General features: G+C 45.2%; 2 protein-coding genes across 5 annotated transcripts; both read right to left on the bottom strand.

The window, feature by feature from the left end:
• Positions 1-84564: 84564 nt before the first annotated feature.
• On the bottom strand, positions 84565-98579 carry COPRS (coordinator of PRMT5 and differentiation stimulator). 3 transcript variants are annotated; one of them, XM_063656133.1, is made up of 5 exons: positions 98358-98572; positions 96083-96149; positions 92246-92464; positions 91551-91743; positions 84565-85106 (listed from the first exon to the last, which is right to left on the bottom strand). In XM_063656133.1, the coding sequence occupies exons 1-4, from the start codon at positions 98454-98456 to the stop codon at positions 91574-91576; spliced, it is 555 nt and encodes a 184-aa protein (XP_063512203.1). In that variant the 5' UTR covers positions 98457-98572; the 3' UTR covers positions 84565-85106; positions 91551-91573. The 3 variants fall into 3 exon arrangements, with proteins under 3 accessions (XP_063512203.1, XP_054315899.1, XP_054315900.1); XM_054459924.2 differs by lacking the exon at positions 84565-85106 and having other exon boundaries at positions 91321-91743; positions 98358-98579; XM_054459925.2 differs by lacking the exons at positions 84565-85106; positions 98358-98572 and adding an exon at positions 98039-98116 and having other exon boundaries at positions 91321-91743.
• Positions 98580-101456: 2877 nt separating this feature from the next.
• On the bottom strand, positions 101457-140745 carry UTP6 (UTP6 small subunit processome component). 2 transcript variants are annotated; one of them, XM_054459921.2, is made up of 19 exons: positions 140366-140745; positions 138467-138551; positions 133486-133527; positions 133161-133253; positions 131279-131326; positions 130792-130855; positions 127813-127931; positions 125747-125824; positions 124493-124574; positions 122927-123008; positions 119071-119252; positions 117128-117207; positions 116676-116753; positions 113670-113849; positions 112099-112179; positions 111804-111913; positions 106404-106470; positions 103679-103751; positions 101457-101803 (listed from the first exon to the last, which is right to left on the bottom strand). In XM_054459921.2, the coding sequence occupies exons 1-19, from the start codon at positions 140455-140457 to the stop codon at positions 101646-101648; spliced, it is 1794 nt and encodes a 597-aa protein (XP_054315896.2). In that variant the 5' UTR covers positions 140458-140745; the 3' UTR covers positions 101457-101645. The 2 variants fall into 2 exon arrangements, with proteins under 2 accessions (XP_054315896.2, XP_054315897.1); XM_054459922.2 differs by lacking the exon at positions 103679-103751 and having other exon boundaries at positions 140366-140574.
• Positions 140746-144179: the final 3434 nt, after the last annotated feature.

The following is a 144179-nucleotide window of genomic DNA, read 5'->3' as shown; positions in this document are numbered from 1 at the left end:
AGCTGGGATTACAGGTGTGCACAACCACACCCAGCTAATTTTTGTATTTTTAGTAAAGACGGAGTTTCACCATGTTGGCCAGGCCGGTCTTGAACTCCAGACCTCAGGTGATCTGCCCGCCTAGGCCTCCCAAAGTGCTGGGATTACAGGCATGAGCCACCGCGCCTGGCCTAAGCAATGTTTTTTTTAAAAAATTCACACACTAATTCCAAGAAGGTTTTTTTACAACAGTTCAGGAATGTGGTGCATTACAAATAGAAACTTGTTTTTAACACAGAAGTGGAATGCGGTTGATACTTGGCCGTATTAATATTTGTGTTACCCAAAAAAGTACTGGATGCAAACTATATATATAAATCTGAGATCTAATGTGGATACTTAAAAACGAACTTTTAAAAGTTCTTTTAAACCAGAATTTAAAAACTAAGTCCATTTTTATAAAAATTAATCTATACGTATATGCATAGAAAAATCTGGAAGAAAATATTCCAAATAGTAATATCAAATAGCTCTGGATTATATGATTATAGAGAGAGTGTTATTTTTATGTTGTTAATTTTTTTTTTTTTTTGAGACAGAGTCTCACTCTGTTGTCCAGGCTGGAGTGCAGTGGCACAATCTCTGCTCACTGCAATCTCTGCCTCTCAAGTTCAAGTGATTCTCCTGCCTCAGCCTCCTGAGTAGCTGGGACTACAGGTGCACACCACCATGCCTGGCTAATTTTTGTATTTTTATTAGAGACAAGGTTTTGCCATGTTGCCCCATCTGGTCTCGAACTCCTGGCCTGAAGTGATCCACCCGCCTCGGTCTCCCAAAGTGCTGGGATTACAGGTGTGAGCCACTGTGCCTGGCTGTTGTTAATTTTTTATGTTGTTTTGCCAAACTCATTTTACTGTCAGAGAGTTTACTTTTTTTTACATCTTTCTATAATATCTGACTTTTTACATGAATATAAACTTCTTTTATACTCAAAGGGAAAATAATCAATAATCCTGTTTTTATTTTTCAAAAGAGAAAAATAAAGGAGGGAAAAGTCTAATAGAATGAAAGTAGATAAGAGTTGCTCCCAGGCCAGGGAGCTGGAACTAACCAGAAGGACTAGTTCGGAAATGGCCCAGGCTGAGTGAGATACCAGCTCCCTAAACAGACTCTGACAAGAGGAAAGGCAGCCAGGCACATGAGCAACTTTGAAGTCAGATGGTTCCAGAAAGAGCTAGGCCTGGGCACCAGATGCTGGTGGTCCTCAGAGGAGAGCTCTGCACTAGACACAAAGGTCACATGGCCCCAGTCCTAGGAGAAGCATCCAGTCTAGACAAGCTAGTGAAAACCATGGTGATGTCAACAGAGAGCCACAACTGGTTTCACAAACCACTAGTAAAACGTTCAAGTTCCAGAAATTGAAGGAACACACAATAAAACAATAAGTCCTCCCTCTTCACCTATCAAAAGAGTAAAGAATTTTTAAATGCTGGTGAGGGTGTGCTGGAATTAGTGCTCATTCACTGCTGTTGAGAATCATTGCATTGCTAATGTGGTTTGAAAAGCAGCATGGTGGCTGGGTGCGGTGGCTCATGCCGGTAATCCCAACACTTTGGGAGGCTGAGGTGGGTGGATCACCTGAGGTCATGAGTTTGAGACAAGCCTGGCCAACATGGTGAAAACCCACCTCTACTAAAATACAAAATTAGCCGGGCGTGGTGGTGCATGCCTGTAATCCCAGCTACTTGGGAGGCTGAGGCAGGAGAATAGCTTGAACCTGGGAGCCAGAGGTTGCAGTGAGCCAAGATCGTGCCACTGCACTCCAGCCTGGGTGACAGAGTGAGACTCCATCTCAAAAAAGAAAAGAAAAGCAGCATGGTGCTATATATGCCGATTGTTTTAAAATATTCATATCATTTTATAATTTCATTTCTAGAAGTCTTCTGTAAGGCAAAGAAATATAAAACTTTATTATCAAAGATACTCATTGTAGTATGATTTATAATTTTTTCAGTGAAATAACCTGAAAACTGTCCAACAATAGTTGGAGTGGTAAGTTCTGATACAACCTGTCAGTGGAGCATTATGTAGCCATTAAAAATAATGTTTATAGAGCGTTTGTCTTATCACTCGGGAAAATGTTTATGTTACCATGTTAAATGATACAGTAGGGTATAAAATTGTATGTAGAGCATGGTTTAAACTACATAAAAATTCACACAATGACTGGAAAGAAATGCTCTAAAATGTTACACAGTTACGCATGGATTGGTCAAATTATGAGTGGGCTTTTTGTATCTTTTAAAAAATAACTGGGCCAGGGACAGTGGCTCACACCTGTAATCCAACACTTTGGGAGGCCAACGCAGCAGATCACGAGGTCAGGAGTTCGAGACCAGCCTGGTCAACATGGTGAAAACCCGTCTCTACTAAAAATACAAAAATTAGCCAGGAATGGTGGTGCATGCCTGTAATCCCAGCTACTTGGGAGGTTGAGGCAGGAGAATTGGTTGAACACAGCAAGTGGAGATTGCAGTGAGCCAAGATTGTGCCACTGCACCACAGCCTGCGTGATAGAGCAAGACTCCGTCTCAAAAAAAAATAAAAATAAAAAATAATTTATTTTGAAATAATTTCAGATTTACAGAAAAATAAGGAATAATACAAAGAACTGCCATATTTCTGTTTCCCAAGTTTCCTGACCGCTATATCTTTCCACATTTGCTTCCATGTGAGCTCTCCCTCTCTAGACACACAGTGGATAGAATCACTGGTCATTTTCTGAGAGAGAGCTTCAAATACAATGCCCATTGTGCCTAAATACCCCGAGTGTATTTCCTATAAACAAGGACACATGACCAAACCTTCCAAATCAGGAAATCGACATTGACACAACCTCACCATCCAATCCACCGTCCCCAGGCAGATTTTCCCAGCAGGTCTTTTTTTTCATTTCTGATCCACGATCTGATCATCTAGGAACACATTGCATTTAGTTGTCACAGCCCTCACACTTCCTTCAAACTGGAAGTTTCTCCTTCCCTTTCACGATTTTCCTTTATAGTTTTTAAGTTTACAGGTCTTTAATTTTATGGGAAAACTCTCAACTGGGGACAACTTCTCAATTTCCCAATGGGAAGACCCAGGCCATGCATTCTTGGCAGGAATAGAAAAAAAAAAAAAAAAGCCCCGATGCTTCAGTCAGGAGGTACGTGATATCAACTCACTCCACCGCCAGCGAGGTTAACTTTGATCACCTGCTCCAGCTGTTGTCTGCCAGGTTTTTCTACCAAAAAGTTACCATATTTCTCTTTGTAACTAACATATTCTGGGGAAATATTCCAGTACCACATCAACATCTGGTTCTTCAAATCTTCACCCGCAAGTCTCAGCATCGGTTGACAACTCCAGCCTGAACCAACCACCACTGTGATGGCTGCCTAATGTTGATTTTTCTTATTTCCACCATTCCTTCTGCATTTATTAGTTGGCAATCTGTTGCAAGAAAAAGCTTTCCCTTCTCTCTCCATTTACTTACTCGTTAATTTAATTATTTCAACATGGACTCATGGATTCCTATTTTATTCAATGGGTTTTATTTATTACTATCATTATTTATATTGATTCTCAAATTGCCCAGGTTTGGCCAATGGAAGTCCTTTCCAGTTGACCCCTATATCCTTTCCATAAGTCCTCATCCATCCAAGCACTCCCTCACTTTCTGGCACAAGAAGATATTTCAGGTTCATCTCATCCTTTTCCTGCTGCATCTCGGGAAGCAGCTGCTTCTCCAAGAGGCCCTGGCTCATTTCAATGGAGGATGGTGTTTAGAAACCAAGATCTAGGAGCTTGGCATGGCTGGGTGCAATGGCTCATGCCTGTAATCCCAGGTAAAGAGTGTGGGAGCAAGCATAAGAGACACACAAGCCTGCTTTGGCAGAAGGGATGACTTTGCTGGGAAGCTTGAATGTCAGTGTGTCACGTATGGATGATCAGAAAAGCACAGTGGGATGGTAGCAGCAAGAGGCAAGATATGGCAGGGCCAGAGTCAGAACCTAAGGTCAGGGGATGGTTGGGCAGGGGTCAGCAAGTTGGGACACCCTACACAGAAACAGCCAGAGGAGTCCTGTGTACCCTAATCCTCCCCCAACTGAGTGACCCTGGACAGCAGAGATGCCCCTCTAGACAATGCCCAGGCAGGACTTGGCCTCCTTCCATCCTCTGGACACACTGGGCTCCAGTCCCTTGTTCCTGGGCAGCCTTTTGTGGGAGAGCTAGAACCCAGGAACACAGCAAGACCCTCCTCTGGCCCAGGAGCTCTGAAGGGAGATTCAGCTGTGACTCCCAAGATGTGTCCCCACAACACTCACCTGGGAAGGGAAGCCAGGAGCAAGTAGAGAATGTCACTTACCTCCCTGACTGGACAGCTTTTCCTGGGCCTCATTTCACTCCCAGAACTGCCCAGAATAGGCCAAGCAGAGCACAGGGTGGCAAGGTGGTTAATGATGCCAGTAAGAACAGGCATGGCCAGCAAGAAACTCAAATGACTTACAGCTGTGAACAAATAACTGTGCCTGTTATTGTCCCATGACTGCTGTGTGGCAAGCCAGGAAAACTCAGTGATTCCCATAAACTCCTCAGCCTGGACAGTCACCTGCCACTGGCTTACATTCCTCCCTACTTTTCACTAAGGGGCTGTGAGTCGAGTTTATGCATCAACTTTACTGAGCCACAAGGTGCCCAGATATTTGGTCAGACATTACTTCGGGTGTTTTGGGATGAGATTAACATTTGAATGGGTAGAATGAATAAAGCAGATTGCTTCACTAGGGAGCATTTTCCACCTGCCGTGCTGTCAGAAAATTAAGTTGGAAGGACACATAAGATGGCCTGGGACTGAGTACATGCCTGGTCAAAGGCCAGCTCCCCGCATTGCCTTGCATTCATTGGAAATGTACTAAATGCCACTGAATTATACTCTTTAAAATGGTAAATTTTCTATTATGTATATTTTACTACAATAATTTTTTTAAGGAAGCGGTGGAAATCTTAACTACACGAGGCTTGAGTGGAGGGGATAATTTAGTGAAAGAAATAAATCAGAGCCAGAGATCCCTCAGAGAGACCTGAGCCCCAGGAACCCCACCACAAGTGAACTAGACTTGGAGGACAATGCCACAGGGCTAGAATCAAGTTATAGAAAGAGAAGCAAATAAGTGAATTATTGTCATCATTATGATTTTTATTCCATGCTTTATTCCACTAGCATAGCACTGACTACAAATCTATCATAAAGCTGGGTGTGGTGGCTCATACCTGTAATCCCAGCACTTTGGGAGGCCAAGGTGGGTGGATCACTTAAGCTCAGGAGTTTGAGACCAGCCTGGGAAACATGGTGAAACCTCATCTCTACAAAAAAAAAATGCAAAAAATTATCCAGGCATGGTGGCACGCACTTGTAGTCCCAGCTACTTGAGAGGCTGAGAGATGAGAGGACTGCTTGAGCCCAAGAGGTCGAGGCTGCAGTGAGCCATGATCACCCCACTGTACTCCAGCCTGGACAACAGAGTAAGACCCTGTCTCAGAAAACAAAACAAAACAAAACAAAACAAAAACTATCATAACACATCATACAATGGTATTATGAAATAAGAAAATAATACTGCCAGGTGTAGTGGCTCATGCCTGTAATCCCAGCACTTTGGGAGGCCAAGGTAGGTGGAACACTGTCAGGAGTTTGAGACCAGCCTGGCCAACATGGCGAAACCCCATCTCCACAAAAAATACAAAAATTAGCCGGGCATGGTGGCATGCACCTGTAATCTCAGCTACTTGGGAGGCTGAGGCAGGAGAATTGCTTGAACCAGGAGGCAGAGGTTGCAGTGAGCCAAGATCACACCACTGCCCTCCAGCCTGGGCAACAGAGAAAGACTGTGTCAAAAAAAAAAAAAAGAATAAGAGAGAAAAAGAAAGACAGAGAAAGAAAGAAACCATATTTCATTGGTTGTGAGATGTCCATCCTTTCACAATTCAACAATTCTGAAATTGGGGTACATCTTATAATTAATACTATATCATAGTTGGCAGCATTTTTTCTTTTTTTGTTGTTGGCACGTGAAAAAACAATGCTTCTTACAATTATTATGTGACATCTTGGAATCTCTGCAATACTGTAAATAGAAAAACAAGGACCATTTAGTCTGTTTCTCTGTGGTCCATCTCAGGAAAGTAAACTTGGACATGCCCTCAGTTCTGCATCCATACAGAACATAGGGATGTTCTGATGGTGGAGTGCAACACTGGGGGCCATTAACGGCCTCCTGCCCTGACCGCCTCTATTTTATTAAGTCCAACCTCAGCCCTCCAAGGGCCTGCACAGCTGGGCAAGATATATCTAGAAAAGGAAATTAGTTTCTCAGATGTGTGGTGTTTGCAGAGGAAGTAAAACATGGTGTTTATTCCAGGAGCCCTGCATCCTGCACTTAGGAGCTGCCTTTCACCCTTGGAGGGCCACACAATGACTCAAGGCTCACAGCCCCCCAGAGCTGGAGGACAGCCCATCTTTGTGGGGGGTGGAGGACGGTTAGCAATTACCTAGGAAATGTTTTGCAGTACTTTTAAGGGAGTTTTCTTATCCCTGAGATCAGCAAACCCAGTCCTCTTCCCCAGTCACCTTGGAGGTCTCTCCCCAACTGCCTTTAAACTCAGGCCCAGCTTCTCTTACCCTGGCTGCCTACCTGAGGCCTGGCTGGGAGTGGAATGACTGTGGCAGGGCTGGGGGGGGTCCCATCTAGGCCCAGGAGGCTAAGTCTAAGCACTACCCCTCAAAGGCATATGGTATACCACAGGAATCAGGGACATGGTGGCCAGATAAGACATCTGGGTGTCCTGTATTTTTATTTCCTAAGTATGGCAACCTTCATCAGGAGGCAGCTCAAAGACCTTGAATTTCTGGATCCCCATGGCCACTGAACACAGCTCTCCTCTTACTGGAGCCAGTATGGAGGCTCCAAGCTGGGTGTTGCCCTCACTCCCTCACATCCTTGTGGCCCCAGGCACCTTGCAGGCCACTTACCCTTTCTGCCATGAGCCTCAAAAGCTGCCTCTTTCAAACCAGAGGTTTCAGCTAAGGAGCCTGGCAGGGCTTCAGGCCATGTGTGGGAGGCAGAATAATGATCCCCAAAGATATCCAAGTCCTAATCACTGGAACCTGTAAACCTTGGTCTTATATGCAAAAGGAATTTTGCAGATGTGGTTAAATTTAGAAGTTTGAGATTATCTTGGATTATCCAGGTGGGCCCTAAATGCAATCACAAGTGAATTTACAAGAGAAAGAAGGTTTAACTACAGAGGAAGCAGGAGATGCAGAAACAAGAGGCTGAAGTGATGCGAGGAAGGGGCCCTGAACCAAGGCATGCAGGCAGCCTCCGGGAGTTGGAAGAAGCAAGGAAACAGATTCTCTCCCCGACAGCCTCCAAAGGGATGCAGCCCTGCCAACACCTTAATTTCAGCCCAGTGAAACCCATTTCAGACTTCTGGCCTCCAGAACTATGAGAAAATAAATCCATGTTGTTTGAAGAAGCCCAGTTTGTGATAATTTGTTACCAGTTGCACAGGGCCCATGCTCTGAAGGGCCCCATGCTCTTTTTGATGCTCAGCTCATGCTTCTTTGAAATTCCAATTTTTGAAAAGAGAGCCCCACATTTTCACTGTGTGCTGGGCCCTGCAGTAACTGGTCCAGGAGCCTCCCACCCCCACCCCTACTAAATCAAACACATCACCTGGAACATTAGCGTTGCTGAAAAATAAATGAGTCAGAAAGGCCTTCTTTTCATAATAAAGCAATCATAGGCATTGTAGGAGAGAGTACAAAATTCACATAAATTTAAGAGGTAAAATGAGAGACTTCAATTGTTTTTTTAACCTCACAAATGTTACTTCTGGCCAAATACCCAGGCCCACAGGGAGAGGCACTAGTCCTCCTTTGCCATCAGGGTGGCCACCCTGGAGCAGCCACAGCATTTCTCACTCTCCACCCAGTGTTCTCATGATGCCACCTCCAGGAATCTTCTGAGAATTGGTTACAGAGTGTTGGTGCCCCCACTCCAGCCCACTCTTTCTACATCAAAACTCCTTGGATTCCCCTGCCTTTCTCATGGCTTCTGTCCCCAAAAAGCATAGCTCCACGGGCATATTTGTAGCACAGACCCTGTCGGGGACTCACTGGTCAGCTGTCCCAGCCTGGGCCCCTGGGTTAAGGTCATGGTTTGTTCAGCTGGTGTTGAAATGAGTCTGCCTGGGATTTGAAGTCAGACAGCTGAGGGTTCAAATCTTGGCCCCACCAAAGACCAGGACATATTCTTTCAATTATTCAACCACTACAGATTGCTACATGGGTGGTGCTGTCATAGACAAGGATGACACAGCAGCTTGTTGGATTATATGTTTCCAACTCAGTATGGTTGCCACCCCTTCTACTGCCTTCTCTGTAGAAGGAACACCAAGAAGCACATTTCCCAGGACATCCTCCTTTCTTTGTTTCTGGGTTAAAGGCTGATAATGAGAAGTATTCAAACAAGTTTTGGAAGGCAAAAGAGAAGCCATTTTTCTCCAAAAGGTTGTGGGCTGACTTATGGGCAGATGGTGGGCATGAAGTTTGCAGCAACTTAGCTTCTTGAAAGTTATTTAAGATTTGCACAGCTTTGGCAGTTCCAAGATGGCTGAATAGGAACAGCTCCAGTCTACAGCACCCAGCATGAGTGACGCAGAAGACAGGTGATTTCTGCATTTCCAACTGAGCTTTGAACAGAGTAGTGGTTCTCCCAGCATGGAGTTTGAGATCTGAGAACGGACAGACTGCCTCCTCAAGTGGATCCCTGACCCCCAAGTAGCCTAACTGGGAGATACCTCTAACTAGGGGCAAACTGACACCTCATACAGCCAGATGCACCTCTGAGAGGAAGCTTCCGGAGGAAGGATCAGGCAGCAACATTTGCTGTTCTGCAATATTTGCTGTTCTGCAGCCTCCGCTGGTGATACCCAGGTAAACACGGTCTGCTGTGGACTTCCAGCAAACTCCAACAGACCTGCAGCTGAGGGTCCTGACTATTAGAAGGAAAATTAACAAACAGAAAGGACATCCACACCAAAACCCCATCTGTATGTCACCATCATCAAAGACAAAAGGTAGATAAAACCACAAAGATGGGGAGAAACCAGAGCAGAAAAGCTCAAACTTCTAAAAATCAGAGCACCTCTTCTCCTCCAAAGGAACACAGCTCCTCACCAGCAATGGAACAAAGCTGGATGGAGAATGACTGACAAATTGAGAGAAGAAGTCTTCAGACAATCTGTAATAACAAACTTCTCTGAGCTAAAGGAGGATGTTTGAACCCATCACAAAGAAGCTAAAAACTTTGAAAAAAGATTAGACAAATGGCTAACTAGAATAAACAGCAGAGAGAAGACCTTAAATGACATGATGGAGCTGAAAACCATGGCATGAGAACCATGTGACACATGCACAAGCTTCAGTAGCCAATTCGATCAAGTGGAAGAAAGGTATCAGTGATTGAAGATTAAATGAAGGAAATGAAGCAAGAAGAAAAGTTTAGAGAACAAAGAGTACAAAGAAATCAACAAAGCCTCCAAGAAATATGGGACTATGTGAAAAGACCAAATCTACATCTGATTGTTGTACATGAAAGTGACGGGGAGAATGGAACCAAGTTGGAAAACACTCTGCAGGATATTATCCAGGAGAACTTCCCCAACCTAGCAAGGTAGGCCAACATTCAAATTCAGGAAATACAGAGAACGCCTCAAAGATATTCCTCGAGAAGAGCAACTCCAAGATACATAATTGTCAGATTCACCAAAGTTGAAATGAAGGAAAAAATGTTAACGGCTGCCAGAAAGAAAGGTCGGGTTACCCACAAAAGGAAGCCTATCAGACTAACAGAGGATCTCTCGGCAGAAACTCTACAAGCCAGAAGAGAGTGGGGCCAATATTCAACATTCTTAAAGAAAAGTATTTTCAACTCAGAATTTCATATCCAGCCAAACTAAGCTTCATAAGTAAAGGAGAAATAAAATCCTTTACAGACAAGCAAATGCTGAGAGATTTTGTCACCACCAGGCCTGCCTTGCAAGAGCTCCTGAAGGAAGCACTAAACATGGAAAGAAACAACCAGTACCAGCCACAGCAAAAACATGCCAAATTGTAAAGACCATCGATGCTTGGAAGAAACTGCATCAACTAATGAGCAAAATAACCAGCTAACATCATAATGACAGGATCAAATTCACACATAACAATATTAACCTTAAAGGTAAATGGGCTAAATGCTCCAATTAAAAGACACAGACTGGCAAATTGGATAAACAGTCAAGACCCATCAGTGTGCTGTATTCAGAAGACCTATCTCACATGCAGAGACACACATAGGCTCAAAATAAATGGATGGAGGAAGATCTACCAAGCAAATGGAAAACAAAAAAAAAAGCAGGGGTTGCAATCCTAGTCTCTGATAAAACAGACTTTAAACCAACAAAAAAGATCAAAAGAGTCAAAGAAGGGTATTACTTCCTTGTAAGTAATAATGGCAAAGGGATCAATGTAACAAGAAGAGCTAACTATCCTAAATATATATGCACCCAATACAGGAGCACCCAGATTCATAAAGCAAGTCCTTAGAGACCTATGAAGAGACTTAGACTCCCACGCAATAATAATGGGAGACTTTAACACCTCACTGTCAACATTAGACAGATCAACGAGACAGAAAGTTAACAAGGATACCCAGGAATTGAACTCAGCTCTGCACCGAGTGGACCTAATAGACATCTATAGAACTCTCCACCCAAAATCAACAGAATATACATTCTTTTCAGCACCAGACCACACCTATTCCAAAATTGACCACATAGTTGGAAGTAAAGCATTCCTCAGCAAATGTAAAACAACAGAAATTATAACAAACTGTCTCTCAGACCACAGTGCAGTCAAACTAGAACTCAGGATTAAGAAGCTCACTCAAAACCGTCCAACTACATGGAAACTGAACAACCTGCTCCTGAATGACTACGGGGTATATAACGAAATGAAGGCAGAAATACAGATGTTCTTTGAAACCAATGAGATCAAACACACAACATACCAGAATCTCTGGGACACATTCAAAGCAGTGTGTAGAGGGAAATTTATAGCACTAAATGCCCACAACAGAAAGCAGGAAAGATCTAAAATTGACATTCTAACATCATAATTAAAAGAACTAGAGAAGCAAGAGCAAACACATTCAAAAGCTAGCAGAAGGCAAGAAATAACTAAGATCAGAGCAGAACCGAAGGAAATAGAGACACAAAAAACCCTTCAAAAAATCAATGAATCCAGGAGCTGGTTTTTTGAAAAGATCAACAAAATTGACAGACTGCTAGCAAGACTAATAAAGAAGAAAAGAGAGAAGAATCAAATAGACGCAATAAAAAATGATAAAGGGGATATCATCACCAATCCCACAGAAATACAAACTACCATCAGAGAATACTATAAACACCTCTATGCAAAAAAACTAGAAAATCTAGAAGAAATGGATAAATTCCTCAACACATACACCCTCCCAAGACTAAACCAGGAAGAAGTTGAATCTCTGAATAGACCAATAACAGGATCTGAAATTGAGGCAATAATTAATAGGCTACCAATAAAAAAAACTCCAGGACCAGACAGATTCACAGCCAAACTCTATCAGAGGTACAAAGAGGAGCTGGTACCGTTCCTTCTGAAAACATTCCAATCGACAGAAAAAGAGGGAATCCTCCCTAACTCATTTTATGAGGCCAGCATCATCCTGATACCAAAGCCTGGCAGAAACACAACAAATAAAGAGAATTTTAGACCAATATCCCTGATGAACATCGATGCAAAAATCCTCAATAAAATACTGGCAAACCGAATCCAGCAGCACATCAAAAAGCTTACCCACCATGATCAAGTTGGCTTCATCCCTGGGATGCAAGGCTGGTTCAACATACGCAAATCAGTAAACGTAATCCATCAGATAAACAGAACCAAAGACAAAAACCACATGATTATCTCAACAGATGCAGAAAAGGCCTTCAACAAAATTCAACAGCCTTCATGCTAAAAACTCTCAATAAACTAGGTATTGATGGGATGTATCTCAAAATAATAAGAGCTATTTATGACAAACCCACAGCCCATATCATACTGAATGGGCAAAAACTGGAAGCATTCCCTTTGAAAACGGGCACAAGACAGGGATGCCCTCTCTCACCACTCCTATTTGACATAGTGTTGGAAGTTCTGGCCAGGGCAATTAGGCAGGAGAAGGAAATAAAGGGTATTCAATTAGGAAAAGAGGAAGTCAAATTGTCCCTGTTTGCAGATGACATGATTGTATATTTAGAAAACCCCATCGTCTCAGCCCCAAATCTGCTTAAGCTGATAAGCAGCTTCAGGAAAGCTTCTCAGGATACAAAATCAATGGCAAAAATCACAAGCATTCCTATACACCAATAACAGACAAACAGAGAGCCAAATCATGAGTGAACTCCCATTCACAATTGCTTCAAAGAGAATAAAATACCTAGGAATCCAACTTACAAGGGATGTGAAGGACCTCTTCAAGGAGAACTACAAACTGCTGCTCAATGAAATAAAAGAGGACACAAACAAATGGAAGAACATTCCATGCTCATGGATAGGAAGAATCAGTATCATGAAAATGGCCATACTGCCCAAGGTAATTTATAGATTCAATGCCATCCCCATCAAGCTACCAATGACTTTCTTCACAGAATTGGAAAAAACTACTTTAAAGCTCATATGGAACCAAAAAAGAGCCTGCATCGCCAAGAGAATCCTAAACCAAAAGAACAGAGCTGGAGGCATCATGCTACCTGACTTCAAACTATACTACAAGGCTACAGTAACCAAAACAGCATGGTACTTGTACCAAAACAGAGATATAGACCAATGGAACAGAACAGAGCCCTCAGAAATAATACCACACACCTATAACCATCTAATATTTGACAAACCTGACAAAAGTAAGAAATGGGGAAAGGATTCCCTATTTAATCAATGGTGCTGGGAAAACTGGCTAGCCATATGTAGAAAGCTGAAACGGGATCCCTTCCTTAAACCTTATACAAAAATTAATTCAAGATGGATTAAAGACTTAAATGTTAGATCTAAAACCATAAAAACCCTAGAAGAAAACCTAGAAGATAATACCATTCAGGACATAGGCACAGGCAAGGACTTCATGACTAAAACACCAAAAGCAATGGCAACAAAAGCCAAAATTGACACATGGGATCTAATTAAACTAAAGAGCTTCTGCACAGCAAAAGAAACTACCATCAGAGTGAACAGGCAACCTACAGAATGGGAGAAAATTTTTGCAATCTATCCATCTGACAAAGGGCTAATATCCAGAATCTACAAAGAACTTAAACAAATTTACAAGAAAAAACAAACAACCCCATCAAAAAGTGGGCAAAGGGTATGAACAGACACTTCTCAAAAGAAGACATTTATGCAGCCAACAGACACATAAGAAAATGCTCATCATCACTGGCCATCAGAGAAATGCAAATCAAAACCACAATGAGATACCATCTCACACCAGTTAGAATGGCGATCATTAAAAAGTCAGGAAACAATAGGTGCTGGAGAGGATGTGTAGAAATAGGAACACTTTTACACTGTTGGTGGGACTGTAAACTAGTTCAACCATTGTGGAAGTCAGTGTGGCAATTCCTCAAGGATCTAAAACTAGAAATACCACTTGACCCAGCCATTGCATTACTGGGTATATACCCATAGGATTATAAATCATGCTGCTATAAAGACACATGCACACGTATGTTTATTGCGGCACTATTCACAATAGCAAAGACTTGGAACCAACCCAAATGTCCAACAATGATAGACTGGATTAAGAAAATGTGGCACATATACACCATGGAATACTGTGCAGCCATTAAAAATGATGAGTTCATGTCCTTTGTAGGGACATGGATGAAGCTGGAAACCATCATTGTGAGCAAACTATTGCAAAGACACAAAACCAAACACCACATGTTCTCACTCATAGGTTGGAACTGAACAATGAGAACACATGGACACAGGAAGGGGAACATCATACACTCAGGCCTGTCATGTGGTGGGGGAAGTGGGGAAGGATAGCATTAGGAGATATACCTAATGTAAATGACAAGTTAATGGGTGCAGCACACCAACATAGCACATGTGTACATATGTAACAAACCTGAATGTTGTGCACATGTACCCTAGAACTTAAAGTGTATTAAAAAAAAAAAAAAAAGATTTGCACAGCTTCTACAGGGGCTCTCAAGAATTACTTTCCTTGTTGCTACAGACTAAGATAATTGACAAGTTCCAGTGTTTCTCAAAATCCACAGTGGCCTCCAGGTGAGCTCTTGAGAACCCCCCACTTCACTGTAACAAACTGAGTAATAAGCTGAGAACAACAATGATTGCCCTGATCTGCACTCCCCAGCCCTCCTGACAACTGTGTAAGCCTCTAATTGCATAGATTAAAACTTTTTATGTATGGAGTGTTATATAGCGTAGTTTCTGTTTCCCTGACCAAACCATGGCTGAAACCAGCAGCCCACAAAGTAAAGTCCCTGTCCTCATAAGTGTTTGTATCTCTAGTGGTGGGGCAGACCTTAAAAATTTAAAGAAATAAATAAAGGCTACTTTGGCTAGGGTGGTCAGAGGGGCCCTGTCTGAGAAGGTGACTTCTGATCTGAGACCTAAATGATCCAAAGGAGACAGCCACGAGAAAATCCAGGACAAGAGTTTTCCAGGCAGAGGGATCAGCATGTTGAAGGGCCCTGATGTGGAAATAAAGGTGGCATGTTCAAGAAATAGCAAGAAGTCTTCACTACTAACCAAGCTAGAGCAGCCCACTCCACCTCCCACCCACCGGTAGTGCCCAATCACTCCTTTAACTTCAAGAACCTATTACTGTCTTCAGTTATCTCGCTCAGCTGTACGTTTACTGGATTATTGTCCATCTACCCCTATTACCATATACGTCCATGAGAGCAGAGGCTTGTCTTTTTTTTTTTTTTTTTTGGAAACAGTCTCGTTCTGTCGCCCAGGCTGGAGTGCAGTGGTGCAATCTCGGCTCACTGCAAGCTCCGCCTCCCAGGTTCAGGCCATTCTCCTGCCTCAGCCTCCCGAGTAGCTGGGACTACAGGTGCCCACCACCACTCCCGGCTAATTTTTTTATATATATATTTTAGTAGAGACGGGCTTTCCCGTGTTAGCTAGGATGGTCTCGACCTCCTGACCTTGTGTTCCGCCTGCCTCAGCCTCCCAAAGTGTTGGGACTACAAGCGCATGCCACCACGCCCGGCTAATTTTTTGTATTCTTAGTAGAAATGGGGTTTCACCATGTTGGCCAGGATGGTCTCGATCCCCTGACCTCGTAATCCACCTGCCTCTGCTTCCCAAAGTGCTGGGATTACAGGCATGAGCCACCGCGCTGGGCCTGGATGTTTAATAAATGTTTGGTAAATGAACCAACAAGTGAATAAAGCGTGACAAAGGCCATAAGTCAGATATGTTCAAGGTATAATGGAACTCAAAGGAGCATTGACTCTGCAGCGGCTGGGATGTGGACCGTGAAGGCTTTTCTTACTGACAACATATGTGTGTGTCACACTGATAAAAGAGAACAAGAACAGGTGAGCAGAAAAGGGGTCTTTGGCTTTGCACTTGTGCCTCTGTTTATTATCAAAGGACTGTGTTCAATGTGTTTCAGTCTGCTGCAGACATCCTCCCAGGCATTAAGTGGGAAAGGAGTTGCAAGGCTTAATTATTGCTGGCCCTCAGACAACATATTTCTACTATGAATAGAAGCCACCTAAGCTTCAAAATCAGAAATGGCTCCAGGTGTGTGGGGAGAAGGGGTGTGATGGGAAGACATTCGTATCTGCATTAACATGGATCTGCATGGATGGCAGGCGAGACATAGATAGACATTTTTCTAAAGCCTGAAATATTTGTTCACTTATGTTGCCATGGTGACATCCACCTTCCAGGATAGGCCCAAAAGATGTAGCAGCTGAAACAGGCCACAGCCAAGTTGCTAAGGTCTCATCCTCCCTCATGGTCCTTCCCTTCCCCCCACCCCTCCTTCAACCTTAGTTTCCCATAATAAAGAAGGCACAGAAGAAGTAGTTAGTAACCAAAGTGACCTTTTGAAAACACAAATCTGGGCAGGGTGCGGTGGTTCACACCTGTAATCCCAGCACTTTGGGAGGCCAAGGAGGGCTAATCAGTTGAGGTCAGGAGTTCAAGACCAGCCTGGCCAACATGGCAAAACCCCATCTCTACTAAAAATACAAAAATTAGCCTGGCATGGTGGTGTGCACCTGTAGTCCCAACTTCTCAGGAGGCTGAGGCCCAAGAATCACTTGAAACCAGGAGGCAGATGTTGCAGTGAGCCAAGATCATGCCACTGCACCCCAGCCTGGGCCACAGAGTGAGACTCTGTCTCAAAAACAAAACAAAACAAAACAAAACAAAAAGGCTGGCATGGTGGCTCATGCCTGTTATCCCAGCACTTTGGGAGGCCAAGGCAGGTGGATCACCTAAGGTCAGAATTCGAGACCAGCCTGGCCAACATGGCGAAACTTCATCTCCACTAAAAATGCAAAAATTAGCCAGGCATGGTAGCTCATGCCTGTAATCCCAGCTACTCAGGAGGCTGAGGCACAAGAATTGCTTGAACCCAGGAGGCAGGAGGCAGGGGTTGCAGTGAGCCAAGATCATGCCACTGCCCTCCAGCCTAGGTGACAGAGTGAGACTCTGTCTCAAAAAAAAACAAAAAACAAAAAATAACCCCACAAATCTGATCACATCAGTACCCTGCTCTAAACCAGGCAGGGGCTCCTCTGCGTTCCACTTAAAATAAAATCCAAAGTAAACCCCTCATGGTGGCCTGCTGGCCCTGCATGATCTGCCCTGCTGACTGAGACGATTCACCATCCCCCTGGCTTTGGTCAGGGCTCTCCCACCTCAGGACATCTGCACGTGCTGTTCCTCGGGTGCCTGGCCGTCCTAGGCATCCAACTGTAAGTGGTTCATCCTCTCCTGGGAGACCACCCTGACCACTGCATATGAAGTAGTTCACCCTGGGTACTTCTCCTAGGACCAGATTGTTTTCCTTTCTGGCACTCATGGCAGTGTATAATTAGATATTTATTTGTTAACCATCTGCCTCTCCCACTTCAATGTGGACTCTTCAAAGGCAAAGTCTTTCTGTTCTCTTTATAATCCATTGCCTAGCACAGTGCCTGGAAGGTAGTAGATCCTAAATAAATATTTCTATGGAATGAATTGGCATCCTAGCCAGAAGGGGATCAAGCAGCACCACCGCTTAACCCAAGGGTGGGTGTATTATTCTGTTCTCATGCTGCTAGGAAAAAATATCCAAGACTGGGTAATTTATAAAGAAGAGAGGTTTAATTGACTCACAGTTCCATAGGGCCGGGGAGGCCTAAGGAAACTTACAATTGTGGCAGAAGGAGAAGCAAACATGTCCTTCCTCACATGGCCGCAGGAAGGAGAAGTGCTGAGCAAAAAGGGGAAAAGCCCCTTATAAAACCATCAGACCTCACAGGAACTCACTCACTATCACAAGAATAGCAGCATGGGGGTAACCACCCCCATGATTAAATTACCTCCCACTGGGTCCTTCCCACAACACATGGGATTATGGGGACTACAATTCAAGATGAGATTTGGGTGGGGACACAGCCAAACCATATCAGTTGGGGAAGGGAACAGTGGGGTGGGGGTACCCCAGGACCTTCAGGGAGCCCCAGCTCAGCCCACTCAGCCCAGCTAAGGAGATAAAAGAAGATTCCTGGAACGTAGCCCCAGGCTCTGATGAGGCTCCTACTGTCACATCATGGCAGACCCCTCCATCATGGCCCCCACTTAGTTGGTCAATAGCGCTGAGGAGTGGCTGCTTACAGTGGGAAATGAAGCAGAACTCACTCCCAGGTTAAATTCCCAGAGCATCTTTGTCATCTTAATTATGATAACAACTGACATCAGCACATCGTCTATGCCAGAATTTGTGCTCAGCGTTTTATAAATGTCATCTCATTTAATCCTCACAACAGCCCTACAAAGGTGAGATTATTATTATTCTCCTTTTTCAGATGAGGATATTAAGGCTTGGAGAGTTTGAGAAAATTGCCCAAGTCACACAGCTACTAAATTTGAAAAGCTTAACCTCTTAACCATTAAATTATACTGCTTCTCCTCAAATATAACCTATTTCCCCCCCTGACCAGCCTCCTGCCTCCCTGCCAAGCAGAGAAAAGCCTGAGGTCCTATCACCAGCCACAAGAATTAGTGAGGGAAAAGGGTGGAGAGCACAAATGAAGAGCCTGGGTATTTGCCTTTACTGAGAGGAGGTTTATAATTCTATGGGAAAGTTTGAGGATGAACTAGGGTGATTAAAAGAATATTAAGCAAACTGGAAAATATTTTCTTAAATGCTGAAGGTATGAGGTAATTAATGCTAGCTTCCACAACAGACACATCTTGAAATCTCAGTAGCTTAACATAGAAAGGTTTCTATCTCATTCACCGTTCATGGCTCATTCACAGGCTGATGCTGGTTGGCACCTCTCCTCCACGTGGTGACTCAGAAACCCAGGCTACTTCTTTTTTTTTTTTTTTTTTTTGAGAGAGAGTCTCACCCTATCACCCAGGTTGGAGTGCAGTGGCATGATCTCAGCCCACTGCAACCTCCACCTCCCAGGTTCAAGTGATTCTCGTGCCTCAGCCTTCCGAGTAGCTGGGATTATGAGTGTGCACTACCGCATCTGGCTAATTTTTGTATTTTTAGTAAAGACAGGGTTTCACCACGTTGACCAAGCTGGTCCCAAATTGCTGGCCTCAAGTGATCCACCCACCTTGGCCTCCCAAAGTGCTGGGGTTACAGGCATGAGCCACCATGCCTGGTGAGGTTACTTCTATCTTGCATTCCCACCATCTCAGAGTCCTTCATTCCACTCACCTGCAGGGAAAACCAAAATGTGGAGAAGGCCATATCACTTCCACTTACATTTCTATTAGCCAGAACTTAGTCACATGGTCCCAGCTGAACTGCAAAGGAGGCTGAAAATTGTCATCCACCTGTGTTCCCAGGAATACAAAAGAGTGGGGAGAACATATAGCATTGTTTCTACCATATTGTATAAGAAATAAAATGTAATCATTGCACCTTACGTGTGATCCAGCCATGAACAACATTTTCATTGTCATAATAAAGTCAACACTGGATACCGATTCAACCAAAAGTTGTGACATAACTATATTAGGAGGATGAAGAGAATAGAGGTGAATGCAGTGGCAGGGGAAGGGGATTGCCAGGGTTGGGGTAAGAGAGCTAAATCTTTTATCATAGAAGGTCAGTAGATAATGCAGAAAAATTTCAAACAAACAAACAGCAGTATAAACAGGTTATTTAGAAATGTGGTAGAAAATGCCAAAAGGAGACCTTAGACAAATTCAAGATGTTGACTCTAGGGAATTGGAATCAGGAGTAGGGTGTACTACTACACTATTTTAATTTTTCAACCAGGTACTCATTTTACCTTGAAAAAAAAAAGCATTTGTTTTAAAGGGAAAAACAAAGAAAAGTAACTTCATTGCTTCTCTATCAAGCAAAGGTCAAGGACAAACACCAGCTCTGACATGTGCTGGAAACACAAAGCAGAAACCCAGAGACACAGGCCTAGCAAAGTGCACATGGTCCCCCCGGTTCTTGCCACACCTGGGAGAGGCATGCTTAGGCCAGGCACAGCTGGATGTATGTTAGGATGTGCTCCAGGGGAAGGATAGGGAAGGACTCTTCCCTTAGAGTAGGCTGGGTAATGCTGAGGAAACAACCCCAAAACTTCAGTGGCTTAATGCAACACAAATTTCTTTCTAACTCAAATTCCTCTTATGAGGGCTAGGGGAATAACAGTGCCTCACCACCCTCAAGCACTCAGAGATCAGAGTGGTGGAGGCTGCACCATCATGGAGCTGCACCACAGTTAACACAGCTGCCACAGCTGGAGAAGACACAGCTGAGGGGTAGTGCACCTGCTTTTGTACATTTCAGCCTAGAAGTGACACACATCATTTCTGCTTCCAGCCCATTAGCCAGAACCATGCTGAATTATGTCCTCTGGGAACCCAAAGGGGAGAAAAACTGGACTCTGGTGCCCATTTGTAGTGTCTACACAGATCCTTATTCCCTGTTACTGGGGAAATTTTAGAAGTTAGGAAGAGGCGGGAGGGTGGAGCCAAGATGGCTGAATAGGAACAGCTCCAGTCTACAGCTCCCAGCATGAGTGACGCAGAAGACAAATGATTTCTGCATTTCCAACTGAGGTACTGGGTTCATCTCACTGGGGATTGTCAGGCAGTGGATGCAGGACAGCGGGTGCAGTGCACCGAGCGTGAGCCGAAGCAGGGCAAGGCATCGCCTCACCTGGGAAGCACAAGGGGTCAGGGAATTCCCTTTCCTAGCCAAGGAAACGGGTGACAGATGGCACCTGGAAAATCGGGTCACTCCCACCCTAATACTGCACTTTTCCAATGGTCTTAGCAAATGGCACACCAGGAGATTGTATCTTGCGCCTGGCTCAGAGGGTCCTATGCCCATGGAGCCTAGCTTATTGCTAGCACAGCAGTCTGAGATCAAACTGCAAGGTGGCAGCAAGGCTGGGGGAGGGACGCCCACCATTGCCGAGCCTTGAGTAGGTAAACAAAGCGGCCAGGAAGTTCGAACTCAGTGGAGCACACTGCGGCTAAAGGAGGCCTGCCTGCCTCTGTAGACTCCACCTCTGGAGGCAGGGCATAGCCAAACAAAAGGCAGCAGAAACCTCTGCAGACTTAAATGTCCCTGTCTGACAGCTTTGAAGAGAGTAGTGGTTCTCCCAGCATGCAGCTTGAGATCTGAGAACAGACAGACTGCCTCCTCAAGTGGGTCCCTGACCCCCGAGTAGCCTAACTGGGAGACACCCCCCATTAGGAGCAGACTGACACCTCACATTGCCGAGTACTCCTCTGAGACAAAACTTCCAGAGGAATGATCAGGCAGCAACATTTGCTGTTCACCAATATCTGCTGTTCTGCAGTATCTGCTGCTGATACCCAGGCAAAGAGGGTCTGGAGTGGACCTCTGGCAAACTCCAACAGACCTGCAGCTGAGGGTCCTGACTGTTAGAAGGAAAACTAACAAACAGAAAGGACATCCACACCAAAACCCCATCTGTACGTCACCATCATCAAAGATGAAAGGTAGATAAAACCACAAAGATGGGGAAAAAACAGAGCAGAAAAACTGAAAACTCTAAAAATCAGAGTGCCTCTCCTCCTCCAAAGGAACACAGCTCCTCACCAGCAATGGAACAAAGCTGGATGGAGAATGACTTTGACGAGTTGAGAGAAGAAGGCTTCAGATGATCAAACTACTCCGAGCTAAAGGAGGAAGTTCAAACCCATGGCAAACAAGTTAAAAACCTTGAAAAAAGATTAGACAAATGGCTAACTAGAATAACCAATGCAGAGAAGTCCTTAAAGGACCTGATGGAGCTGAAAACCATGGCACGAGAACTACGTGATGAATGCACAAGCTTCAGTAGCCGATTCAATCAATTGGAAGAAAGGGTATCAGTGATGGAAGATCAAATAAATGAAATGAAGCAAGAAGAGAAGTTTAGAGAAAAAAGAATAAAAACAAATGAACAAAGCCTCCAAGAAATATGGGACTATGCGAAAAGACCAAATCTACATCTGATTGGTGTACCTGAAAGTGACAAGGAGAATGGAACCAAGTTGGAAAACATTCTTCAGGAAATTATCCAGAACTTCCCCAATCTAGCAAGGCAGGCCAACATTCAGATTCAGGAAATACAGAGAATGCCACAAAGATACTCCTGCAGAACAGCAACTCCAACACACATAATTGTCAGATTCACCAAAGTTGAAATGAAGGAAAAAATGTTAATGGCAGCCAGACAGAAAAGTCGGGTTACCCACAAAGGGAAGCCCATCAGACTAACAGCTGATCTCTCCGCAGAAACTCTACAAGCCAGAAGTGAGAGGGGGCCAATATTCAACATTCTTAAAGAAAAGAATTTTCAACCCAGAATTTCATATCCAGCCAAACTAAGCTTCATATGTGAGGGAGAAATAAAGTCCTTTACAGACAAGCAAATGCTGAGAGATTTTGTCACCACCAGGCCTGCCTTGCAAGAGCTCCTGAAGGAAGCACTAAACATGGAAAGGAACAACCAGTACCAGCCACTGCAAAAACATGCCAAATTGTAAAGACCATCGATGCTAGGAAGAAACTGCATCAACTAAGGAGCAAAATAACCAGCTAACATCATAATGACAGGATCAAATTCACATATAACAATATTAACCTTAAAAGTAAATGGGCTAAATGCTCCAATTAAAAAACACAGATTGGCAAATTGGATAAACAGTCAAGACCCATCAGTGTGCTGTATTCAGGAAACCATCTCACATGCAGAGACACACATAGGCTCAAAATAAGGGGATGGAGGAAGACCTACCAAGCAAATGGAAAACAAAAAAAGGCAGGAGTTGCAATCCTATTCTCTGATAAAACAGATTTAAACCAACAAAGATCAAAAGAGACAAAGAAGGCCATTACATAATGGTAAAGGGATCAATGTAACAAGAAGAGCTAACTATCCTAAATATATATGCACCCAATACAGGAGCACCCAGATTCATAAAGCAAGTCCTTAGAGACCTATGAAGAGACTTAGACTCCCACACAATAATAATGGGAGACTTTAACACCCCACTGTCAACATTAGACAGATCAACGCAGCAGAAAGTCAACAAGGATATCCAGGAATTGAACTCAGTTCAGCACCAAGAGGACCTGATAGGCATCTACAGAACTCTTCACCCCAAATCAACAGAATATACATTCTTTTCAGCACCAGACCACACCTATTCCAAAATTGACCACATAGTTGGAAGTAAAGCATTCCTCAGCAAATGTAAAACAACAGAAATTATAACAAACCATCTCTCAGACCACAGTGCAATCAAACTAGAACTCAGGATTAAGAAACTCACTCAAAACCACTCAACTACATGGAAACTGAACAACCTGCTCCTGAATGACTACAGGGTATACAACGAAATGAAGGCAGAAATACAGATGTTCCTTGAAACCAATGAGATCAAACACACAACATACCAGAATCTCTGGGACACATTCAAAGCAGTGCATAGAGGGAAATTTATAGCACTAAATGCCCACAACAGAAAGCAGGAAAGATCTAAAATTGACACCCTAACATCATAATTAAAAGAACTAGAGAAGCAAGAGCAAACACATTCAAAAGCTAGCAGAAGGCAAGAAATAACTAAGATCAGAGCAGAACCGAAGGAGATAGAGACACAAAAAACCCTTCAAAAAATCAATGAATCCAGGAGCTGGTTTTGTGAAAAGATCAACAAAATTGTTAGACCGCTAGCAAGACTAATAAAGAAGAAAAAAGAAGAATCAAATAGACGCAATAAAAAATGATAAAGGGGATATCACCACCAATCCCACAGAAATACAAACTACCATCAGAGAATACTATAAACACTTCTATGCAAAAAAAACTAGAAAATCTAGAAGAAATGGATAAATTCCTCGACACATACACCCTTCCAAGACTAAACCAGGAAGAAGATGAATCTCTGAATAGACCAATAACAGGCTCAGAAATTGAGGTAATAATTAATAGCTTACCAACCAAAAAAAGTCCAGGACCAGATGGATTCACAGCCATATTCTACCAAAGGTACAAGGAGGAGCTGGTACCATTCCTTCTGAAACTATTCCAATCACATCAAAAAGCTTATCCACCATGATCAAGTGGGCTTCATCCCTGGGATGCAAGGCTGGTTCAACATACGCAAATCAATAAATGTAATCCAGCATATAAACAGAACCAGTGACAAAAACCACATGATTATCTCAATAGATGCAGAAAAGGCCTTTGACAAAATTCAACAACAGTTCATGCTAAAAACTCTCAAGAAATTAGGTATCGATGGGATGTATCTCAAAATAATAAGAGCTATCTATGACAAACCCACAGCCAATATCATACTGAATGGGCAAAAACTGGAAGCATTCCCTTTGAAAACTGGCACAAGACAGGGATGCCCTCTCTCACTTCTATTCAACATAGTGTTGGAAGTTCTGGCCAGGGCAATCAGGCAGAAGAAGGAAATAAAGGGTATTCAATTAGGAAAAGAGGAAATCAAATTGCCCCTGTTTGCAGATGACATGATTGTATATCTGGAAAACCCCGTTGTCTCAGCCCCAAATCTCCTTAAGCTGATAAGCAACTTCAGCAAAGTCTCAGGATACAAAATCAACGTGCAAAAATCACAAGCATTCTTATACACCAATAACAGACAAACTGAGAGCCAAATCATGAGTGAACTCCCATTCACAATTACTTCAAAGAGAATAAAATACCTAGGAATCCAACTTACAAGGGATGTGAAGGACCTCTTCAAGGAGAACTACAAACCACTGCTCAATAAAATAAAAGAGGATACAAACAAATGGAAGAACATTCCATGCTCATAGGTAGGAAGAATCAATATGGTGAAAATGGCCATACTGCCCAAAGTAATTTATAGATTCAATGCCATCCCCATCAAGCTACCAATGACTTTCTTCACAGAATTGGAAAAAGCTACTTTAAAGTTCATATGGAACCAATAAAGAGCCTGCATTGCCAAGTCAATCCTAAGCCAAAATAACAAAGCTGGAGGCATCACGCTACCTGACTTCAAACTATACTACAAGGCTACAGTAACCAAAACAGCATGGTACTGGTACCAAAACAGAGATATAGACCAATGGAACAGAACAGAGCCCTCAGAAATAATGCCACATATCTTCAACTATCTGACCTTTGACAAACCTGACAAAAACAAGAAATGGGGAAAGGACTCCCTATTTAATAAATGGTGCTGGGAAAACTGGCTAACCATATGTAGAAAAATGAAACTGGATCCCTTCCTTACACCTTATACAAAAATTAATTCAAGATAGATTAAAGACTTAAATGTTAGACCTAAAACCATAAAAACCCCAGAAGAAAACCTAGGCATTACCATTCAGGACATAGGCATGCGCAAGGACTTCATGTCTAAAACACCAAAAGCAATGGCAACAAAAGCCAAAATTGACACATGGAATCTAATTAAACTAAAGAGCTTCTGCACAGCAAAAGAAACTACCATCAGAGTGAACAGGCAACCCACAGAATGGGAGAAAATTTTTGCAATCTACTTATCTGACAAAGGGCTAATATCCAGAATCTACAATGAACTCAAACAAATGTACAGGAAAAAAACAACCCATCACCAAGTGGGCAAAGGATATGAACAGACACTTCTCAAAAGAAGACATTTATACAGCCAAAAGACACATGAAAAAATGCTCATCATCACTGGCCATTAGAGAAATGCAAATCAAAACCACAATGAGATACCATCTCACACCAGTTAGAATGGCAATCATTAAAAAGTCAGGAAACAGCAGGTGCTGGAGAGGATGTGGAGAAATAGGAAAACTTTTACACTGTTGGTGGGACTGTAAACTAGTTCAACCATTGTGGAAGACAGTGTGGTGACTCCTCAGGGATCTAGAACTAGAAATACCATTTGGCCCAGCCATCCCATTACTGGGCACATACCCATAGGATTATAAATCATGCTGCTATAAAGACACATGCACACATATGTTTATTGCAGCACTATTCACAATAGCAAAGACTTGGAACCAACCCAAATGTCCAACAATGATAGACTGGATTAAGAAAATGTGGCACATATACACCATGGAATACTGTGCAGCCATAAAAAATGATGAGTTCATGTCCTTTGTAGGGACATGAATGAAGCTGGAAACCATCATTCTCAGCAAACTATCGCAAGGACAAAAAACCAAACACCACATGTTCTCACTCAAGGTGGGAATTGAACAATGAGAACACATGGACCTAATGCTAAATGACGAGTTAATGGGTGCAGCACACCAACATGGCACATGTATACATATGTAACAAACCTGCACGTTGTGCACATGTACCCTAAAACGTAAAGTATAATAAAATAAAAAAGGAAGTGAAGGACAATAAAAAAATTAAAAAAAAAAAAAAAGAAGTTAGGAAGAGGCAGGGACCACTGACTGGTTTGGGAGACTCCAGGGCTTTGCCATCAGGGTTACAGCCTTCCACCAGGGTCAAGCTGTGGACACAATGATTGGTCTGTCCACAATACCTGAGTCTATGATCTGCCATCTGAACCCACTATACTATGAAATGGGTTATTATTTCAAAGCATGAAGAAAATACAGAAGAGCAGTCATAGGGACCAAACATCCAATCCATTCCTCTGCCTCTAAGGAGGACTTCATCCAACCAACTCCAAGAAGCACAAACCAATGGAGCAATGAAAATTGGACACAATTTTTAAACCATAAGCAGAGATCTCTTAAGACCCACCATGTCCTTTCAAATCCAAGTTCCCTTTTATTTCTTTCAGAGATGACTTGAGGCCTGTGTGACCCAATCACATCACTGGAAAACACCCTCATCTCCCCTGTGCTGCTCTGGAAGAGTCATCACCGGCCTGGACAAACAGTCTCCACTGTGACATTTGGGAGTTTATTCTAGATATTTCTCATATTTGAAAATGCAAAGCCCGTTGTTATCAAATTGGCCCAAGGCTTCCAAGACGAAGAAGCATTTAATCCTGGGGCTGTTTCTATAAATGTAACAATTATCCCAAGTCATGTAAGTGTCTTGGAGAAGTAATAGTAATAATTATGATGATGATGATGATGATAAGAGCCAATATTTATTGAGTGTGCCAGTCTCACAGTGTTTTACTTGTTTCAACTCCTTTGATCCTCCTAACTGCCCAGAGAGGCAAGAATTATTATCACCCTCATTTTACCAAGATTGAAAGAGAAGCATCAAGAGATTTAGTAATTTCCCCAGGTACACACAATAGTAGGCAGAAGAGCCAGGATATGAAGCTACACAGTTTCAGGGTTTGAAGTCTTACGGAATTCAAGTTCAAATCCGGGGCCTGCCACTTCACATACGCATGATCTAAAGAAAATTATTTCATGTCTTTGAGCTTCAGTTTCTCCCTAAAGAAAAAAAAAAGAAGAAGAAATCCCAGTTTATCCTAAAATGGGGATGGTAATACCTACTTCTCTAGAAGTTGTTGAAAATTAAATAGAATACTCTAAATTTCTCAGCATGGGCCTGACATATAAAAGGGCATGGGTTCCCTTACCTTTCCCTGTGTGGATGCAGGAAGTGAAGGCAGAGGCTGGGGAAGAGGGGGATTATAAGGTCCTGGAACCCTAGAGAGGAAGCTTGCTGATTGCAGAAAATTTCAGACAGGGAGACAATTCTTGGGGTCTATTGAGATATGACAGGAACATTTCTAGAACAGGATCCCAGACGTCTCATATAATAGTAGTAAGAGGAATAGCCTAACCTTCATGCAGTTTACAGAGTACTTATATGTGCAGTAAGACTGTGATTGGCACCATGGGTGCCTGAGGCAGGGCTCCTGTGTACAGTTGTGTAGGTTGCACACTGAAGCCGCCCAAGATGGAGCCTACTTTTAGGGAGTGGTGGCATGGAGGGCTTGCCTGGTCACTTAAAGGAATCTTGGAGGGTCACAGGGGAATGAAACAGGGGGCTGAGCAAGTAGCAGTAAACATGCCCTTCCCAGTACAGAATAAGTGCTTGACAGATATTTGCTGAGTGATTAAATGATGGCTGGGGGAGTTGCCAGACTGGAGGCAACTCCAGTGGAATCGTGATTACAACAACTGAAGTGCAGGCTGGGTGCTGGAATGCTTTCATCCTCTCCTTTTTGACTGCTGAGCACTTGCATCACTTCCAGTGTCTTGCTGTTGGAAACACTCAGCCTCACACATTTTGCCCGGGCCTGTGCCTGGCTCCATCTGCCTCTGGCATTTCTCCCCACTTTCTGAGTCAGACTGGGGTGGGGAAAGGCTCCTTTAAAGGTGCCTAAGGAGAAGTGGCTGAGAAGCACTTCCTGGCACAGCCCTCGCCCTGGAATCAATCAGAAAGGGCAGAGAAGACACAGCTGGTTTGCCCCAACTCCACCCAAGCTCAGGTCCAGGTTGCCTATGCATGTGAAACATCATCCTGCATGGAAAGCCACCTGATAAAAAGTGGTTCCAAGCAAAATTCATTTTTATTTGCCCACATCCACTTTAATACAAGTCATCACTCAGCATTCACACCCCACAGCCACCATCCATCTCGATGGATACCAGCTACCATCCTCCTAGAGCCACGGGCCAGAGCCAAAGCTCACTGCCCCAACATGCCCAAGTATCTCAATGTCACCTTTATGGCATCTAATCTATTTAACACTTATGAAGAACCAGAGGCTCCTAGGGCCTAATATTCAAACTAAATCTTGAACCCCAAATGAGAAAGAACCAGCCTAATTCTCTGAAACCTGAAATGAAAATCTAAAGACAATTTTTTTCCTGAACCACAAACCAAAGCCAAATGTTCCCAGGAAATATCCAATGAACTATTTTGACCATGATTGTGAGCTTTGAAGTTAGTAAAACTGAGCCTCATTTCCCTATCTGTAGAATAAGGATAAAAGTGACCTCATAGAATGGTTTTGAAGGTTAAGATGAGCAACAGCTTATGGTCCCCAGATGGTCCCTGATACAGACTCAGCCCATCAGCATTCTTCTCCTAAAGCATTCCCCTTCTGTGTGGCAGCCATTATTAGAGTGAGAGGAGGATGGCTTTGAATTTAAACACATCTCATGACCAGACACAGTGGCTCACACCTGTAATCCCAACATTTTGGGAGGCCGAGGCGGGCAGATCACTTGAGTTCACACGTTCAAGACCAGCTTGGGCAACATGGTGAAACCCCATTGCTACTGAAAATACAAAAAATTAGCAGGCATGTTGGAGTAGGCCTGTAGTCCCAGCTACTAAGGAGGCTGAGGTAGGAGGATCACTTGAGCCGGGGAGGCAGAGGTTGCAGCGAGCTGAGATTATACCACTGCACTCCAGCCTGGGCAACAGAGCAAGACCCTATCTCAATAAATAAATAAACAAATAATAAATAAAAATACGAAAATTAGCTGGGTGTGGTGGTGCGCACCTGTAATCCCAGCTACTTGGGAGGCTGAACCCACAGGCAGAGGTTGCAGTGAGCCCAGATCATGCCAATGCACTGCAGCCTGGGCAACAGAGTGAGACTCTGTCTCAAAAAATAAATAAGTAAATAAATAAAAATGAAAAGACACCTTGCTTCCTGGTTGCGTGACTCTTCCCTCCATTTGAACTCAGTTTTCACCCATGGAAGGTGGGATAAGAAGAACTTTCACAGAGTCATGTTCTATACTTCCCTACCTTCATCAAGTAGCTTGCAGTCCCCAGGGGCCATCTCCAATATGCTCACAAACAAGTGGGGTAGTGTCTGGGTGGTGTTTGAAGGGCTTTCCCCTCCTCTGGCTCCAGGGATTCCCCCGTGATGACACTGCACCTACAGAAATCCCCTCTGCCCAACTTACCAGTCTCTGACCAAGGGGGTCTGGTGGAGAGCACCACACCACTCCCTGCCTCTCTCTTACGGGGGTACCAACTCTACTCAGCTCATGCCCCCAACATCTTAAACAGTTTTAGAATTTGTCCTCACAGTTTTCACTCAAAATGAGACAAAGCCAAGGGACAAATCAGAGGGACGGTGGCCACACAGTACCCAGCATCACTCCTTGCTCCGCTTGCTAGGCCAAGCTGTCAAAGCTGGTTCCTGACACTTCCTTCGAGGGGCTCACTGTGCAGAGATGCCCCACCAGTTCACCAGATGTGCCTGAACCCAACTCAGTGTGAGATGGGACCAGTGCTGTGACTCATGATTTCCACCATCGTCAGTGAAACTTCCACAGTCAGTGAACTGTAATACAGTAGGAAGACCTAAATGTTCCCTGAGCCGAACTTGAGCTGGTCTCTAGATGAGTGTGACATCTTCTTAGGTGGAAGAAGGAAACTTAAAGTGTTTTAAAACAAATTTTATGTGTAAAAGTCATCAAAATTATAACACAATTAGAATATGAACATCTTAATAGAGATTTCATGATATTAAAGAATATGTTCATTTTTTGTAGGTATGAAAATGGTATTGTAGTTTTGTTTGGTTTTGTTTGTTTCTTTGAAACAAGGTCTCACTCTGTTGTCCAGGCTGCACTCCAGCACAATCATAGCTCACTGAAGCCTCAGCCTCCCGAGCTCACGCAATCCTCCCTCCTCAGCCTCCTGAATAGTTAGGACTACAAGCGTGCGCCGCCATGCCTGATTAGTTTTGTTCTTGTTTTTTGTAGAGACAGGGTCTTGCTATGTTGCCCATACTGGTCTCAAACTTCTGCCTCAGGTAGTCCTCCCACCTCTGCCTTCCCAAGTGTTGGAATTATAGGCATGAGCTACTGCACCTGGCCTATAATAAAAAGTTTTTTATACCAGTTCTTTTAAGGTATCCACTAGCTCTCAACTTCTGAAACCAGCCCTAAAACTGGACCTTTGAACTATGCTAAGGCTAGCTCTTCTGTCAAAACTACTTACCTGGCAGGGAAAAAAAAAATATGCTATTCCCCCCACCCCCCGCTCAAGAACTTTCCATGGCTCCCCATTGCCTTCACAACACAATATCTTTTGCCTCTCCTTCAAGACCTGCCACGTTCCATCCCAGTGTAGCTTTCCACTGTTCTCTGCCTAGCCCCACTGAGAATGCCAAGCCTCCACAATATCAGACAGCATATGCCCCTCTGAAAAGGCATGCATTTTCCCGTCTCTGATTCTGAGCCTTTGATCTCCCTGTTCCTACCATCTAGAATTCTTTCCCTATTTCTTTTTTTTTAATTTATTTTTATTTTTAGACAGAGTCTTGCTCTATTGCCCAGGCTGGAGTGCAGTGGGAGTGATCTCGGCTCACTGCAATGTCCACTTCCTGGGTTCAAGTGATTCTCCTGCCCAGCCTCCCAAGTAGCTGGGACTACAAGTGTATGCCACCATGCTTGGCTTATTTTTGTATTTTCAGTAGAGACTGGGTTTCGTCATCTTGGCCAGGCTGATCTCGAACTCCTGGCCTCAAGTGATCCACCCGCTTCAGCCTCCCAAAGTGTTGGGAATACAGGCGTGAGCCACTGTGCCCAGCCAAACTTTCTTAAATAATTCTTGTATAGAAAAATGAAATGGAAGGTCTTTCACTTCCAATCAAGGTGAGATAATAGAGACAAGATTTATACTGCTGACTGAAACAACCAAAAAACAGACAAAATATATGAAACAAGAGTTTTCAGGGCATTGGACATGGTTAACAAAGGACAGTGATTCCTGAGTAGGGGGAAACAGACCAGGCAAGCCCCCCAGTTGTCCAATTACAGCTTGGGTTTTCAGGCCACAATGCAGCAAAGGAAAGGCAGCTGGATCTCACAGGACAGAGTACCAGAGAGGAGAGAACTGTGCAGAGAGAACTCCAGAGATGCTCAATCTCTTGACTCTGTCCACTTCTCTCCATCCCCACTGTCACAACCTGATCCCAGACCACTATCATCTCTCATGAGGATGCCTGCAGCATCCCTTCCATCTAATCATACTGCACAGATAAACTCATCCCTGAAGGCACTGCTCTACTTCCGGGAGCTCCCCATTGTCATCGGGATAAAGTACAGACTCCACACTTCGGCTTTTAAGGCCTTTTATGATCTGGCCCTGCCTGTTTTTTTCAGTTCTCTTTTATCCCTCCCCAACATCACATTTCACATAGAGTCAATACTTGCTATTTCTGAGTTCGCCATACTCACTCTTGCCTCTAGGCTTTTGCACATGTAGTTTCCTCTACTTATGTTTCCATCTCTTTCCTCCACTCTGTGGTATCTCCTTGTGGCCACTTCCTCTGAGAGGAAGTCTCCCTAACCCCACAAGACTGCACCAGATACCCCTCCTGGGGGCTCCCGTAGCTCCGTGTCCCTCCTTCTAACACTGCCTGAGAAATGTATGTCTATCTGTCTTCTGCCATAGGCAGTGAGCTCCCTGAGGGCAAGGACTTGATGATATTCCCTGCTGGGTTCCCAGCACCTAGCACGTAGTAAGCACTCAATAAACACTTATCAAATTATCAACTGCCTCAATGGTCACATGCTATCTTACAGCAGTCAGCACATGATCCATCTGCCTCCAAAACCCATGTCCTTTTATTCCTCTGGAACACACAGGAGGGGCTGGGGAGAAGGCTATGGACTGACAGTCTTTGGAAGTTTACCTTCAAGCCTACCCTAATTGTGTGTGTGTGTGTGCACATTTAGGCAACCTCTACTTCCATTCCCCTAATGCATGGTTTCCAACCATGGCTGCTCTTTGGAATCACCCGGGAAGCTTTAAAAAACACTGATGCCTGGGTCTCACCCCCAGAGGTCCTTATTGGATGGTCTGGACTGTGGCCTGGGCCCCCCCACCAGGTGCTTCTACTCATCCGGCAAGGCTGAGAAATGCTGCCTTGAGAGTTATGATCCCTTTTCAGCATGGCTCCTATTCACCCTTCAAGACCCAGGACAAATGTCACTCCTTGGAGGAGACTTCCCAAGACACTCACGCACATCCCAGAATTAATTCCTCACTTCTCTGTTCTCTTTTAGTGTTTTGGGCATATCTCTAGAGTGGCAGCTTTTACACTTTAACACCTGGTGCAGCATCCAGAACATAGAAGGCACTGACAGAGATTTGTTGAATGAACAAACACATGAACGAGCGGATCCCTAAATCTGACGTTCCGGCCGTGGTCCCAAAGCCCACACAGAGGCTGGACATTAGCATGCAGTAAGTTACAGTCCCGCGGAAGGAGGGAGGGAGACTGATGTTCCCTCTAAACCAGCTGGAAGGATGCTGCACTCAGAGGAAGAACAGCCAGACACAAGGTAATTGTTGCTCCCCTAGAAATTATGGTAACAAAGTCAAAGAGATGCATGATCATTAAACAAAGTTTTCTTCTTGGCATTTTTACCAATTGACTGATGGATCAGTTACAAAAACACTGAATACATAATGAAATGATGGCCTGGAGAGGGCCTCTGGTGAGGAGGGCTCTTGTAGCCATTTTTAAGAGCAGAAGTACAGGTTTATTGAATCTGGCGGGTGTGCTAAATTCTGACTCTTAAAACCAAGGCTGTAAAAAAGGCTGTCCCCGCCTGTCATCAGAGGTTTACAAACGCTTCAACTGCGGCTGCTTCTGCACCATCCAACTTACCTACCACACGCACCCATGCTCCGAGGACCTCACCCTGGCCACCTGTCAGAGACACCCAGGAAGCTTTTCAAAGAGAATGAGGCTGGTCCTCTCCACTCTGCCCTCCCACCCCCGCCAGGTAGGTTCTAATTTAATTGGTCTAGATGGGGCCTTGGGTATTGGGGGTTTAAAAGCACTCCTAGGTGGCTCTAATGTACAGCTAGCTGTGAGGAACACTGATCCACAGCACATGACTTGAGGGGTGCTGGGGATCCACCTGGGCTAAAATGCCCACCAGCCTGCCAGAAGGGCCAAAATCCTAGGCGCTTGCAGTAGTCCTCAGCCCTGAGCACATACCAGAATTATCTGGGGAGCTTGCGAGGAAAACGGATACTGGGACCCCCACCTCAGGCCATTTTACAGCTCCTCAGGACCCTAATGAGCAGCCAGGGTTGAAACCCACTGGGCTGAAGCAATGTGTCCCCCAACCAGTGTGATGGAGAGCCCATTAAACACAATGCCTCCTGCTCTGAAGACTCGGCAATAGGTTTGAGTGGATTTCGGGACCTTTATTTTTTTTTAGTGATGGGGTCTTGCTATGTTACCCAGGCTGGAGTGCAGTGGCATAATCACAGTTCACTGCAGCCTTGAACTCCTAGGTTCAAACGATCCTCTCACTTCAGCCTCCTGAGTAGCTGGGATTACAGCTGCATGCCACCATGTTCTGCTCATTTCAAGGACTGGGTTTTTGTGGGTTTTTTTTTTTTTTTTTTTTTGTCTTTTTTGAGACAGGGTCTCACTCTGTCACTCAGGCTGGAGTGCAGTAGCACAGTTGTGGCTCACTGTAGCCTTGACTGCCCGAGATCAGGCGATCCTCCCACCTCAGCCTCCCAAGTAGCTGAGACCACAGGGGCACACCACCATGCCTGGCTATTTTTAGTATTATTATTTGTAGAGATGGGGTCTCCCTATGTTGCCCAAGCTGGTCTTGAATGCCTAGGCTCAAATGATCCTCCCACCTCAGCTTCCCAATGTGCTAGGATGACAGGCATGAACCACCGTGCCTGGCAAGAGTATGTTTTTGTTTTGTTTTGTTTTTTGAGATGGAGTTTCACTCTTGTTGCCCAGGCTGGAGTACAGTGGCATGATCTCAGCTCACCGCAACCTCCACCTCCCAGGTTCAAGTGATTCTCCTGCCTCAGCCTCCTGAGTAGCTGGGACTACAGGCGCATGACACCACGCCTGGCTGATTTTTGTATTTTTAGTAGAGATGGGGTTTCTCCATGTTGGTCAGGCTGGTCTTGAACTCCCAACCTCAGGTGATCCACCCGCCTCGGCCTCCCAAAGTGCTGGGATTGCAGGCGTGAGCCACCGCACCAGGCCCAAGAGTATGTATTTTTAATAAGCACCCAGGTCATGCTTACCTTCCTGCTAGCAGCAGTCACCCAAACTTGCCCGATCATAAGGACTTTCTAGGACATGTGTTAAACAGATTCTGGATCCCACCCCAGACCCACTGAATCTGAATCTGTATGAAAGAGACCCAAGAACCCCATAGGTAACAAGCTCCACAGTTGATTATAGGACAAGGCATGTATGGGAAAATTGAGCAAAAATATTGTGAAACCTGGGAGGCCATCTAAAATTAACCAGGAGAGGCCGGGCATGGTGGCTTGCACCTGTAATCCCAGCACTTTGGGAGGCTGAGGCGGTTGCTTACTTGACATCAGGAGTTCAAGACCATCCTGGCCAACATGGTGAAACTCTATCTCTACCAAAAACACAAAAATTAGCCAGGCATGGTGGCGCATGCCTGTAGTCCCAGCTACTTGGGAGGCTGAGGCTAGAGAATGGCTTGAACCTGGGAGGCAGAATTTGCAGTGAGCCATGATCGCCCCATTGCACTCTAGCCTGGGCGACAGAGTGAGACTCCATCATAAGTAAGTAAGTAAATAAACAAAATTAACCAGAAGAAAAATGAGTTATGATGATTCTCCACCCTTAAAGAATTAAAGAGTTCATTCCGTCAGTCAGTTGGTCAACAAACATTTTCTGCACATCTATTCCACAGCAAGGATTGCCAATACCTGGGACAGAGGTTGGTGAGACACAAGTCTGCATTTTCCAACTACATGGGCTGGTCCACCTCACCATGCAGACAATCTCCAGTTCCTCCCCAAGAATCCCTGGGCCCACAACTCTGCTTATCTTTCAAGACCTTGCTCTGACCTGACTCTGCTGAAAGGCAGTACCAATCTCTGCCCTTTGTTCCTCATTGTCCCTGGACATGCAGCTGCTGGCCCATTTATAATAATGCTGGCAAGTACTTGTTCTTCTAGTGGGAGCTGTCGCCGAAGTCTGGGACTGTGGTTAGTTTATCTTTGCAACCCTTGTCGCTTGCACCTGGTAGGCCCTCAATGGATGCTTATGGTTTATCAGGACAGAAAGACATGTAAACAGATACACGGAGTGAAACGTGCCATAATAGAGGTCAGTGTTGACAATGAACATGCAGGCATTGAGGTCAGACACTGTGCTTGACCCTACAGGGCCCTATAGGGCTGAGACAAGGATCAAGCATGATCCTGTCCCAGGTTACATCCTCCAGTCTACGAGGAGAGGTGGAGAGCAACAACCACAACACAAGGCCAAAGAGGGGAAGGGAGTGGATGCCAGGGAAACAGAAACAAGGCATCCCCTAAAGGGCACATAACTCTGGTTATTAATCAGGGGCTGCTTCAAGGAGAAGTAATGTCTGAACTTGGACTTAAGGGGGGATGTGTATATTTGAATGAGCAGACATGGGATAGAAAGGCATCCCAGGAGAAGGCAATGGTGTGAGCAAAGGTAGGAGACAGAAGGGCAAAAAGCATGTCTGGGAGGGTCCAAAGCTAGGAGATGGCGTAGCCCAGAGCCCAGGAGCAGAGTGAGCTTGGAGAGTCCCAGGCAGGAGTGTAAAAGGACCCTGGTCTTCCTTTGTCTTCATAGCTCCCCCAAGTGACCACCAGAAGACTGTTGGTGGCCCCTTTGACTGTTATTTCCACATTTTCTGGAATTTTTTTTTTTTTTTTTTTTTTTTTTTGAGATGAAGTCTCACTCTGTTGCCCAGGCTGGAATGCAGTAGCACAATCTCGGCTCACTGCAGCCTCTACCTCCCAGGTTCAAGTGATTCTCATGCTTCAGACTTCCGAGTAGCTGGGACTACAGGCACGCATTACCATGCCCAGCTAATTTTTTTGTTGGTTTGTTTTTTGTTTTTGAGATGGAATTTCACTCTTGTTGCCCAGGCTGGAGTGAAATGGCACGACCTCGGCTCAGCGCAACCTCCACCTCCCGGGCTTAAGCAATTCTCCTGCCTCAGCCTCCCAAGTAGCTGGGATTACAGGCATGCGCCACCATGCCTGGCTAATTTTTGTATTTTTAGTAGAGACAGGGTTTCTCCATGTTGGTCAGGCTGGTCTCGAACTCCCGACCTCAGGTGATCTTCCCGTCTTGGCCTCCCAAAGTGCTGGGATTACAGGCATGAGCCACTGTGCCCGGCCCCGGCTAATTTTTGTAATTTTAGTAGAGACAACATTTCAGCATTTTGGCCAGGCTGATCTCGGACTCCTGACCTCAAGTGATCCACCCCCATCGGCCTACCAAAGTGCTGCGATTACAGGCATGAGCCACCACAACCGGCCCGATTTATATTTCTTAATTCAATTTCCTTGATTGACACATTCCCAGTATTTACAACATTTCCCCTGGGCCTCAGGAATTCATCACATGGAAGTTGAGTTATCTGTGCTGAACAGCAGCTTGACATAGCTACGTACACAAGGTCAAGAGGTGGCTAACTAGAGTCTCGTTGGGGACGCTGGATTCTGCATTTGTTTCTTTATGGGATTAGTTCAAAATAGATCACAGGTTCCTTCAAGGAAGGGGGCTGCCACTTTTTCCTGGCCTTCTCTCCCAGTCCCACGGGCTGAGGTCAATGTCTCATCTCCTGAACAAGAGCTCTATGAGCCCCAGGTGACCTGAGTCCAGCTCCCTGGGGTCCTGGATGGAGTCTAGTGGAGACAGACTAGGCGGGCAGGGCATGAACCTATTGGACAGTCCTGGGCCCAGGAGAACCTGGGAGAAGGAGCCAGTAGTCTGTTCTTGGAATCCCCGGCCAAGGGAGAGGGAGGCAGGAACAATAACCAGGCCATAGGGCAGTGGTCGGAGGTCTGGGAGTAGCTAATGATCACAGCCACGAAAAGAACAAAAATGTAAACAGGCAAGAGCAGGGTTCACGGGTCGTCATCAAATAAAGATAAGATAGAGGCCAGGCGCGGTTGGTTCATGCCTTTAATCCCAGGACTTTTGGAGGCCAAGGCAGGTGGATCACTTGAGGTCAGGGAGTTCAAGACCAGCCTGACCAACATCGTGAAACTCTGTCTCTACAAAAAATACAAAAAGTTAGCCGGGTGTGGTGGTGGGAGCCTGTAATCAATCCCAGCTACTTGGGAGGCTGAGGCAGGAGAGTTACTTGAACCCAGGAGGCGGAGGTCGCAGTGAGCCAAGATTGCACCACTGCACTCCAGCCTGGGTGACAGTGTGAGACTCCATCTCAAAAACAAAACAAAAAAAAAGGGATTTAGAAAAAAAAAATACAAGCTGGGCATCCACCAGGGGACTCCTTCAACAGGGACTAGAGACTTGGATTCCCCTCAAAGGCAAGGACCAGGTCTCAAACTTTACTCAAGTCCTAAGCATGTGGTGACTACCTGTGACCCTCCAGAGAGCTGGCTGGCAACTGGCTGGCCAGGCTTATGCCCTCTTTATAGCAGCACTGTCCAGAAGAAATATAGTACAAGCCACTCCATAAGTGTAAATGTTCTAGTAGCCACAGTAAAAAAGTAAAAAGAATCAGGTGAAACGGATTTTAAAGATATATGTATTTAACTCAGTATATCCAAAATATTATTTCAGTGTGTAATCACTATAAAAACTAATAAGATTTTTGCTTTTTTTACCTAAGTCTTTATGTATTTTGCACTCACAGTGTATTGCAATTCAGACAAGCCACAAGTCAAGTGCACAGTAGCTGCGTATGACTGATGTTCCTGTACTGGACGGCACAGCTTCAGAATGTCTGATTTGGGATCTGTCTTGCAGATGCGAGAGATGAATATCCTTCTCATCCATGGCCAAAGTGGATGCAATTTCTATGGCTGGCAAGAATAGTGTCCCCTTCTGTCCTCATCACCACTTCATGTACCTCCTGAAGCCACACACCTGATGCAGATGTCCTCCCAGATAAAGAACGGGTACAAATGTAGTGTGCTGCCTTCTAGATTCTCTAAACCTGTCCAGTCCACAAGGCCCATTTGCAGGCATGTGCATATTAGGTCTTAGGACATGCACAAGCCAGGCGTGGTGGCTTATGCCTGTAATCCCAGCACTTTGAGGTCAGGAGTTCAAGACCAGCCTGGCCAACATGGTGAAATCCCGTCTCTACTAAAAATACAAAAAAAACTTAGCCGGGCATGATGGGGGTGGGGGGTGCCTGTAATCCCAGCTACGCGGGAGGCTGAAGCAGGATAATCATTTGAACCCGGGAGGTGGAGGTTGCAGTGAGCTGAGATCACATCAGTGCACTCCAGCCTGGGCAACAGAGCAAGACTCCATAAAAAAAAAAATTTTTTTTAATATTTGCATGGTATTTATTAATACTAGGGGAAAGGCTTTTACAAAGACAGCTGAAGGGGAAGACATATTGGTGCACTAGGGCTGCCATAACAAAGTACCACAGATTAGGTGGTTTCAACAACAGAAATTTATTTTCTCACAATTCTGGAGGCTGGAAGTCTGAGATCAAGATGCCAGCAGGGTTGGTTTCTTCTGGGGCCTCCCCTCTTGGCTTGCAGATGGCCGTCCTCCTCCTCTGTCTCCATGTGGTCTTTCCTCTGTTTATCTGTGTCCTAATCTCTTCTTCTTATAAGGACACTAATCACGCTTGTTTAGGGTCCACCCTGATGGCAGCATTTCAACCTAATTACCTCTTTAAAGACCCTAACTCGAAATACAGTGACATTTTGAGGTACTGGGGGTTGGGACTTAAACATATGGATTTGAGAAGGACACAATTTGGTCCATAACAGAAGAAAAGCATGGGACACTCTGAGATTAAACACTAACGCTGTGCACAGTGGCTCATGCCTGTAATCTCAACACTTTGGGAGGCCAAAGCAGGAGGATTGCTTGAGCCCAGGAGCTCAAGACCAGCCTGGGAAACATAGTGAGACCCCCATGTCTGCAAAAAATAAAAAATTAGCCAGGTGTGGTGGTACACTCCTATAGTCCCAGCTACTTGAAAGTCTGAGGTAGGAGGATCATTTGAGCCTGGGAGGTCGAGGCTGCAGTGAGCTATGATTGTGCCATTGCACTCCAGCCTGGGCAACAGAGCAAGATCCTGTCTCAAAAAAACAAACAAACAAACAAAAACCACACTAACTAAAAGCTCCTCCCAAGATCCTTCAGACCTCAATAGGTCTAGGAGTGAGAAAAAGCCTATATTTTCAAAGCTTCAAGCAGGCCTCTCTTTTACAAGTGTTGAATTAACCCCTGGGAGAAGATAGCCTTTTATTTTAGGAAAAATCCACTCTGTGTGACTCTTTCTTGTGAAGATGTAAAGCAAATGTTCCTGTAGCTATGGAGATAGTGGAGACAGCTGGGCTTATGGGAACCAAATGAGTCCACAAGGTGCCAGGGAAGGTTATCTGTGTAAGTAGAAAATGCTTCTTGGAGTAGGCATGGCTTTGGACTGTCCTGTGCTAGAAAACAATTTCTTCCACTTAGGAAAATGTATAGTCTTACGTAGGTAACACCCACAGGAGATGAGAATCTGAGGCAGGCCTAGTTTTTACCTAGAGCAGGAGAAGAGCCTATAGAAAGAACCTGAGCCAGACTTCAGTGCAGCGCTGCCCAGACCACACCATTCACGTCCCCGAGATGCTATTCAAGATGAGGCCGCTGAGACTGAGGCTGGATCACTGAGTCTTGAGGTATAATCATGTTGTGCTTTGAGTGCAAAAACACACCAAGGAGGGAGTGGGTTGTTCCCATAAGGGGAGTAGACATTCCCACTCTCGATCATCCTGGGAAGAAGTCATCCCAGAATATACAAGACTGGGGCTGCAAGTTTTCACCTAAAAGGGAAAGAAACTCATCTCCTCCATTTATCTGCGGAAGTGGGAGAGAGACCAACTGGGCAGAGGTCAGCTGGGCTCTATGACATGCCCACTGACATATTCTGTTTAGGATGGCAGGGGTGGCAAGTGACAACCAGGACGGAACAGCTGAACACATAAGCATCCTCTAGAGAATCCCAGAAATACTCAGAGAGGAGAGGAGAAGCAAGATGAGGCTTAAAGGGCAATATGAATATTAAATAAGCTTTTTCAGTAGCTACTAGCTAAGGCTTGGATCTGTTTGCCCACTTCCACTAGGCTATGAGTTCTGAAGGCCAAACCTGTTACTCATATTTGTGTCTCCAGAATGATCCTAGCAGAGAAAAGGGGCTCAATAATCATGTGATGCATGAACCTGGAAACGAAGCCCAATCCTGCAGAGGGAAAGCTGAGGAAGAAGGGTATTCGGGACCTCACGGATCAGAAAGGAACTCTGGGGAATCTTGAATGATGTTTTTTCTCTGTACCTCCCAACAGAAAGAGAAAAACCTGCCTCCCATCCTCAAATGTGCCTCTCAACAGAGGAAAAAATATTGAAATTTGCTCTCTAGAGAAACAATATTGAAAAGTCAGCAGAAAGCTTTAACAGAAAAGAAAAGCAAGTGGCTCATGGTAAGCCTTGTGTCCACACAAACATTCTGTGGATGAAGAAGAAAATAACCAGGAGCCAACATCCACACAGGCCAGGCACCAGGGCTCCCTTCTCCTGGCACCAGTTTCTGAAAATGACTTATCTCCCAAGGACCCCAAAAATAAGGGGGAGCTAATTGCATCCCAGAGCCCTCCCCATCTGGACTGAAGTCAAGGAGAGACAAGGAAAGAGCTAGGGCTTGACAAGTTCATTAGAAGAGGGCTCAAGAGCAATGTGGCTCTGCCAACAGCATCCAACAGCAGGAGGATCTAAACAAACCTGGTTTCTCTGTTCTCTGCGGTCCTTCTGATGAAAAGGACTGGCATGGTTTTACTGCCTAGCTGGTTAAGCAAAAAAAGAAATGTATTTAAGAGCAGACTGGAGATGAAACATTCAGAGAGTAACACCCATGGTTTGATAAGGAAACTGTCACTGAAGGCAAGTCCTAAGTGCCAGGAACCTAGTCCTACTGTAGCCAGCACTGATTTCATGTCAGCACCAGGAACATGAACTTGCTACCACTGGCAGTCACCACCAAAAGCTGGGCACCCTTGTTGCCATCCACACCAGCAAACATGGCTGCTCCAGCCACAGCCTGTTTCTCCCTGGGGCTCCCACTTGAACCAAGGTCAATATGGACGCATCTGATTGGTGGAGCCTGGCCCAGGTCTATGTCCCAGACCCAGGGCAGGCTGGGAACTTGAGTTCTGACTTCCTTATAAGACATAAGAGGAACTTCCCTGGAAACAGAAAGACAATTCAAAAGGGCATTTCAAGGTTAAGAAGAGTTCATGGTGGTGATGGTAGCAAAACAGTGTGACCGTATGTAATACCACTTCAAAATGGTTAAGAAAGGTCAGGCATGGTGGCTCACTCCTGAAATCCCAGCACTTTGGGAGGCTGAGGCAGGAGGATCCTGCTTGAGCCCAGGAATTCGAGATCAGCCTGGGCAACATGGTGACCCCTGTCTCTACAAAAAATTAGGCCAGGTGCGGTGGCTTATGCCTGTAATCCCATCACTTTGGGAGGCCAATGCGGGTGGATTACCTGAGGTCAGGAGTTCAAGACCAGTCTGGCCAACATGGTGAAACCCCGTCTCTACTAAAAATACAGAAAATTAGCCAGGCATGGTGGGGTGTGGTGGCTCACGCCTGTAATCCCAGCACTTTGGGAGGCTGAGGTGGGCAGATCACGAGGTCAAGAGATCGAGACCATCCTGGCTAACACGGTGAAACCCCGTCTCTACCAAAAATACAAAAAAAAAAAAATTATCCAGGCATGGTGGCACGTGCCTGTGGTCCCAGCAACTCGGGACGCTGAGGCAGGAGAATGGCATGAACCCGGGAGGTGGAGCTTGCGGTGAGCCAAGATCACACCACTGCACTCCAGCCTGGGCGACAGAGCAAAACTCCGTCTCAAAAAAAAAAAAAAAAAAAAAAAATTTAGCCAGGCGTGGTGGCACACACCTGTAATCCCAGCTACTTGGGAGACTGAGGCAGGAGAAAAGCTTGAACCTGGAAGGCAGAGGTTGCAGTGAGCCAAGATCGCACCACTGCACTCCAGCCTGGGCAACAGAGCAAAACTCTATCTCAAAAAAAAAAGAAAATACAAAAAATTAGCAAAGTGTGGTGGCAGCTGCCTATAGTTCCAGCTACTCATGAGGCTGAGGCAGGAGGATCACCTGGGACCAGGGAGGTCAAGGCTGCACTGAGCCATCGTCTCACTACTGCACTCCAGCCTGAGTGACAGAGTGAGATCCTATCTCAAAAAAGAAAAGGGGGGGTGCTTAAAACTCTATATTTTGTTATGTGTGTTTTACCACGAAGAAAATTTTGAAGTTAACTACAAAAAAAAAAGACATTGGACAGCTGTGTGACAAACAGCCATGGCTGATCTCAATCACTGTTTGGTGAATAAGTAAATAAAGGCATTAGGCAGAGACATAGGATTCTCAGACCCATGGTAGTAATGACCAGTCACTGTTTAACCTTTCTCAGTTTACTGAGCATTTTCAGCATACTTTGTACTTCCTGCTATCATAGCTCACACCACACAGGACTGTTGTTTACGTAATCACAGCTCATTTGTGTGAGTATTTAGTGTGCCTGGTGCTTCCACCCGTTATGTGTTACTCCTCACTGCAACCTGGAGGTAGATGTTGGGTGCTGGTATTGCTCAGAAGCAGCAATTCATTTGTTATACTTGGGGAGGGGAGGCTCTCGGAATAAGTCAACAGAAATAGAGTGTGAAGTTAGCAAATTCAAGGTAAAGATCCAGAAGAAACTATAGAAAACTAAAGAAACAGAGAAAATAAGAAAGTTCAACATATTTATTTTTTGTGACCACAAAGTGAGAAGCCTAGAACAGCCTGAAACACAGAGAAATTTAACCAAATAGGCATAGGACTAAAATGCTAAAACTAAAAACTAAAATGGCATAATGCCCTACATCTGGTAGCCCTGGCAACAGGCCTCCCACCTTAGAGTATGATGTTATAATGAGAAAAAAACACGTGCAAATAAAGTAAATAGTCATTCCACGGCTGTGGAGAGAATTGGATTTGATGAATGTCAAGTCTTAGCACAGTTCTAGGCCCCCACTAAAGGAGAATCAATCAGCAACAGTTCTATTCCCATTTTCAGATGGAAAATCTCAGCCTCATATGAGTGAAGGAACATTGCCATTTGCTATCAAAGACAGATCTTGATCCTGTTTTTTTTCAACCCCAAATTCCAAGCCTTTGGCTCATCTGAAGGTTTGGGTGGGAGTGTGGGGAGGACTAAATACAGTGGACCTGTATTTTAAAAATCAATATAGGCTGGATGCGGTAGCTCACGCTGGTAATCCCAACACCTTGGGAGGCCGAGGTTGGGCGGATCACCTGAGGTTGGAAGTTCAAGACCAGCCTTACCAACATTGTGAAACCCTGTCTCTACTAAAAATGCAAAATTAGCCGGGTGTGGTGGCGCATGCCCATAATCCCAGTTACTTGGGAGGCTGAGGCAGGAGAATCGCCTGAACCCAAGAGGTAGAGGTTGTGGTGAGCCCAGATCTCACCATTGTACTCCAGCCTGGGCAACAAGAGCAAAACTCCATCTCAAAAATAATTAATTTAATTTAATTAAAAAATCAATATTATTTTACTGAGAACAAGACTGTGTGCCTCTACTCCATGGAAGTAACTATGGCAGGCACTGCAGATTGGAACAAGATGAGCGGGAACCCCCTGTCCTCAGGGCAGTGGTGTCGCCAATGAAATGGGCCTGATGCCATGTTTATAGCGTGAGCTGCTTTCATTTCTCCTTCCGTCAGGGGAACAGGTTTGGCCAAGCCAGCGATTCTCAGCCTGGGCTGCACCTTGTTTTGTTTGTTTGTTTGTTTGTTTTTGAATCAGAGTCTCACTCTGTCGCCCATGCTGGAGTGCAGCGGCGTGATCTTGGCTCACTGCAAGCTCCGCCTCCTGAGTTCACGCCATTCTCCTGCCTTAGCCTCCAGAGTAGCTGGGACTACAGACGCCCGCCACCACGCCGGGCTAATTTTTTGTATTTTTAGTAGAGACGGGGTTTCACCTTGTTAGCCAGGATGCTCTCGATCTCCTGACCTCGTGATCCGCCCACCTCGGCCTCCCAAAGTGCTGGGATTACAGGCGTGAGCCACCGCGCCTGACCAGGCTGCACCTTGTTACCTCCTGGTCTGACTTAAGTGGTCAGGCATGCAGCCAGCGCATTAGTGAATGGGCAGCCAAGTGAAGCAGCCCCAGCCTAAGCTGAGATAAGCTCTTGGGCCAACTGGGGCATGGAAGGAGGAGGGAGTGTGGGGACTTTTGTATCAGGGAAGTAAATGGGCCTTCCAGGAGAATGGCCAGGGCTATGGTCTCTGTGGCTGTAGACACAAGCCCCAGGGAACTGACAGAAGGAGGAGCGGGGAGCCCTGCCTCTCAGCAGGCACCTGCAGAAGTCACAGCCACAATCTCAAACATCAGGCTGCTGTCAGGGTGAAAATGCTTCCCGCAGCCTAAGGTAAGTCCTTTATTGTCAGAACCAGGAAGCCAGGTGTGGTCGCTCACACCTGTAATCCCAACACTTTGGGAGGCCAAGGTGGAAAGGGGTGATGGGGGAGGGGGAGGCCAGGAGTTCAAGACCAGCCTGGGCAGCATAGTGAGACCTCATGTCTACAAAAAATAAGCAAAATTAGCCAGGTGTGGTGATGTGTGCCTGTAGTCCCAGCTACTCAGGAGGCTGTGGTGGGAGGATCACTTGAGCCCAGGAAGCGGAAGCTGTAGTGAGCTATAATCGCGCCACCACACTCCAGCCTAGGTGGCAGAGTGAGACCTTGTCTCAAAAAGAAATCAAAAACAAAACAAAAAATAACTAGGGCTACATGGAAAGGAAGACTCCAGTGAATATACACTTGACTACAACCAGAGTGGCCTTCCTGACCGTGGGAAGTGAGATGCACAGCTACCACTGCTACCTAGAAACAGTCTATTGCAGGGGTCCCCACCCCACCCCCGCCATCATACCGGGTGCACAGCAGGCAGTAAGTGTCAGGCAAGCAAGCCAGCGAAGCTTCATCTGTATTCCCAGCTGCTCCCCACGGGTCGCATTACTGTTTGAGCTCTGCCTCCTGTCAGATCAGTGGTGGCATTAGATTCTCATAGGAGTGCGAACCCTATTGTAAACTGCACGTGTGCGGGATCTAGGTTGCTCGCTTCTTATGAGAATCTAATGCCTGATGATCTATCACTGTCTCCCATCACCTCCAGATGGGACCATCCAGTTGCAAGAAAACAATTGCACAATTGGCTGGGCACAGTGGCTCACGCCTGTAATCCCAGCACTTTGGGAAACTGAGGCAGGTGGATCACGAGGTTAGGAATTCGAGACCAGCCTGTCCAAGACGGTGAAACCCCGTCTCTACTGAAAAATACAAAAATTAGCCAGGTGCGGTGGTGGGTGCCTGTAATCCCAGCTACTCTGGAGGCTAAGGCAGGAGAATTGCTTGAACCCGGGAGGCAGAGGTTGCAGTGAGCCGAGATCGTGCCACTGCACTCTAGCATGGGTGACCTGGGTGACAGAGCAAGACTCCGTCTCAAAAAAAAAAAAAAGTGTACAATACATGTAACGTGCTTGAATCATACCAAAACCATCTCCCCCACCCCCAATCCATGGAAAAATCGTCTTCCACAAAACCAGTCCCTGATGCCAAAAAGGTTGGGGACCACTGGTCTATTGCATTTTCAAGCATAGTCAGATAAATAAAATGCATTCTTATTTTATTAGCTACTCTTTTTTTTTTTTTTTTTTTTGAGACATGGTCTCCTCTGTCACCCAGGTTGGAGTGCAGTGGCGAGATCACATCTCATTGCAGCCTCAATCTCCTGGCCTCAAGTGATCTTCCTGCCTCAGCCTCCTAAGTATCTGGGACTACAGGCGGGCATGACAATGTCCAGCTAATTTTTTTAAATTTTTAATAGAGATGAGGCTTCACTATGTTGCCTAGGCCGGTCTCAAACTGAGCTTAAGCAATCTCCCTGACTCAGCCTCCCAAAGTGCTGGGATTACAGGTGTGAGCCCCTGCACCCAGTGGTTTTTCTTTTTTTTTTTTTTTTTTTTTTTTTGAGACAGAGTCTCACTCTGTCACCCAGGCTGGAGTGCAGTGGTGTGATCTCGGCTCACTGCAACCTCTGCCTCCCAGGTTCAAGCCATTCTCCTGCCTCAGCCTCCCAAGAAGGTGGAACTACAGGTGCCCGCCACCATGCCCGGCTGATTTTTGTATTTTCAGTACAGACAGGATTTCCCCATGTTGGCTAGGCTGGTCTCGAACTCCTGACCTCAGGTGATCTGCCCACCTCGGCCTCCCAAAGTGCTGGGATTACAGGCGTGAGCCACTGCACCTAGTCTATTTTATAAGCAACTCTTAAAAGCTCCTGCAGTGTGTGAGTTACAGCAGATACAACTAGTTTCATTATTTATTTTATGTGTTTAGCACTTAATTCACATGAGCATACATTGCAAGACACTCAGCTGTAACATATTTTTACTATGCTATGTTCTTACACATTAACCAGATTTCACTGATTACTCACAACCAACATTTGTGAGAGCAGCTGTCTTGTTTCCAAGAATTCCTCTCTCAACATTTTCTGTCCATCTTTGCTATTGTGAGGTTTGATTTCCACATTGAAATCTCTTTTATCTCCAGTCTTTCACTAGTATTTCTTCTGTAGTTTTTCAGAGTTCTTACATACCTTTTCTACCATTTTTGTACTTCTTTTTTTGTTTTGTTTTGTTTTGTTTTTTGAGATGGAGTTTCGCTCTGTCACCCAGGCTGGAGTGCAGTGGCATGATCTCGGCTCACTGCAAGCTCTGCCTCCCAGGTTCACGCCATTCTCCTGCCTCAGCCTCCTGAGTAGTTGGGACTACAGGCGCCCACCACCACTCCTGGCTAATTTTTTGTATTTTTAGTAGAGATGGGGTTTCACCGTGTTAGCCAGGATGGTCTCGATCTCCTGACCTCGTGATCTGCCCACCTCGGCCTCCCAAAGTGCTGGGATTACAGGCATGAGCCACTGCGCCCAGCCCATTTTTGTACTTCTTAAAATATTTTACACAAGTAAATAAATACAAAGAAAAGATTATTTGATTAGGTAAAATAGACAACACAATTCTTGTCAATATTTTAATGCTCTGTAATAAGTTCAAAATGGATGGCATGTTGAACATTATTTGATGTGGAAACTCTAAGCTTAACTTTTCAAAGATTAAATCAAAGCTCAGAAACATGCACAGATTTTCTCATCAATAGTCACTGCCTATGTCAATCTGGGTCCTCCAGGAAGCAGATGCTGAGATGGAGTGAGGAGGAAAAGATTTATTGGGGGGCAATAATTACAAAAGATAAGGGGGTGGATGATGTAGGTCTGTGAAGGGAAAACATTCCAAGTGCAATGCAGATCTGATCCTGTGAAAAGAAAGAGGGGAGGAAGAAAAATAGGGTAGAGTACAGAATTTTCAAAGCTTCCGGGAGCCCAACGCGGGAGTGAACCAAAATGCCCACTGGAAGACTCCCACATTGGGCAGAAATGATCAGGCTCTGGTGCCCCTGGCCATGTTCAGCCATTGGCTTGGGAGCTGCCTGGGAAGAGAGAGACCTCAGCTCAAATGCTGCTACTGGCTGAATGCAGTGGCTCACCCTATAATCCCAGCACGTTATTTTGTTTGTTTTCTTTTTTTTTTTTTTTTTTTTTTTTTTTGAGACAGTCTCACTCTGTCATCCAGGCCAGAGTGCAGTGGCACGATCTTGGCTTATTGCAACCTTTACCTCCCAGCTTCAAGCAATTCTCCTGCCTCAGCCTTCTGAGTAGCTGGGATTTTTTTGGGGGGGCGGGGGACGGAGTCTCGCTCTGTCGCCCAGGCTGGAATGCAGTGGCACGACCTCGGCTCACTGCAGCCTCCACCTCCCGGGTTCCAGTGATTCTCCTGCCTCAGCCTCCTGGGTAGCTGAGATTATAGGCACACGCCACCATGCATGGCTAATTTTTTGTTTTTTCGTTTTTTTTTTTTTTAGTAGAGATGGGGTTTCATCATGTTGGCAGGCTGGTCTCGAACTCCTGACCTCAGGTGATCCACCCGCCTTGGCCTCCCAAAATGCTAGGATTAAAGGGGTGAGCCACTGCGCCTGGCCTAATTTTTGTGTTTTTAGTAGAGATAGGGTTTCACCACGTTGGCCAGGCTGGTCTTGAACTCCTAGACCTCAAGTGATCCATCTGCCTCAGCCTCCCAAAGTGCTGGGATTATAGGTGTAAGCCACCACGCCAAGCCTAATCCCAGCACTTTAGAAGGCTGAGGTAGGAGGATCACTTGAGGCTAGGAGTTCAAGACCAGCCTGGGCAAAATGGTGAGAACTCATCTCTGCAAAAAACAAATGCTGCTATGGAGGACCCCGAAGGTGCTGCAGCTGCAGGCTATCTGCTAACCTCATTCCTTGCAGCTGAATGGCAAGTTCATTCTTGAAAGGAGATCCCAGCAATGCTCTTCCATGTCTCCCATGCTGCCTCCTGCCATCTGCCAATGTAAGCCTTTGTACGTGAAAAGGCACAGCTTCCTAAGGTTACTAAATGCTTGTCTATTCTTGGCCTGGAGTGATCAAGTGAATAACATGCCCAGCTGAACTGGGGGAATGCAATCAAACTTTTTTTTTTTTTTTTTTTGAGACAGAGTCTTGCTCTTGTTGCCCAGGCTAGAGTGCAATGGCATGATCTCAGCTCACTGCAACCTCCACCTCCTGGGTTCAAGCGATTCTCCTGCCTCAGCCTTCCAAGTAGCTGGGATTACAGGTGCCCGCCACCATGCCTGGCTAATTTTTGTGTTTTTAGTAGAGGCGGGGTTTCACCGTGTTGGCCAGGCTGGTCTTGAACTCCTGACCTCGTGATCCCCCTGCCTCAGCTTCCCAAAGTGCTGGGATTACAGGCGTGAGCCACCGTGCCCGGCCAACAATGAAACATTTTATATAGAGATATAATTGATGAACAGTGGTGGAAACATGGGTAACTTGTTTCTTTCTGCTTTACTTTATATCCCAAATTTTAAAAAATGATAATTTTCTTTTTGAAGAGAAAAGTATATAAAAATATATTTTTAAATCAGTCACCATAATAACACTTTTTAATCTAAAATTATATTCTCCAACTTAGTAGCTCAACAAATTGCTTCCTAGAGAAAGAACATGGTCAAGGACCAAGCAGAGGCTTTGCGTTGGCAGACAGAACAGAGTTTGAACCCCAGCCCTATTACTGCAACCCTGCACACTGGGCAGGCCCTTACCCTCTCTCAGCCTCAATTGCTTCCTCTGGAAGGGAACTTATGTGTCTTCCTTCTTCACACTCCTTTATTAGAAGATGCAGTGTGGGTAAGCCCTCTCATTCCATTTTGTGCTGGGAGTTTCTAAAAATCAAATCTACATTCAAAAGACAGACAGTGGCCATAGCTGAAGACATTCAAAATAATGACCTGGGAAAGTCCCCAAAATGAGTTCTAAAAAGCTCTTTGGCAGCAATTCCTCTTGTAGGTATATGCCCAAAATAATGGAAAGCAAGGACTCAAATATCTTTGTACGCCCATGTTCTTAGCAGCATTATTCCCAGTAGCCAAAAGGTAGAAACAATCCAAATGTTTATTGACAGATGAATGGATAAACAAAATATGATATGTACATACAGTGAAATCATATTTGGCCTGAGAAAGGATGCATGTTGACACACACTACAGCATAGATGGAGCTTGAGGACATTGCACCAAGTGAAATGAGCCAGACAAAAAAGGACAAATGGTATGATTCCATTTACATGAGGAACCTCACATAGTCAAATTCATAGAGACAGAAAGTAGAATAGAGATTGCCAAGGACTGGGGGAGGAGGAAAAGGGAAGTTAGTGTCGGATGGGTATCAAGTTTCAGTTTGGGATAAGAAAAATTATGGAGATGAACAGTGGTAATGGTGGTACAACTATGCGAATGTACTTAATGCCACTCAACTGTACATTTTAAAATGATTAAGGCCGTGGTTCATGCCTATAATGCCAGCACTTTGGGAGGCCGAGGCGGGAGGATCACGAGGTCAAGAGATTGAGACCATCTTGGCCAACATGGTGAAACCCCGTCTCTACTAAAAATACAAAAATTAGCTGGGCGTGCTGGCGAGCGCCTGTAGTCCCAGCTACTCAGGAGGCTGAGGCAGGAGAATCACTTGAACCCAGGAGGCAAAGCTTGCAGTGAGCTGAGATCTTGCCACTGCACTCCAGCCTGGTGACAGATTGAGACTCCATCTCAAAAAAAAACAATTATTAAAATGGGCCAGGCATGGTGGTTCACGCCTGTAATCCCAGCAGTTTGGGAGGCCGAGGTGGGCAGATCACCTGAGGTCAAGAGTTCAAAATCAGCCTGGCTAACATGGTGAAACCCCGTTTCTACTAAAAATAGAAAAAAAATTAGCCAGACATGGTGGCGGGTGCCTGTAATCTCAGCCACTCGAGAGGCTGAGGCAAGAGAACCACTTGAACCCAGGAGGCAGAGGTTGCAGTGAGCTGGGATCATGCCACTGCACTCCAGTCTGAGCAACAGAGCAAGACTCTGTCTCAAAAAAAAAGGGGTGGGGGTTAAAATGGTACATTTTACGTTATGTATATTTTACCAAAAATTTTTAAATAATTTTTAAAAGCCTCCTTGCAATGCAGCATTATTATTATTATTATTGAGACAGTGTCTTGCTCTGTCACCCAGGCTGCAGTGCAGTGGCACAATCTCAACCCACTGCAGCCTCCACCTCCCCAGGCTCAAGCAAGCCTCCCACCTCAGCCTCCTGAGTAGCTGGGACTACAGGCGCAAGCCACCACGTCTGGCTAATTTTTGTTGTTTTTTGGTTGTGGGAGGGGTGGGTTTTGGTAGAATAACGGTTTCTCCATGTTGCCCAGGTTGGTCTCAAATTCCTGAGCTCAAGTGATCCTCCTGGCTAGGCCTCCTAAAGTGCTGGGATTACAGGCATAAACCACTGCACCTGGTCACAACACAATATTATTATTTGAAACACATGCAGGAAATAAAGCTGAGCTACAAAAGATGTTTCTCATATAGAGAAGCAACTTGTGAAGTTCATTGCATTTTTTATAAATTCAATTATAAAAATAAGAAAGTCATATGGTTTGGCTCTGTGTCCCCACCCAAATCTCACCTTGAATTGTACTCCCATAATTCCCATGTGTTGTGGGAGGGACCCAGTGGGAGATCATTGAATCACGGGGGCAGTTTCTCCCATACAGTTCTTGCGGTAGTGAATAAGTCTCATGAGATCTGATGGTTTTAAAAAGGAGGCCAGGCACAGTGGCTCACACCTGTAATCCCACCACTTTGGGAGGCCAAGGCGGGTGGATCACCTGAGGTCAGGAGTTCGAGACCAGCCTGGCCAACATGGTGAAACCCCATCTCTACTAAAAATACAAAAATTACCCGGGCATGGTGGCACATGCCTGTCATCCCAGCTACTTGGGAGGCTGAGGCAGGAGAATCACTCAAACCCAGGAGGTGGAGGTTGCAATGAGCCAAGATTGTGCCACTGCACTCCAGCCTGGGTGACAGAGCAAGACTCCGTCTCAAAAAAGACAAAAAAAAAAGGAATTTCCCTGCACAAGCTCTCTTCTCTTCTCTGCTGCCATGAGACGTGCCTTTCACCTTCCACCATCATTGTGAGGCTTCCCCAGCCAAGTGGAACTGTAAGTCCAATAAACTCTTTTGTAAATTGCCCAGTCTCAGGTATGTCTTTATCAGCAGCATGAAAATAGACTCATACAAGTCACATGACAGAAAATTTTAAAAATTAATAAAGAAACTTATACCCTCATTTCTTCCTTACAAGATGTTTTTAACCTACTTGTAGTCATCACCTATAAACCCTACGCCTTCTGAAGACAAGTCCCCAAAATCCAGGTGCCCCATTGGCAAGGCACAGGAGCAAAATGGACACTGTGATTCTTCTCCAGACATTCAGCTGTGCTTCCCCCAGGGTGGGAAGCCTCCAATGCTCTGGTAGATGTGAAAGCAGGGCAGCCATGGCTTGGTGGTGGTGGGAGAGGAGGCTTGGAAAAGAGAAAGCTAATGGCTGTCTATGTTTCCTCTATCCTGGCATGGGGACATTGGTGCACAGTCCCTCCATGCTGAGGCTCTATCACCTCCCATAGCTCCTTCAGAATGGAGTCCACAAAGAAGAAGGAACTGGTTGTTGAGGCAGCCCCAGGCCCTTGGCCTGAGAAGCATCTGGCTGATGGCTGAGGCCCCCTGTGAGGAGCCCAGGACCAGGTACCTGGGGGAAAATGAGGCAGAACTATGGCCTCTAGTTCAGTCTCACTCCCATCAGGATAGCAGAGGGCAAGTCTGGAACTGGGCACATCCAGGTTGGAGTCTTGGTACAGCCTTATGCAAGTGACTTCAGTTCTCTTGAGCCTCAGTTTCCCTAGCTTTACAACGGGGATTCTATTTCCTGCCTCTCGATGGTACGACAAGGGCTGAGAGAAAAATCTATATGAAGTGCTAACCAGATGGAGTGTGTGCTCACTAGATGGAAGCTCCATCAGCTACAGCCCTCCTAAGGCTCCAGAAGCAACTTCATTGAACCAACCCATGAACAAATACTGAGAACATTTCCACCATGAACCTGGTTGTGAACTCATTAGAAGAACTCACTGAAATGGGCAGGGCGTGGTGGCTTGCACCTGTAATCCCAGCACTTTGGGAGGCCGAGGCAGGCAGATCACTTGAGGTCAGGAGTTCAAGACCAGCCTGGCCAACATGGTGAAACCCCATCCCTACTAAAAATACAAAAATTAGCTGGGTGTGTGGTGGGCACCTGTAATCCCAGCTACTCAGGAGGCTGAGGCAGGAGAATTCCTTGAACCTAGGAGGTGGAGGTTGCAGTGAGCAGTGATGGCACCACTGCACCCCAGCCTGGTCGATAGAGCAAGTCTCCATCTCAAAAACAAGAATAAAAGAAAAAGAACTTGCTGAAATTATTTTAACATTATAAAGGAGGGTGGGTGCAGTGGCTCACACCTGTAATCCTAGCACTTTGGGAGGCCGAGGCAGGAGGATCACTTGAGCCCAAGAGTTCAAGACCAGCCTGGGCAACGTAGTGGGACACTGTACCTACAAAAAAAATCAAAAAATTAGCCAGCCATGGTGGCATGTACCTGTGGCCCCAGCTACAAAGCAGGCTGAGGCAGGAGAATCACCTGAGCCCAGAAGGTGGAGGCTGCAGTAAGCCATGTTCGTGCCACCGCACTCCAGCCTGGGTGACAGAGCAAGATCCTGTCTCAAAAAAAATAAATAAATAAATAAATAATTTGCAAAGAAACACTTGAAAGACTTAATAAAATGTTTAAATATATATTTCCCCAAACTAGATTATCATCAATTTCTTAACAAATAAATTGATCTGGTTGGAAGAACAAATTCTGGAAATTGCTTCAGATGATCTCTTGAAACAAAATATATTGAACAGAAGTCACATGTATCAGTGCGATTAGAAATTTATTTATTTATTTATTTAGAGACAGAGTCTCACTCTGTCACTCAAGCTAGAGTGCAGTGGCACAATCTCAGCTCACTGCAACCTCCGCCTCCTGGGTTCAAGTGATTCTCATGCCTCAGCCTCCCAAGTAGCTGGGATTACAGGCACATACCACCATGCTCAGCTAATTGTTTGTATTTTTAGTGCAGACGGGGGTTTCACCATGTTGGCCAGGCTGGTTTCAAACTCCTGGCCTCAAGTGATCCGCCCACCTCCGCCTCCCAAAGTGCTGGGATTACAAGCGTGAGCCCTCGTGCCCTGCCTAGAAATTTATTTTTAGTCTCTACGTAGACTAACACATAGACTCCAGAGTGTCAGTGTCTTAACACAATAGAAATGTATTTCTCACTACTGTTAATTTCAGTGGCCCTGGTGGACAGGCAGCTTTTCTCCAAGTGGGGTTTAAGGGACACAGGCTCCTTCCTGTGGCTCTACTGTCCCCTGGGGCCTCTTTATAGCCAACGTAAAGATAACAAAAAAGTGGAAAAGCTTCATTATTTCTTAAAAGTTGACCTAAGAGTCGCACATATCACCTTCCACTCACGTCATTGACGGTTCCTGAACTAGTCCTATCGCCACAGTAGGAGACGAGACTAAAAGAAAATATTACAAAGCATATATTTGACAAAATTTTTATATCTAGGATATATAAAGAACTCTTGGAACTCAATAATAAGACTAACAATTGAGTTAGAAAATGGACAAGAGAGGCTGGATGCGGTGGCTCACACCTGTAATCCCAGCACTTTGGGAGGCCGAGGCAAGCAAATCACGAGGTCAGGAGATAGAGACCATCCTGGCTAACACAGTGAAACGCCCTCTCTACTAAAAATACAAAAAATTAGCCGGGCGTGGTTGCGGGTGCCTGTAGTCCCAGCTACTTGGGAGGCTGAGGCAGGAGAATGGCATGAACCCGGGAGGCAGAGCTTGCAGTGAGCCAAGATCGTGCCACTGCACTCCAGCCTGGGCGACAGAGCGAGACTCTGTCTCAAAAAAAAAAAGAGAGAGAAAATGGGCAAGAGATTTGAACAGACACTTCACCAAAAAAGATATACAGATGGCAAATAAGCCCATGAGAAGAGGCTCAACATCATTTGTTATTAGGTAAATTCAAATAAACCACCATGAGATACCACACACACCACTAGAATGACTAACATTAAAAATACTATTTCAAGCCGGGCGCGGTGGCTCACACCTGTAATCCCAGCACTTTGGGAGGCCGAGGCGCGTGGATCACGAGGTCAGGAGTTCAAGACCAACCTGGCAAGATGGTGAAACCCCATCTCTACTAAAAATACAAAAAGATTAGCTGGGTGTGGTGGCAGGCACCTGTAATCTCAGCTACTTAAGAGACTGAGACAGAGAATTTTTTGAACCCGAGAGGCAGAGGTTGCAGTGAGCCAAGATCGCGCCACTGCACTCCAGCCTGGGCAACAGAGTGAGACTCCGTCTCAAAAAATAAATAAACTACTACTACTAATAATAACTATTCCAAGTGTTGGTAATGGTATGGAAAAACTGAAACTTTCATATGATGCTGGTGGGAACGTAAAATGATGCAACCTCTTTAGAAAACAGTTTGGAAGTTTTCTTATATATAAGATGTTTAACTTTTTAAAGTGATATAAATCACTGCACCCATCTATTTTAGAATATACATTTCCCAGAAATACATGGAATACTTAAGAAATTTAATTATATTCAGGTCTCAACAAATTTCAAAGGACTGGTATACTGGTATCCTATAGACCACTTTCTCCAACAACGATTAAAAAATGCAGAAATCTAATTTAATGGTGAAGCATTGAATACTCTCCCTTTGAGACCAAAGAAAAGAGTGCCTGCTTATAACATTTTTATTCAATATTATATTGGATGAAGAGAATAATAATAAAGGCATAAGAATTAGAAAAGAATAACATATTCATTATTCATTTATATGATTGGGCTACATAGAAAACACAAAAATCTATAGAGAAATTATTAGCTTTAATAAAAAAGTTTAGCAAGTTGCTGAATAAAAAAATTAATATACAACAGTCAATGAATTTCTACAACTGGCATCAAATTACAAAGTAATTTTTAAAAAGATAATCATCGGTTGGGCATAGTAACACATGCTGTTGTCTTTACTCAGGAGGCTGAGGTGGGAAGATTGCTTAAGCCCAGGAATTTGAGTACAGCCTGTGCAGCATACCAAGACCCCATCCCTTGAAAATAAAAAAAAAAAAAGATAGTCATGCTAAAAAGATAAACTGAAATGAATAAATCTAACAAAAGTGATTTATGGAGAAAATTATAAAATCCTTTTGAAAATCATTAAATAAACCTAAATAAATGGGGAGCTTCCTGGATATCTTTTAATTTTAATATACTTTCTTCTAAAATATTCAAAATTAAAGCTAGGCATGGTGGTTCACGCCTGTAATCCCAGCACTTTGGGAGGCCGAGGCAGGTGGATCATGTGAGGTCAGGAGTTCAAGACCAGCCTAACCAACATGGTGAAACCCCATCTCTACTAAAAATACAAAAATTAGCCAGGCATGGTGACGCACACCTGTAATCCCAGTTACTGGGGAGGCTGAGGCAGGAGAATCACTTGAACCCAGGAGGCAGAGGTGCAGTGAGCCGAGATTGAGCCATTGCACTCCAGCCTGGGAGACAAAAGCGGAATTCCGTCTCAAAAAAATAAAATAAAATGAAACATTCAAAATTAACTTTTGAAAACACATATTAAAATGATTTTAAGTTTTTATGTTTTTATTATATTCATTCAAACATCACTGGTCCATTTACAGAACATCCAGACACAACTATGATTAAGTTTGGTCATGTTGATTACTTTTCCAATTTCAGTAATGTGAATTACAGAACTTTACATATTGTTTCTTTTTTTTTTTTTTTTTGAGACAGGGTCTTGCTCTGTTGCCCAGGCTAGAGTGCCGTGGTGTGATCATAGCTCACTGCAGCCTTGACTTCCTAGGCTCAAGCAATCCTCCCACCTCAGCCTCCTTGAGGAGCTGGGACCACAAGTGCACACCACGATGCCCAACTAATTTTTCAATTTTTTGCAGAGACAAGGTCTCACTATATTCATCAGGCCTCAAACTCCTGGGCTGAAGCGATCTGCCTACCTTGGCCTCCCAAAGTGCTGGGATTACAGGCATGCACCACTGCGCCCCGCCTAGCTAACGAGTTTGGGGTTCATCATCCCATTCATTTTAAGGGCAAAGGAGTGACATGAAAAGCACAGCCTTAAGCTTCATTTGTCTCCTCTGTGCCAGGTGAATGGAGGGGCACAACTAGGGGCAGGGTGACAGTGGGCCAGTGAGGAAGTGCCCAGCATGCAATGATCTGGCCTTAAGGCAGGCTGTTGGCAGTCAAGACAGGAAAGAAAGGATGGTTACGGGAGCTGGGAAAAGATGGCTGGAATGGGCTCACAGCTGGTTGCCTAGTTGAGGGAAACTAATTAAGATAAAGACTAGAGGCCAGGCCTGGTGGCTCACACCTGTAATCCTAGCACTTTGGGAGGCCGAGTGGGTGGATCACTTGCTGTCAAGAGTTTGAGACCAGCCTGGCCAATATGGTGAAACCCTGTCTCTACTAAAAATACAAAGATTAGCCAGACGTGGTGGCAGGCACCTGTAATTCCAGCTACTAGGGAGGCTGAGACACGAGAATCACTTGAACCCAAGAGGCAGAGATTGCAGTGAGCCAAGGTCTCACCACTGCACTCCAGCCCGGGCAACAGAGCAAGACTCTGTCTCAAAAATAAATAAACAAATAAATAAACAAACAAAGACTCGGAATAATACTAGGGTACCGCCACCACAAAGGCATTGTAGCCTTTACAAATGATAGTTATAGGCTTCCCTGGTCACACTGCCTATGGGTAGCCCTGCTCCAGAAGGAGCAGTTAGAAAAAAAATGATAGTTATAAGAACTATATAGCACTATGACTGGGCATGGTGGCTCATGCCTGTAATCCCAGCACGTCAGGGGGCCGAGGTGGGCAGATCACTTGAGGTCAGGAGCTCGAGACCGGCCTGGCCAACATGGTGAAAACCCGTCTGTACTAAAAACACAAAAATTAGCCAGCATGGTGGCATGCATCTGTAATCCCAGCTGCTTGGCAGGCTGAGGCAGGAGAATCGACTGAACCTGGGAGGTGGAGGTTGCAGTGAGCCAAGATCGTGCCACTGCACTCTAGCCTGGGCAACAGAGCGAGACTCCATCTCAAAAGAAAAGAAAAATGCTACCTAGCAATATGGGAAAATGCTTATAATATACTGATAAATGAAAAGAAGAGAGTTTTTTAAATCACATGTACCTATGGTTACAAGTATCTTTTTAAGACATGAGAGAAAAATAGACTCAAACAAATTAATCATTCTACCCCAAAAATGTATTCCTACTTTGTTAGTGTCAGGGTTGAATTGTGTCTCCCCACAAATTTATATGTTGAAGCACTAACCACTAATGTAATTGCATTTGGAGAGACCACCTTTAAGGAGGTACATGAGGGTTAATGAGGTCATAGGGATGGGGCCCTAATCCCACAGAGCTGGTGTCCTTATAAGAAGAGGAAGAGACACCAGTGATCTCTCTCTCCACACAAGCAGTGAGAAAAGGCCATGTGAGGATACAGTGACAAGGCACCATGTGCAAGCTGAGGTGTCAGCAGAAACCAACCCTGCTGGCACCTTGATGTTGGACTTTCCAAGCCTTCAGAACCATGAGAAAATGAATTTCTATGATTCAAGCCACCTAGTCTGTGGTATTTTGTGATGGCAGGCTAAGCCGACTAATACAGCTAGCCAACCAGTCACCAAGTCCTATCAATTATTCCATTGCAATTCTCCTTGCAACGATTCCTCACCATTCCGCACCATTCCACTGCCAACCTGGCTCAAGATCATCTTGTGCTCAGATGAATACAATAGACTCCTTTCTCTTCCCTGCCTTTATACTTCCTGACTTGCTTCTCATATTCCCAGCACCAGTTCTTATCTTACCTCATCCTATCATTTCAAATATCTGAGATGTTTGAATCTGACAAGGGATATTTTCTCCTAGTACCAACCCTTGGTTCCCTCTCTCTAGAATTCGCTGTGCTCATCTCAGACGTGAAGTTCTCTGGCCTCCCCTGGTGCACCAGAGTTCTTCCATTATAAGTGCAGAAGGAAATCCAGGTTGATGAGCACTCAAATGACTAGCATAAAGACCATCCCTTTCCCCCTCTCCTGCCTCGCCTGTGTGCCTTTTCTTAGTTTCATATTCCCAGGCTTCTACTGCAGGCAGCTTTTTCCACATGGAGGAAAAGAGACCAGCCAGGCACGGTGGCACATGCCTGTAATCCCAACACTTTGAGAGGCCGAGGCGGGTGTATGGCTTGAGCTCAGGAGTTCGAGACCAGCCTGGGCAACATGGTGAAACCCTGTCTCTATCAAAAAAAAAATACAAAAATTAGCTGGGCATGGTGGCACACACCTGTAGTCCCAGCTGCCTGGGAGGCTAAGGTGGGAGGATCACTTGAGCCTGGGAGGTAGAGGTGGCAGTGGGCTGTGATCATGCCACTGCACTCCAGCCTGGGTGACAGAGCCAGACCCTGTCTCAAAAAAAAAAAAAAGAGGGAGACCACCAAGAGCTTAGGCCTAAATCATCCCCCATTACCAAGCTTCATAGGAAATCTAAGTTTCCTTCTCTCAGTATACGTATGTCAAATCTCAGGAAGGACTGACTGGTCATTCTTGGGTCACACCCACCCATGAGTCAGTCATGGTAGCCAAGAGGAAAGGGGATTCTGGTAGGTCAGGGCTAGCTCATGACACAGTAGTTCGAAAGGAAGAAAGACACCCCTCTCATGAGAAGAGGAAAGAGATGTTGAGCAGATATGAACAAGTATCTGTTCTTTCAGGTAACACCCGTTCTGATGCAGCCCAGCACACAAGACCCTTCCCAGTGTCACCCTTGCTGACTTTGCCATGTCCCAGTGAGAGTGAATCAGACAGTATCTTCCTAGGCAGAGCCTGACACCTGTGCCGCCCCACACCTCCATGGCCATAGGTAATCTATTCCAATTGGTAATCCAGTTGAGAAGCATTTGACCACTTGTTGGAACAATGGCAATCTTTTTTTTTTTTTTTCTATAATGATTCATACAAACTTGGCCATGGGACTTTACAAAGGAAGGAAAATAGACATCAACATCTCTGATGCAGAACTCCTAAGTTCTTCCAGAATAAAGTCAGGCCTCAATTTGACAGGAAGGATTTGTTTTGCAATACAAACCTGGCTTTAAAGATTAGGTTAATACTGGATTAGAGGACAGAATAAATCTACAGAAGCTGCATCCTGGGAGATTTTTTTTTAAATATGGTAAAGCCAATGCTGGCAATGGAAAGGGAATTGAGTACACATGTACATCGTTGGTGGAGTTGTAAAGCAGTATAAGCCTTTCCAAGAGCCATTTGGCAATCGTGTCTTTAAAAGTCCAATACCATTTGATGGACTAATTTCATTTCTAAGCATCTGTTCTAAGAAAATGGGCTGGGCGCGGTGGCTCACGCCTGTAATCGGAGCACTTTGGAAGGCCGAGGCAGGTGGATTGCCTGAGGTCAGGAGTTTTGAGACCAGCCTGGCTGACATGGTGAAACCCCATCTCTACCAAAAATACAAAAATGAGCCAGAAGTGGTTGCGCACACCTGTAGTCCCAGCTACTTGGGAGGCTGAGGCAGGAGAATCGCTTGAACCTGGGAGATGGAGGTTGCAGTGAGCTGAGAGTGTGCCACTGCACTCCAGCCTGGGTGTCAGAGCAAAACTCCATCTCCAAAAAAAAGAAAACGATCCAGGCCAAGATGGGTGGATCACCTGAGGTCAGGAGTTCGAGACCAGCCTGGCCAACATGGTGAAACCCCATCTCTACTAAAAATACAAAATTAGCTGGGTATGGTGGTGCACGCCTGTAGTCCCAGCTACTCGAGAGGCAGAGACAGGAGAACTGCTTGAACCTGGGAGGCAGAGAGTGCAGTGAGTCGAGACTGTGCCACTGCATTCCAGCCTGGGTGAGTCAGAGTGAGACTCCATCTAAAAAAAACAAAAAGAAAGAAAATGATCCAAAAAAATGGAAGCCGATAGAAGATATATGCAAAAAGATGACACTAGGTATTACTGATAACAGTGAAAGTTTTGAAACAACATAAAAGAATTATTAGATACATTTTGGTAAATCTCCACGGGCTATTTCTCAGCAGTTAAAAATGATGTCTAGTCAGTTCACAGAAATCAAAATGTAAGTGGCTTTGAAAGATTATTCAGCCTTTTTTTTTTTCCCAGATGGAGTCTTGCTCTGTTGCCCAGGCTGGAGTGCAGTGGCGCGATCTCAGCTCACTGCAACCTCCACCTCCTGAATTCAAGCAGTTCTCTGGCCTCAGCCTCCTGATTAGCTGGGATTACAGGGCACGTGCCACCACGCCTGGCTAATTTTTTTTTTTTTTTTTTTGAGATGGAGTCTCACTCTGTTGCCCAAGCTGGAGTGCAGTGGCTCTGTCACCCAGGCTGGAGTGCAGTGGCATGATCTCTGCAATACCTCCTGGATTCACGCCATTCTCCTGCCTCAGCCTCCCGAGTAGCTGGGACTACAGCTGCCCGCCACCATGCCTAGCTAACTTTTTTGTATTTTTAGTAGAGACGGGGTTTCACTGTGTTAGCCAGGATAGTCTCGATCTCCTGACCTCATGATCTACCTGCCTTAGCCTCCCAAAGTGCTGGGATTACAGGCATGAGCCACTGCACCCAGCGACGCCTGGCTAATTTTTGTATTTTTAGTAGAGACGGGGTTTTGCCATGTTGTCCAGGCTGGTCTTGAACTCCTGACATCATGATCCACCCACCTCGGCCTCCCAAAGTGCTGGGATTACAGGCGTGAGCCACCGTGCCCAACCTATTCAGCCTTTCCTATAAGAAAAACTTATATTAAAACAAAATGGGAATACCATTTTTACCTTTCAGTTTGTCAAAGATCAAAGATATTGTTTACCCTCTATTGGTATGGAGAAACAGGCACTTTTATACATTATTGGGTAGAGTTTGAAGGCAATCTGATAGTGTCTTCCAAAATAAAACGTACATTTTAAAATGCATTTGCTGACCTAGCAAAATTTCAGTGCTAGGAATTTATCCTACAGAGACTACTCACACATGTGCCTAAAGGGCAAGACTGCTGCTTGCAACATAGTCTATAGAAACAAAAGCAAGCACTGGATAATACATTATGGTACATCTACACAATATATACTATTAACTATTAAAAAGAAAGTCCATGTTAAAACCATATGTGCTGTTGTGGGATGGTGTCCAAAATATATTAAGTGAGAAAGACAAGAAAGCAAAGTGCAAAGCAAGATGAATGGTATTCCAATATTTATTTGTGTAGAAAAGCTCGCTTCTGTTTGTATTTGCATAGAACATCTCTGGATCCACAAGGAAATGGTGACCGCAGGACTGTGGGGAGGATTACTGAAGCCAAGGGTGGAAAGGAGACTTTTCATTGTTCTTTCTGCACTATTTGAATTTTTTTAAATCATAGGTATTTTCTTTCCAAAAAGAAAATAAAAAATAACAAAATACGTGGGCTGTCAAAAGGATATCTATATATGCTTATAATTATATAAATACCTGTATTGTTATGTTAAATGAAAAAAGATAAATTGAAAATTGTTTATATAGTATAGTCACAGCTATATGAAAGGAGAAAAATGTTTGGAGAAAAAACATTGGAAGAGGGCTGGGCGAGGTGGCTCACACCTGTAATCCCAGCACTTTGGGAAGCCAAGGCAGGTGGATCGCTAGAAGCCAGGAGTTCGAGACCAGCCTGGCCACCATGGTGAAACCCCATCTCTACTAAAAATACAAAAATTAGTCAGGTGTGGTGGCATGCACCTGTAATCTCAGCTACTCAGGAGGCTGAGGCAAGAGAATCACTCGAACTCAGGAGGCAGAGATTGCAGTGAGCCGAGATTGTGCCACTGCACTCCAGCCTGGGCAACAAAGCGAGACTCTGTTTCAAAAAACAAACAAAAAAATTGGAAGAAAATGAGGATATGTACCAAAATGTTAGCCTTGGGATGATCAGTGATTGCATATCTTTCCAACTTTTTCTATAGTTTCCAACATGTCTTTACTATCACATTTTACTCTTTTTTTTTTTTTTTTTTTTTTTGAGTCAGGGTCTTGCTCTGTCACCCAGGCTGGAGTACAGTGGCACAAAGACAGCTCACTGCAACCTCTGCCTCCCAGGCTCAAGCTGTCCTCCCATCTCAGCCCCCAAGTATCTAGGACTACAGGCACACACCACCGCACCCAGCTAATTTTTGAATTTTTTGTAGAGAAGGGGTTTTGCCATATTGTCCAGGCTTGCACATTTTACTCTTGTAATAGAAAAAAATAAACTTTTTAAAAATTATGTTAAATTAAAATATAACATCCATCCACCTTTATAGTTCAATTGCAGATGGTAAAAATCAGGGGGAAGAAAAAGTTAATACTCTGCTCAAGGTCTTTTTCAACACCATGATTCTGCACTAATGAAGTCTGTTGCAGTTTCTCAACTCCTTTTAACTTTTTTCTGGTTTGGCAACTGCTGCTGATAAAGACAAGACATAGCACATAAGTCAGCCCCCCCAAAAAAAAACTGTATTTATAATACCCAATACCAATAAATATGCAGCTGGATGAGCATTTACAGGCATTACTACATTGCAAATTGATACCACCCTTTTGGAAAGCAATTTGGCTATACGAATCTGAAGCTATAAAAAGTGTTTACACCGTCTGACCCAGTAACTTGACTTCTGGAATCCATCCTCGGGAAAAAAACGTGAAATGCTGGAGAACTTTATTCATAAAGGTCTTAATTAAGGATGGTATGCAGCCATAAAAAAAATCACAATTGCCAATAACATGTAGCCACATGGGGTAACATTTATGATATGCCGCTAAGTAGAAGAAAAAGAATACAAAACTGCGTATATCCTGTAATTATGACCACTTAATAGAATGCATGTGGAAACCCTGGAAGGAAGTGCAGCAGCATGCTTGCTCACAGAGCTTACATTCAGGTGGTGGGATCGCGAGTGAGTTTTTCCCCCTCCTTTTCTCTTCTCCAAAATGTTTATCATGTACTCTTTTTTAAAAGAATAATGTTTATAAATACTTGAATATGTGAAGTCTGGACTGTTCCACAGGAAATGAGTCTTCTCTATGTCCCCTGTCTATATCCTTTGAGAAAAAAAAGTAAGTCCTTGCATCTCATATAATAATATTTATTGAGCAACTAATATTTATTAGCAACTCTGTACCCTTTACATATTTTAGATCAATGAGCCAAATGAAGTAAAAATCTTTACTACCATTTTGCAAATGGGAAACTGAGGCCCAGACAGGCTAAATGACACAACTCAGAGGTGACAGCATCAGGACTGAAACCCAGGCCCACCACATCACAATAACCACCCAAAACAGTTGTTGGGGTCCTGGGTGTGCCAGGAAGGGTGCTAACACTCCGTGCACATTTTCTCATTCAATAATCCTGTAGATGTAGATGGTATCCTCATTTTACAATGGGGAAACCGCAGCTAAGGGAAGTCATGTTACCAGTACTAGATGCCAAAGTTAGTCAGAAGTCGAACTGGGATTCGAACCCAGGTTGGGCTGTGTTGGTAGCCACTATGCTGTCGTGGTTACCAAGACAAGGAAAACCCAGAAACTCTGAGTCTGGGACACAAGGAACCATCCCTGGTGCAGGCACCATCAGAAAAAGGAGCATCTGGGCCAGCCACAGCGGCTCATGCCTATCACCCCGGCACTTTGGAAGGCTGAAGTGGGAAGATTGCTCGAGGCCAGGAGTTTGAGACCACCCTGGGAAACATAGTGAGACCCTCATCTTTACAAATAAATAAATTTTTTTTAAAAAATAGGAGCATCTGATAGGAAGGTGAAGGCAAAAGGAGTGGGCTCTGGGGCTGTCCTGAACTGGGTGGGGCCTGGCTCTGTGCACACCCGTGCACCTGATGCCTGGGGCCAGATGAGCTGGCTCTGTGCAGAGACGTCCATGTGGCCTGGCCTAGGGCCAGCACAGATGTCACGTCCTCCCGCCAGTACTGACAGTTCTGGTGTTCACCTACCAAAAGTCCTCAAAAAAAACCATTAAAGCCCTCTTAAGGATTCCTGGTTCTCAGGGCAGGAAGAAGGCAAGGGGATGGGAAGACACTGTCTCCTGCATGATGGAAAATTCCAGTGCCACCTTGCTTGGGTCTAACTTCCTTGACCACTCTGGAGACACAGAGCCCTACCAGGACCCAGAATCTGGAGCCAAGGCTGGAGCTCTGTGCCTGGACCCAGGGCTGGAGCCAACAATACAAGCATTGGCTTAAACGCTCAGGGAAGCCAGAAGTCCAAGTGACTAAGCTAGAGATACTCAGGCCAGAGGCCAAGTAAGGCCTGGGCGCTGAATACAGCCAAGGGCCTCTGAGATGTCGACATAGCTGAGGTGAAAGACAGGCACCAGCTCTGAGGATATGGAGGGGTAAGGACCCTCCTACACGACTGGTGGGAGTGGAGATGGACCCAAGCCTTTGGAAAACAGTTTGGTATCACCTGGAACACATACTCTATGATCCAGTAAATCCACTCTTCATAAGACAGCTGGAGAAACTCTCCCACCACATGGGCCGCAGAATGTTCTTACAGCACTGCTTATAAAGGCAAAAACTACAAACAGCCCAAACCCCCATGGCCATGAGAATGGATTAAAAAATACAGACCGTATTCATATAATTAAATACTATATAGTGGTGAAAATGAATAAGCTAAACTGAATGAATGAATCCCATAAACACAATGTTGACTGAAGAAGGCAAATCATAACATAACGTGCATTGTGACCTCACTCAATAGAAGCCCAGCAATCTCTCCAGACTAAACAACATATTGACGTATGGGGCGTATGCCTATGTGGTAAAACCATAGAGAAAAGAGAAAGACAGACACAAAATTCAGGACGGTGATGACCTGCCAGGGACAAGGGGAAAAGGTGGGACTTAAGGGGAAGGGAGCACCCAGGGGGGTTTAGAAAGTATTGGAAACATGGAATTGTTCGGTTAGGTGCTGGGAACATGGGCATTTATTTTCATTATTATCCTTTAAACGGACCCCATGCGTTATATACACTCACGTATGTATAAAATGTTTCAAATTGTTTAAAATTAAGAAATATTTTTAAAGACCAGGCACAGTGGCTCACACCTATAATCCCAGCACTTTGGGAGACCCAGCACTTTGCTTCGGCCCAAGAGTTCAAGACCAGCCTGGGCAACATGGCAAAACACCATCTCTATGAAAAATACAAAAATTAGCTGGATGTGGTGGCATGCGCTTGTAGTCCCAGAGACTCAGGAGGATCACTTGAGCCAGGGAAGTTGAGGCTGCATTGAGCCATGATCATGCCACTGCACTCTAGCCTGGGTGACAGAGGGAGACCCTCTCTGATAAATAAATAAATAAATATTTAAGAAAAATCTCGGTGGAGAACTACTGCCTGCTCCATGGAGGTGGCCCAGCACCCAGCACCTGCCTGGCTCTGACCCACCCAACTGACTGTGAATGGTCCAAGAGGAGGGTAGGGACACCAGCTCTGGTTGGCCTGCATAAAAGGAGTGTGGAGGAGAAGGTGCAAGTCTAAATCAGAAGGATAAGTTCAAATCCCATCTTTGCCATTTATTGGCTATGTGACCCTGGGCAAGTAACTAAAACTCTCTGAGAGTCAAGTCCTCATCTGCAAAATGAGCACAAGCTAAGAATCTAGGCTTTGTTTATGAATTCCCAGCACTTAGCATCTTACTTGGCAGACAGTAATAAATAGACATCAAGCATCGGTCTTGTGAGAAAAACCGACAAATTCCAATAGTGGGAAATCTTACAAAATATCTGACCAGCACTCCTCAAAATCGTCAAGGTCAACAAACAAAAGAAGAAAAAGATAACAAATCTGCAATGATTCCACTTATATAGGATACCTAGAATAGTCAAAGACAGCAGAAAAAGGCATGCTTACCACGGGAGGGGCAGGAGGAAACAGGAGTGTTTGATGGGTACCAAGTTTCAATTTGAGATGATGAAAAAGTTCTGGAGATGGATGTGGTGATGGCTCTACACAATGTGAATGTGCCACGAACTCTACACTTGAAAATTGTTAAAATGGTAAATTTTATGTTATACGTGTTTTACCCTATTTTTTTTTTTTTTTTTTGAGAGAGGGTCTCGCTCTGTCACCCATGCTAGAGTGCAGTGGCACCATCTCAGTTCACTGCAACCTCCACCTCCCATGTTCAAGTGATTCTCATGTCTCAGCCTCCCAAGTAGCTGGGATTACAGGCACGTGCCACCATGCATGACTAATTTTTGTATTTTTATTAGAGACAGGGTTTCGCCCTGTTGGCCAGGCTGGTCTCGAACTCCTGACCTAAAGTGATCCACCCGCCTCGGCCTCCCTAAGTGCTGGGATTTCAGGTATAAGCCACCACACCTGGCCTAAATTTTAAAAATCAAGCAAAACAAAATAACCAATTAAAAAAAAGTCTGAGAAACCACCACAGGAGGCTAAAAGGTACAACAAATTGTAATGAGGTATCCTGGACAGGATCCTGAAAGTGAAAGAGACCAGGTAAAATGTAAGGAAATCTAAATAAACCATGGACTTCAGTTAATCATAATGTATCATTCTTGGTGCATTAATTATAACAAATGTATTATACTAATGTAAGATGTTAATAATAGGGGAAATTGGTGTAGGGTATATGGGAACTCTGTGTGGTGGTTTCTCAGACTTTTCTTCATTGTTTGGTCTGAATTTTTTTTTTTTTTTTTTTTTTTTTGAGACAGGGTCTTGGTCTGTTGCCCAGGCTGGAGTCCAGTGGCACAATCATAGTTCACTGCAGTCTCAGGCTCAAGCAATCCTCCTATGTTAGCCTCCCAAGTAGCTGTGACTACAGGTACATGCCACCACGCCTAGCTAATGTTTTTATTTTTTGTAGAGATGGGGTCTCACTATGTTGACCTGGCCAATCTCAAACTCCTGGGCTCAAGCAATCCTCCTGCCTCGGCCTCCCAAAGTGCTAGGATTATAGACATGAGCCACTGTGCCTAGCTTTTTGTCTGATTTTTGAAAACAATGGTAAAACATATGTAACATAAAATTTTCCATTTTAACCACTTTCAAGTGTACAGTTCCAGGCATTACGCACATTCACATTGTTGTGGAGCTATCTTCTCAATTTTTCTGAAAATCTAAAAATCTATTCATTAAAATTATATATGAATATATATAATTTTTTTTGAGACAATGTCTCACTCTGTTGCTCAGGCTGGAGTGCAGTGGTGTGATCTCAGCTCACTGCAACCTCTGCCTCCTAGGCTCAAGAGATCCTCCCACCTCAGCCTCCTGAGTAGCTGAGACTACAGGTGCACGCCACCATGCCCCGCTAATTTTTGTATTTTTAGTAGAGACGGGGTTTCACCATGTTGGCCAGGCTGACCTCAAACGCCTGACCTCAAGTCATCCGCCTGCCTCAGCCTCCCAAAGTGCTGGGATTACAGGCATGAGCTACCACACCCAGCCTAATATATATAATTTTAATAAATATATTTTACTTTAGATTTTCAGAAAAAATCATTTAAATTATACATGCTTAATAATTTTATAATTCATTCATTAAATATTCATATTTATTAAAATTCATATTCATTAAAATTATATATGTATATAATATATAAAATTATATATGGATATATGGATATAATTTTAATGAATAGATTGTATTTATATATTATTATTTTATATATACATATATTTCAAATGAAAGCTAAAAGAGACTAAGGACTAAAGAACTAAGGGGAGGGCCAGGCACAGTGGCTCATGCCTGTAATCCCAGCACTTTGGGAAGCTGAGGTGATGGATCACCTGAGGTCAGGAGTTCGAGACCAGCCTTGCCAACGTGGTGAAACTCCGTCTCTACTAAAAATACAAAAATTAGCTAGGCGTGGTGGCTCATGCTTGTAATCCCAGCTACTTGGGCGGCTGGGGCAGGAGAATTGCTTGAATCCAGGAGGCGGAGGTTGCAGTGAGCCGAAATTGTGCCACTACACTCCAGCCTGGGTGACATGAGTGAAACTCCGCTCAAAAAAAGAGAGAGAAAAAACAAAATAAAACAAAACTAAGGGGAGGAGCAGAGAGGAGGCGGGGATGTTGGGTGAAACTCTTTGGCCAGGCCCTGAGCCTGTCTTCAGGGCCTCCTTTCCAGGGGCCTGGATTACAAGGCTCCCTGCCCAGTGACAGACCCTCACCCACAGACTTCCCATGCTCATACTCTTGTCCCCACCCACCCATGAACAGTAGCCTTTGTCTCATGCATGATGTCAGCTCTTCTCTGCTTCTCTCTCCTTGAGATCTTGGAGGAATTAATTAGTTGTTCTTTATTTTCTATTTGTTACCTTTAATATTCTATATCTGCCATCTCTTCTCCTGAACCAGGGCCTGGTAGGTCACTGAGAAAATACAAAATGGCCACCTGAACTGGGAGATTTTGCCTCACACAGTCACGAGCTCCATTAAAACAGAAAAACACTAACCCTAACTTACAATCACCGAACCCATGAGGTCACCCTATCTCCCAGCCCTCCTTCACCAGGTAAGAAACTGAGGCCCAGGGGTCCACATGACTTGTCTAAGATCACAGCTGTTGAGACTGAGCTGGGATGGGGACCCGGGGCTCCTGAGACCTGGCTGGCATTTTCTCCTGTAACATGCTGCCTTCCTAAAGCGGTATTTAATGGACTTCTCTTTCTGGCAATGGAACAGACTGGGCGCTCTGTTTCCTGCTGAAAACATTAACAATGCTGGGTAAAATGTTTTCAGTCCTATAAAGGCACCAAATGAGCTCGCAAAAGGGTTGAAAATAGGAATAGGCCAAGAAAGAAGGGAAAGCAGGAACCCAGAGAGGATGTGGAAGCTGGCTTTCTCCCTGAGGAAATGGACCAAAGCCAAGCGATCCTGAGCTTCAACTCTTAATCCTCCATAGACTGCACGAAAGAGGAAACAAACTCCAGCCCATCAAGCTGGACATGGAACAGGAGAGCCCACCTATAAAGCTGGGCCACATCTCCAGTACAAATAAGGGCAGGCTAGAAATAGACACATGTCTCACAAAAGAGCAAGGAAAATGGCCCATGTCAAACTTTGAAAGCATATGGAAAGAAAAACATGTTTACCTTTATGTAAACCACAAGCCAGCCCTCATGTTTAAATTCACAGATACCAGGCAGAAACCCTCAAGCCAGCTGAGCAAGGCTTTACGGAGGCAAGGGAGTTAGCCATAAGACTATCTGTGGTTGAGCATTCCAGGCAGGCAGCAGCAACAGCCACCACGAAGGCCCGAAGGCAGGGTCATGCCTGGCTCGCTCCAGCAACACAAAAAAGGGGTGGAGTGTGGAGAGCCAAGCAAAAAAGATGAAGTCACATAAGTAACAGAAGACCCACTTGTACAAGGCCTGGTGTGCCACCGTAAAAACATGGACTCCTCCTCAGAAATATGGAGCCACTGGGGGAGTTTGAGCAGGGCAAGAAGATCTAACAAAGAACTTTCACACTTCCTGTGGGAGTGCAAATTGGTACAATCTTACATAGCAAAATGATCACCCTGGCTTCTCTGCTAAGAATACATGAATGGAACAGGAAGACCAAATAGGAAGCTAGTCCAGTAATCCAGGTGAAAATTAATAGTGGCTCTGGCAAGGATGGTAGCAAGAGAAGGATGAGATTGTATTGGGATGTGTTGAAAGGCAGAAACAAATCAGTTCCTGACACTGGATTTAAGGTATGAAAAAAGTGGGGCCAGCCACGGTGGCCCACACCTGTAATCCCAGTGTGTCCAAAATTGGTTCCTTCTGGTGGGTTCTTGGTCTGGCTGACTTCAAGAATGAAGCCACAGACCCTCGCGGTGAGTGGCACAGTTCTTGATGTATCTGGAGTTTGTTCCTTCAGATGTGTCCCCAGTTTCTTCCTTCTGGTGGATTCATGGTCTTGCTGACTTCAGGAATGAAACAGCTGACCTTCGCAGTGAGTGTTACAGCTCTTAAAGGTGGTGTGTCCAGAGTTGTTTGTTCCTCTCGGTGGGTTCGTGGTCTCGCTAACTTCAGGAGTGAAGCACAGACCTACACAGTGAGTGTTACAGCTCTTAAAGGTGGTGCGTTCGGTGTCACAGCTCTTAAAGGCGGCATGTCTGGAGTTGTTTCTCCCAGTGGGTTTGTGGTCTCGCTCACTTTAGGAATGAAGCTGCAGACCTCCTCAGTGAGTGTTCCAGCTCATAAAAGTAGTGCGAAGCCAAAGAGTGAGCAACAGTGAGTTTTTTTTTTTTTTTTTGAGACGAAGTCTCCCTTTGTGGTCCAGGCTGGAGTACAGTGGAGGAATCTCTGCTAACTGCAGACTCTGCCTCCTGGGTTCACGCCACTCTCCTGCCTCAGCCTCTCCTGCCTCAGCCTCCCGAGTAGCTGGGACTACAGGCGCCCACGACCACACCCAGCTAATTTTTTTTTTTTATTTTTAGTAGAGACAGAGTTTCACCTTGTTAGCCACAATGGTCTCCATCTCCTGACCTCGTGATCCGCCTGTCTTAGCCTCCCAAAGCGCTGAGATTATACAGCAACAGCAAGATTTATTCGCAAGAGCAAAAGAACAAACCCTTCACACCACAGAAGAGGACCCAGCGGGTTGCTGTTGGGATCTCGGGTGGCCAGCTTTTATTCCCTTATTTGGCCCCGCCCACATTCTGCTGATTGGTCCATTTTACAGAGCACCGATTGGTCCATTTTACAGAGCGCTGATTGGCCCGTTTTTACAGAGTGCTGACTGGTGCATTTACAAACCTTTAGCTAGACACAGAGTGCTGATTGGGGTGCGTTTTTACAGAGTGCTGATTGGTGCATTTACAAACCTTTGGCTAGACACAGAGCGCTAATTGGTGTGTTTACGATCCTTTAGCTAGACATAAAAGTTCTCCAATTCTCCACCTGATCCAGAAGCCCAGCTGGCTTCACCTCTCACCAGCATTTTGGGAGGCCGAGGCAGGAGGATTGCCTGAGGTTGGCAGTTCAAGACCAGCCTGACCAACATGGAAAAACCCCATCTCTACTAAAAATACAAAATTAGGACGGGAGCAGTGGCTCACGCCTGTAATCCCAGCACTTTGGGAGGCTGAGGCAGGTGGATCACAAGGTCAGGAGATTGAGACCATCCTAGCTAACACAGGGAAACCCCCTCTCTACTAAAAATAAAAATAAAAAAAATTAGCCAGGCGTGGTGGCACGCGCCTGTAGGCCCAGCTATTCGGGAGGCTGGGGCAGGAGAATGGCATGAACCCGACAGGCGGAGCTTGCAGTGAGCCAAGATCACACCACTGCACTCCAGCCTGGGCAACAGAGCAGGAATCCATCTCAAAAAAAAAAAAAAATACAAAATTAGCCGGGCATGGTGGCACATGCCTGTAATCCCAGCTACTCGAGAGGCTGAAGCAGGAGAATCACTTTAACCCAGAAGGCAGAGGTTTCGGTCAGCCAAGATAATCATGCCATTGCACTCCAGCCTAGGCAACAGAGCAAGACTCCGTCTCAAAAAAAAAAGAAAAGAAGGTACATTTTAGACTTGCTGAATTTGAGGGGTTTTTTTTTTGTTTTTTGTTTGTTTTTGGTTTTGTTTTGTTTTGAGACAGAGTATTACTCTGTTGCCCAGGCTGGAGTGCAGTGGCGCGATCTCGGCTCACTCACTGCAACCTCTGTCCCCCAGGTTCAAGCGATTCTCCTGCCTCAGCCTCCCAAGTAGTGGGATTGCAGGCACCTGCCACTGCACCTAGCTAATTTTTGTATTTTTAGTAGAGACGGGGTTTCACCATCTTGGCCAGGCTGGTCTTGAACTCCTGACTTCATGATCCACCCGCCTCGGCCTCCCAAAGTGCTGGGATTACAGGCGTAAGCCACTACGCCTGGCCAAATTTGAGCTATTAAACATTCAAGGGGAAATGCCAAGTCAGCAGTTAGATATATGGAATTGACTGGGCACAGTGGCATATGCCTGTAATCCCAGCATTTTAGGAGGCCAAGGCAGGAGGATCATTCAAGCTCAGGAGTTCAAGACCAGTCGGGGCCATACAGCAAAACCCTGTCTCTACAAAAAAAATTCGAAAATTAGCTGGGCATGATGGCATGAGTCTGTAGTCCCTGTAGCTATTCAGAAGGCTGAGGTGGGAGGATTGCTTGAGCCTGAGGTCAAGTCTTCAGTGAGCTGTGATCATGCCACTGCTCTCCAGCCTGGGTGACACACTGAAACCTAGTCTCAAAAAATAAATAAATATATATGGAATTAAGGAGAGAATTCCAGGCTACAGATGTAAATTTGGGAGATGTCAGCATACGGATGGTATTTAAAGCCATGAGGCTGCAGGAGCTCACCAGCAGAGTGAATATAGAGAAGAGAGTTAAAGGCTGAGCTCTGAAGCACCGCCAACAGAGAGAGGTCAGAGAGAAGAGAAACCAGAAGCGGGGGTGAAGAGGGGCAGCCACTGTGGTTAAAGGAAAACTGAGAGAGTGTGGGGCCCTGGAAGCCACACTGAGGGAACTGAGACAAGGAGGGGATATGCAAGGCTGTTCAGTGAGCACAAGCTAAGAACCTAGGCTTTGCTGGGCACGCTGGCTCACAACTGTAATCCTTGCACTTTGGGAGGCCAAGGCGGGTGGATCACCTGAGGTCAGGAGTTCAAGACCAACCTGGCCAACATGGTGAAACCTTGTTTCTACTTAAAAAAAAAAAAAAAATGAGTCAGCCATGGTGGTGCACGCCTGTGGTCTCAGCTACTCGGGAGGCTGAGGCAGGAGAATCACTTGGAACTGGGAGTTCAGTGAGCCCAGGAGCCCAGATGGCACCACTACACTCCAGCCTGAGCAACAGACTGAGACTCCGTCTCAAAAATAAAAAGAACCTAGGCTTTATCTCTGAATCAGGACTGAGCATCATATTTAGCACACAGTAATAGACATCAAATATCCAGTCTTGCGGTGAGAAAAGCAGACGAAATCCCAATAGCAGGCTATCCTACAAAATACCTGACCAGCACTCCTCAAAACTGTCAAGGTGGTGGGTCAAACGAGACGATGACTGAGCACTGACCATTGGCAAGAGCAGTCTTGGTGGAATGGAAGAGGTGAGAGTTGGCCTCAAGTAAACTTAGAAAATTGCCAGCCATCAGATTTTTTAAAATTTCAAAAAAAAAAACTGAAATACTGTGTGTTGACAAAGATGTGGAGCAACTGGAACTTTCACACACTTTTTTTTTTTTGAGACAGAGTCTTGTTCTGTGGCCCAGGCTGGAGTGCAGTGGCACAATTTTAGCTCACTGCAACCTCTGCCTCCCAGGTTCAAGCAACTGTCATGCCTCAGCCTCCTGAGGAGCTAGGATTACAGGTGCCCACCACCACGCCTGGCTAATTTTTGTATTTTTAGTAGAGACAGGGTTTCACCATGTTGGCCAGGCTGGTCCTGAACTCCTAGCCTCAAGTGACCTGCCTGCCTCAGCCTCCCAAAGTGTTGGGATTACAGGCATAAGCCACTGCACCCGGCCCACACACTTTTTTTTTTTTTTTTTTTTTTTTTTTTGAGACAGAGTCTTTCTCTGTCACCCAGGCTGGAGCGCAATGGTGCGATCTTGGCTCACTGCAATCTCTGCCTCCCAGGTTCAAGCGATTCTCCTGCCCCAGCCTCCTGAGTAGCTGGGATTACAGGCACCCGCCACCATGCCCGACTAATTTTTGTATTTTTAGTAGAGATGGGGTTTCACCACGTTGGTTAAGTTAGTCTCAAACTCCTGACCTCGTGATCCACCTGCCTCAGCCTCCCAAAGTGCTAGGATTACAGGCATGAGCCACCACACCCGGCTGCCCACACTCTTCTTATGGGAGTGAAAATTGGTTCAATCTTAAGAGAACCCTTTGGCAGTATCTACTAAAACTGAACATGTTTATAATCTATGACCCAGCAATTCCCTTCCTAGGTATATATCTAATAGCAATCCGTACATATGTTCACCAGAAGTAGTGAACAAAAACATTCATAGCATTCTTCATAATAACCGCAAACTGGAAATAATCCATCAAAAATAGATTAGTAAATGGTAATATATTCACATAATGATGTATTACCCTGCAATGAAACTGAGAAAACTACTGCTATCTGCAATAACATGGATGAATCTCACATTAGAGAGTATAATATTGATGCAGGAGAAAAGAGGCAGGTTAATGGCTACAGACAGACAGTTAGGAAAAGGTGTAAGTTCTGTTGTTTGACAGCAAAGCAGAGTGACTATAGTTAACAACTATCTATTGTCTTTTTTTTTTTTTTTTTAGAGACAGGGTCTTGCTCTGTCACCCAGCTGGAGTGTGGTGGCACAATCACAGCTCACTGCAGTCTCAACTTCCCAGCCTCAACCAATCCTCCCACTCAGCCTCCTGAGTAGTTGGGACTACAGGCACACACCACCATGCCCAGCTAATTTTTTTTTTGTATTTTTTTGTAGAGATGGGTTTTTCCCATGTTGTTCAGGCTGGCCTCGAACTCCTGACCTCCTGATCTCATATTAGGGAGTATAATATTGTCCTCTCTTCTAGCTACTTTGGAATACACAATAGAGACCAGTGTGGTGGCTCACACGTGTAATCCTAGTGTTTGGGGAGGCTGAGGCAGGTGGATCACTTGAGCTCAGGAGTTTGAGACCAGCCTGGGCATCATGGCAAAAACCCATCTCTACAAAAAATAAAAATAAATAAACAAAATGTGGTATAGCCATGTGATGGAATATTATTCAGCCATAAAAAAGAATGAAATATTGAGGCCAGGTGTGGTTGTTCACGCCTGTAATGCCAGCACTTTGGGAGGCCAAGGGAGGTGGATCACTTGAGGTCAGGAGTTCAAGACCAGCCTGGACAACATGGTGAAACCCCATCTCTTCTGAAAATACAAAAAAAAATTAGCCGGGCTTGGTGGCAGGCACCAGTAATCCCAGCTACTTGGGGAGGCTGAGGCAAGAGAATTGCTTGAACCCAGGAGGTTGCAGTGAGCTGAGATTGTGCCACCGCTCGCCATCCATCCTGGGTGACAGAGCAAGACTCCATCTCAAAAGAAAAAAAAAAGAAGAATGAAGTATTGATACATGCTACAACATGAATGAACCTTGAAAATATTATGCAGAGTGAAAGAAGCCAGACACAAAAGGCCACATATTACGTGATTCCATTTATATGAAATATCCAGAATGGTAGGTCCATAGAGATAAAAAACAGATGAGTGGTTGCCAGGGGCTGAGGCCAATGGGGAATGGAGAGTGACTGCTAATGGATATGGGCTTCCCTTTTGAAGTGATGAAAATGTTCTGTGACTAGGGAGTGGTCGTGGGTGCTCAATACTGTGAATGTACTAAATGCCGCTGAGTTGTGCATTTTAAAATGGTTAAAATGGTAACATTTATGTGTATTTTACAATAAAGTAAGATAAAATGAATCCATGGTGTAATAAATCAGGATAGTAGTTACCTTAGAGTATAAAGAAGTGTAAGTGATGGGGAGGGGGCTGGATTTCTGGGGAACTGGTAGTATTTTTTTAAATCTGGGTGGTCCTTCCATAGGTACATTCATTTTGTAAAGATTCATTGAGCCATAAGAGACAATGGATAGAGATGATTCTTTCAAGGAGTTTTGCTGCAGAGTGGAGCTGTGAATGTGGGCAGCAGCTAGAGGGAGAGTGGAATCAAGGGAGGGTGGTTTTAAGATGGAAGAAATGATACTGTTTTTGTGTATGTGAGAGTAATCTAGTAGAGAGGGGGAAATGGGTGGTGTGGGAAAGACGAGAGAATCGCTTGAGCAGTCCTTGAGCAACGTGACAGGATGAGGCCTCATGCCTAAGTGGGGAGATCCTCGACTGGCCATCGAGAGGACCAGCAGGAGGCAGAGGCACAGGGCTGCCTGTGGTGGTGGGTCAGTAGAGCAGTGGGCATCTGTGGCAGCTCACTTCTGGTTTGTTACCAAGATTATTACCCCCAAATTACCAACGCACAATCTCAGACTCAAGGAGAGAAGGGGTTTGCTCACCATCACACAACTAAAGCCAGAAGCGGAGCCAAGCGCTCCCGGATTCCAGGTGCACTACACCAAACTGCCCGAGTGCCTTGAGCTCAGCTCCATCATGGAACACGGCGCTTTCTATTGTTTGCCCTAAAACAACTTCTCAAACTTTCAGAAGTGCCTCTCTTTATATAGATTATACACACACACCCCATATATGTGTGTATATATATACATATATACATGTATATGTGTATATATACACTATATATATGGTGTGTGTATATGTGTGTTTGTGTATATATATGGTGTGTACATATATATATAGTGGCTGTGTTGCTATATTTGGCTACCATATATATATATGATAAGGATTCTGGAACTGGGTGAGTCTGGCCTGCCTTGTGGATATGCTGTACCATAGAAAAGGATTTAGTTACACTCCCTGCTCAGGCTCCATCTTTCCCGGCTGGAGAACTCTAATTGCAGAGCTTGCCCTCATGGTAAAAGCCCTTCATCACTCCATTGTCTGGCCCTTTTCCAGTCCTATTACTTCTTTCTTGGAATGCAGAAGCCATACAACAGAAACCACAGTGGCTTCCATTTTGAAGAGCCTTTTGCAGGGACAAGGGCCCATTTATATATTCAAACTGATGGTCAGCAAAGCTGTGGTTTTCCCACGGTCACACGGAGTGTCCACAATAGAGCCCAACAAAGAAGAATTCCAATCTCCATCACACCCTACTGCCTGCATGCAGGACTCCAGGTGGGCACGGTGTATCAGTAGGGCACATTCAGCAGCTAGTGATGGGGGCGTGGCAGATTGTGTTGAAGTGGCTTCAAGCAGTAAGGATTTATTGAGTTATATAACGTGAAGCCCTGAAGCAGTCAGTCTTCTGGATTGGTTGATAGGGGCTCAACGGTGTCATCACAGTCCCAATTTTGTCCTATTTTGCCATCCACAAAGGCCATAGTAGGTTGGATGGCACCCTGATACAGTTTGGCTGTGTCCCCACCCAAATCTCATCTTGTAGTTCCCATAATCCCCACGTACCATGAAAGGGACCCGGTGGAAGGTGATTTAATCATGGGGGCAGTTACCCTCATGCTGTTCTCATGATAGTGAGTTCTCACGAGATCTGATGGTTTTATAAGGGGCTTTTTCCCCTTTTTGCTCGGCACTTTCCCTTCCTGCAGCCATGTGAAGCAGTGTTTGCTTCCCCTTCCACCATGACTGTAAGTTTCCTGAGGCCTCCCCAGCCCTGCACAATGGTGACTCAATTAAACCTCTTTCCTTGTAAACTACTCAGTGTCCAGCAGTTCTTTTTAGCAGTGTGAGAAGGGACTAATACAACCCCTTCCCAAAATTATGTCTACTTCCTAACCCCTGGAACCTGTGAATGTGACCTGATTTGGAAAAAGCATTTTTCCAAGTGTAATTAAGAGTCTTGAGATTAAATCTTCCTGGATTACCCAAGTGGGCCCTAAATCCAGTGACAAGTATCCTTGTAAAAGATAGAGGAGGCTGGGCACGGTGGCTCATGCCTGTAATCCCAGCACTTTGGGAGGCCGAGGCTGGTGGATCACAAGGTCAGGAGTTCAAGACCAGCCGGGCCAACATGGTGAAACCCCGTCTCTACTAAAAATACAAAAATTAGCTGGGCATGATGGTGGGCACCTGTAATCCCAGCTACTCAGGAGGCTGAGGCAGGAGAATTGCTTGAACCCGGGAGTCAGAGGTTGCAGTGAGCCAACATCACACCACTGCATTCCAGCCTGGGTGACAGGGTAAGACTCAGTCTCCAAAAAAAAAAAAAAAGAGAAAAAGAGAAAGAGAGAAGACAGAGGGGAAAGCCATGTAAATATGAAGCAGTGACTGGAAGCAGCCATAAGCCAAGGAGGGCCAGCAGCCATCAGGAGCTGAAAGAGGCAAGAAACAGACTCCCCTAGAACCTCTGGAAGGAGCACAGCCCTGCCAATACCCTGCTTTCAGATTTTTGCCCTCCAGAACTATGGGAGAATACATTTCTGTTGTCTTAAGCCACCAAATTTGTGGTAATTTGTTATGGCAGGCCTAGGAAATGAATACAGAGGACAAGGACTGCAACTATGAGAGTTAGCTGAGTCCTGAGCCCTGTGCCCTGCCCCTATGTGCAGGGGTGGGATTAGCTTTCCCCAAAGCTCATGGGCTGCATGGGAAAGGGATGGTCACCAAGAGAAGAGGAATGAATATGGGAGAGGCAAGCACAGTGTCCACTCCAGGCACCCTGTGTAAGAAAAGTGCCATTCCCTGAGCATCTGCTCTGGGAGAGAGGAGAGCATAGGAAAAACAGGACCCTGGAGGCCAGACCTGGACAAGGTCAAGGCTCAGGACTACACCATCCTGGAGGTGGGGGCGGGTCTTCCAAACGCTGAGAATGCAGCGGTACATCTGGAACATGGAGCACCATCCTCTTGAAAGAGTGGATGTGAAAGTGCATATGAGTCTGGGCACAGTAGCTCATGCCTATAATCCCAGCATTTTGGCAGGACGAGGCAGGCGGATCACAAGGTCAAGAGTACGAGACCAGCCTCCAGCCTGGCCAATATGGTGAAACCCCGTCTCTACTAAAAATACAAAAATTAGCCGGGTGTGGTGGTGCGCGCTTATAATCCCAGCTACTCGGGAGGCTGAGGCAGAAGAATCACTTGACCTGGGAGGCAGAGGTTGCAGTGAGCCAAGACTGCACTACTGCACTCCAGCCTGGGCGACAGAGCAAGACTCCATCTCAAAAAAAAAAAAAGAAAGTACATATTAATTACAGAAATCATTCACACTTAAGAGGTTATTCCATCCACCTGGTTGCTCCACTCAGGACCTCAAGGTCATCCCAGAGTCTTCTCTCTCCCTCGCCCTCCCCTCACAGGCAATCTATTCCCACTCCTGCCAGCTCTACCTTCTATCCATAGTTCCAATCTGTCCACCTCCTTCCATCTCCATAGCCATTACCCTAGTTTAGGTCACCATCCTCTCTTGCTAGACTATAGCCCCTAGCCTGGCCTCCCTGCCTTCAGTCTCAGCCTTTTCCTGCCACTCCCTACCAGAAACTAGAATAATCTTCCAAAAATGAAAATCTGCCCATGTCACATGCCTGTTAAAAACCTTTCAAGCCCCTCAGCATGCCTTTCAAAGCCCTGTGATTACCAGACTTCATCCCTCACCACCTCCCTTGCCAGTTCCCCCGAACACTTCAACTCCTCTCACACCTGGGATCTTTGCACACACAGCTCTCTCTGCCTAGATGACACCCCCACCACTACTTGCCCAGCAAGTCCTCAAGAATTCAGCTGAGGCTGGCGCAGTGGCTCAAGCCTGTAATCCCAGCACTTTGGGAGGCCGCGGCAGGCGGATCACTTGAGGTCAGGAGTTCGAGACCAGCCTGGCCAACATGGTGAAACCCCATCTCTACTAAAAATACAAAAATTAGCTGGGCATGGTGGCAGGAGCCTGTAATCCCAGCTACTTGGGATGCTGAGGAGGAGAATCACTTGAATCAGGGAGGCAGAGGTTGCAGTGAGCAGAGATCATGCCACTGTACTCCAGTCTGGGCAACAGAGAAAGAGTCTGCCTCAAAAAAAAAAAAAAAAAAAAAAAAAAAATTTAGCTGAGAGATGGTCTCCTTTGAGGGGTCTCCTTTATCCCCCACCCCTTCTAGGTTCCCCCACACCCCGGGCTTACCCTTTCCATAGTTCATGGATGGTGTTGTGCTGACCTGTGTGCCATTGCCTCCCCACTCCACTCCGAGCTCCATGAAAGCAGGAACTACAGTGTTGTGCTGACCTGTGTGCCATTGCCTCCCCACTCCACTCCGAGCTCCATGAAAGCAGGAACTACAGCCTCTACCTCTTCCTCCTCAGTACACAGCATATGGCAGGTGCCCAGAAATACGTTAATGAATAAAGATCACACCTACACTAAATTCCCTTGCTTTTCTGAAACTAAGTTCATCCTAGACTCTCGCTGAATCTAAATGTTTCCCACCTCAGTACGGCAAGCATACAAGGCTGAAAACTTGGAGTCGGCTGACTTGGGTCACATCCTATCTTTATGACCTTTGGTCAGTTATTTCACCTTCCTGAGCCTCGATTTCTCTTTCTGAAGTGGGAATTATAAACCCTACTTCATAAGAAAAACACCTGGCATGTGACCCGGTAGAGGGACGCAGCACAATGCCTTCCACCTTCCTTCCCATATGCACACACTTTGGCTGATGTCGGCAGGCATCTGTGAAGTGCTTACCACGTGCCAGATTCAGGCAGGTGCTGGAAGTAATGATGATGACCCTGACTCTAGATTTCACAGTAACCGCTTCTGAGAAAACTCAGCTGTAAATCCGGAGTAAATCCTGAGGATTCACAGGTGGGTTTGCCAGCCAGCAGGAAGCCAGCTAACAGGAAGGTAACGCTGAACCAGACTCAGCCTCTCCTCCAAAGCCCCTGGATGTGGATCGCACCAGAGACAGCAGAGTCGGTGGGTCCTACGGAGACAGCGGAGTCAGTGGGTCTTTACTGCCACCTGCTGGACAAACAGGATAAGGCCACAGGCAGCAGCCCAGAGAAATTCAAGCGCCTGCCTGGAGCTGCCAAATGCACGGCTCTAACTTGTATCTGCCACATTTGTTCAACAGCTAATGAGAGGGTGTCAGAGGAGATTGCTTTTGAAATAAAAACCACCTAACCAGAAAAAAAGAAAATAAAAGGAAAACCAACTGCACCTTGCAAAGGTTACAACGTGGAGCGTGCCTCCGGGGGAAATTTCTCTTTCTGACTCGAAGGCGAGAAGGACTAGAAAACCCTGTCAGGTGGAAGGAAGTATCTTCTTTTAAAACCATGGTCATACTTTACTCCATGAGCCATCACAAAGGGCAGATCCTGGTGACATTCTCCAAACCTTGGTGCGCAGGAATCCAACTGAACTGTCCTGCCCATAAACAAGGCAGGATCTAGCTCAGTCCTGGAAAACTGCCCAAAGCAGGGAGGCCGTTCTTTCCAAAGGCCTCGGCTTTGCAGCCAGACTTGCTAAGTCAACAACGTGGGAGCCAGCCCTGCCTCCTGCCTTCCTATTCCACCCTCCAACTTCTCTTCCCTCCACCCGATGGTTCTTCTCCTTGGCCTGCCACACTCAGGAGTGCGCACACACACACACAGTCCTCCATTCCATCATTCTCATTTATTTGGGTGGAAAATCTGTTCTGGGAAAACTAGGAGGCAGAATCCAGATGGGCCACAGCCAGGGTTATTTTTTCTCTTTCTCCATGTTCCAACCACCCTGTGAAAAGTTGGGCCCAAGAATGCAAACTCCGGAAAACCAAGGGCAGTGCAGTGCCAAGATATTTACTTAGCCTGTGAGTTTACTTCCATCTCCCAAGGAAACAGTCTCAGATTTCCTCAAGGCAGCAGGGCTTTGCTGAATCCAGCCGGTTGCTTCCGGACACAGAGAGCCTGGTCTCTGCAGCCTCTACACAGTCTGCTTGTGAGAAGGCGAAGAAAGCCTCTCTGGAAAGGCCCGTCTTAGCCCAGGCACACAAGTGTGGAGAGTAAAACTTGGGGAAGCACTGCCCATCATAACCTCCGGAGGTCTTATGACCACCAACCCTACTGGAAACACAGCACCAAGCTAAGCTGGGACTGGGATGAAGGGCTACATTGCCCCAGAATTTCCCAACAGGAAAAAAGCCATAAAACAGACAGAAACAAGTGGGAGCCATCAAAAACACATAAAACTGGCAGGATGCAGTGGCTTATTCCTGTAATCCCAGCACTCTGGGAGGCCAAGGCGGGCAGATCACCTGAGGCCAGGAGTTCAAGACCAGCTTGGCCAACATGGCAAAACCCAGTCTCTACTAAAAATACAAAAATTTGCTGGGTGCGGTGGCTCACACCTGTAATCCCAGCACTTTGGGAGGCCAAGGCGGGCAGATCGCCTGGGGTCAGGAGTTCAAGACCAGCCTGGCTGATATGGTGAAACCCCGTCTCTACTAAAAATACAAAAATTAGCCGGGCGTGGTGGGGGGGCGCCTGTAGTCCCAGCTACTTGGGAGGCTGAGGCAGGAGAATCGCTTGAACCTGGGAGGCAGAGGTTGCATTGAGCTGAGAACCCACCACTGCACTCCAGCCTGGGCAACAGAGCGAGACTCTGTCTCAAAAAAAAAAAAAAACCATAAAACTACCTATACAAACTGTGAACAGCACAATCCTGTTGGTTCCACTACAGTACAAAAATTACAAGTTTTTCATCAAAATAGAAAATAAAAACAAAAATTATTGGCACCCTGGTATTAATCAACCAATGATGATACCTCAAATACATCACCTTGATCTAGTTGATGATGCCCCCAGGACCCCAGCTGTAACACTCATGTCCAGGCTTCTGCAACTTGGCATCTCTTGCATCTTGGGGGTTCACAAGAAGCAATTCTGTCCTTCTAACTATCCTAATTTCTGCCCCTGAGCTTCCATCCAGGCCTTCTGGATTCTCCTCACTTACTTGGAGTTATGCCAGGGAGGCAAGTGGGGGTGGGCATCAGGTCATCCACTGTCCATCTTCAGAAGTCTTCCCTGGACCCTCTGGGTCCATCAGCTTCTTAGAATTCTTAGGGTATCTTTTTTTTTTTTTTTTTTTTTGGAAACAGAGCCTTGCTCTGTCATCCAGGCTGGAGTGCAGTGATGTGATCTCGGCTCACTGCTCACTGCAACCTTTGCCTCCTGGGTTCAAACATTTCTCCTGCCTCAGCCTCCCGAGTAGCTGGGATTACAGGCGCCCACCACCACACCCAGCTAATTTCTGTATTTGTAGTAGAAACAGGGTTTCACCATGCTGGCCAGGCTGGTCTTGAACTCCTGACCTCAAGTGATCCATCCGCCTCAGCCTCCCAAAGTGCTGGCATTACAGGCGTGAGCCACCGCGCCCAGCCAAGGCCTGGGCATTGCAAGACAGTCCCAACTGCCTACAAGCACTAACATCTATCACTCTCTGAGTGATAGCTCTGAGTCCCTAGCTCCCCAGGGACACTCCAAGAAGCAGCGCTCCTGTTCCACCTGCCCTTAGCATCCCCCAATCTCTCTCTCTTCTCTCTTCTCTACCATATCTCACGACCTAAGATATTTTTTTTGTTGGGGGTGGGGGGGTCCTGGGGAAAATTCTTTTCTTCCAGATTTCTTCAAGATGCACAGTCTGTTGGCCCAAAACTCCTTTGCCTCCTTACCAAAAAACAAATCAGTAAATCCATTTCGTAAAACAAAAGCCAGAAAGATTTCTTGGCTCCTTTAGACTCTGCCGCATGACTCCACTCAGGCAATGACAGAGAGCCAACTGACTGCTTGCATGGAGAGGAGAATGAAGGAGGGAAAACAAATATACATCACAAATGATCATCCAGACACTTGATCCACACACATATCCTCTCTCATCACTCAAGATTTTGGCTGTGGTCAGTTGTGGTTCTTTCTTGATGAACGATACTGTTTGAAAGAAAAGTCAGAATAAAAGTTACTCTTTTGTTCCTCCTAACAAGCCCTTAGTACCTATATTTCTCAACAGCCTCTGTCGACCTTTGTCCTTCTCCCGTTCCTTCCTTTTCTCTCCCATCACTGTCTCTTCTCAGTCTGACATTCTGAGAGGAGCTGGCCAGAAGTCACCATTGCCCCAGTCAAGAAAAGCAATGATGACAAAGGCAGCAGCTCAGGTGGCCACACATATCCCGTTTCAGCCCACAATGTACCTGTTCCCCCTCCCCAATCATGACATCATGTGAGCACTTCCTAATTTCCACATCCCAAAATACCCCTTTTAGCCTTCATCTTACTTGGCCTGTCTCTATCAAAGATGGCCACTCCCTCTTCCTTAAAAATATTATTATTATTAGATTTGGCTTGAAAGGCACCTTCACCCACCTGGTCTTCCTTCTCCTCTGCTGCCACAGCCTGCCTTTGTGGCCAGATCCTTCCACCTACCTTTTCACTGCCATTGCTCCCCAAAGTTCTGTCCTCAACCCCCTTCTCTCTCCGTGTGCCCTCACTAAACACCCTCAACCTCTCTCAATGCTCTAACACCTACTGAGACATCAACAATTCCCAAATTCACACCTCCAGTATCCCTCTCCCTCTGATTCTACACACGTATATGCAACTGCCTGTTGACTGTTTAACCTGGAAAACAAAAAGCTAGAGAGAGGATAAGATGGTTAATTTCCAATATTTGAAAGAGTGTCAGACCACAGAGCAGACCAGGACTAAATGGGTAGATTTCAGCTCAGCACACTGAGGACTTTCCTTTTTTTTTTTTTTTTTTTTTTTTGAGACAGAGTCTGGCTGTGTCACCTAGGCCAGAGTGCAGTGGTGAGATCTTGGCTCACTGCAACCTCCGCCTCCCGGGTTCAAGCGATTCTCACGTCTCAGCCTTCCTAGTAGCTGGGATTACAGGTGTGCACCACCGTGCCAAGCTAATTTTTGTATTTTTAGTAGAGATGGGGTTTTGCCATGTTGGCCAGGCTGGTCTCGAATTCCTGACCTCAGGTGATCCACCCGCCTCGGCCTCCCAAAGTGCTAGGATTACAGGCGTGAGCCACTGTGCCTGGCCTACACTGAAGACTTTTCTAACAAACAACACTAGCCAGGGGCTAACGCAGGGGATCCTTCTGAGGTAGTGAGATCCCTGTGACTAGAAGCAGGCACAGAGGATTTCTGCAGATGGCACAAGGCCAAACTAAGCAACATCTATGTTTTCCCCAGTTCTCAGATTGAGACTTCTCAGCTTAGTAGAGGTTCAGATAAATAAAAGATTTCTTTTTCATTTTATTGAGTACCTAAAATTACAATTCTTCAATATAGGACACTGGTTAGAAATTACTGTGATATTTCCTTTTCATTGATTTTTTTAATAATTATGATTTGTTGTTTATCAAATAAATACTTTGGTTTTGGGGTTTTTTTTTTTTTTTTTTTTTTTGAGATGAGATCTCATTCTGTCACCCAGGCTGGAGTGCAGTGGCACGACCTCGGCTCACTACAACCTCTGCCTCCTTGGCTCAAGTGATCCTCCCACCTCAGCCTCCCAAGTAGCTGGGACTACAGGTATGCACCACCATGCCCAGCTGATTTTTTTTTTCTGTATTTTTGGTAGAGATGGGGTTTCACCATGTTGCCTAGGCTGGTCTCAAACTCCTGGGCTCAGGAGATCCACCTGCCTCGGCCTCCCAAAGTGCTGGGATTACAAGGGTGAGTTGAGCCACCACGCCCAGCCATACTTTGCATAACAAACTCATTTGTCTTGTCATACATACACTAGTTTTTAGAGGAGAAAATTTTCTTGGTCACTGACTGGAGGCTTTCAGATTAAAGCACAGTTGCAAACACACCGCTTCTGGACATTTCTCTTCATTATGTTCCCATACACTGTTTTTAAAAATAGTAAATTAGGCCAGGTGTAGTGGCTCTCGCCTGTAATCCCAGCACTTCGGGAGGCCAAGGCGGGTGGTTCATGAGGTCAGGAGTTCAAGACCAGCCTGGCCAAGATGGTAAAACCCTGTCTCTACCAAAATTACAAAAAAATTAGCTGGGCGTGGTGGCAGGCGCCTGTAATCCCAGCTACTCAGGAGGCTGAGGCAGAGAATTGCTTGAACCTGAGAGGCGGAGGTTGCAGTGAACTGAGATCGCACCACTGCATCACTGCACTCCAGCCTGGGCAACAGAATGAGACAAGAAAAAAAAAAAAGTAAGTTAATAGATAAGGAATTATAATTAAATCCAAGTCCAATTTAACACAGACTTTTTAAAGGTTCTTCAAATACCTTGTTATTTTTTCATCACCAGCATGGGATGTTATCAGGCAACCCTAAATACAGTCAAGGCAACTACTGCACCATTACTAAAGGTAAATGAATTTGTGGCGATATTCACTGAACGTTTTCATGCTGGGCCCCATGCCCAGCATGTATGAAACAGGGATGTTGAGTAAGTCATAGTCCTGCCCTCAAAGAGCTCTTGGCCTAAAGAGGGAGGCAGACCCATGAGCCAATGATCACAGTAGAATAAGGTAAGTATTGTGATGTTTGTCAGCAAGAACAGGGAAGCCTAGACAAAGGACACTTACAACTAAGGTCTTGGCCGGGCGTGGTGGCTCACTCCTGTAATATCAGCACTTTGGGAGGTCGAGGTGGGCAGATCATATGAGGTCAGGAGTTCGAGACCAACCTGGCCAACATGGTGAAACCCCGTCTCTACTAAAAATACAAAAATAAGCCAGGTGTGGTGGCACATGCCTGTAATCCCAGCTACTTGGGAGGCTGAGGCAGGAGAATTGCTTGAACCCGAGAGGCGGAGGTTGCAATGAGCTGCCAAGATCATGCCACTGCACTCCAGCCTGGGCAACAGAGCAAGAACCTGTCTCAAAAAAAAAAAAAAAAAAAAAAAAAAAGAATAAGGTTTTGTTTAAATACCTAACTGCTGGGGGATGAGGGATAAGAGACTACACATTGGGTACAGTGCACACTGCTTGGTGATGGGTGCACCAAAATCTCAGAAATCACCACTAAAGAACTTATCTATGTAACCAAACACCACCTGTTCCCCAAAAACTATTGAAAGGTTTAAAAATAATACCTAATTGCAAAATCTTAAAATAACAAAAATGTAAAAGCAAAATTTTTACACTTCCATCATCTAATCAAATTGTTTTCACTTCTCCATCTTACCTTCTAATCTTTATACATATACATGCAATTATTTCATACATGCAATATTATGAAAGTAGTTTGAGAGTCCACCTTTTCACGTCTTGTATCATTAGTATTTTTCCATTTCACTTTTTTTCTTACTCCCACTTCATCCCCTTGAGATAACCAATACTCTACATCTTCTTTCTCTTGATCGAATCACCCAGTGGTAGGGCACCAGAATAATATTCAAATTAAAACAATTGGGCCAGGCACAGTGGCTCATGCCTGTAATCCCAATACTTTGAGAGGCTGAGGCAGGCGGATCACCTGAGGTCAGGAGTTCGAGACCAGCCTGGCCAACATAGTGAAACCCCGTCTCTACTAAAAATACAAAAATTAGCTGGGTGTGGTGACGGACGCCTGTAATCCCAGATATTTGGGATGCTGAGGCAGGAGAATCGCTTGAACCCAGAAGGCGGAGGTTGCAGTGAGCCGAGATAGTGCCACTGCACTCCAGCCTGGTCAACAAAAGCGAAACTCCATCTCTAAATAAATAAATGGCCCGGCGCAGTGGCTCACACCTGTGATCCCAGCACTTTGGGAGGCTGAGGCAGGTGGATCACGAGGTCAGGAGATCGAGACCATCCTGGCTAACATGGTGAAACCCCATCTCTACTAAAAATACAAAACATTAGCTGGGCATGGTGGTGGGCGCCTGTAGTCCCAGCTACTTGGGAGGCTGAGGCAGGAGAATGGCGTGAACCCGGGAAGCGGAGCTTACAGTGAGCCGAGACCATGCCACTGCACTCCAGCCTGGGCGACAGAGCGAGACTCCGACTCATAAATAAATAAATAAATAAATAGCAAAACTGAGGCCTAGATTGACAATTCCTCCATGGTTCACAGCAGCAACACTGTGTGAATTTTCTTTGCTTAGCTACTCATGCACGTATGCTCTTCATACTATTTCTTTCTTCTCTCCCTCCCACCCCCTTATATATATAATACCCCAACTCACAACTTCCGCCTTTACTCATAGTTTCAGCTGCCTCATAACTCCTGCTCACACATGGGCCAACACAACCTTTCAATAACATGACATTTCCATTTCACCAATTCTGCCATCCTCCTCAAGCCCCTAATATCTCTTGGCTCTGTTTCTCAAGTTTACCTTTTCATGCCAGACATACTCATGGTCTCATCATCTATGACCTTGGGAGGAGGAAGAAGGGGGGTGTGGTGATATGATCTACAACTGCCCTTTTAGCAAACACAGTGGAAGGGGCATTTTTTTCCTCCCTCCGACAGCCTTGGCCATGACTCCCCTCACCGCCAAAGCCACTGCATTCCCTCACAAGGTTCTGCCTTGTTCATACACCTTGTGGGGCCTTTGAAAAAGTTTAAATGGTTAAATGCTCAATTAACTGCTATGGAGTATACTAAAATTTCACATCTGAAAGCTTTTCTTGTGTCAGCTTCAATAAGGAGGCAGGAAGAAACAATCCTTGAGCCTGTCAGACACAAAGGTGACTTACTCTAGTGGATCCCAGACCTGCCAAGGAGAGGCCCCAGATGGTGTTGCTATCTTCTCATACATGCAGGGCCAAGAATGGACCTCAGAGTCACATGTGCACCTAGGTCCCAGTTCTGCCACTCTGTGTGATCTTGAAGAGGTCAAAACCTTTTTTTTTTTTTTTTTTTTGAGACGGAGTCTCGCCCTGTTGCCCAGGCTGGAGTGCCATGGCATGATCTTGGCTCATTGCAACCTCTGCCTCCCAGGTTCAAGCTATTCTCCTGTCTCAGCCTCCAAAGTAGCTGGGATTACAGGCACACGCCACCACACCCGGCTAATTTTTGTATTTTTAGTAGAGACAGGGTTTCACCATGTTAGCCAGGCTGGTCTCGAACTCCTCACCTCAGGTGATCTGCCTGCCTCAGCCTCCCAAAGTGCTGGGATTACAGGCGTGAGCCACCATGCCTGGCCTGGTCAAAACATTTTGAGTCTTGCATTCCTCATCTCTAAAATGAGGTACAGTTTTTTGTTTTTTTGGTTGTTTCTTTCTGAGACCGTTTCACTCTTGTTGCCCAGGCTGGAGTGCAATGGCATGATCTCGGCTCACCGCAACCTCTGCCTCCCGGGTTCAAGCAATTCTCCTGCCTCAGCCTCCCGAGTAAGCTGGGATTACAGGTGTTCACCATGACACCTGGCTAATTTTTGTTTAGTAGAGACAGGGTTTCTCCATGTTGGCCAGCTAGTCTTGAACTCCTGACCTCAGGTGATCCGCCCACCTCAGCCTCCCAAAGTGCTAGGATAATAGGTGCGAGTCACCGCGCCTGGCCAAAATGAGGTAAATTTTTAAAAGTGACTTCATATAAGTAATTGTAAGGATTAAAATATTAAATGGAAAACCAAGTTTAGTGTCAATTAACGATTATGCAATTGCTGGTTTAACTAATTTCCCATTTAGTTTTTGGCCTAGGGAAAAGCCTGTTAACTAAGTAAATGTTCCATTTTCTATCAACAGGAAAACAATCAGCTACAAAATCACCAGTGTCTCCTGGATTCCAATCCTTGGTCAACAGTGCTAGATCTACAGAAGCAAAACTAAAATTTTTTTTCTTTCACAGAGTAGTTTTAAGCCTCCAAGCGTTTGAATCTTTAAAATGTCATTTAGGGACTTTAAATGAAGTAGTGAAGGCTGGGCACGGTGGCTCACGCCTGTAATCCCAGCACTTTGGGAGGCCAAGGCGGGTGGATTACTTGAGGCCAAGAATTCGAGAACAGCCTGGCCAATGTGGTGAAACCCCATCTCTACTGAAAATACAAAAAATTAGCCGGGTGTGGTGGCGGGCACCTATAGTCCCAGCTACTCAGGAGGCTGAGGCACAAAAATCGCTTAAACCCAGGAGGTGGAGGTTCCAATGAGCCAAGTTCGCGCTGCTGCTCTCCAGCCTGGGTGACATAGTGAGACTGTCTCCATAAATAAATAAATGGGAAAAAAGCAGACGAAGCATACTGGTTTCTTTTTTTAACCTTTATTTACAAAGAACACAACTCCTCTTGACACAAACACACACACATTTCAAGGAGGAGCCCATTAAGAACAACAACAGACTGGCGAGAACGACGGGGCCTTATTGAACACTGTCAATAAGTACCCCAGACTAGGGGTCACTGCAAACATTTTCTCAGATATGACTTTTCACCTCCAAGACAGGAAAAGAGATCTTGACGTGGAGGCCCACCTACCTACAAGGCAGAAAGCTCCACACTCAATCTTCAGCATCGTCAAACTGTCCTGTTTCAAAGACCATCTTGGAATAATAGGGTATCAGTGGAGGCGGATGGTGCCAGCTGGGGTCATAGATCATGTCTCCTTGTGGGGCACAGCACACCCAAGGTTTGAGCTCTTGAGAAATGCTCTCCTGGATGTCGTCAGCATCTGCAGGCAGTTTTAAAAGACAGATTAAGGGAAGGAAGGAGGGAAGGAAGGAAGGTAAAAACGGACAGCCAAAAAAGTATGTCTAGGGGACACATCCTTGCACTTATTTTGTTTAAAAACACACACAGTTCTCCTTTCCTGAAAACTGTAAATGCGTTCATTCTGAACAGCTGAGAAGCTATGCTTCTCAGACAAGGGTTCTTAGCAGTGAAGAGGCAAACTGGATAACACAGCACTTCTATCTGCAGCTGCTCAATTCATAGCAGAGATTTTTGGAGAGAGTAACAGTTTTGACGTTAAAACAGTGACACATTATGGAGTCAAATGCAAAATTTGGATTTTTTCAATATAAAAGAGAAGGTGTCACAGAAATTGGAGACCTGTAACAGATACCAGCCTAAGCTCATAGATGTGGACCTCTGTTCCAAACTGCCTTCAGGGCTAGTCTGACAGGTGTGTCTGAGAAGGCCTAGTTCAGGACCCCCAGAGACTCCACACCTACCATATGGATTCCCTTGATCTGCTTTCAACTCCAAGTCCCAGTCCTCATTAAAAAGATCACCAGGCTGTTCCTTGGGTGGACAGTTTGTCCCTTCTGACAGCTCCCAGGTATTCAGTTCTCCATCAGAGTCCTCCTCATCCATGGCAAAGCCTTCCTCTTCAGAATGGGTGCCCTCACCCCGGGCAGGACTGTCATTAGGGATGCTCTGTGCTCCACGGGCTAAATTGACAAACAGAAGATGGCCTTAGTGACAAACCAAAGAGGACCTGCTGTGTGCTCAGTAAATTTTGGGCAGACTTACTACGAAGGTAGTAAAACAAGTGCACAGAGTCTTCTTTAGCCACCGAGCACTTTTTTAAAAATGCACTTCTTTGTATGTTTTTAAAAGAGCTGATAATTTATTTTCAATAAGATGTTTTGTCTTATACAAGGCATTAATTGCCAGGTCCTTTAATTTACAAAGAGGGCTAGGGACAGTTAATATTTTCAGGTGGTTTGTATGTCACTGAGGCAAAGGGCCTCTGATAAATAATACACTTTCACAATACAAGCCTAAATTAAGTTTTTGCTCTTTTTTTTTTTTTTTTTTTTTTTTGAGACAGAGTCTCGCTCTGTCGCCCAGGCTGGAATGCAATGGCACCATCTCGGCTCACTGCAACCTCTACCTCCCAGGTTCAAGCAGTTCTCTGCCTCAGCCTCCTGAGCAGCTGGGATTACAGGCGCCTGCCACCACGCCCAGCTAATTTTTTTGTATTTTTAATAGAGACGGGGTTTCACTATCTTGGCCAGGCTAGTCTTGAACCCCTGACCTTGTGATCCACCCTCCTCGGCCTCCCAAAGTGCTGGGATTACAGGCGTGAGCCACTGTGCCCGGTTGTTTTTGCTCTTTTATTCCTCCCTTCAGCCTCAAAGAGCCTGTTAGAGGTGAGCACAGGGACAAAGGGGAGTAGGGGCACTGCAGGCAGAAGACCAGAGCCCATCTAATCACAATGGGCAGCACCTAGTGCCTCCCTCTGACATCAGGGAAGCCGGAAGGTACATTTTCAAAAGGCCTCACAATAACGGAGGAAAGACTGGGGAAAGATAATGGATTTCCGAGCACATAGTGCTTTGGTGATGCCAGGTCCCAGGAGAGAAGGCAATCAGCCTAAAACAGCCATGCTCTTGATACTGGAACAACAGTAACAGTGATAAGCAATAAAGTGATAGTTCAGAGCAAGGGGTCTAAAGCCAGACTGCCTGGTTTCAAATCCCTGTTTTTTGTCAATTACTAAACATGGGACTGGGCCGGGTGCGGTAGCTCACCCCTGTAAACCTAGCACTTTGGGAGGCCAAGGTGGGCGGATTGCTTGAGCTCAGGAGTTCAAGACCAGCCTGAACAATGTTGCAAAACCCTGTCTCTACAAAAAATTCAAAAATTTAGCTGGGTGCAGTGGCATGCACCTGTAATCCCAGCTACTCAGGAGGCTGAGGTGGGAGGATCGCTTGAGCCTGGGAGGTAGAGGCTGCAGTGAGCCAAGATCGTGCCATTGCACAGAGTGAGACCCTGTCTCCAAAAAAAAAAAAAAAGTGTGACTGAGCTGAAATTTAACTAGTTCCATAACATAAATATAGAATTACCATATGACCCAGCAATCCCAGTCCTAAACATATACCCAGAAGAACCAAAAGCAGCTGTTCAAATAAAACAAGGATACTCACAGCAGCACTATTTACAATCACCAAAACGTAGACACAACATCAAATGTCCATCAATGGATGAACAGAAAAACAAAATGTGGTATATGCATATGATGGAATTATTCAGCCATAAAAAGGAATGCAGTGCTGATACATGCTACGGCATGGATGCACCTTAAAAATACGCTAAGTGGAAGAAGCCAGACACAAAAGGCCACATATTGTTATGATTCCATTTACAGGCAACTCACATTTGCCTATCCAGAACAGATAAACCCACAGAGACAGAAAGCAAATTAGTGGTTGCCAAGGGCTCAGGGAAGGAAGGAATGGAGAATGACTACTTGGTGAGCACAGGGTTTCCTTTTAGGGTGATGAAAAGATTCTGGAACTAGGTAGTGGTGATGGTTGCACAACACTGCCATTGTGCTAAAAAGGCCACTGAATTATATGCGTTAAAATGGTTAAATGGTAAATTTATGTTATGTATCTTTTACCACAATTTTTAAATTGTTTTTATTTATTCTATGCCTCAATTTCCACATCTGTAAAATGAAGATAGGGTTGTTGTGAGAGTTAAAAGAAAAAAAAAAGGCCAGGCACGGTGGCTCACGCCTGTAATCCCAGCACTTTGGGTGGCCGAGGAGGGCAGATCATGAGGTCAGGAGATCAAGACCATCATAACATGGTAAAATCTTCTCTCTACTAAAAACACAAAAAATTAGCCAGGCATGGTGGCGGGTGTCTGTGGTCCCAGCTACTCGGGAGGCTGAGGCAGGAGAATATGTGAACCCAGGAGGCAGAGCTTGCAGTGAGCCGAGATAGTGCCACTGCCTTGGGAGACAGAGCGAGACTCCGTCTCAAAAAATAAATAAATAAATAAATAAATAAATAAATACAAAAATTAGCAAGGCGATATGGTGTGCGCCTGTAATCCCAGCTACTCAGGAGGCTGAGGCACGAGAATCACTTGAACCCAGGAGACAGAGGTTGCAGTGAGCCAAGATTGCGACACTGCACTCCAGCCTGGGTGACAGAGTGAGACTCCATCTCAAAAAAAAAAAGAAAAAGAAAAAAAGGGGCCAGGCATGGTAGCTCACACCTGTAATCGCAGCACTTTGAGAGGCTGAGGCAGATGGATCACGTGAGGTCAGGAGTTCGAGACCAGCCTGGCTAACATGGTGAAACCCCATCTCTACTAAAAATACAAAAATTAGCCGGGCATGGTGGCATATGCCTGTAATCCAGCTACTTGGGAGGCTGAGGTAGGAGAATGCTTGAATCCAGGAGGCAGAGGTTGCAGTGAGCCAAGATTGTGCCATTGCACTCCAGCCTGGGCAACAAGAGCAAAACTCCCTCTCAAAAAAAAAAAAAAAGGCGGGGGGCTGGGCACAGTGGCTCATGCCTTTGTAATCCCAGCACTTTGGGAGTGTGGGCTCACAGTAATCCCAGCACTTTGGGAGGCCTGGGTGGGCAGATCACTTGAGATCAGCAGTTCGAGACCAGCCTGGCCAACATAGTAAAACCCCGTAACTACTAAAAATACAAAAGTTAGCTGGGTGTGGTGGCATGTGCCTGTAGTTCCAGCTACTCGGGAGGCTGAGGCAGGAGAATTGCTTTAACCTGGGAAGCGGAGGTTGCGGTGAGCTGACATCGTGCCACTGTACTCCAGCCTGGTGACAGAGCGAGACTCCGTTTCAAAAAAGATATTTTGAGAGAGAACACATTCACCTAACTTTCAGTATACTGGCATAATTGTTCTATATTACTATTGTTATTAATTACATATGCATAATTTATAAGTTAAACTATATCAGAAATAGTACATATAGGGGAAAAAAAAGCAGTTTCAGGCATCCACTGGGGCGGTGGGGTCTTAGAATGTACCTCCTAGGAATAAAGGGAGACTGCTGTACTATTTTCACCGTTTCAAGTTGTTTCTCTCGGTAGAAGGATGGGTTTGAACATAAGAACCAGGACTTCCCTTAAGGAAGCTCCAAGCAAGGCTTCCAAAGGAGGGTACTATTCAACCCTGGGCAGAGAGGGCCACTAAGCAGCAGAGAGGACTGGCTAAAAGAGAAGGTAAATGAGACAGAGGGACTATTCCTCTCCTCACATCCTTGGTCTCCCCAACTTCCGTCTCTGCCATCTACTTGCCTAGTCGATCCATAGCCTTCTCAGTCTTTCTCTCCTGACCAGAGTGGTCAGCTGTAGCAAAGCCAGCCTGCAGGAAGAAGAAATGATTACCAAGGACTTGGGTATCTGGGGTACGCCCAGTATTCAGCTATTGCATCTCAACCCCACCCACTCTTCCATACTCCCCTTGGTGATGCAGGGCTGGGACTCTGCCACCCACATTTCTGCTTTGCCCTGTTAAACTGCGCAAGGCTGGAGGGAGATGGGCCTTGTTCCTTCCTATTCATGTAGGCATCACCTCATGACACTTCACTGTGGCAGCAGGAATGCCTTCCTATAGCGGCCACAGAATCCAGTATACAGTTCTGCGAACTCTTGCAGAGCCAGTCTTATCACTGCACCTTCTCTTTAGAGGTCTGGGTCTCAGGACTCTCCTCCAAGCTCAGAGACCCCCTACCATCAGCTGGAGCAGTGCCTTCTCCTTAAAGGTTGGAATTTCAGCTCTGCAGAGCCTTTTCCCTAAGCTTTTAAATTTTAATCAACTTCATCTCTTTGTTCCTTCAGCCATAGGTTGGTAGCTGTTCCCTGCGGTTGCCACCCCCAGGTACACGTTTTACCTTTTCAGTTACTTAACAACTTTATAGCTAGTAAACAACTCTATCAAATTCTCTGTTTCCTCACCGACACACTGAGGTGGGGGAAGCTTTATAGTTCCTCTGCAATGCTGAGCACTGAAGGCAGTATTTCTAATCTAACTGAAAATCTTCCCGCACAGCCAACCAAATGCTTCTCTGCTCCCATCACTCAGAAGTTCCTGAAACCCTATGACCTCCAAGACCTCTTTCTAATGAATCACGAAATGTTCCTTGCCTGCATAAAAGACCTGATTTTGATCCCAGCTCTGTCATCCATTCAGAGTGTGACCTTGAACACATCACTTCAATTACTGTGCCTGAGTTTTCTTCTTCAGAAATTGGGGGTGACTGTTCTGACCCTGCAGGGGACTTATGAGATATCATTTATGAAAACACCTGGCATGTGGCAAGAATGTAACATTTCTTGAATTTAAATTCATCTTTTCTGCTACATCTAAACTGTACTCGGCACCTGCTCCAATCAGCATTCATTATCTAGTCATGTCTGGGTTTAATAATTCAGTTCCACTCCCTGTAGTTAGTGACAACCTCTGGTCACTGCCGCCCAAGGAGAAGTCAGACCTCTCGCCTAAACCACTGCCACGGCCTCCTAACCATCTTCCCATCCAGCCATCTGGCCCAGCCTTACAGAATTAATCACTACTCTGCTCAAAACCTTCAACAGCCCTCCACTGAGAGAGCACAAAATTAGCCGTGGCATTCGCACGTCCCCTCTTCTCCCACTCCCATCAACCTGTTGAGCATAGTTCTCTGCATGCTCTGAGACCCAACTCCAGGCCATGTGACCCGCACTTTCTCATCTCCACGCCTCTGCAGACACCACCAGCCTCTCACCTTGATCCTTTCCTGCTATGCCCTGACAAAATTAGTCCCATTCTATTCTGCACTCCAAAGTAATCTTCTTTATAAGTGTCGCTGCATTTTTCATATCTTACTTTGGCTAAGTACCATCTTTGAGGCATCATTCATCCAGTCGGTATGTCTATCTCCTGTGCCAGGCACTATGCTAGGCTGGGCAAACAGCCCTAACAGAGGGTTCCTACCTTCAAGCCGCTCAGCACCTAGCCGGTACTGACTGTAAACAAGGGCAGGTAATAACTGTAATAACGGTCTGTAACGTTCTCGGGAAAACCAGGAGCTGTCTAGCTTACATGAAAACAAGTTTCTGAAAACCCTGCGTCAAACAGGGCCTTTCTGGCTTCAGTAAGGAGAAGGGGGAGCGCACATGTGACATCTGGGGCTCAGGGTTGGCGGGCATCCCCACCAACGGACAGAGGTCCACAGGTCTGTAAAGTCAAGTCCCTCTCCTCGCCGCCCTCACCTGGCCCTCGCACAGGCTCCTGGCAGCGGGCCCCGGCTCTCGGTCACCAGCGTCACCTCCCATTTACCAAATCCGCAGCGGCGCCCAGCGGGCGGACAGCCTTCCCTGCTGACCTGGCGCGCCCACCCACGCCCTCGACTTTCCCCGCCCCGCAGCCCCGCGGCCCCTCGGCCTGGCAGTTTTCAGCTCGAGCGCGAGCCCAAACAGCGTTCCGTGTCGCCGGGCGGCCCGAGGCCGGCCAGAGGCGCTTCCCTGGCCCCGCGACTTCCCGCCCCAAGCTGCAGCTGGCTGTTGCTCCCGGCCCCTACGCGGCACTCACCTCCGGGCTGGGGGGCGCCCCCCGCGCGCTAGGCAGCGGCGGGCCCCGAGACGGCTCCGCGGCCCCCTGCGCCTGGGCCCCAGCGGCCTGAAGGTCCATGCCCCGCTGCCCGCGGCTCGTCGCCCTGGACGCCGTGGGCCACGTGACGCGCCTGCGCGGCTGCCCGCCGGAGGATCAGCCGCAGAAGTCCCAATCAGCCTGGGTGTGGGGGTCCCGGCCAAGAGGGCGGGGCGCGGCGGGGGGCGGGTCACGAGGAAGCGGGGGCGGGGCGGCGCAGGGGGCGGGGCGCGCGGCCTCGCGGAGCCCGCCCTTCCCTCCCAGCGCGAAATCTGAAACAATCTCGGAGACTGATTTTGGAAACTCCTCTCGGTGCATATCCTAAGGCTGGACGACTAGCTGCGTGTGAAACGCCAAGCGTACCCTACTCGGCCACTCGGGGTGTGCTCCAGCTTCAAAACCCCGCCTGGGTAAGACACATGAGCAACCTAGTGACCTCCATCTTGAGCTAATGATCATCTTTGAAGTTAATCCAGTAGAAACCAAGATAGATGATTAAGACACAAACTGCAATATGCAGTGGACACAGAATACAGGCCACGACGCTTACTCATAATAATCCTGAACCTTCGGGATTCCTGTATTTCCATGCTCAATGCCTGATACTCGACAACCTAATTATTTCCTATTTTGCCTCGAAAGGTGGCTTCTGGGGATAGGCAGGGCCTGAGCTGGGAACAGCCCAACTGGAAAGACAGCCTTCCCTGCCTTCCCCACAGTGCCTAACCTCTAATAACAAACCAGCTCAAGGCGTGCTAATCACGTCAGCATCAGGACATGAGAGCCTCTTTCTTCATCCCCCTCAAAGACTGTGTTGTTTGTACAACACAAAAGGCATTTGAAAAAATTTAGCATAAAACTGACAACACAATATTCGATATTATTTTTGTTCTATATGTAGATGTTCCTACACAGGAGTCACACATACACACACAAAATACCTCTGGGCATCAAAAATCGCCACAAAAGGTGCCTATAATCCCAGCTACTTGGGAGGCTTTGGCAGGGAGAACTGCTTGAACCCAAGAGGCAGAGGTTGCAATAAGATCACACCACTGCACTCCAGCCTGGACCACAGAGCAAGACTCTGTCTCAAAAAAAAAAAAAAAAAATCGTCACAAAAAAGGCTGGGGGTAAAATTATTTGCAACAAATGAGAAACAAGATATTAATATTCTGAGTATGTTTTTAAAAACTGTGGCCAGGCACAATGGCTCATGCCTATAATACCAGCACTTTGGGAGGTTGAGGTAGGAGGATTGCTTGAGCCCAACTGTTTAAGAGACCAGCCCTGGCAACACAGCAAGACCAGTCTCTACAAAAAAAATTTTAAATTAACCAGGCATGGTGGTGTGCACCTGTAGTCCCAGCTACTCAGGAGGCTAAGGTGGGAGGATCTCTTGAGCCCAGAAGTTAAGGCTGTAGTGAGCCATGATCACACCACTGCACTCTAGCCTAGGTGACAAAGCAAGAACTTGTCCAATTAAAAAAAAAAAAAAATTAACTCATAAATTAGTAAGAAAAAAATTTTTTTAATAGTCTAAGGATGTAAAAAGATGAGAAACATAAAATACGCTAACTTCACTAATATCAAAGAAAAGTATGGTAAAACAATGACATATCACATTTCACCTATAAAATGGTAAAAATAAAAGATATAATTACACCAGTACAGGTAAGGGTACTGACACTTTCATGTATTGCTTGAAAGAAGGAGCAAACCGGCAATACGTATCAATATTCTCTAAAAGCAATATCCTATGATTCAGTAATTCCACTGTCGGATGTCAATCTCCTAAGGAAATAGCCAGGGATGTGAACAAAGATTGACAAGAATCTTCATCAACAGCATTTATCTAATTTTTTAAAAAATTAGAAATGACAGTCCAGGCCGGGATCAGTGGCTCACGCCTGTAATCCCAACACTTTGGGAGGCCAAGGCGGGTGGATCATGAGGTCAGGAGTTCGCAACCAGCCTGGCCAATATGGTGAAACCCCCCCTCTACTAAAAATACAAAAATTAGCTGGGCGTGGTGGCAGGTGCCTGTAGTCCCACCCAGCTGCTCCGGAGGCTGAGCCAGAACCACTTGAACCCGGGAGGTGGAGGCTGCAGTGAGCCGAGATGGAGCCACTGCACTCCAGCCTGGATGACAGAGCAAGACTCCATCTCAAAAAAAAAAGACAGTCTAACCAGAGGATTAGTAAAATATATTATGGCTCATTTTTACAATGTAATGTTATGAATTCATTAAATGTTTTTAAGGCTATTTAATGACACAGAAAAACAATACTAAGTGAAACGTAACAGTAAGCTACACTGAAAGCTTCTCCAGTGACAGGATGCTTTTTTTTAACCACACTATTCTATTTCCTCCATATTTTCCAGAACAAATGCATACCACATATCTTTTATAATGAGAATAAACCAACAAAACTGTACTTTCTCCTTTTTTTTTTCCTTGAGAAGGAGTTTCGCTCTTCTTACCCAGGCTGGAGTAGCAATGGCATGATCTCAGCTCACTGCAACCTCCATCACCCAGGTTCAAGCAATTCTCCTGCCTCAGCCTCCCAAGCAGCTGGGATTACAGGCGCCCACCACCACGTCTGGCTAATTTTTGTATTTTTAGTACAGACGGGGTTTCACCATGTTGGCCAGGCTAGTCTCAAACTCCTGACCTCATATGATCCGCCTGCCTCAGCCTTCCCAAAGTGCTGGGATTACAGGCGTGAGCCACCATGCCTGCCCACTTTCTCCTTCATTTTAACTGGCTCTTAGGTCGAGATTAGAGATACTCATGCTTGACCTGGGATAATTAAAAAAAAACCCAGTCATATGCTTTCCATGTATTTTGGGAAACATTTAGGACCTGTGGAAGATCGGGCCTCAACATTAAATCAGCAGTTCTCTTTCCTGGAATCAGATTAGCACATCAAACTGAGCAGTATCGTGCACCTATAATCCCAGCTACTCAGGAGTCTGAGGTGAGAAGGTCACTTCAGTCCAGGAGTTCAAGACCAGCCAGGGCAACAGAGCAAGACCCAGTCTCAATCATAAAAATTTTTTAATTTTTAAAAAAGATTTAACAAGTTAACATAAAATTAAAGTGTGTCTCAAACCCAGACAGCCATCTTGGCTGCCATCACTGAGCAAATTACAGAGGGACTCAATACAAATTTGCCCACAGGGCTTGCTTGCAATACTATTTCACAAAGCTGACTGTATTCTTCATCTTCACAAATGGCCAGTCTGATGTATAGCATGTTTAGCTACAAATGCCTCTGCTGACTCTCCCTGCAACATTTTCATCGCTCGCCAGTAGATCTGTCCACAGTTCTCAGGTCTACCAAGGGGGTGGTTCAATTCTTCTTTCATATAATCCATCCAAAGATCTTTAAAAAAAAAAAAAAACATACAATATACAATTAGATAACTGACAGAGTGTTATTAGGTAACCTTATTAAATATCAATTCAACTCAAGATTTCTAAGAAACTTAACTTCTCACTGTTACTTCCTTAGGACGCTTTAACAATACCTCTCTTAGCTTCTTCAAACTAAAGTATAGTGGCAGGTTTTGGTTTGTTTTTGTGTGTTTTTTTCTTTTTTCTTGTTTCTTTTTTGAGACAGGGTCTCACTGTGTTGCCCAGGCTAGAGTGTAGTGGCAGGAACATGGCTTACTACCGTCTCAACCTCCTGAGTTCAAGTGACCCTCCTGCCTCAGCCTCCAGGGCAGCTGGGAACACAGGCACACCACCACATTAGGCTAATTTTTTTATTTTTTGTAGAAACAGGGTTTCACTATATTGCCCATGCTAGTCTTGAACTCCTGGGCTCAAGCAATCCTTCTACCTTGGCCTTCCAAAGTGCTGGGATTACAGGCGTGAGCCACTGCACCTCATCAGTTTTGTTTTTCTGTTTTTTGTTTTTTTTGCCAGTAGAAAACCTTCACATCAATCATAAAAGTCTGTTTTATTCAATGAACTCAAAAATACTAAACTTTTTGGCTAGGCACAGTGGTTCACACCTGTAATCCCGGCACTTTGGGAGGCCAAGGCAGGCGGATCACCTGAGGTCAAGAGTTCAAGACCAGCCTAGCCAGCAAGGCGAAACTCCATCTCGACTGAAAATACAAAAATTAGCCGAGCATGGTGGCATGCGTGCCTGTACTCCCAGCTACTTGGGAGGCTGAGGCACGAGAATCGCTTGAATCTGGGAGGCAGAGATTGCAGTGAGCCAAGATTGCGCCACTGCACTCCAGCCTGGGTGACAGAGTGAGACTCTGTCTCAAAACAAAATAAAAATAAACAAATCAATGTTTATGAGTTCATAAAGTCCACAGATTTTACATGACATACCTATACCCAGAAGTATGTTGTACAAGTCCTACAAATGAGGGCAATGTGGAGACAGTCAACAACAGACGCCAATTAGCATCTCACGTTTACCCCTTTCATGTAACTCTAAATACATTTCTTTTAAGAAAACAAAACCATGCAAACCTTTCTCTAATCCAGAGGGGGTGTTTTTGGTTTTTGTTTTTGAGACAGGGTCTCATTGTATTGCCCAGGCTGGAGTACAGTGGTGGCATCACAGTCATTGCAGCCTCAACATCCTGGGGCCCAAACAATCCTCGCACCTCAGCCTGCTGTGTAGCTGGGACCACAGGCATGCACCACCATACCCAGTTACTTTTTTTTTTTTTATTGTTTGTAGAGATGGGGATCTAAATATGTTGCCCAGGCTGGTCTCAGACTCCTGAGAAATCCAGGGTTCTTAACAGACGACCCATGGACCCCTGAACTTATGATCTTGAAATGATAAAAATTAGTATACACAAAGCAACTGAGGAGGCAGAGGAAGGAAACAAGTTTTATTTTAAAAGAGGGTTATGATGCAAAAAAAAAAACTAAGAAACAGTTTTGTTTGTTTGTTTTTGAGACAGAGTTTCACTGTTGTTGCCCAGGCTGGAGTACAATGGCACAATCTCAGCTCACTGCAACCTCCGTCTCCCAGGCTCAAGCGATCCTCCTGCCTCAGCCTCCCAGGCTGGGATTACAGGTGCGCACCACCATGTCCAGCTAATTTTTATTTTAGTAGAGACGGGGTTTCACCATATTGGCCAGGCTGGTCTCGAACTCCTGACCTCAGGTGATCCGCCTGCCTTGGCCTCCCAAAGTGCTGGGATTACAGGCATGAGCCACTGTGCTCAGCCAAGAAACACTGTTCTAACCATACTAATTGGTCACAAGTTAAGGGTTTACTTACCAGAATCTGCGGATCCAAACTCTCTCAAAGCTCTCTCATAATATTCTCTTATGTTCGCCATATTGCAGGATTCCTGACAAAGATAGACAATCTTGCCTCAAAAGCCTGATTTATAACATAACAAATTCATTCCAACCATATTGTTAAGCAGCTATTGTTTGTCAGGTATTTGAAGAGGAAGAGTTTAACATGAACACAACTTGGCTTTCAACTTTTCCAGGAAAAAATCAAAGCCTCTCAACAGAGTGAAGTACATATGTAAAACATAAAAGCACTTTGCTGTAGTAGCATGGAGAAAAGTGCTATTAGAAAAAAGTGGGGGACATGGGCAGCTTCACAGAAAACAGTATTTGAAAGTCTTGAGGAATGAGTGGGAATTAAATAAAGAAACAGTGAAGGTTCTATTCGCTTTGAGTAAGGATTTCTTCCTTTTGAATATCTGGGCTCTGGTACTTATTTGTTATATGCACCTTAAAATCAATACTAGTTATATGACCTTCCGCAAGTTTTTGAATCCTTTGACCTTAAACATTTCCTCACCTATAAAACAAGCATAATATCTCTTAGCACAACTATAAGTATTAGATTAAAATGCTGATGAATTATGTACCTAGCAGAATAGCTGTAACTAACTTTACAACCAAAAACTGCTCATTCTCCACCTATTTTTAAAAATGTATTCTTGCCGGGCGCGGTGGCTCACACCTGTAATCCCAGCACTTTGGGAGGCCGAGGCAGGTGGATCACGAGGTCAGGAGATCGAGACCATCCTGGCTACAACAGTGAAACCCCGTCTCTACTAAAAATACAAAAAATTAGCCAGGTGTGGTGGCGGGTGCCTGTAGTCCCAGCTACTCAGGAGGCTGAGGCAGGAGAACAGCGTGAACCTAGGAGGCGGAGCTTGCAGTGAGCCAAGATTGCGCCACTGCACTCCAGCCTGGGCGACAGAGCGAGACTCTGTCTCAAAAAAAAAAAAGTATTCTTGCCGGGCGCAGTGGCTCATGCCTGTAATCCCAGTACTTTGGGAGGCCGAGGCGGGCAGATCACAAGGTCAGGAGTTGAGACCAGCCTGGCCAACATGGTGAAACCAGTCTCTACTAAAAATACAAAAATTAGGGCCAGGCGCGGTGGCTCACACCTGTAATCCCAGCACTTTGGGAGGCCGAGGCAGGTGGATCACAAGGTCAGGAGTTCAAGACCAGCCTGGTCAACATGGTGAAACCCTGTCCCTACTAAAAATACAAAAATTAGCCAGGCATGGTGGTGCATGCCTGTAATCCTAGCTACTCAGGAGGCTGAGGCAGGAGAATTGCTTGAAACTGGGAAGCGGAGGTTGCAGTGAGCCAAGAGTCCAGCTTGGGCGACAGAGTGAGACTCCGTCTAAAAAAAAAAAAGAAAAAATTAGCCAGGTGCAGTGGCAGGGGCCTGTAATCCCAGCTACTCGGGAGGCTGAGACAGGAGAATCGCTTGAACCTGGAAGGCGGAGGTTGCAGTGAGCCAAGATCGCGCCACTGCACTCCAGCCTGGGCAACAGACAGCAAGACTCTGTCTCAAAAAAAAAAAGTCAGTTTAACCTCATATTTTAGACATGCATGAAAAACAGAATCACACCTGTTTAATGGCTCATATGTGCACGGCATTATGCAACGTCCTTTCTATCCAGTATCCCATTTGGCCTTACAACTCTCATACCCCTGAAACAGGTATAATGACCTCCTTTACAGATGAGGATGGGAAGCTTAGAATTAAGTGACTTGCTCAAGGCACATAACTATCATGTTATAAATCCAAAGCCTGGCTATTACATATTAGGCTAGACTATCTCCTATACTATAAAACTGTTATATACTGTATAAAACTGTTATATACTGTAGAATAAGAACAGATACTTGGCTTGCCGGGCATGGTGGCTCACACCTGTAATCCCAGAACTTTGGGAGGCTGAGGGGAGCGGATCACCTAAAGTCAGGAGTTTGAGACCAGCCTGGCCAACATGGCAAAACCCCGTCTCTATTGAAAATACAGAAATTAGCCAGGCGTGGCGGCCCGTGCCTGTAATCCCAGCTACTCGGGAGGGTGTGGCAGGAGAATCACTTGAACCCAGGATGCAGAGTTTGCAGTGAGCCGAGATCACACCACTGCACTCCAGCCTGGGCAACAGAGTAAGACTCTATCTCAAAAAAAAAAAAAAAAAAAAAAAAAGTAACATCTAAGTTCTCTATTCCCCAAATATATACTTTCTCTTTGCTTGATTACCATTCTTAAACCAGCTCTATGGAAAAGGGATTAGACCAAGGGATCAGAAATTTATACTGTGTTATAATGAGAGCTTTTTACATAACAAAACATTCCCGGGCCAGGCACGGTGGCTCACGCCTGTAATCCCAACACTTTGGGAGTCTGAGGTGGGCACATCACAAGGTCAACAGATAGAGACCATCCTGGCCAACATGGTAAAACCCCATCTCTACTAAAAATACAAAAATTGGCTGGGCATGGTGGCGTGCACCTGTAGTCCCAGCTACTCAGGAGGCTGAGGCAGGAGAACCACTTGAACCTGGGAGATGGAGGTTGCAGTGAGCCAAGATCACGCCACTGCACTCCAGCCTGGCAACAGAGCGAGACTCTGCCTCAAAAAAAAAACCAGAAAACAAAAAACAGTCTGATAGATTAGTAACCACTAATCCATTTTCCCAGACAAGAAATGCTGAAACAGAACACTTACTTGCTCCTTTTCAAACTGAATCATTTTCCTGAAAAAGTCAACTGAAAATGGTCGGCTCTCCTGTAAACTAAAAAGGAAGGAGAAAACGTTATCTTCAATAATGACAAAAAGCCTCTTACATCTCATAACTGTAAATACCGAGACCAGTGACTCCACAACACATGGTTTAATAAAGACTTGACTTCAAATCAATGCAAGGACTTGACCTGATGGCCAGTCATTCTCACGATTCTATGACCACTAATGACTTTCTCTTCATACCCAGTTCTTAGTTTTTGTTTTGTTTTGTTTTGTTTTTTGAGACAGGGTCTCACTTTGTCACCCAGGCTGGAGTGCAGTATTGCAATCATAGCTCACTGCAGCCCTGAATTCCCAGGCTCACGCAATCCTCCTGCCTTAGCCTGTAGAGTAACTGTGACTACAGGCATACACAACCACACATAGCTTATTTTTGACATGTTTTATAGAGAAGAGGTCTCACTAGGTTTCTCAGGCTAGTCTCGAACTCCCGGGCCCAAGCAATCCTCCCGCCTTAGCCTTCCAAAGTGCTAGGATTACAGGCGTGCGCCACCATGCCTGGTTTAATTTTCTTACTATACTCTTCTTTCTCAATTGTAGAGTTTTCAAGTTCCCTCAACTACATGTCAAAGTCTTTTGGGAAATCAGTAATTCCATTTCTAGGAATATATTCTAAGGAAATGATTTCTAATATGGACAAATATTTGTGCAGAAATATTCATCAAAACAGTATTACTGTGGCCAAAAAAGTTATACTGCATCCATGGCCGGGCACGGTGGCTCACACCTGTAATCCCAGCACTTTGGGAGGCCAAGGCGGGTGGATCACCTGAGGTCAGGAGTTCAAGACCAGCCTGACCAACATGGTGAAACCCTGCCTCTACTAAAAATATAAAAATTAGCTGGGCGTGGTGGTGGGCACCTATAATCCCATCTACTTGGGAGGCTCAGGCAGGAGAATCACTTGAACCTGGGAGGCGGAGGTTGCAGGGAGCCAAGATCAAGCCACTGCACTCCAACCTGGGTGACAGAGAGACTCCATCTCAAAAAACAAAAAGCTGTACTGCATCCACAGAGTGGTATATCATACAGCTTTCTCTTTTATTTTTTCCTTTTAGACAAAGTCTCCCTCTGTCACCCAGGCTGGAGTACAGTGCTGAGATCATGACTCACTGCGGCCTAGAATTCCTGGGCTCAAGCAATACTTCCACCTCAGCCTCCGGAATAGCTGAGACCATAGGTGCAAACTGCATCTGGCTAACTGTTTTTCATTTTTAGTAGAGAAAGGGTCTCGCTATGTTGCCCAGGCTGGTCTTCAACTCCTGGGCCCAAGCAATCCTCCCACCTCAGCCTTGGCTTGCCAGAGTTCTGGGATTACAGGAATGGCATGAGCCACCACGCCTGGCCTCTTTATTTTTTTTTATTTTTTGAGACAGGCTCTCCCTCTGTTGCCCAGGCTGGAGTGTGGTGGCACAATCATAGCTCACTGCAGACTCAAACTCCTGGACTCAAGCAATTCTCCCACCTCAGCCTCCTAAAGCACTGGGATTACAGGTGTGAGCCACAGTGACTGGCCCATCAGCCATGTATTGTTTTAATTTCAACTTTTATTTTAGATTCAGGGGAGTACATATGCAGGTTTGTTATGTGGGTATATTGCGTGACACTGAGGTTTGGGATAGACTGACTCTGTTACCTGGGTAAGGAGCATAGTAATTGATAGGTAGCTTTTCAGCCCTTTCCTCTGTTCCTCCTACCCTCCATCCCCCCATCCTGTAGTGTCTACTATTTCTGTCTTTATATCCACATGTACCCACTGTTTAGCTATAATTGCAAGTGAGAACATGTGGTATTTGGTTTTCTGTTCCTGTGATAACTTGCTGAGGACAATGACCTCCAGCTGTATCCATGCTACTGCCAAGAACATGATTTTGTTGTTCTTTATGGCTGCATAGTATTCCACAGAGTATATTTACCACGTTTTTTTCCAATCAACTGTTGATAAGCACCTAGGTTGATTCCGTGTCCTTACTATTGTGAATAGTGCTGTGATGAACATATGAGTACATGTCTTTTTGGTAGAATTATTTGTTTTCCTTTGGGTATATACCTAGTAATGGGATTGCTGAGATAAATGGTAGATCTGTTTTAAGTTCTTCCAGAAATCTCCAGCTGATTTCCACAGTGGCTGAACTAATTGACATTCCCACCAACAGTATATAAGGTTTACCTTGCAGCCTTGCCAATATCTATAATTTTATGACTTTTTAATAGCCATTCTGACTAGTGAGATGGTATCTCGTGGTTTTGATTTGCATTTCTCTAAAGGTTAGTCATCTTGAACATTTTTTCACATGTATGCTGGCTGCCTTCAATACAGCTATTATGTTTGTTTTGTTTTGGGCTGTTTTTGTTGTTGTTGTTGTTTTGGTTTTTGTTTTTTTTTGAGATGAAGTCTCGCTCTGTCGCCCAGGCTGGAGTGCAGTGGCGCAATCTCGGCTCACTGCAAGCTCCGCCTCCCAGGTTCACGCCATTCTCCTGCCTCAGCCTCCCAAGTAGCTGGGACTACAGGCGCCCACCACCACATCCGACTAATTTTTTTTGTATTTTTAGTAGAGATAGGGTTTCACCGTATTAGCCGGGATGGTCTTGATCTCCTGACCTCGTGATCCGTCCACCTCGACCTCCCAAAGTGCTGGGATTACAGGCATGAGCCACCGCGCCTGGCCTGTTTTTGTTTTGAGACAGGGTCTCACTCTGTCACCAAGGCTGGTGTATACTAGCACAAACATGGCTCACTACAGCCTCAACCACCTGGACTCAAGTGATCCTCCGACTTCAGCTTCCCAAGTAGCTAAAATCACAGGCACATGCCATGCCATCCAACTTTTTTTAAGGTTTTTTTTTTTTTTTTTTTGAGATGGAGTCTCACTCTGTCGCTGAGGCTGGAGTGCAGTGGTGCGATCTCAGCTCACTGAAAGCTCCGCCTCCCAGGTTCACGCCATGCTCTTGCCTCAGCCTCTCGAGTAAGTAGCTGGGAATACAGGCGCCTGCCACCACGCCCAGCTAATTTTTTGTATTTGTTTTAGTAGAGACGGGGTTTCATCGTGTTAGCCAGGATGGTCTCGAACTCCTGACCTTGTGATCCACCCGCCTCGGCCTCCTAAAGTGCTAGGATTACAGGCGTGAGCCACCGCGCCTGGCCTTTTAACTTTTAATAGAAATGAAGTCTCGTTGTGTTGCCCACGCTCGTCTCAAATGCTTGGGCTCAAGCAATCCTCTTGTCTCAGTCTCCCAAAATCCTGAGATTACAAGCCTTGAACCACTGTGCCCAGCTCATATAGCTATGTCTAATAAATTATGTTTATAAAGAATTTTTGGCTGGGCACAGTGCCTCACACCTACAATCCCAGCCCTTTGGGAGGCCAAGGCAGGAAGATCACTGGAAGCCATAAGGTCAAGATCAGTTTAAGCAACAAGGCGAGACCCTGACTCTACAAAAAAATTTAAGAATTAGCGGGGCATGGCCAGGCATGGTAGCTCATGCCTGTAATCCCAGCACTTTGGGAGGCTGAGCTGGGCAGATTGCTTGGGCCCAGGATTTCAAGACCAGCCTGGGCAACACAGTGAAACCCCATCTCTACTAAAAATAAAAAAATTACCTGGGTGTGGTGGCGCACACCTGTAGGCCCAGCTACTTGGGAAGCTAAGGCACAAGAATCACTTGAACCAGGAAGGCAGAGTTTGCAGTAAGCCAAGATGGCGCCACTACACTCAGCCTGGGCAACAGAGCAAGACTCTGTCTCAAAGAAAAAAAAAAATATTTAGGCCGGGCACAGTGGCTCACACCTGTAATCCCAACACTTTGGGAGGCCGAGGCGGGCAGGTCACCAGAGGTCAGGAGTTCAAGACCAGCCTGGCCAACATGGCAAAAACCCTTATCTACTAAAAATATTAAAAATTAGCCAGGCGTCGTGGCACATGCCTGTAATCCCAGCTACTCAGGAGGCTGAGGCAGGAGAATCGCTTGAACCCGGGAGGCAGAAGTTACAGTGAGCTGAGACTGTACCACTGCACTCCAGCCTGGGCAACACAGTGAGGCTCCATCTCAAAAAAAAAAAAAAAAAAAATTTTTTTTAAATCATAAATAAAATTACAGTTATACTATAATCTCAACTACATAAAAACAAATTTTAAAATTATATGTTAACAGTAATTTTTCCTTTGATGATGTAATAAATTATCATGGTTACGTTTTCCCCCACCACAATGAACTGCTTTTATTGTTCAAAAAAAAGAAAAAGAAGGCCAGACATGGTGGCTTACATTTAGAATACTAGCACTTTGGGAGGCTGAGGCAGGAGGACTGCTTGAGCCCAGGAGTTCGAGACCAGGCTGAACAATGCTGTGAGACTCAGTCTCTACAAAAAAATAAAATGTTTTAAGTTAGCTGGACATGGTGGTACATGCCTGTAGACCCAGACATTTGGGAGGTTGAGGTGGGAGGGCTGCTTAAGCCCAGAAGGTCAAGGCTTCGGTGAGCCATGATTGTGCCACTACACTCTAACCTGGGTGACAGAGCGAGAACCTGTCTCAAAAAAGAAAAGGAAACATTACTTTTTGAAAAAGTTCATTGGAGGCCAAATGCACCGGCTCAAGCCTGTAATCCCAGCACTTTGAGAGGCCAAGACAACCAAATCACTTCAGCAGTTCGAGACCAGCCTGGCCAACATGATGAAACCCTGTCTCTACTAAATTACAAAATTAGCCAGGCGTGGTGTCGCACATCTGTAATCCCAGCTACTCAGGAGGCTAAGGTGGGAGAATCACTTAAACCCAGGAAGTGGACATTGCAGTGAGCTAAGATCTCACCACTGTACTCCAGCCTGGGTGACAAGAGTGAAACTGTCTCAAAAAAACAAAACAAAAAAAAAGGGAAAATGAAACAGTGTATTGGGTCAGGTGTGGTGCTTCATGCCTGTAATCCCTGCACTTTGGGAGGCTGAGGCGGGCAGATCACCTGAGGTTAGGAGTTTGAGACCAGCCTGGCCAACATGGTGAAACCTTGTCTTTAAAATCTAAAATGTAAAAATTAGACAGGCATGGTGGCAGGCGCCTGTAATCCTAGCTACTCGGGAAGCCGAGGCAGGAGAATCACTTGAACGCAGGAGGCAGAGACTGCAGTGAGCCGAGATTGTGCCACTGCACTCCAGCCTGGGCAACAGAGCAAGACTCCATCTTAAAAAAAAAAGATTAAAAAAAAAAAAGAAAAAGTGTATTGGATTACTCCCTTAGATGCTATTTGTGATTCAAATAATCTGGGTATCAGCGGCTGAGTATGGGGTAGAGGGACTAGTAACAACTATGAACGTCTGTGAGTACCTTTTAAACACAGCTCTGGCCTTTTTGTAGCCACCACTTCGATAAGCCCAATCCAGATACTTATTCTTCAGGGTTACAGAGTCAGCACCTATGACAGCTAAGAGAGCTTTCTACAATTTAAAAGAAAAAAGAAAGAAGCTATGTGAGAAAACTTATAGATATCAAAACAGATTTTCCCAGAACCACCTGAGGCCACTCCGTAGTGCTTTAGGCGCACCTGCAACACTAGAGCTGACCAATCAGGGCACCTTCTGCCATTCCCCATACCACAAGACTTGGAACACGGAGCCTGTACCTTAAAGACTGCCTCAGTGTCTTCTTGGCTTTTGGCACCTTCACTCCACTCTGCCCAGGAAATCCACAATGGCAGACAAACCTACTCCCAGTTTAAAAAATGTTAGTTAGAGAACAGCATATAACAAAACATCGCATGTACCCTACAAATATGTAAAATATTATGTATCAATTTTTTTATGCTATAAAATGACAGTTTAGTCCTATGCTCTGAAAACTACTTAAAAAGGCAGGTTCCTCCTAAGATAATCAACATGTAAAATAGGGATTCATTCCCAAACAGTCCTCATTATGACAGAATTCTCATTGCCCAGCAGGAATGGCACTCCAGAACACAGCCAGCCTTCTGACCAAGTCACTCAGAGCAACACTCTTCTGTGAATTCTAGCTCCTTTCTATTGGGAAATATTTCATGTAGTTATCATCAATCATCTTTTAGTTAAGTAAGCAATTAGCAGCCCACACAGTTTGACCCACAGCTACCCAGGTCATGTCTCTGCTGTCTAAGACCCACAACACAAGAACTAATTAATCTAGGCTGAACTATCTGATCTTCATTCATGTCCCAGAGGTACATACAAATAAGCAGCAAAGGCCAGGCATGGTGGCGCACATTTGTAATCCCAGCACTTTAAAGACGGAGGCAGGCGGATCACTTGAGGCCAGGAGTTCAAGACCAGCCTGGCCAACATGGCAAAACCCTGTCTCTACTAAAAATACAAAAATTAGCTGGGCATGGTGGTAGGCACTTCTAATCCCAGCTACTTGGGAGGCTGAGACAGGAGAATCGCTTGAACCTGGGAGGTGGAGGTTGCAGTGAGCCAAGTTTGCACCACTGCACTCCAGCCTGGGCAACAGAACAAGACTTCATCTCAAAAAAAAGGAAAAAACACCACCAAATGAGCAGTAGTTTTTTTCCTACTTTATCTTCTGGAATACGTTTTACCTACTAATATAAAAAATGCACTGCAAAGTGAATCTGGCCATACGCCGTGGCTCACGCCTGTAATCTCAGCACTTTGGGAGGCCAAGGTGGGCAGATCACTTGAGGCTAGGAGTTCCAGACCAGCCTGGCCAACATGGAGAAATCCTGTCTCTACTAAAATAGAAAATATTAGTCGGGTGTGATGGCGTGCGCCTGTAGTCCCAGCTACTCGGGAGGCTGAGGCAGGAGAATTGCCTGAACCCGGGAGGCAGAGACTGCAGTGAGCTGAGATCACGCCACTGCACTCCAGCCTGGACAACAGAGCGAGACTCCATCTTAAAAAAAAAAAAAAAAAAAAAAAAAAGTTGGGCTTATATTCAGTAAGTGACATTAGTATTCTACTGGTATTTCTAACTTTATAAGATATCTAAATAGAATAGGAAGTTTTATATAATTTGGTTAACTTTCAAATAAAGGATATTAAATAGAAGCAAATTCTTCTACTCTTAACCTATGAACCATCACCACTTAACAGCAAATGCCACTCTAGAGTGGGCTCTCAATAGACAAGTACATTTCAAATGAGCCTTGGCTAGTCTTAAAAGGTTTCCCAAATATAATGAATACAAAAGATGCAGCTCACTGACCTGGGGTTTCAGGTGCACAAAGGCTTCTTCAAAAAGCATGGCTACGTCAGGGCTCTTTGACTCGATCAGCACCCGCAGCTTCAGCTGCCACATTGTCCCAGAGTCTCTAAACAATTCAGTTCCAGCTACTGCCACTTCCAGAGCTTCCCTCAGGAAGTTATGACACAGCAACGAAACAATCTAGACAAGATGAAGGATGACTGCAAAATTAATTACTGAAACCCAAACAATCTATGTAAATGTAAATCTATGCCTCATTTGAGGCAAGAATTTCACCAACCTTTCCACTACAATTTAAAATAAAAAACAGGCCGGGTGTGGTGGCTCACACCTGTAACCCCAGCACTTTGGGAGGCCAAGGCAGGCAGATCACGAGCTCAGGAGATCAAGACCATCCTGGCCAACATGGTGAAACCCCGTCTCTACTAAAAATACAAAAATTAGCTGGGTGTGGCGGTATGCATCTGTAATCCCAGCTACTCGGAAGGCTGAGGCAGAAGAATCGCTTGAACCCAGGAGGCAGAGATTGCAGTGAGCCGAGATCACACCACTGCACTCCAACCTCGGCGACAGAGCAAGACTCCATCTCAAAAAAAAAAAAAAAAAAGAAATGAGCTATGTGATAATTTATAGGTATCAAAACAAATTTTCCATGGCTGTTAAACAGGCACAAAGTCAACAATTTAGAATTTCTCCTATTTTCACTGCTCCTACCCATGAGGGTTATCCAAAAACAGGGAAGACGTAAAAACCAGAGAACCTAAAGAATTTAGACTGTAAGTTAGGTTTTTTTGTTTTTGTTTTTCTTTTTTTTGGAGACAGAGTTTTGCTCTGTAACCCAGCCTGGAGTACAGTGGCGCAATGATCTCGGCTCACTGCAACCTCCGCCTCCCAGGTTCAAGCAATTCTCCTGCCTCAGCCTCCCGAATAGCTGGGACAACAGGTGCCCATTGCCACACCTGGCTAATTTTTTGTATTTTAGTAGAAATGGGGTTTCACCATGTTGGCCAGGCTGGTCTTAAACTCCTGACCTCAGATGATCCACCCACCTTAGCCTCCCAAAGTGCTGGGATTACAGGCGTGAGCCACCATGCCCGGTGTATAAGTTTTTAATAAAACAGTTCACAGCCAGGCGCGGAGGCTCACGCCTGTAATCCCAGCACTTTGGGAGGCTGAGGCAGGCAGATCACCTAAGGTCGGGAGTTCAAGACCAGCCTGACCAACATGGAGAAACCCTGTCACTACTAAAAATACAAAATTAGCCAGGCGTGGTGGTGCATGCTTTTAATTCCAGCTACTCGGGAGGCTGAGTCAGGAGAATCGCTTGAACCCAGAAGGCGGAGGTTGAGGTGAGCCAAGATCATGCCATTGCACTCCAGCCTGGGCAACAAGAGCAAAACTCCATCTCAAAAAAATAATAAATAAAAACAAAACAAAACAGTTCACTATGCCAGAACACATGCTCACCAAACAGAGAATGAAAATTAACAAATAGGCTGGGCTCAGTGGCTCACGCCTGTAATCCCAGCACTTTGGGAGGCCAAGGCAGGCAGATCACCTGAGGTCAAGAGCTCGAGACCAGCTTAGCCAACATGGTGAAACCTTGTTTCTACTAAAAATACAAAAATTAGCTAGGTGTGTTGGTACACGCCTGTAATCCCAGCTACTTGGGAGGATGAGCTGGGAGAATCACTTAAACCTGGGAGGAGGAAGTTGCAGTGGGCCAAGATCATGCCACTACACTCCAGGCTGGGTGACAGAGCAAAACTCTGTCTCCAAAAAAATTTTAAAAATCAATAAACACAAAATCAGTATTTGTGGAGTGTCAAGGAAACAGGTATATTCATTCAAACAGAGTTGGACACAACATAAACTAATGCAATTTTTCTGAAATTCAATTTGACAGTTTGTAGCAAGAGTCATGAAAGTGCTCAACGCTTCAATTTGGGACTTTTACATTAACAAATATGGGCCAAAAAATACATGAATGAAAGGAAATCTTACCTGTTCAAAATGCTTATATCTACATTATTTGAAAAAGAGGAAAAAAAAACCTAAAACCAATCCAATTGTACAAATTTGTGAAAAATTAAATGATAGTATATAATCAGTACATTCAGCAAGCATTTTTATTGTACACTATATATGCTAGATTCAATAGTGAGCAAATCAGGTGCATTCCCTACCACCCATAGAGCCTCCAGTCTAAGAGACGAAATGGTTTGATATGTTTCTTCTGACAGAAGATGAATCATCTAGGCTAGGCACAGTGGCTCACGCCTGAAAGACCAAGTTAGAAAGCCAGGCACGGCCAGGAGCAGTGGATCACGCCTGTAATCTCAGCACTTTGGGAGGCTGAGGCAGTCAGATCGCTTGAGGTCAGGAGCTCAAGACCAGCCTGGCCAACATAGTGAAACTCCGTCCCTACTAAAAATACAAAAATTTGGCCAGGCGTGATGGCTCATGCCTTAGTCCCAGCACTTTGGGAGGCCGAGGCAGGCGGATCACTTGAGGTCAGGAGTTAGAGACCAGCCCAGCCAAGATAGTGAAACCCCGTCTCTACCAAAAATACAAAAATTAGCTGGGCGTGGTGGCATGCACCTGTGATCCCAGCTACTTGGGAGGCTAAGGCACAAGAATCACTTGAACCCAAGAGGTAGAGGATGCAGTGAGCTGAGATTGCACCACTGCGCTCCAGCCTGGGCAACAGAGTGAGACTCCATCTCAAAAAAAAAAAAAAAGGAATGGGTGGACAAACAAAATAAACCCAAATCACGACTCTTGTTCTAAGTGTTTTTCACTATATAATATTCCTCCCTTTGCTAGTACAGATTTCATTTTTTGCATATGCCAAATATTGGCAAACACATATAAACACACTTCACATACCAAACTCCCAAGTGGCCTTCATCTTAAGACTATATATATTTAAAACATGACTCTGGCACAAAACAACTGGAATAAGGTATTTGTAACTGGCACAGAATATTTTCTCCATGTTCTTACCAACTGCTTGTATTGGCATTCTGACAGAAGCTTCAGTTCATGTGCCTTCCTGAATACAGTCATGGTTCTTTCCAACCTCTGAAAACAGAAAAATCCCTCAGTTCATTACAAAGATCCCAGCAGGGGCCTCTGGCCTCTGACATGAACAAAAGCAGTTCTGCCCATTTCTTAAAATTCAAAGAAGCTGACTTGCTCCTGCATGGTGGTTTCACTTATGAATAGATGCAAAGGGCAGCTGCACCAAACAGAGCCCAGTTACACGAGAGCCCCTCCTAACCTGGCGGCAAACCAGACTCAGACCTTTAGAATGACACGTTGCCCACAAGGAGAGAGAGAGTGGCTGAGCATAAAAGTTCTCAGAAACTGTGCCAGACACCAAAAGAGCTGTGCTTCTGTTCTTTCAGAAGGCAGTCACTATCTAGTCAACCACTGTAACCATGTAACAACCTCACCTTCCCTCTAAGGAACCCACTATTTGACTTCTTAGTAAATCTTTCCAAGCAAAAGGTGATGTAACACTTCCACATGGCCTCTGGAAAAGTCAGAAAGATTGCATTGATCAGATCACTTAGTTCAACATTCATCACATCAAAGTTATTAAAAGAGAAGGAAAAAAACAGTCATCATACATCTTTTCTTCAAGGGGAAAACTCCTCTGAAGAAGAGTTTAAATCAGCCTGATTTTAAAAAGTGTTACGCTGACTACAGCCAATCAAACACCTCAAATATTGGGGGAAAACAACTGAGTAACAGCTTAAATATAAAAATTGAAAGCCTTATCCAGGTTATATACCCCCTCTGCCTTTATTCTATATTATTACAAAATAAAAATTAACTCACTTTCCAAAGATAATTAAGGGCGGGGCAGTGGTTCACATCTGTAATCCCATCACTTTGGAAGGCTGAGGCAGGCGGATCACCTGAAGTCAGGAGTTCAAGACCAGCCTGGCCAACGTGGTGAACCCTCATCTCTACTAAAAATACAAAAATCCGTGGGGCATGGTGGCATGCACCTGTATTCCCAGCTACTCGGGAGGCTGAGGCAGGAGAATTGCTTAAACCTGGGAGGAAGAGGTTGTAGTAACCCGAGATCGTGTCACTGTACTCCAGCCTGGGCAACAGAGTGAGACTCTGTCTCAAAAAGAAAAAAAAAAAAGATAATTAAGGACGTCAGTAATCCTAGCAAATTGGAAGGCCGAGGCATGCAGATCACTTGATTCCAGCAGTTCAAGACCAGCCTGGGCAACATGGCGAAACTTCATCTCTACAAAAAATACATTAAAATTGGCCTGGCATGGTGGCATGCGCCTGTAGACCCAACTACTCAGGGGGTTGAGGCGGGAGGATTGCTTCAACCCAGGAGGCAGAGGTTGGAGTGAGCTGAAATTCCGCCACTGCACACAATTGTGTGCAAAATTGTGTCACCTGCTGGGTGACACAGCAGGATCCTGTCTCAAAAAAACACAAAGATAATTAAGAAATAATAATTAAAGAATCTTAGGAATTATTTCCTAAGTTTCCCCCAAAATAAATGAACATAAATACCACTACTATGGAGGAAGGTCATAAAAGCTCCATCACCATCAGAGAAAGACCAAGTTAGAAAGCCAAGACCAAGTTAGAAAGCCAGGCACCGCCAAATGCGGTGGCTCATGCGTGTAATCTCAGCACTTTAGGAGGCCAAAGTGGGCAAACCACCTGAGGTCAGGAGTTCAAGACCAGCCTGGCCAACATGGTGAAACTCTGTCTGTACTAAAAATACAAAAATTAGCCAGGCATCGTGGCACACGCCTGTAATCCCAGCTACTCAGGAGGATGAGGCAGGAGAATCACTTGAACCCGGGAGGTGGAGGTTGCAGTGAGCCGAGATCACGCCATTGCACTCCAGCCTGGGCAACAGAGTGAGACTCTGTCTCAAAAAAAAACAAAAACAAAAAAAAACAAAAAAAACCCAGGCACGGTGGCTCACACCTGTAATCCTGTAACCCTAGCACTTTGGGAGACCAAGGCAAGTGGATCGCCTGAGCTCAGGAGTTCAAGACCAGTCTGGGCAACACAGTGAAACCCCGTCTCTACTAAAATACAAAAAAATTAGCTGAGCATGGTGGCGGGCACCTGTAGTCCCAGCTATTTGGGAGGCTGAGGCAGGAGAATTCCTTGAACCCGGGACGTGGAGGTTGCAGTGAGCCGAAATCGAGCCACTGAACTCCAGCCTGGGTGACAGAACAAGACTCTGCCTCCCAAAAAAAAAAAAAAAAAAAGCAAGCCAGGCACATCGTAAACTATGTTACAGAGACATCCCCAATATTGATTTTGGCAATGGGAATGGGAGCTTAAGTTTCACACTCAGGGATACTATTCCTTCTATATCACACCATGGTTTGGTGAAGTTCACCTGTTGGCAGAGTCTTCACTGCCTCTTCATATACAGCATAGCACCTCTCCTCCTTCCGGCCGACCTCCACTGCTTTGGCTTGTTTTGTTGTAGGCTGCTCTTCTGTCTGTGACTCAATCTCTAATTCTCGCCTTGCCACATAATCCCAAGTGAGAGGATCATCTGTGTGTAGAGCCTGAAGGCTGAAAAATACAATTTACTGGTATCTATCCCACAACAAGAAACTAACTCAGAATATCAGAGAAACAGTTACCTGTGCTTAAAAAATCTACACAGGACATCCCTGTAACAACTGCAGTACCATAAAAACTATTTCCCAGGCCGGGCCCGGTGGCTCACACCACTGGGAGACCAGCACTTTGGGAGTCTGAGGTGGGTGGATCACCTGAGGTCGGGAGTTCGAGACCAGCCTGACCAATATGGTGAAACCCCATCTCTACTAAAAATACAAAAATAAGCCAGGCATGATGGCATCTGACTGTAGTCCCAGCTACTAGAGAGGCTGAGACAGGAGAATTGCTTGAACCCAGGAGGCAGAAGTAGCAGTGAGTCGAGATCGCGTCACTCCAGCATGGGCAACGGAGCGAAACTCTGTCTCAAAAAAAAAAAAAAAAAAAAAAAAAAAAAAAAAAAACTATTTCCCAACAGGCTCTCCAGAATATCTTCACTAATTGTAGAAATTTTGTCAATGGATCAGAGTTGTCCCACTTTTTCACTTTTTTTTTTTTGAGCCAGAATCTCACTGTCACCAAGGCTGGAGTGCAGTGGCGCGATCTCAGCTCACTGCAACCCCCATCTCCCGGATTCAAGCAATTCTCCTGCCTCAGCCTTCCAAGTAGCTGGAATTACAGACGCATACCACCACACCCGGCTAATTTTTGCATTTCTTTGGGAGAGATGAGTTTTCACCATGTTGGCCAGACTGGTCTCAAACTCTTGCCCTCAAGTGATCCTCATGCCTCGCGCTCCCAAAGTGCTGGGTGGGATTATAGGTGTGAGCCACTGCACCTGGCCAGAGCTGTCCCACATTTATTGAGTTTCAGAATATTTCAGGTATCATTCACAAATGTTAACTTTCAAGTTAGCTCTCAAAGTCAAATCAGCAGTTATCTGTGACAACACAAGACTCCAAGAGACCTGAAGAACTTTTTTTTGTTTTTGAGATAGGGTCTGTCATCCAGGCTGGAGTGTAGTGGTGCCATCATGGCTCACTGCAGCCTCCACCTCCCGGGCTCAGGTGATCCTCCCACCTCAGCCTCCCATGTAGCTGGTACTACAAGTGCATGCCACCATACCTAGCTAATTTTGGTAGTTTTATTGTACAGAGTTTTGCCATGTTGCCCAGGATGGTCTCCAACTCCTGGGTGCTCAAGCAATAGTCCGTCCCAAAGTGTTGGGATTACAGCCCCTGTGCCCAGCCTAAAGAACTTTATTATAGCTGAGCTCTTCATTTTCGTTTTTGTGTGTGTGTGTTTTAAGACAGTTTTTCTCTTGTTGCCCAAGCTGAAGTGCAGTGGCACGATCTCAGCTCACTATAACCTCTGCCTCCTGGGTTCAAGCGATTCTCCTGCCTCAGCCTCCCGAGTACCTGGGATTACAGGCATGTGACACCAAACCCAACTAATTTTTGTATTTTTAGTAGAGGCGGAGTTTCACCATGTTGGCCAGACTGGTCTCAAACTCCTGACCTCAGGTGATCCGCCCACCTCGGCCTTCCCAAGTGCTGGGATTACAGGCATGAGCCACTGCATCTGTTTTTTGTTTTTGGAGACAGAGTCTTCTCTGTCACCAGGATGGAGTGCAGTGGCGCGATCTCAGCTCACTGCAACCTCCACCTTCCAGGTTCGAGCAATTCTCCTGCCTCAGCCTCCTGAGTAGCTGGGATTACAGGTGCAGGCCACCACACCAAGCTGACTTTTGTATTTTTAGTAGAGACGGGGTTTCACCATGTTGGCCAGGATGATCTCAATCTCTTGACCTCAGGTGATCCGCCCACCTCGGCCTCCCAAAGTGCTGAGATTACAGGCATAAGCCACCACGCCCAGCCCAGGGTTCTTCATTTTCTAAATAATAGAGAAAAAGCACAACCTACTCCTCTCTCAAAACCCTGAAGATATCCAAACAACAGACTGATTCAAGTTCCATTTCCCCTCCTGTCAAAGGAAGAGGGGCTACCAAAGAATGGAAGTACCCACAAGTTAGGCTAAAAATAATTTTTTTTTCTTTTTTTGAGACAGGGTCTCACTCTGTCACCCAGTCTGGGGTGCGGTGACGCAATAACAGCTCACAGCAGCCTCAACCTCACAGGCTCAAGGGATCCTCCCACCTCAGCCCCGCAGGTAGCTGGGACTACAGGCACATGACACCATACCCAACTAATTTTATTGTTATTTTTTGTAAAAACAGGTCTCACCATGTTGCCGAAGCTTATAAATAATTGTTAAACCATATAATCAGACATTAAAGAATAAAATTACCAGCCAGGTGTAATGGCTCACACCTGTAATCCTTGCACCTTGGGAGGCTAAGGCGGGAGGATCACTTGAGCTCAGGAATTCAAGATCAACCTGGGCAACATAGTGAGACCTCATCTCTATAATTAAAAACATAAATAAATAAAAATATAATAAAGAAATAAAAAGAATAAAATTACCAGCACTCAACTATAAACATATGAGTATAACTCTCATTTTATAGATAAATGCCAGGAAAACAGAATTTAGAATTTTATATAAGCTTTAGATTTTTTTTTTTTTTTTTTTTTTGAGATGGAGTTTCACTCTTGTTTCCCAGGCTGGAGTGCAATGGTGCAATCTTGGCTCACTGCAACCTCCGCCTCCCGGCTTCAAGTGATTCTCCTGCCTCAGCCTCCCAAGTAGCTGGGATTACAGGTATGCGCCACCACGCCCGGCTAATTTTGTATTTTTAGTAGAAACATGGTTTCTCCATGTTGGTCAGGCTGGTCTCAAACTCCCGACCTCAGGTGATCTGCACGTCTCGGCCTCCCAAAGTGCTGGGATTACAGGCTTGAGCCACCGCGCCTGGCTAGATTTTTTTTTTACTGAGTAAACTATTTCCCCCAGAAAGTGAATCAAAGAACTCAATCAGGAAGATACTTTTTTTCTGAGACATGGTCTCACTGTGTGACCCAGACAGGAGTGGAGTGGCAGGATCACAGTTCACTCCAGCCTCAACCTCCCAGACTCAAGTGATCTTCCCACCTCAGCCTCCAGAGTAGGTAGACCACAGGCATGCACCACCACACCTAGCTTATTTTTTGTAGAGACGGTTTCACCGTGTTGCCTAGGGTGGTCTCAAACCCCTGAGCTCAAGGGATCCACCTGCCTTGGCCTCCCAAGGTACTGGGATCCCAAAGTGTAAGCTACTGCACTGGGCCAGGAAATTTTTTTTTTAATATAATATGATATTAACTTTTTTTTTTTTTTTTTTGAGATGGAGTTTTGCTTGTCGCCCAGGCTGGAGTGCAATTGTGGGATCTTGGCTCACTGCAACCTCTGCCTCCCAGGTTCAAGCGAGTCTCCTGGCTCAGCCTCCCAAGCAGCTGGGATTACAGGCATGCACTACCACGCCCAGCTAATTTTGTATTTTTAGTAGAGACGGGGTTTCACCATGTTGGTCAGGCTGGTCTCGAACTCCTGACCTCTGGTGATCCACCCACCTCAGCCTCCCAAAGTGCTGGGATTACAGGTGTGAGCCACTGCACCTGGCCAATATTAGCTTTTATTCCAGGGATTTAGTGTGGTATCTTCTTTCTCTTCTACTAAATATCCAACCTCAAACCCTTAATCTCAAGATCAGAAATAGATATATTCACCTTTCTACTAACTTTACTTACTCATCATAAATCTCTTTTTGTAGATCTTTGGCAAAGTCAAATAGCTGTGCAATTGAAAGCAGTGACACGTGAAATTCTGCACCTAAATTTAAAAAGCAGAGGAGGGGAAGTTTATTGCCAATAAGAATCACTTTACTTTAAAAGTAGCATTCTCTTCATGTACTGGAGTTAATCTGTTAATCTTTTGTTTTTTGAAATGAGAAATAGAACAAAATAGAAGAAAAGTCATCCCATAGTCCCCTCACCCCAGTGTCCCCCTACTCAAGCAAAGCTATTGTTAATATCTTTGGAGTATTCATAAAAAAAAGAACTAATTTTCAACTCCCCACATGATTTAATTACCCCATGAGAACTTACTGAGGATGGGTGCAATGGCTCACACCAGTTATGCCATCACTTTGGGAGGCCAAGGCAGGAGGATCACTTGAGCTCAGGAGTTCAAGACTAGCCCGGACAACATGGTGAAACCTCATCTCTACTACAAGTACAAAAACTAGCCAGGCGTAGAGGTCCATGCCCAGCTACTCAGGAGGCTGAAATGGGAGAATCACCTGAGCCCATGAAGTCGAGGCTACAGTGAGCTATGATTGTACCACTGCACTCCTGCGTGGGTGACAGAATAAGACCCCGTCTCAAAAAAAAAAAATGGAAGGATAAATGACTACACACTGGGTACAGTGTACACTGCTCATTGATGGGTGCACCAAAATCTCAGAAATCACCACTAAACCTGTTCCCCAAAAACCTATTGACATTTTTATTTTTTTGAGATGAAGTCTCGCTCTGTTGCCCAGGCGCTATCTCAGCTCACTGCAACCTCCACCTCCCGGGTTCAAGCAATTCTCCTGCCTCAGCCTCCCAAGTAGCTGGGATTACAGGCGCCCACCACCACACCCAGCTAATTTTTGTATTTTTAGTAGAAATGGGGTTTCACCATGTTGACCACGAACTCCTGACCTCAGGTGATCCACCTGCCTCGGCCTCCCAAAGTGCTGGGATTACAGGCATGAGCCACCATACCCAGACCAAACCTATTGAAATTTAAGGAAAAAAAAATGGGAGTAGAATATAAATTTTAAAAAGAGACTTATGCCGGGCGTGGTGGCTCACGCCTGTAATCCCAACACTTTGGGAGGCCGAGGCGGGCAGGTCACAAGGTCAGGAGTACGAGACCAGCCTAGCCAACATAGTGAAACTATGTCTCTACTAAAAATACAAAAATTAGCTGGGCAGGGTGGCACACACCTATAGTCCCAGCTACTTGGGAGGCTGAGGCAGGAGAATCACTTGAACCCAGGAAGCAGAGGTTGTGGTGAGCCGAGATCATGCCAATGCACTCCAGCCTGGGCAACAGATCAAGACTCCATCTCAAAAAATAAATAAATAAGTTACTGAAATGTTCAATTATAGCCTAGGAAAAATAAGTATTTTCTGAAAGAAACAGGACACTATTCCTACAGAGTTTTATATACATTCTAATAGAAAATTTCAAAACTAGCTAAAGATTTTCATTAGGAAAAGAATGTTTCACTTTCCTACCAAAAATAATGTTCAAAAGATACCTACCTTTAATTATGCTTACAGAATTTTTGTAGATGATCCGTGCCAACTCGCCCTTAAGGATTTCTTCAGAATAATCAGGATTCTCCTAAAGAGTGTTATCAAACGTTAACTTAACAGGTAGTACAAGGAGGAAAAGCACTAGGACGAAAATTAACAATCCTAGACTACCTGTGCCATATGACCACTGGTAAATCATGTCTCTCTCTCCGGGCCAGTTCCCTCACTTGTAAAGTGTGCAGCTTGAACAAGATCACTGACCTTCCAACTGTGTTCTCTCAGGCTCCATGAGTGGTGGCAAGATCACATGGCTTAAGGCCTCACTCTCCATTTGGACCAAAACAGGTCAGATTTTACATCTTGTTTGCGCTTCTGTGTAACATTTTATTTGAATAAAAAAGTCCTGGCCTGGCATGGTGACTCATGCCTATAATCCCAGCACTTTGGGAAGCCGAGGCGGGTGGATCACTTGAGATCAGGAGTTCATGACCAGCCTGGCCAACATGGCAAAACCCCATCTCTACTAGAAATACAAAAATTAGCCGGGAGTGGTGGCGGGCACCTGTAATCCCAGCTACTCGGGAGGCTGTGGCAGGAGAATCACTTGATCCCGGGAGGCGGAGGTTGCAGTGAGCCAAGATCGTGCCAGTGCACTCCAGCCTGGGTGACAAGGAGCAACACTCCGTCTGAGAAAAAAGTTCTAAGCTGGAAACCACAATAACAGACAATAGCAAAGTTTCTTCTCAGCTCTAACATTCTAAATCTTTTAATTATTCTGTCACACAAAAAATTATATAAAAAGGGAAAGAAAGAAGGCCAGGAAACCACACATTTCACAACATTTCTCAAGCTCCTTGAATCCATTAATATATCACTTTATGAGATCATACAGCATTAAAGAATAGCATTTGGCTATTCTGTAAGTAACAATTTTGAGAACCACATTAATTAGTCCAAATATCTATTTTTATAGCATAAAGCTTCATTTTCCTAACTAAGTCCATTTATAAGTAACACTAACTCATGTGGAAGTTTCAAAATGTAACAACATTAAACATTAAAGCTTGAACCCGGAGGCAGAGGTTGCAGTGAGCCAAGATGATGCCACTGCACTCCAGCCTGTGTGACAGAACAAGACTCCGTCTCGAAAAAAAAAGAAAAAAAAAGAAAAATATATTCCAAATATTTTCTCTTACTCCTAAGCAGGCACAAAATGTTATACATTGTTAGCAAGTGAGAATAAAATAATTAGAACCTTACCACATCCATACTGGCTTTTTCAAATTCTTCCTTCTCCTTCCTCAGTTTTTCAGCATGCATCAGCTCCATCCTAAAGTACTATTGAAGAGAAATAAACTGAAAATCTTTGGAGATGCTTTTTTAAATTTTTTTGAGACAGGGTCTTGCTCTGTCACCCAAGCTGGAGTGCACTGGTGATCACAGCTCATTTCGGCCATGAATTCCTGCATTCAAGTGATCCCCCTTGCCTCAGCTTCCTGAGTAGCTAGAAGTGCATTCCATCACACTCAGATAATTTTTTTATTTTTATTTTTTGTAGAGACAGGGTCTTGCTATGTTGCTGCCTGGCCTCAAACAACTGACCTCAAGTGATCCTCCTGCCTCAGCCTCCCAAAGTGCTGGGATTAAAGGCATGAGCCACGACACCCAGCCTTAACTTTCATTTAAGAATTAAATAGCAGGCTGGGCGCGGTGGCTCATGCCTGTAATCCCAACACTTTGGGAGGCCGGGCGGGTGGATCACTTGAGGTCAGGAGTTCGAGACCAGCCTGCCCAACGTGGTGAAACCCCATCTCTACTAAAAATACAAAAATTAGCAGGGCATGGTGGTACACACCTATAATCCCAGCTACTTTGGGGGCTGAGGCAGGAGAATCATTTGAACCCCGGGGGCGGAGGTTGCAGTGAGCCAAGAACACACCATTGCACTCCTGCCTGAGTGACAGAGTGAGAATCCATCTCAGAAAAAAAAAAAAGAATTAAATAGCAGTTTCTCTTTTATCCTAACAAATGACTCAGAAAACAGTGCAGCTTCCAATACATCCTTTCTATTATTTGGGATTTTCATCTAAAGCTTGGCCCTCAAATGTTCTAGGGCACCATCCATAAGTGAGTAAGTCCCCGAAAAGAGAAAGGAAGTACTACCAGGTATCTATCTCAAGAAAAGGAGACAGAAAGAACACGGAGAAAAGAGGTAGACAAGGCAAAGAAGCCAGAAGAGGGCTTCTTTGGAGAACCAAGAGAACAAAGGGAACAAGAAAAAAAATAAAAACAAAAGTATAAAGAGGCTAAATCTGGCTCCCAACTAAAAAAATGTTAAAGAGTCTAGTTCCCTATTCCTTCCAACCACAGGAAGGAGGCGGGAGTTCCAACCTCTCAACTAACTTAGAAGCTGCAGTGTCAACACCTACCACTGGACAAAAAATAAAAAGATGTTTTTCCCTGGCCGGGCATGGTGGTTCACACCTGTAATCCCACCACTTTCGGAGGCTGAGGCAGGCAGATCACCTGAGTTCGGGAGTTCGAGACCAGCCTGCCCAACAGGGCGAAACCCCATCTCTACTAAAAATACAAAAATTAGCCGGACGTGGGATCCCAGCTACTCAGGAGGCTGAGGCAGGAGAATTGCTTGAACCCAGGAGGTAGAGGTTGCAAGACTGGGCCACTACACTCCAGCCTGGGCAACGGAACGAGACTCCGTCTCAAAAAAAAAAAAGATGTTTTTCCTTACCCATACCTCCACACTTATTCCTAGCCTCCATAAATTGAAGCCTTTTTTATTTAATAAAGAATACATGGGCCGGGCGCAGTGGCTCACGCCTGTAATCCCAGCACTTTGGGAGGTTGAGGCAGGCGGATGACCAGGTTAGGAAATCGAGACCATCCTGGCTAACACGGTAAAACCCCATCCCTACTAAAAAATACAAAAATTTAGCCGGGCATGGTGGTAGGCACCTGTAGTCCCAGCTACTCGGGAGGCTGAGGCAGGAGAATGGTGTGAACCCAGGAGGCAGAGCTTGCAGTGAGCCGAGACCGTGCCACTGCACTCCAGCCTGGGCAACAGAGCAAGACTCTGTCTCAAAAAAAAAAAAAAAAAAAAAAAGTGAGACCAGCCTGGCCAACATGGCAAAACCCCGTCTCTACTAAAAATACAAAAAAAATAGCCAGGTATGGTGGCGGGCACCTGTAATCCCAGCTACTCGGGAGGCTGAGGCGTAAGAATTGCTTGAATCAAGGAAAAAAAAAACATGTCTCCAGAGGACCAAACTGAGACATCACCGTCTCATCCTATGTGCATACACACTTACTTCTTTATAAAGTTTTGGGCACTCTGGATGAAAGCGCAGTGCCCGAAGAAATAGTTGCCTTGCGCTTTCTGAAGACAATCGATCTTCCATTTCCCATTTGGCTGCCATAATCCACAAAGCTGTAAGTGAAAAACCATCAGATTGCATTTCAATAAATTAATCAAGTCAGACAAGAAAAGAACCAAATGATCCAATTTTAATACTCACACAATTTTTTTTTTTTTTTTTTGAGACAGAGTCTCACTCTGTCGCCCAGGCTGGAGTGCAGTGACACAATCTCAGCTCACTGCAAGCTCCGCCTCCCAGGTTCATGCCATTCTCCTGCCTCAGTCTCCCGAGTAGCTGGTACTACAGGCACCCGCCACCATGCCCGGCTAATTTTTTTTTGTATTTTTAGTAGAGACGGGGTTTCACCATGTTAGCCAGGATGGTCTCGATCTCCTGACCTCGTGATCCGCCCACCTCGGCCTCCCAAAGTGCTAGGATTACAGGCATGAGCCACTGCACCCGGCCCACTCAAACAATTTTTTAAAAAAACCTTTAACAAAAGGGGAAGCAGTTCGGACAGGCAGTTTCTAACTGCAAAGCTTGGTTACATTATCTAAAATTAGAAACAGTATTCTGAAGCAAATGAGTAAATGATAACAAATGTTCAATTTAGAGGATGAGTACCTAAGTGTCTGTTACTGTTTTCATCAGATCTAAGGATATTACTGTAAGTCACATACAATTTTTTTCTTTTTTGAGACAGGGTCTTGCTCTGTTGCTCAGACTGCAGTGGCACAAACACAGCTCACTGCAGTCTTCACCTACCAGCATCCCACCTTAGCCCCTCAAGTAGCTGGGACCACATGCATACGCCATCACGCCCACCTAAATTTTGTAGCTTTGTAGAGATGGGTTTTCACCATGTTGCTCAGGCTGGTCTCAAACTCCTGATCTCAAATGATCTGCCTGCCTCGGCTTCCCAAAGTGCTGGGATTATAGGCATAAGCCACCGTGCCTGGCCCACATACAAATTTTAAAGGTAGTAAAATGCCAGAAAAAGGCCAGGCATAGTGGCTCACACCTGTAATTCCAGCACTTTGGGAGGCCAAGGCAGGCAGATCACTTGATGTCAGGAGTTTGAGACCAGCCTGGCCAACATGGTGAATCTTCGTTTCTACTAAAAAATACAAAAAATTAGCCAGGCGTGGTGGCACCCTCCTATAGTCCCAGCTATTACGGAGGCTGAGGCAGAAGAATCACGTTAACCTGGGAGGCAGAGGTGGCAGTGAGCTGAGATCGCACCACTACACCCCAGCCTGGGCGACAGAGCAAGACTCCATGTCAAAAAAAAAAAAAAGGCCAGAAAAAACTGCTTATCTTACAACAAATAAAATTATTTTTTGCTCTTTTCTCAATATTTAGAGAAATTATAGGGCCAGGCACAGTGGCTTACTCCTGTAATCCCAGCACTTTGGGAGGCTGAGGTGCGCAGATCATTTGAGGCCGGGAGTTCGAGACCAGTCTGGCCAACATGGCGAAACCCCATCTCTACTAAAAATACAAAAATTAGCCAGTCGTGGTGGTGCACATCTGTAATCCCAGCTACTTAGAAGGCTGAGGCATGAGAATCCCTTGAACCCAGGAGACAGAGGTTGCAGTGAGCTGATATCGCACCACTGCACTCCAGCCTGGGCAACAGAGGCAAGACTCTGTCTCAAAAAAATAAAAAATAAAATAAATTATAATTCATAATTTTCTCTAAAACCCTTTGTCCTTCTACATGGGAAATTAACCCTGAGTTAACATTCTAGCTATTCCCTAGACACTTAATAAAGGTCACCTATCTTATCAAGATTGCTTTTGTTAAAAATGACACCTGGTTGGTAACCACACCTGGAATAGAAGGGTCAGCAATAGTGGCAAGCAATTGCTTTGGGCTTCCTTGAACATGTGACTCCTAAAATTGAGCATGGCCTTTCTAGGATCTGTAGAAGCCATGCCCATCCATGGGGCTTCTAAACCAGAGTGGATCTCCTACCTACTGATATGATCTCATCTCCTCATACCTGAACAGTCACCTTAGGAACCAGAGGCTACCTCCATTCTGCTAAGAGCATTCTGCAGAAGGAACATACCTAAGGCTATCCTGCTATATTTCTGAGTAAACTGGTGCCAAATGTAGTCTATTTGAGTCTTGTGTGGTATAAGATATCTGATTAAGCCTAATACCCTGAGAATAGGTACTGAGGCCCCTTCACTATCAACTAGACCATTTATACATTATTCACAAGAGAAATATTTCTCTTACAAAACATGAGTCTACTCTGTACCAGCACTCTTCTAAAATTTATATTGATATTTTCCCCTTTAAGCTTCTAAAATTCCTCAGATTTGACTGCCTCCAAATAAAATGTCCCACAAAGGATTCAAAAGTTTATTTTGCCATCATCTAAAAAGAAATACAGTCTGGCCAGGAGCGGTGGCTCACGCCTGTAATCCCAGCACTTTGGAAGGCCAAGGCGGGTGGATCACGAGGTCAGGGGTTCAAGACCAGCCTGACCAACATGGTGAAACCCCGTCTCTACTAAAAATACAAAAATTAGCTGGGCATGGTGGCGGGCACCTGTAATCCCAGCTACTCAGGAGGCTAAGGCAGGAGAATTGCTTGAACCTGGGAGGCAGAGGTTGCAGTGAGCCGAGATCACGCCACTGCCCTCCAGCCTGGGAGACAGAGCGAGACTCCGTCTCAAAAAAAAAAAAAAAAGAAATACAGTCCTTCTTGCCTGCAGATACAACACCTAGGACAGTAACTAGTATATAGCAGGCAGGGGTGAACTACGAGGCAGCTATTCAGTAAGAAAAACTGCTGAGGCCAACTGCCTAAGCTCAAGTCCTCAAAATAATTTCTCTTAGATTCATCAAGCGAAATAAAATCCAAAATGGCTTGAGTCTAAATAAAATGTAGAAAAATTGACAAAGATTTCACCATACCTGGCTTGTTGGAATGAATCGCCAACATGGCAGAGAATACCTTGCTAAGTTGAGTTTTAGTAGCCTGTAAAAAAGGAAAATATTTCTACTTCCTGCACAGATAAATCATTGATCTTACTCTCTAAGTAATATGTACCCTAACTTTACCAACTGTAAAATCCAATGGAGCCTGACATGCTATTGCTAGGGATATATAAACGAACACAGACCCTCATAATTTTCTACCTCAATTAAACCACTAAACACTTTAAATATCTTTTTAAAAAATCAACTGTATTGAACAAATACACGTAAAAATTATATTCTTTTCAATTGAATTGGAAACCATAGTCATTCAGATATCCAATGTTATATTGATGTTCCGCCTTCTTGGGTTCTTTTTTCATGTTAACCCTACACTTCAGGAAAAAACATCTGGCATGAAGCTTAAAGGGCAGATTAACAAAAAGACGGTCAGAGGAAGCAAGACATGCATGGCTTTACTCACCCACTTCTTACAAAAAACCACATAGGAGAGCCAAAGTTGAACATCGTCCTGCAAGAAAAGCAATGTAGTAAGCTGCCCAAATTTGACCTTTACATATAATACACCTTTGCATTAATTAATTTTGCTAAAAACAAACAAATTTCAGGTTGGATGCAGTGGCTCACACCTGTAATCCCAGCACTTTGTGAGGCCGAAGTGGGCGGATCACTTGAGGTCAGGAGATTGAAACCAGCCTGGCCAACATGGTGAAACCCCACCTAAACTAAAATTACAAAGATTATTGGGAGGCCAAGGCGGATTGATCACTTGAGGTCAGGAGTTCAAAACCAGCCTGGCCAATATGGTGAAACCCCGTCTCTACTAAAAATACAAAAAAATTAGCCGGACGTGTGGCAGACCCCTGTAATCCCAGCTACTCAGGAAGCTGAGACAGGAGAATCGCTTGAAGCCAGGAGGCCGAGATTGGGCCACTGCACTCCAGCCTGGGCAACAGAGGGAGGCTCCAACTCAAAAAAAAAAAAAAAAAAAAAAATTAGCCAGGTGTGGTGGTATGTGCCTGTAATTCCAGTTACTATAGAGGCTGAGGCAGAAGAATCACTTGAACCTAGGAGGCGAAAGTTGCAGTGAGCTGCCGAGATTGTGTGCCACTGCACTCTAGCCTGGGTGACAGAGCAAGACTCCACCTCAAAAAAAAAAAAAAAAAAAACAGGCACAATGGCTCAGGCCTGTAATCCCAGCACTTTGGGAGGCTGAGGCAGGTGGATCACCTGAGGTCAGGAGTTCGAGACCAGCCTGGCCAAGATGGTGAAAACCTGTCTACTAAAAATACAAAAATTAGCCAGGCGTGGTGGTGCGTGCCTGAAGTCCCAGGTACTGGGGAGGCTGAGGCAGGAAAATTGCTTCAATCTGGGAGGCAGAGGTTGCAGTGAGCCAAGATCACACCACTGCACTCTAGCCTGGGCGACAGAACAAAACTCCATCCCCCACCAAAAAAAAAAAAAGAAGCAGATTTCAGAAAATCCAGTCACCTCTCATCCTATCTGGCTCTTCCTCACAAAGGCCTCAGATCTCTTAACTATGATAATTCAACCTTTCCCCCAACTCCCACTCACAATGCTCCAAAAAAACTTTGTTATCTATCCAGTTGGTTTAATGCAGTTCTTAAAGGATCTCAATCTGGGGTAGCAATATAAAATTTGTCATTCCCAAGAATCCAAAATACTTCTCATGTAATATATCCAATTCCAAACACTCCTGTAATCCCAGCACTTTGGGAGGCTGAGGTGGGCAGATCACTTGAGCCCAGGAGTTCGAGACCAGCCTAGCAACATGACGAAATCCTATGTCTACCAAAAATACAAAAATTAGCCAGGCATGGTGGCATGTGCCTGTGATCCCAGCTACTGGGGAGGCTGAGGTGGGAGAATCATTTGAGCCTGGGAGGCAGAGGTTGCAGTGAACCGAGATCACCCTACTGTACTCTAGCCTGGGCAACACAGTGAGACCTTATCTCAAAAAAAAAGAAAAGAAAAAAACTCAAGTTTCTGAGGTATTGCCCCTACATAACCATTTATCTTCTAGCTCTAAGTCTTCAGTGTACTTACAAATATATACAAATATCTCCCAAATTTCCAATCCTTAGTAATGTATCAAATACACTGTTTTCAGCACTGTCCTCATAGAATAACTGTAAGGTAATAAGATCAATTTTCTTACTGGTTTGTTAAGTGGCTCAAAAAATGTTTTGATTAATGATACCATCATTAGAGTAAATATAAAGATACACAAGATAAAAATAGAAAACTGCATGTTAATCCCTAATACAATATGTATAATACTTATCTTCACATCTCATAAAGTTAAGGATGCCTTGATCACTCACTTTCCATTTTGCTGAGGCACGTTGGAAAACACCTTGTACCCGGTGTACAACAGAATTCTCAATCTCATCCTTCTTAAATGAATATCCAATGCGCTAAAGGGGGACATAAAAAAACAGAGCCTCAACTTAATCACATTTGTCCAAAACAGCATTCCTACTTGACCATTTAATGGTACTGATGAAGCAAACAAATAATTACAAATATCCACTGTAGGCATATCACCACAGTTTTATCAACACTGTCTCCCAAACACAAGTCTTAACTATACAGCCATACTGCTTAGTTCTGTATTTTTCTCCAACTTCTAGAAAATCTTCTACTTACTGTTCTTCTTCTCTGGATCAGCTCCAAAAGATTAATTTCATACTATGAAAGAAAAACATACAAAAAAATGAGAAGCTAGAAAATCTAAAACCTTTTAAATACTGGAAATTTAGTTAAAGTCATAAAAAAAAATCGAGAATATAAAATAAAAAATAATGTGCTATCACATAATTTACAATAAATGTCTAGAACTCACTTCAAATTCACTTAGCTATAAAACTTAAACAGAATTAACAAGCTTATAATTACATGCTTCACTTAAAAATTATTCCATGAAATATTTCAAGCATATAAAACATCCCATGCAGCTACAGTGCAGCTACATCAAAACCTACATTGCACTACATTTGCTTCAAATTTTTAGAAATAAAAATTCATATAAAAATGAAGCTACCTATGTACCTATCTATGATTCTACTCTTCTCCCTCTCCAGAGGCAGCAATTACCTTGACTTTGTTATCATTCCCAAACATGACTTTGGACTTTATTATAATGATGTCTTGAACACTTTTAAATTTTACATAAATGGTATCATGCTACATCCATCAATCCATAGGTTTTTTTTTTGTTGTTGTTGTTGTTGTTTTTGAGACGGGGTCTCCCTCTGTCGCCTAGGCTGGAGTGCAGTGGCATAATCTCGGCTCACTGCAACCTTTGCCTCCTGGCTTTAAGAGATTCTCCTGCCTCAGCCTCCCGAGTAGCTTGGATTACAGGCGCCTGCCACCATGCCCGGCTAATTTTTGTATTTTTAGTAGACATGGGGTTTCACCATGTTGGCTAGGCTGGTCTTGAACTCCCGACCTCAAGTGATCCACCCACCTTGGTCTCCCAAAGTGCTGGGATTATAGGCATGAGCCACCGTGCCCGGCCCATCAATCCATATTTTTACACAACATTATCCCTTTAGCTATATCCCTATTCACCGAGGGTGGTGGTGTGTGCCTGTAATCCCAGCTACTTGGGAGGCTGATCAGGAGGTAGAGGTTACAGTCAGCCGAGATCATGCCATTGCACTCCAGCCTGGGTGACGGAGCGAGACTCCATCTCAAAAAAGAAAGAAAAAAAAAAAAGGTTTGCTCTTACGATGAATATAAAGAAGTCCTACACCTGGTTTTTTTTTATTGTTTGTTTTTTTGAGATGGAGTCTCGCTCTGTTGCCCAGGCTGAAGTGCAGTGGCACAACGTAGGCTCACTGCAACCTCCGCCTCCCGGATTCAAGCAGTTTTCCTGCCTCAGCCTCCCCAGTAGCTGCGATTACAGGTACGTGCTACTGTGCCTGGCTAATTTTTGTATTTTTAGTAGAGATGGGGTTCCACCATGCTGACCAGGCTGATCTCCAACCCCCGACCTCAAGTAATCCACCCACCTCGGCCTCCCAAAGTGCTAGGATTACAGGCATGAGCTACCGCGCTCGGCCCCTACACCTAGTTTTAATCTTTATTTAACTAATTACTGATAAGGCTGACGTCTTTTCATAAGTTTAACTACAAGTGATATTTCCCCTTTGTGACTTTCACGTTCACATGATTTGCCCATTTTTCTTTTTAGTTTTCATTTTCTTCTCGATTTACAGTTCTTTATATATGTGTATATGTAGTTCCAATTATGTGTTGCAAATATTTTCTCACATTTTGTGGCTTGTATTTTCACATTATTTGTAGTGTCTTTTTTGCACAGAATTTTTTTTTTTTTTTTTTTGAGACAGGGTCTCTATCACCCAGACTGAAGTGCAATGGCGCCATCATGGCTCACTACAGCTTCCACCTCCCAGGTTCAACTGATCCTCCCACCTCAACCTCCAGAGTAGCTGGGACTACAGGTGTGCACCACCATGCCTAGCTAATTTTTGTATTTTTTGTAGAGATGGGGTTTGCCATGTGCCTAGGCTGGTCTTGAACTCCTGGGCTCAAGCGATCTGCCTGTCTCACACGTGAGCCGCCACGCCCCTCCAGAAATTTGTATTTTGAACACAATCAAATCAATCAGTCTTTTCTCTCATGATTTGTGCTTTCACAGTCTAATTTAGCTTTAAGAAATCTTTTGGCTGGGCACACTGGCTCAAGTCTGTAATTCCCAAAACTCTGGTAGGTCAAGGCAGGAGGATCACTTGAGTCCAGGAGTTCAAGACCAGCCTGGGCAACATAAGGAGACCCTAGCTCTACAAAAAATAAGAAAATTAGCCAGCCATCTGGCACAAGCCTGTAGTCCTACCTACTTGGGAGGCTGAGGCAGGAGGATCACCTGAGCCTAGAAGTTCGAGGCTGCAATGAGTGGTCGCACCATTGCACTCCAGCCTGGGCAAGAGTAAGTGTATTACTTGGAAAAAAAAAATTCTGTCTTTGACATAATATGGTCTTGGCTCATTCTGAGTGAGCAATCTACTCATAGGACCTCTTCCAAAAACAATAGCTTAGCCAAGGTTCATATATTGTTTGTTCAGCTGTCTTTTGTCTTTTTAAATTTAAGCTCAAAACTTCTAGTCTTTTTTTTTTTTTTGAGATGGAGTTTCGCTCTTGTCTCCCAGGCTGGGAGTGCAATGGCACAATCTTGGCTCACTGCAACCTCCACCTCCTGGGTTCAAGCGATTCTCCTGCCTCAGCCTCCTGAGTAGCTAGGAGCCACACCCGGCTAATTTTTGTGTTTTTAGTAGAGATGGGGGTTTCACCATGTTGGCCAGACTGGTCTCGAACTCCTGAACACAGGTGATCTGCCCGCCTCAGCCTCCCAAAGTGCTGGTATTACAGCATGAGCCACCACGCCCAACCAAAACTTCTAGTCTTATAAACATGTGATCTTGTTATTGGTTCTTTCTGAATCCTGATTCCGTCATCCAACATATTAGCTATTCTCCCCCATTGGAAAATGGGTCTGACATAATTTTTCTTTATTCAAACCTTCCATGCATTTACAAGATGAAGAAATCTTGCAGTACACCTCTTTCCAAGTGGACAGACGACAGATAAACAAGTAGTAACTTTTCAATTCTCTACAATCATCACATTCATTCTCCTCTATCTTGTTCACCAAGAGGCAAATCTCTTGCTGAAGTCCTGATACACACTATGTCTCTGACAATCTCTGATCTACAAACCCAGTAGAAAAAAAAAAGAAAGAAAACGACAAGATAGAAAGAGGAGGGGAAAAGTAAGTTCAGTTTGGCCAGGACTACAGTCTTAGTGGAGTAATGCTACTCCCAATGCTACTCCTGTTCAGAAATATCTATCTAATGAACGTTTCTGGAATTCTTTTTTAATTTTTTTAAAAATTGATGTTGGCCGGGTGTGGTGGTTCATGCCTGTAATTCCAGCACTTTGGGAGGCCGAGGCGGGTGGATCACCAGGTCAGGAGTTCAAGACCAGCCTGGTCAAGATGGTGAAACGCTGTCTCTACAAAAATTAGCCTGGCGTGGTGGCAGACGCCTGTAATCCCAGCTACTCAGGAGGCTGAGGCAGATAACTGCTTGAACCCAGGAGGCGGAGGTTGCAGTGAGCCGAGATCACACCACTGCACTCCAGCCTGGGCAACAAGAGTGAAACTCCATCTCAAAAAAAAAAAAAAAAAAAAAATTGATGTTAAGCTCATCATTCTAGAACTGATTTTAAATTTGTGAAGGGAATGGGAGGCTGAGGCAGGAGAATCACTTGAACCCAGGAGGCGGAGGTTGCGGTGAGCAGAGACTGCACAACTGCACTCCAGCCTGGGTGACACAGAGAGACTCTATTTCAATTAATCAACCAATCAATCAATTTGTGAAGGGATTAAAAAGTAAGGCTAGGGCCGAGCATGATGCCTCATGCCTGTAATCATAGCACTCACTTTGGGAGGCCGATGCAGGTGGATTGCTTGAGGCCAGGAGTTCGAGACCAGCCTGGCCAACATGGCAAAACCCAGTCTCTACTAAAAGTAGCTGGGTGTGGTGCCATACGCCTGTAATCCGTTACTGAGGAGGCTGAGACTTGAGAATCACTAGAACCCGGGAGGCGGTGGTTGCAGTGAGCCAAGATCGCGCCACTGCACTCCAGCCTGGGTGACAGAGCAAGACTCTTGTCTCAAAAACAAAAATAAAAAAAGTAAGGCTGGGCCCGGTGGCTCACAAACACTTGTAATCCCAGCATTTTGGGCGTGGGCAACATGCCGAAACCCTGTCTCTACAAAAAACACAAAAACTGGGCCGGGCACGGTGGCTCACGCCTGTAATCCCAGCACTTTGGGAGGCCGAGGCGGGCGGATCACGAGGTCAGGAGATCGAGACCATCCTGGCTAACGTGGTGAAACCCCGTCTCTACTTAAAATACAAAAAATTAGCCGGGCGTGGTTGCCAGCGCCTGTAGTCCCAGCTATTCGGGAGGCTGAGGCAGGAGAATGGCCTGAACCTGGGAGGCGGAGCTTGCAGTGAGCAGAGATCACGCCACTGCACTCCAGCCTGGGTGACAGAGCGAGACTCCATCTCAAAAAAAAAAAAAAACACAAAAACTAGCCAGCCACACTGGCCCATACCCGTAGTCCCAGCTACTCCAGAGGCTGAGGTGGGAGGATGGCTTCAGCCCAGGAGGTGGAAGCTACACTGAGCCATGATGGCACCACTGCACTTCAGCCTGGGTGAAAGCTGAGCCCCTGCCTCAAAAAAAAGTAATGAAATTATTAATTATTGGCCGGGCATTGTGGTTCACACCTGTAAGCCCAGCACTTTGAGAGGCCAAGGTGGGTGGATCCCTTGAGATCAGCCCGGGCAACATGGCAAAACCCAGTCTCTACCAAAAAGTACAAAAAATTAGCCAGGCATGGTGGCATGCACCTATGGTCCCAGCTACCCAGGAGGCTGAGGTAGGAGAATCGCTTGAGCCTGGAGGGCAGAGGTTGCAGTGAGCAGAGATCACACCATTCACACCACTGCACTCCAACCTGGGTGACAGAGTGAGATGCCATCTCACCAAAAAAAAAAAAAAAAAAAAAGAAAGAAATTATTAATTACACACTTACTTGAACATAATTGATAAAGTCTTCCTTGAAAAGGGTTCTTCTCTGGATTTTGTACTCTAGATCGGAAGCCTTCTTAATGATAGCCCTGAGGAGAAAGCCATTTAAACTTCACTTGAAAACTGCAAAAATTAAATGTTTAAGTTTATTTTGAATATATTTAAAACATGTTTTTCAAAAGACAAAATTCCTAGAGTTATCTTTTATAAGAAAGTATTATCGGCCGGGCACAGTGGCTCACGCCTGGAATCCCAGCACTTTGGGAGGCTGAGGTGGGTAGATCAAGAGGTCAAGAGACTGAGACCACCCTGGCCAACACGGTAAAACCCCATCTCTACTAAAAATATAAAAATTAGCTGGGTGTGGTGGTGCGTGCCTGTAGTCCCAGCTACTCGGGAGACTGAGGCAGGAAAATTGCTTGAACCTGGAAGGCGGAGGTTGCAGTAAGCCGAGATTGCGCCACTGCACTCCGGCCTGGCAACAGAGTGAGACTCCATCTCAAAAAAAAAAAAAGTATTCTCTTACACAATCACTTTTGTGTTCTTAAGGGTATCAGGATGCATTTTTAAACTTTCAAGAAAATCATCTTAATCAACTCCCAAAACCAATGACATTCCCACCAGCAAAGCAAATACAATTAAGAACTTTATACCATTTATGTACGGTGGGTTTTTTTTGTTTTTTTCTCGCTCTGTCGCCCAGGCTGGAGTGCAGTGGCATGATCTCGGCTCACTACAACCTCGGCCTCCCGGGTTCAAGCGATTCTCCTGCCTCAGCCTCCTGAGTAGCTGGGACTACAGGCACCCGCCACCACGCTCAGCTAATTTTTGTATTTTTAGTAGAGACGGGGTTTCACCATATTGGCCAGGCCGGTCTCGAACTCCTGACCTCGTGATCTGCCCACCTCGGCCTCCCAAAGTGCTGGGATTACAAGCGTGAGTCACAGCGCCTGGCTGGTATTAATAAAGACTTCTTTTACTCCAAGTTCAGGTCACTTAAATTTTAATAATAAATTTCTTTCCAAAATTCCTCTTATTTCTGAGTTCTCAACATGTAATTTTTTAAAAAAATCTAAATTGCGTCTGCCTTAAAAGACTTATTACTACGAAGGACTTATGGGAGAAGATTCAGAGTCCTTAGCTAAGGAATGAACATATGACAAGTATATATTAGGAGAATTTAATGCAAGACGTGCAAGACAGGTGTCTTTAGTAATGGTAACATTAACCTTAACTGAGCACTTTCTAAGCGTCCACACTGCTATGTTCTGTGTTTCATTAACGAATGCTTACTTTGAAGCTCTGAGTCACATTACTACATTCAGACGTTGCAAAACAAAGCAACAATCACAGAAACCATTAAAAACTATTTAACATAATTTTAACACGCTACTGAATGTCTACTATGTGCCAGGCGCTGTAGTTAGGCTCTGGAGTAGCATATGAAACTGATTTCAATGGTCCCCACCTTCAAGTCTAGTTAGGAATTTATCCACTCCCCCTGGGCTCCCACAGCACTCTGTTCCCATCCCTACAGCAGTACAAGGTACTACAATCAACTTACAATACACTGTTATCAAAATATTTAATTTGTCTGTCTCCCCCACCACACTCTGCCCAATTAGCTCCTAATGAGCAGGAATCCTGGGTTTATCACCTTTACAGCCCTAAGACCCGGCTCCATGAAGGGCTGTTAAAATGTCCGATGGGTAAGCAGACGGACGGATTACCTTGCAACGAATGAGAAATTAATTCTGGACATCACCGAAAACGAGAAATGGGCTTCCGCCACGTTTAGGTAAAGTAAACACAGGTCGAGCGTCCCCACACCTAGCCCCTGCCACACACTCCCAACCTCCCCTCAGGCCGTCTCAGCTCTTCCCTCTCCCCAACCCTCTCTCACTTAATCTCCGCATGACTGAACAGTCCAATGCGCTCCAGCTGTTCCAATTCCGGGAGCCGATCTTCTATGCGTTCCTGAATTATCTCTGCCATTAGGTCCGAAGTCTACAACCCGGCGGGTAGCTTCTCAACAGCGAACACGAACAGGAAGCTCCCGGTTTCAGATTCGGAGATCCAGCCCTACCACCGACGCGTCCGGACGCAACGTGCTCCCCAAGTCCCGCCTTTTCCGCTTCCGCCGCCCCCTACTTAGGGGAAGGCCCTTCGGCTTCTACAGCCACCGTCCCCTCCCTGTGGCCGATTGTGGGATTGCCCCGGGAACCCGCCCTGGTCTTGGGCCGGACGACTCTAGCGGACAGGAGTTGAGGGGCGGGGCTAGACGGGAGTTGGGGGTTAAGTGCGCGCGCGCCGCTAGACTTGGACAGCGATCGGGAAAAGCGCCTCCAGGTATGGAGAGGTGGGCTACCCAAGCCTGAAAGGGACACGAGATGCATTTTCTTCAGAATATTGTCTATTTTCATTGTGTTCCCATCCCACGTCCTGACTTCCCAACACCAAGAACAACAACAACAAAAAAAAGCAAAGGAGGAGGATATTGTACAATTAAACATTTTTGAAAGCCGGTCGCGGTGGCTTCACGCCTGTAATCCCAGCACTTTAGGAGGCCAAGGCGGGCGGATCACCTGAAGTCAGGAGTTCGAGACCATCCTGGCTAACATGGTGAAACCCCGTTTCTACTAAAAATGCAAAAAAATTAACTGGGCGTGCTGGCACGCGCCTGTAATCCCAGCTACTCGGGAGGCTGAGGCAGGAGAATCGCTCGAACCTGGGAGGCCGAGATCGCGCCATTGCACTCCAGCTTGGGCAACAAGAGTGAAACTCCGTCTCTAAATAAATAAATAAATAAAATAGAATTGTTTATTATTTAAATCAATATCCTGGCTTTGTAAGCAATAGCTTTCAAAATATATGTCCCTAGGTGAATATCAGGCACTATAAATTCTTTTTAGAAAAGGAGATTTTTGTATTGAAAAGTTTGAGAATTACCAAAATAAATCACTAAGGTATAGACACCCTCCTTAAACCATTGCCCAAGCGACTTAGCATTTCTAAGAGAACCACCAGGCAACACGGCTTGGAGGCAATATTGCTGGTATAGTTAGTAAACCTCAAATGATAACTACATGGTTCAGTTCTTTTTTAGTTCTGGATATAAAAAGCCAAAGCGGCAGTTCGTGCTAGATCTGCTTATTTCAACATTCACATTAGTACCTGGATCCTATGTGTGATTTATGAAAGGAGAATGGGCTCAGCAAAACCATGTTCCACCTCTGTGCCTTTCATTTGTTTCTTTCCTTTCACATTTTACCCACTCATCTCAGAACTGAGACGAGGGTTGGCTTGTGCTACACCATTTCTTGAATCCTTCAGCTGTAAGACATGTGACAAGTGGAAGGAAATCACGAATGTAAGACAAAGATAGAATTTCTTTGTAAAAGTAAAATCTCTGGGGCTGTGTTAACAGTAAGAGTGGAGATGACACTAGATAGTAAACTCCATATGGGCAGGGAATTTTTTCCTGTTTGACTGGCTAGATACTCTATAGCTTATAGCAGTGCCTACCATATAATAAGTACTCAGTTAATAAATGCATGACACTAAGAAAAGGCAGTTGCTAAATTTCTTTAGGTACAAAGAAGTCAGCAAGTTATGACAGACTGTAATCATTTCAAAGTAAATTTGATAGAGACCTTGATAAATTAACCATGATTTTTATTTTGTTTTATTTATTTATTTAGAGACCGAGTCTCGCTCTGTCACCAGGCTGGAGTGCAGTGCCGCGATCTCGGCTCACCACAACCTCGACTCCCCTGGTTCAAACGATTCTCCTGCCTCAGCCGCCCGAGTAGCTGGGACTACAGGCACGTGCCACCACACCCAGCTAATTTTTGTGTTTTTCGTACATACAGGGTTTCATCATGTTGGCCAGGATGGTCTCAATCTCCTGACCTTGTGATCCACCCCGCCTCAGCATCCCAAAGTGCTGGGACTCCAGGCATGAGCCACCGCGCCCGCCCAATTTTTAAATCAAACTAACTATAAATATGCTCCTCCTTTATATTGTTTTGTTTTGTTGTTGTTTTTAAGACCGAGCCTCGCTGGCCAGGCGCTGTGGCTCACGCCTGTCATCACAGCACTTTGGGAAGCTGAGGCCACGGATAACCTGAGGTCAGGAATTCAAGACCAGCGTGGCCAACACGGAGAAACCCCGTCTCCACTAAAAATACAAAAAAATTAGCCGGGCCTGGTGGCCTCTCTCTGTTGCCTAGTGGGGGGTGCAGTGGTGCGATCTCGGCTCACTGCAGCCTCCACCTCCTGGGTTCAAGCGATCCCCCAAGTAGCTGGAATGACAGGCGTGAGCCACCATGCCCGGCTAATTACGTTTTTGTTTTGTTTTGAGACAGGGTCTTACTATATTACCCAGGCTGGAGTGCAGTGGTGTGACCACAGCTCACTGCAGCCTCAACCTCCGCCCCCACCTCCCAAGTAGCTGGGACTACATGTGTGCCCCACCACACCTGGCTAATTTTCCTTTTTTCTTTTTTGTAGAGACAGGGGTCTCACTATGTTGCCTAGGATGGTGTTTTTGTTTTTGTAAATAGAGACAGGGTCTCACTGTATTGTCACCATGGTCTTGAACTCCTGGCCTCAAGTGATCATCTTGTTTCCCCTTCTCAAAATTCTGGGATTACAGGCATGAGCCAGCATGCCCAGCGATCCTCCCTTATTTTGAAATTTAGCTTTTGGTTTTTTTCTGAAATGGAGTTTCGCTCTTGTTGCCCAGGCTGGAGTGCAGTGGCGTGATCTCGGCTCACTGCAACCTCAGCCTCCCAGATTCTAGTGATTCTCCTGCCTCAGCCTCCCGAGTAGCTGGGATTACAGGCACCCACCACCATGATCAGCTAATTATTGTCTTTTTAGTAGAGACGGAGTTTCACTATTTTGGCTAAGCTGGTCTAGAACTCCTAACCTGAGATGATCTGCCCACCTCGGCTTCCCAAAGTGCTGGGATCACAGGCATGAGCCACCATGCCTGGCCAAAATTTAGCTTTTATATATATATTCTTGTTGTTGTTGTTGTTGAGACGGAGTGTCGGTCTGTTGCTCAGGCTGGAGTGCAGTGGCGCGATCTCAGCTCACTGCAACCTCCACCTTCCCGTTTAAACGATTCTCCTGTCTCAGCCACCTGAGTAGCTGGGACTACAGGCGCACGCCACCACGCCCAGCTAATTTTTGTAATTTTGGTAGAGACGGGGTTTCACCATGTTGGCCAGACTGGTCTCGAACTCCTGACCTTGTGATCGATCCACCCGCCTCCACCTCCCAAAGTGCTGGGATTACAGATGTGAGCCACCCTGCCCGGCCTAGCTTTTATATTTACCTTCAAGAATTATTATGATGGGCCAGGCGCAGTGGCTCACATCTGTAATCCCAGCACTTTGGGAGGCCGAGGTGGGTGGATCACAAGGTCAGGAGTTTGAGACCAGCCTGGCCAACATAGTGAAACCCCCGTCTCTACTAAAAATACAAAAATTAGCCGGGCATGGTGGTGCGCGCCTGTAGTCCCAGCTACTCGGGAGGCTGAGGCAGGAGAATCGCCTGAACCCGGGAGGCAGAGGTTGCAGTGAGCCGAGATCACACCACTGCACTCCAGCCTGGGCGACAGACCGACACTCCGTCCCAAAAAAGAAAGTATTATTATGATGTTTGGGAGGCTGAGGCAGGTGGATCACCTGAGGTCAGGAGTTCACAAC

Source organism: Pongo pygmaeus, chromosome 19 (genome assembly GCF_028885625.2).
Source record: "Pongo pygmaeus isolate AG05252 chromosome 19, NHGRI_mPonPyg2-v2.0_pri, whole genome shotgun sequence".
Classification (NCBI taxonomy): domain Eukaryota; kingdom Metazoa; phylum Chordata; class Mammalia; order Primates; family Hominidae; genus Pongo; species Pongo pygmaeus.
Note: the sequence above shows the minus strand (reverse complement) of the source record. Positions and strands in the feature narration are given on the sequence as shown.

Excerpts from the sequence above, each read along its gene's own strand:
- COPRS (XM_054459924.2), bottom strand. The coding sequence starts at position 98,456 with ATGGACCTTCAGGCCGCTGGGGCCCAGGCGCAGGGGGCCGCGGAGCCG. Across the intron at positions 96,150-98,357 it reads GGGCGCCCCCCAGCCCGGAG|GCTGGCTTTGCTACAGCTGA; the intron begins GTGAGTGCCGCG and ends TTCTTCCTGCAG. Across the intron at positions 92,465-96,082 it reads GAAGGCTATGGATCGACTAG|CCCGTGGAGCACAGAGCATC; the intron begins GCAAGTAGATGG and ends TTGTCAATTTAG.
- UTP6 (XM_054459921.2), bottom strand. The coding sequence starts at position 140,457 with ATGGCAGAGATAATTCAGGAACGCATAGAAGATCGGCTCCCGGAATTG. Across the intron at positions 124,575-125,746 it reads AAAAAGCCAGTATGGATGTG|GAGAATCCTGATTATTCTGA; the intron begins GTAAGGTTCTAA and ends AACACTCTTTAG. Across the intron at positions 103,752-106,403 it reads TTCAGTTTGAAAAGGAGCAA|GAATCCTGCAATATGGCGAA; the intron begins GTAAGTGTTCTG and ends TATCTTTGTCAG.